General features: G+C 41.0%; 2 protein-coding genes and 1 pseudogene across 6 annotated transcripts; all 3 read right to left on the reverse strand.

Annotated features, from left to right (window-relative positions):
- Window positions 1-10,937: 10,937 nt before the first annotated feature.
- Window positions 10,938-36,001, reverse strand: LOC131915593 (sodium- and chloride-dependent transporter XTRP3A). Its single transcript, XM_059269014.1, has 10 exons — window positions 35,830-36,001; window positions 33,724-33,815; window positions 31,575-31,802; window positions 28,606-28,716; window positions 27,431-27,672; window positions 26,265-26,427; window positions 16,754-16,958; window positions 15,217-15,376; window positions 12,504-12,669; window positions 10,938-11,907 (listed from the first exon to the last, which is right to left on the reverse strand). Exons 1-10 carry the CDS (start codon window positions 35,942-35,944, stop codon window positions 11,758-11,760), a joined length of 1,632 nt encoding a protein of 543 aa, XP_059124997.1. The 5' UTR covers window positions 35,945-36,001; the 3' UTR covers window positions 10,938-11,757.
- An 18,264-nt stretch (window positions 36,002-54,265) lies between these two features.
- Window positions 54,266-55,531, reverse strand: LOC131914564 (nucleophosmin-like; annotated as a pseudogene).
- Window positions 55,532-59,022: 3,491 nt separating this feature from the next.
- Lztfl1 (leucine zipper transcription factor like 1) lies at window positions 59,023-113,383 on the reverse strand. Of its 5 annotated transcripts, XR_009380368.1 has the most exons (11): window positions 113,108-113,380; window positions 109,467-109,591; window positions 106,344-106,538; window positions 104,957-105,017; window positions 103,160-103,231; window positions 101,743-101,808; window positions 101,579-101,656; window positions 88,148-88,324; window positions 86,754-86,857; window positions 85,990-86,073; window positions 59,023-59,304 (listed from the first exon to the last, which is right to left on the reverse strand). XR_009380368.1 is itself a non-coding variant. In XM_059269015.1 (10 exons), the coding sequence occupies exons 1-10, from the start codon at window positions 113,234-113,236 to the stop codon at window positions 86,055-86,057; spliced, it is 1,026 nt and encodes a 341-aa protein (XP_059124998.1). In that variant the 5' UTR covers window positions 113,237-113,380; the 3' UTR covers window positions 85,617-86,054. The 5 variants fall into 5 exon arrangements, 4 of the variants coding, with proteins under 4 accessions (XP_059124998.1, XP_059125001.1, XP_059125000.1 ...); XM_059269015.1 differs by lacking the exon at window positions 59,023-59,304 and having other exon boundaries at window positions 85,617-86,073; XM_059269018.1 differs by lacking the exon at window positions 59,023-59,304 and having other exon boundaries at window positions 85,617-86,073; window positions 109,467-109,587; window positions 113,108-113,202.
- Between the last annotated feature and the right edge of the window lie 30,796 nt (window positions 113,384-144,179).

The following is a 144,179-nucleotide window of genomic DNA, read 5'->3' on the forward strand; positions in this document are numbered from 1 at the left end:
GCTGTTTCCAGTGTGGCTTTGAACTCACAGAGATCCGGATGAATCTCTGCCTCCAGAATGATAGGATTAAAGATATGTGTGCCACCATTTTCTGGCCTCTATGTCTATCTAGCAGCTGTTCTGTTCTCCGACCCCAGATAAGTTTATTAAGATGCACAATATATTGGGGAACACAATATCACCACACATGGTTAATGTCAAGTGTACAAAGATGGAATGTCCCTTTCTCTCCAGCCTATTGGTGAGAAAGTGGACAACTTCCATAATCAGCACTGTTGTGCCTAGAAACAGCAAAAGATTTGTCTGAGATATAACTTAGTACCAGCTCAAGAGAATTATTGAGAAACAGCTTGCTTTACATGAGATCCACAGAAACCAAAGTAAAGCTATGTCAACATGGAGAAGCTGGCATTCAACTGTATGTAGACAGCTCCCTGGCTGACCTGTTTAGCTTAGGGTCTTCTGACTCTACAATGGTGTGAAAGCAAAATGAATTCTGTAGAAGCTATAGCTTGAGTTCCAAGATTTTGGGCAAGCAATCTGAAGCAGGATACTCTCTGGAGATGAGGGGCACCCGTTGGTCACATGGCCTCTGGGATGATCAGTGACCTGCTATTCTGACTGTGATGGTTAGGAAGGTAGGTGTAACAAATGCATTTCAATTTAGGGTGTTCTTCAGTTTACAGTGGCTTCAGCAGGACTTAACCACAATGTGGGTGGAGGAGTATAGGAACACAGTCCAAGAATGGAGTTGTGTAAGAATTCTGAGTGTTGGAGCTAGAGAGATGGCTCAGTATTTAAGAGCACTGACTACACTTCCAGAGGACCTAGGTTCAATTCCCAGCACCCACATGGCAGCTCACAACTGTTTGTAATTCTAGTTTCAGGGGACCTGACACCCATGGCAAACACGGATGCACATAAAATAAATAAACAAAAGAAGAAATATTCTCAAAAAAAAAAAAAGAATTCTGAGTGCTTGTGAGGAAACTCCAAGAAAACAACAAGAGTCTTGTGACCTCAGTTTCTTCAAAACATGGAATTGTTCTTGGATTGTGCTTCTGTGCCCCTCCCAGGTGTATCGAATAGGAGTGAGTTTACTTCAGATTATTCATTCCAACTGGCTATTGTTATTTGTTTACATGCTTCTATGGAAAAAATATATTTTTGCCACATGCAGCTTATCCTTGTATTACATACAGCTTGAACTCATAAGAGCTTTCCTCGTGTGATCTTTCTTTTTTAAAGATTTATTCATTATGTATACAGTGTTTGCCTGCATGTATGCCTGCACACCAGAAAAGTGCACCAGATCTCATTACACATGGTTGTGAGGCACCATGTGGTTGCTGGGAATTGAACTCAGGACCTCTGTAAGAACAGCCAGTGCTCTTAACCTCTGAGCCATCTCCAGCCCTCATGTGATCTTTCTTAACACACAAAGCGTAAATTGTCTGATGTTCTGAGTAAAGTTGTCTATTGGTGAGACTTTAGTCAGCCTCATTTTTAGGCTCCATTCTCCCAGGTTCCACTGCCTTTAGAGTAAATAGGAGCATCTACATTTTATGATAGCATTACTTCACCTGTCTGATTTCCATAAGCAAAACTGTTCCATAGATGTGACTTCCCCTCATAACTAAAAATGCTCAATAATGTATTTAAATTTTTACAAGTTGTTCTGGATATAACTATTTCTTTATTTTTATTTTTTTAAATTAAGAAATTTTCTACTCACTCTACATACCACCCACAGATCCCACCTCCTCCCTCCTCCCATTTCCCAGCCTTCCCTCCCAAGCCACCCCACATCCCCACATCCCCCAAATCAAGGTCTCCCATAGGGAGTCAGCAGAGCCCAGCAAACTGAGCCTAGGCAGGTCCAAGCCCCTTCCCACTGTACTAAGGCTGTGCAAGGCGCCACACCACAGGCACTGGATTCCCAAAAGCCTGCCCACACACCAGGACAGATCCTGATCCTGTTTGGGGTGCTCCCCAAACAGTTCGAGCCAAACAACCATCTTCCGTATCCAGAGGGCCTAGTCCAGTCCCCTGGGGGCTTCACAGCCACTAGTCTACAGTTCATGGGCTTTCAATAGTGTAGCCAGTCATCTCTGCACTTCTTCCCGTTATGATCTCGACGTCCCTCGCCTGCAGAATCCCTCCTCTCTCTCATCGATTGGATTCCCAGAGCTCAGCCTGGCGCCTGGCCATGGATCTCTGCATCTGCCTCCACCAGTCACTGGACAAAGGCTTTATGATGATAGGGTATTTGTTAGACCGGTCACCAGAGTAGACCAGTCCAGCCACCCCCTGGACCACTGCCAGCAGACCAAGGTGGTGTCATCCTTGTGGGTTCCTGAGAGCCTTCCCAGCACCCTGCCTCTTCCTTTTCCCATGATGTCCTCATCTATCATGGTATCTCCCTCCCTGCTCTCCCACTCTGTCCCTGTTCCAGCTCGACCCTCCCATTTCCCTATGTTCTCATTCCCCACTCCTCGCCCTCTGCCACACACACCCACAGCCAGTCCGCTCATGTAGATCTCATCCACTTCTCCTTCTCTGGGTCATCCATGTGTGCTGCCTCCTAGGGTCTTTCCTTGTTAGCTAGCCTCTCTGGAGTTGTGGATTGCAGTCTGCCCATTCCTTCCCTAACATCTGGTATCCACTTATGAGTGAGTACATACTATGTTTGTCCTTCTGAGTCTGGGTTACCTCACTCAAGATGATATTTTCTAGTTCCATCCATTTGACTGCAGATTTCTTGATATTATTGTTTGTTTTTTTTTACTGCTGAGTAGTATTCCATTGTGTATATGTGCCACATTTTCTTCATCCATTCCTCAGTTGAGGGGCATCTAGCTTGTTTCCAGGTTCTTTCTATTACAAATAATGCTGCTATGAACATAGTTGAGCATGTGTCCTTGTGGTATGATTGAGAATTCCTTGGGTATATGCCCAAGAGTGATATAGCTGGGTCTTATTCCCAATTTTCTGAGAAACCGCCATACTGATTTCCAGAGTGGCTGTACAAGTTTGCATTTCCACCAACAGTGGAGGAGTGTTCCCCTTGCTCCACATCCTCTCCAACATAAGCTGTCTTCAGTGTTTTTGATCTTAGCCATTCTGACAGGTGTAAGATGGTATCTCAGAGTTGTTTGATTTGCATTTCCCTGAAGACTAAGAATGTTGAGCAATTCTTTAAATGTCTTTCAGCCATTTGAGCTTCTTCTGTTGAGAATTCTCTGTTAAGCTCTGTAGCCCATTTTTTAATTGGATTGTTCAGTATTTTGAAGTCTAGCTTTTTGAGTTCTTCATATATTTTGGAGATCAGTCCTCTGTCAGATGTGGGGTTGATGAAGATCTTTTCCCATTCTATAGACTGCCATTTTGTCTTATTGACCATGTCCTTTGCTCTACAAAAGCTTCTCAGTTTCAGGAGGTCCCATTTATTAATTGTTGCTCTCAGTGTCTGTGCTACTGGTGTTATATTTAGGAAGTGGTCTCCTGTGCCAATGCATTCAAGACTACTTCCTACTTTCTCTTCTATCAAGTTCAGTGTAACTGGATTTATGTTGAGGTCTTTGATCCACTTGGACTTGAGTTTTCTGCATGGTGACAGATATGGATCTATTTGCAATCTTCTGTATGTTGGCATCCAGTTATGCCAGCACCATTTGTTGAAGATGCTTTCTTTTTTCCATGATACAGTTTTGGCTTCTTTGTCAAAAATCATATGTTCATGGGTGTATGGATTAATGTCAGGGTCTTCAATTCAATTCCATTGGTCCACATGTTGGTTTTTATACTAGTACCAAGCTGTTTTTATTACTATAGCTCTATAGTAGAGTTTGAGGTCAGGGATCATAATGCCTCCAAAGGTTGCTTTATTATACAGGATTCTTTTAGCTATCCTAGGTTTTTTGTTTTTCCATATAAAGTTAAGTATTGTTCTTTCCAAGTCTGTGAAGAATTGTGTTGGGATTTTGATGGGGATTGCATTGAATCTGTAGATTGCTTTTGGTAAAATTGCCATTTTTACTATGTTGATTCTACCTATCCATGAGCATGGGAGATCTTTCCATTTTCTGATATCTTCTCGATTTCTTTCTTCAGAGACTTAAAGTTTTTTTTTTTGTTTTTGTTTTTGTTTTTGTTTTTGTTTTTTTTTTATCATACAGGTCTTTCCCTTGCTTAGTTAGAGTTACCCCAAGGTATTTTATATTATTTGTGGCTATTGTAAAGGGTGATGTTTCTCTGATTTCTTTCTTAGCCCATTTATCATTTGTATATAGGAGGACTACTGATTTTTTTTTAGTTAATCTTGTATCCTGCCACCTTACTGAAGGAGTTTATCAGCTGTAGGAGTTCCCTGGTAGAATTTTTGGGGTCACTAATGTATACTACCATATTGTCTGCAAATAGTGAAAGTTTGACTTCTTCCTTTCCAATTTGTATCCCCTTGATCTCCTTTTGTTGTCATATTGCTCTAGCTAGAACTTCAAGAACTATGTTGAATAAGTATGGGGAGAGTGGACAGCCTTGTCTTGTTCCTGATTTTAGTGGAATCGCTTTGAGTTTCTCTCCATTTAACTTGATTTTGGCTGTCGGCTGGCTGTAAATTGCCTTTATTATGTGTAGGTATGTTCCTTGTATTCCTGATCTCTCTAGAACCTTTATCATGAAGGGGTGTTAGATTTTTGTCAAAGGCTTTTTTAGCATCCAATGAGATGATCATGTGGTTTTTTTCTTTCAGTTTGTTTATATGGTGTATTACATTGACTGATTTTTGTATGTTGAACCATCCTTGCATCCCTAGGATGAAGCCTACTTGGTCATGGTGGATTTTTTTTATGTGTTCCTGGATTCGGTTAGCCAGTATGTTTGCATCAATGTTCATGAGGGAGATTGGTCTGTAATTCTCTTTCTTTATTGCATTTTTGCACATCAGGGTGACTGTAGCCTCATAAAAGGAATTTGGTAATGTCCCTTCTGTTTCTATTATGTGGAACAATTTGAAGAGTATTGGTATTAACTCTTCTTTGAAAGTCTGGTAGAATTCTGCACTGAAACCATCTGGTCCTTTTTTTTTTTTTGGTTGGGAGACTTTTAATGACCATTTCTATTTCCTTAGGGGTTATTGGTCTATTTAAATAGTTTATCTGGTCTTGATTTAACTTTGGTATGTGGTACCTATCCAGAAAATCATCCATTTCTTTCAGATTTTCCAATTTTGTGGAGTACAGGTTTTTGAAGTATGACCTGATGATTCTCTGGATTTCCTCGTCTGTTGTTATATCTCCCTTTTCATTTCTGATTTTGTTAATTTGGATGTTCTCTCTCTGCTTTTTGATTAATTTGGATAAGGGCTTGTCTATCTTGTTGATTTTCTCAAAGAATCAACTCTTTATTTCATTGATTCTTTGTATTGTTCTGTTTCTATTTTATTGATTTCAGCCCTCAATTTGATTATTTCCTGGCATCTGTTTCTCCTGGGTGAGTTTGCTTCTTCTTGTTCTAGAGCTTTCAGTTGTGCTGTTAAGTCACTAGTGTGAGATTTCGCCAACTTCTTTATGTGGGCATTTAGAGCTATGAATTTTCCTCTTCACACTGCTTTCATGGTGTCCCATAAGTTTGGGTATGTTGTACATTCGTTTTCATTGAATTCTAGAAAATCTTTAATTTCTTTCTTTATTTTTTCCTTGACTCATTGGTGATTCAATCGGGCATTATTCAGTTTCCATGAGACTGCAGGCTTTCTGTAATTTTTGTTGTTGTTGAAATCTAACTTTAAGCCATGGTGGTCCAATAAGATACAGGAAGTTATTTCATTTTTTTTTTATATCTCTTGAGATTTGCTTTGTGACCAAGCATGTGGTTGATTTTGGAGAAGGTTCCATGGGGTGCTGAAAAGAAGGTATATTCTTTTGTGTTAGGGTGGAATATTCTGTAGATATCTATTAAGTCCATTTGAGTCATAATGTCTGTTAGTTCCCTTATTTCTCTGTTAAGTTTCTGTCTGGCAGACCTGTCCATTGGTGAGAGTAGGGTGTTGAAGTCTTCCACTACTAGTGTATGGGGTTTGATGTGTGATTTAAGCTTTAGTAATGTTTCTTTTATGAATGTAAGTACCCTTGTATTTGGGGTATAAATATTCAGAATTGAAACTTCATCTTTTCGGATTTTCCCTGTGATAAATATGTAATGTTCTTCCCGATCTCTTTCAGTTGATTTTAGTTTGAAGTCTATTTTATTAGATATTAGGATAGCTACACCAGCTTGCTTCTTAAATCCATTTGATTGGAAAGTCTTTTCCCAATCTTTTATTCTGAGGTAGTGTCTGTCTTTGAAGTTGAGGTATGTTTCTTGTATGGAGCAAATGGATGGATCTTGTTTTCGTATCCATTCTGTTAGCCTGTGTCTTTTTTATAGGTGAATTGAGACAATTGATATTAATGACCAGTTATTGTTAATTCCTGTTATTTTTTTGGTGGTAGTGTTGTATGTTTCCCTTCTTTGGTATTTGTTGGTGTGGGACTATCTCTAGCCTGTGTTTTCATGGGTGTATCTAACGTCCTTAGGTTGGATTTTTCTTTCAAGTGCTTTCTGTAGGGCTAGGTTTGTGGAGAGATGTTGTTTAAATCTGGTTTTATCCTGGAATATTTTGTTTACTCTGTCTATGTTGATTGAGAGTTTTGTTGGGTATAATAGTCTGGGTTGGCATCCATGGTCTCTTAGTGTCTGCATTCTTGTATAATATTAGAGGGACCAGCCTTAATATTATACATCCCAGGGGCTCAGGAGAGAGAACTACTAACGGCAAGGACTATTTTCAGGAAATAGAATCTCAGCACACCGAGCTCTATAGCCCACTTGCTTTAATTCCTCTGGCATAACATCCTTTATACCCAGCTTCAGTTCTGTTCTCATGTCTAACTCCTTTCTTGGCTGATTTCTCTCTATATTTATCTACTGCTTCTTCTAAGTTCTATCTTAATTCTCTTGTCTTAATTCTGCCTCATCTAGGTCCTTTTCATCTTTTTCTTACCCAGCTAGTACTTCCCCATCTGACTCTTCCTCATTTTCCATCTCGTTCCTCTGGTGTGCTCCTCTAGCCCTTCAATCTAGTTCTTCTCCATCTCAGTTTATTCCTCTCAAGTTCTTACCCATCTAGTTCTTCCATTCTCTTTTCTCTCCATCCCTCATGCCCTGGAAGTCCTCGTATATAAAGCCAGGCTTCCAGGGTCAAATGGAGGGATGATAAGAATCACATAGGGAGACAATAATTGTTAATTATCATTTGCGACCCCAAAGGGAAGTGACCAATGGGGAAATGAATTAACTAAAGGCTAAATTCGGGTAATATCTAAGAAGAGGGAATCTTATGTGCTCAACTATAGTCTTAAACGTGACTAGTAGAAAATTTTAAGACTTTATAAGTTGCTAGGTCAATTGGGAGAAAATAAAACTGTCTTCTTTTTTCCTGTGGCTCCTATCTGTCCAAGCTATCTGCCATTTTTCTGCAGGGTGGGGGAAAGTGTGCTCAGTCGCTAGGCAACCTGTGTACAGCTAGATGCCTCTGGTGATAGTTAAAGGGAGATCTGGAACCAGAGGTAAGATTTGGGAAAGGAGGAAGTAAAGCTTAATTGGCATATCTGCTAGGCCTTCTCAAATGGTTAGCCTGGATGCTTAAGTCTGTTCTAGAAAGTACAGAGGTATCTCTGATAAGGTACTTTCCTCCATCTGGGGATGGACCTGGCCGGATGCTGCCAATGATGATAATTATAGGGAGGCTTGAACTGGAGTTTGGGCTGAGCATAGCTGTCAGCACAGAAGGTTATCTAAATATTCCTAGAAGTGGTCAGGTAAGGAGTTAGCGGTCTATAAAGTTAGTAAGGCTGTAAGAAAGGAGGGTCCGAGCTGAATTTTGTAAAGCTATTACTTAACGTCCACCTGACCTAGGTGGTGTCTCCTTGTGGAATTTACCTTAAATCAGGAGACTTGCATGTGGACTGTTATTACTGCTAGTCCTTGAAAGTGGCCAAGGGAGATATCTGATTTCAGAGAAAGCCTTTCCTGAGGCTGTTCTCCAAATACCTGGAATGTGTATGTCTAGAGAGTGATCAGTCCACACTGTTAGCCCTTCTTGGGGAAAAGTCAATTGGGAAAACTATGAAGGCACACATGACTTTCATAACAGAATACAGCTGATATATAACAAGCCAAGTAACACCAAAAACTCCTTGGGATTTGGCTTCCTCTGGAGGAATTCCCTGATTCCTCCAGGTAGTGACTTTGCCATAACCAGCTGAGTTCTTATAATATATTCCTGCGGCCCACAGCACTGCATAACGTCTGTCCAGGAACTTCTGGCTTTTAGAGTCTCCATTGAGAAGTCAGGTGTTATTCTTATGGGTCTGCCTTTATATGTAACTTGGCCTTTTTCCTTTGCAGCTCTTAATATTTTTTTCTTTATTCTGCATGTTTAGTGGTTTGATTATTATGTGGCGAGGGGAGGTTTTTTTGGATCCAGTCTATTTGGTGTTCTGTAACCTTCTTGTATCTTTATAGGCATTTCCTTCTTTAGGTTGGGAAAGTTTTCTTCTATGATTTTGTTGAATATATTTTCTGTGCCTTTGAGTTGGTATTCTTCTTCTTCTATCTTTATTATTCTTAGGTTTGGTCTTTTCATGATGTCTCAAATTTCCTGGACATTTTGGATCATGACTTTGTTAGCTTTATTGTTTTCTTTCACTGATGAATCTATTTCCTCTACTTTATCTTCAACACCAGAGATCTGCTCTTCCATCTCTTGCATTCTGTTGGTTGTGCTTGCATCTGTAGTTCCTGTTCGTTTACTCAGATTTTCCACTTCCAGCATTACCTCAGTTTTGTCTTCTTTATTGTCTCATTTCAGATTTCAAATCTTGAGCTGTTTCCCTCATTTGTTTAATTGCTTTCTCTTGGCTTTCAAGGGATTTACTGATTGCTTCCCATTTTTTGTTTGACTTTTCCTCTAATTCTTTAAGGGAATTTTTCATTTCCTCTTTAAAGATCTGTATCATCTTTTTAAGGTCAATTTCTTCTGTTTCTTCTGTGTTGGGATGTTCAGGTTCTGATGGAGCCATAGTGGGTGTTTTTTGGTTGCTGACTGTATTTTTGCTCTGGCGTCTACGCATCTCTTTCTCCACTTGGTGCAAGTGGTGTCTGTGTCTGAGGGAGGCTCTCTGGGTCTGATCGATACTCTTGGTCCAGTGGGAGCTCTTGGTCTAATCGGTGCTGATGGACTGTTTGTCTCAGGGAGAAGCTCTTATTCCAATTGGCCCTTGTGGGCTCTGTCTCAGGGAGTAGTTGTAATCTTGGCAAGCAGGTGTGTTGGGAAGGGTGGGGCTTGTGGGTTACAAAGTCTGGTGAGGGATGGTGGTAGTCTGACCTGTCTGCAGGAGGTCTGCCTGCCCAACTGGCCTGAAACTGGGACTGCAATGGGTAGTGGTGTAGTGGGGCAGGGCTGTGCCCTTGGGCCCAAAGCCTAGGGGCTGGAGTGTTCAGGTTTGAGGATAAAGACTCACCTCTTAGTCCAATCGGGTGCTGGAGGTCTCTGTCTCAGGGAACAGTTGCAGTCTCAGAGGGTGGGTGGGATTTGGGGGAGGTGGGGTTTGGGTTACAAGGTCTGATGGGGGATGGTGGTAGTCTGACCTGTCTGCAGGAGGTCTGCCTGCCCAACTGGCCTGAAACTGGGACTGCAATGGGTAGTGGTGTAGTGGAGCAGGGCTGTGCCCTTGGGCCCAAAGCCTAGGGTCTGGGGTGTTCAGGTTTGAGGATAAAGACTCACCTCTGATATAACTATTTCTAAACACACCACATACATTCCTCCCTTCTCAAATAGGCTCTGCACCGGTTCTAATTTGATTGCACATTGGATTCACCTGAGAGCCTGTGTCTCACTCCCAAGATTTTCTGATGGATGCCCCTTGGATCCAGTAGCATGGACACTGGACATTTTCAGTGCTCCCAGGTGTTTGGAATGGAATTACTGAAAAAGTAATAGAATAATGATATAGGAAAACCTTCCTCTTTTCACCTTTGAGGGTACATGAGACCTTGACTGTGACTGACCCTAGGAAGGCCAGACAAGTGCAGAAAGGCAGTGACTGTGCCTGAAGGTTGAGAGGAGGGGACAGAGACTTAAGAATTCAGGAACAGACTCTGCTGTATTATCATGGGATGCACCCACTCTTCAAGCCTAAAAACCATCTGATGAAAAATCAGGAGTAAATGTTTAGGTAAATATGCTCCTTCTTACATTTTAAGGACAGTGATCATTTGAAACCAGGTCTAAAGAAAAGATGGAAATGTTGATAAGATGGCAGCTAAGATAGTAAAAGGTTTTTTTTTGTAAGTTACAGACCTATACTAAAAGACTCACTGTTGGAAAGACATCATCATTATCTACCATTTTCATTTAATATATGTATTACTTTAATTTATGTGTATGTGTTTTGTGTGTGTCTGTATATGTTAATGCTGGTGAAGACAAGGACAGAAAAGAATATTGGATTCCCCAGAACTGGAATTATCAGAGGTTGTAGGCTTCCCAAAATAGATGCTGGGAACCAAACTTTGGTCCTCTGTAAATGTAGCAAGCATTTAGCCAGAAAATTTTCTCTTCACCACCCACAATACATATACACCAAAGACCTTTCTAGTGCCTACTCTTGCCATTGGGAAAAAGAGAGAGAAATAAAAGACATCTCTTGTTGATGTTCCAAGTGATGTCTAAGTGTCTTCAAAAGTGTCTGCACAGATAGACCCAAAGAAATCCTTCAATTCCATGAGCTCAGCAGAGCAAAGATTGTTAGTACAGTAAGGACTCTCAGTCTAGATAACCTTGATCCATTTTATTATGATAAAAAAGAAAAAAGACAAATTCACATGATGGATGAATAACAACCACAAATATGGAGTGTTTTCAGCTACACACTACTCTGCGTGATTTATAGACATTTTAGAAAACATTATTATGTAGAGGTGAATGAAGGTGGTTGTAAGTGACGTTTGTAGGAAAGTTAAAATTACTTGTACCTTTATTGATGCATCTGACACTGAAATCCTAGGGATTGATGTGTCTGTTCAGATTCCTTATACAGTCTAGAGTTGTAGAGAGGTTAGTCCTGGCCCACTGTGAGGAACCTCAGATTCTGAGAAAGGTGACCTCCTTTGGAGTCCCAGCAAAACTCTCCCTTAGTGGCCATTAAATCCTGGTAGTATTTAGAGAGTAGCCAGGGAACACAAAAATTACATATTCACTGTGACTTAAGAAAAGAATTCTACTATGTCACCTTTGGTATTCCAAAAACCTCTGACACTGGTTGAAAAGCAATTGCTCTCTAGCATATTGTTTTCTTTTAAGCAAAAAACTGAAGTGCTTGTTTGGCTCCTAAGAGTTACAGTCAAGTTTCTAATGACCGTTTACCTTAAATTCTAGGACTTTCTAGAATCAAGGAAACAATGATCTCCAGTACTGGCCTTAAACCCTGATGACAAGGAGGCTACAAGGTATGACTTTTAGATGGCAAAGGATGAAGGACCCCCCTAAAGGATGTGGTCCCTCCCCAAGGCAGTCTTCTTTCTATAAGCTCCCTAATCCTCCTTACAGACTCAGGAGGCCCCCAAACCAGCACTCCAGCCATGGAGCTCCCACCAGCAGGCAGTAACTGTGAAACAGAGAGTGGCTGACTTCGGTCTCTGGGAGGTCCATTCTTAGGCCACTGGGGCCGAGCCTCCCATCTTGAGGCGATTCCTGATGAAAGTCCCCAGGGCCACCAGGGGGATGCACATGGTAGATGAAGCCACCAGCAAACCAATGACAGCTAGTGCATGTGGGGGGTAATCCTTGGTCACCAGCTGCCCCTGGGAGAAGAGACTGAGAATCAGGGGAAGGTCCCTCTTATCAAGTCCAAGAGAACTGTTTATCTAAGGCTTCTATGAAGGGGAAGATGCTGAACAGTGAGAAGAGGACTGTGGTACTCCATTTACCCTGCAATTCACAGCAAGCCTTCAGAGAAACCATGCCCATTTCTCTATATTCCATAAAGAAAGATAATTTTGACTTTTTCAAATGTATGTGAAAGATTGTATGTGAAGCTCTCCAAGAAGAATGCCATAGAAACAATCCTTCTAGTACCTTATTCTGAGGCCCTAAATGTAATGTAACCTTTAGCAGGGACTATCACTAAACATATCTAGTGTGGCACACAAGAGGAACCAGTACTTCTAGGGAAAGATCCACTGGGATGCTGTGGGTGACTCTTAATCTCTCCATGCATCATGGTTAAAAACTCACAGCCCAGTTCTGCTGTACTAGACTGAGCATCTGTGAAACATCTTGATGAAGTTCCCATGCTATCACCTGTAACCTTCCTACACCACCATAATGGTTCTCTGTGTTCTGAAGTGACCTCATGGGCTCTGCCCTTATTTCCCATCCCCACAGAAACATCAGGTACCTGAGCGGCATCCCAGGCTTGGTACTGTAGTGTTCCTGTGAGGATATAGTCACTCAGGTAGAAGGCAAAGAGGCTGATGATGAGCAGTGGACTCACAAACGCCCACATGGCCTTCCAGTACCAGTTGAGGGTACGGCCAGTCATGGCTTGAAGGTCACTTTCAAATCTGTTTGGACCACAAGGAGAGAGCCTAGGTTTATTCATGCTCTGGAGGGAGGGGCTCTAGTTTGCATACCCTCTGCCCTTAGGAAGATGCTGTTCTGGTTATTAATGATGTTTGAATGTACCCCTGAACCCATCCGATCCTTTCCTGGGGGAGGTATTGAGGTGAAGGGAAATCGGCTGAAGCTGCTTGAGGGAGGATGACCAATAAAGAATGGGTCATGGGATACCTCCCTGGTGTTGGCCTTCAGAGGTCCCCAGATGTGGACCAGAGGCTAGTTCCCAGAGAAGGTGGGATCAAGGTGCATGGGGGAGGGGAATGCCAGTCCTCCCAGTCCACAAGGCTAGGGTGACATTGCCTCTCTGCCTGCCTACTCTGTCCATTAGTGATGGTTCCAAGTATTCTCTACTGCCTCCTAGAGATGGTCTCAGAGCAGTCACTTTGTGCTTGGAAGGGCTTGGCCTTGGCGTGGAAGAGCAGGTAGAGTGGAGCAAGAGCAAAGCTTCTAGGCTGAAACCCAAAGACCACCCTCTGTATTCTCTTATCTTGGACATATTCTAGCTTTCTCTTTTTTTCTTTCTTAGCTCTCTTGCTTACACATAACAGTACTGCAGCATTCCTTTACCATGGTTTTGATGGGTCAGTCCTATAGGTTACAATACTCATGTGTAAGTTTGAAAGCATTTCAGCACTTAGGGACCTAAGCAACCTCTCTATTTTTCAGGAGAGAGGCTGGAGGCCAGGGCTCTGATGGAATTTGATGAGGGCTCTCAGAGCCTGAGTGACCAGGTAGCCTCAGACCAGGGCCTTGAAATCTGCTCCCTGGGCTGGGGCCAGATAAGATGCCACTGTCAGCAGTTGCAGTCTCAGCCACCTGCCTCCTCATACATGTCTGTTCTACTGAGTCCATGTATGGTTGTGCAGAGCTCTGCCTGCTACTTTCTACTGCTGACTGGGCTGGATTCTATCTCTCCACCATGAATGTGCAATGAGAACACCAGGACAAACGTCAGAAAGGGCTGTATGCTTCTTGTTCCTCCCCTGTTCACTTTGGAATAGAGAAAGGTAGGGGAGCTGGCTGCAGCAGAATGGGGAGCCTGTTACTGGAGGCCACTAGATGGCGACGTCTCCTGAATGAGCAAAAAGTTCCTCCTGGCCATGGTCTGGATCACCAGCAGAACTGCAAGACTCCCTTTGTTTCTCCCTCCTTCCCATCACTTGCCACCACTTTCGGGATATAACTTTGTCCCCTCTTCAGTCACTCCAGAGAACTGAGGTTCAGGCCACTCTTTAACTTTCTTCTACTCTGAAACACCCACTTCATGGCCAGGTCCTTTTCTCCCTGAAAACTGGAGTTTTTTTAGGTGACCATTTATACTTCTTCACATTGGGTAATCCAGAAATTGGTTACCCATTCTTTAAGGACTTCAAAATGTCATAAGCTGAGGGAGTGGATTAGAGGAAAGGATAAAAATCCCAAGTTGGTTTGGGAATGCTACAAAGTATAATCCCTCTTTTAGGTTCCCAAGCATTTTCAAGACTCTGAGTCCTTGGGGGAAAGCCGCCAATCTGATTACCTAACTTATCTACTGAACAGCTGGTCACTGGAGATGCTTCAGTATGTCATGGAACCCTGGCTCTTCAAGAGACAGTGGGGAGTGCTTCTTAATGGACAGCCTGCCAGTTAGAGTGTTATGGCTGGTTTTACCTAAGCCCAAACCAGTTTAGATCATCAGAAAGACTCCAAGGAAGAGGGAGGGATGACACAGCATAGCTCTTTGACCCAGATTACATTCAAACAGCACCTGTAGTATGCCTCTGAATCCCCTTCCACGACCTCACTCAGCAGGACTGAGTGACTGGAGGGCTTTAGGTTCTCAAGGGTTCCTTGTTGCTCCTGCTGCTGCTTGACAGAAAACTGGAAAATCAAATCCTATACTAGTAGGTCTCAGCATGTAGTCCCCAGAACACCAAGGAATGTCTGAATTCTTGTACCTCAACCCAGATCTCCTCAACCATAACCTCTTAGAGGTAGTAGTCTGGTTTTTACAAGATCCCCAAATGATATGATAATTTCCAGGCTTGAAACCTGTCTTGTTCAGTAATATTGGTCCCAGATATACATCCCATCACTTGGGAGGCCAAAAACATCCCAGTGTTGGCCAGGGTACCAAGGTAGAAATCCGACCACATTCCTAGGCTGAGTTTTCAAACTGGACTCTGGTCAGCTTTCTTGAAAAGTTCTGATGTTGGTGGAAGATTACAGAATCTAGTCATGGAGACTGAGTCCTTGCCCAGAAAGCCATGAGTATAGCAGGGTCAACAGGGAAACGTGCCACGATACAAAACAGAAAACAGGAAATGGAAAGAAACTGTTGGATGCAGGCAAACTGAGGAAGCAAGAGATAGCCGAGATCTGAGGGCAAAGAACAAACTGACAATTCTGGTATCTAAAACAGGCATGCCCACCAAGGAAAGATAGTTTTCTTATGAGTGTGGCCCTGCAGCTTATCTGCCCCACGTAGAAGGCAGGGTCTGGGGTCTCCTTACCTCTTTAGCCCATATATATAGCATACAGCTATGGTCTCCACCAGCACAATGAGCAGCAGGGACAGCGTGGCTGCATAGTCGTTGAATATGTCAAACCAATAGTTCCCAGCCTCCATGGTGAACACCATGCCAATGGCACAGCTGATGAGACACACCAGACCTGGAACACAAGATCACTGTTCATCTCTTTGAGTCTCCCTGGCTTTCATCCCACATTTGATGTCAACAAGTGCCATAGATCCCTAGATGTGCTTTGGAGGGTGGGTTCAAACCCACATGAGCTATAGGAGCTGTTCTGCAGGGGATTTCAGAGCAGGAAAAAAAACAACAGTCAAGTGTTGCTCTTTGGGTGACATCATGATGGCTGAGAGTCTGGGGATGCTGAAGATCCCAACAACTTAGCCACAGAGATTATGGGAAGTAGACCAAGGATAAGGCTTAAATATGGTGTGTGGGCCCAGATAAGGATTGGCTTGGGAAGAAAATACAGTTTATGCAAGTCTTATCTAATGCCAGACTCTGGTCATGTATCAGACATGATTAAGCCTCCAAGGTAGCAGCCAGGAATCCCTTTTATAACAGGATGCCAAGGATTAGTGATGTCAAGTAACTGCCTATAGCACAACACGGCAGAGTCAGTATTTGAGCTCTGGTCTTTAACCACCAATCTCTCCAAGTTTTCTTCTGACTCCTTAGGTCTTTCCATGATGTGTTTGACTTTATAGTAGCTGTGCCCTTTCCACTGCCGCACCACACAGCGTCAGCCACTGAATGCCCTGAGATGCTCACTTAAGGAGAAAGGAACTATATGCACATGTAATCTGGAGCACAGAGACCCAATTCCAGAAAAGATACCAAGTGCTAAGAGGCTCTGAGGAAAGGGGAAGAGGACATGGCCAGAACATGTAATCAGATGTAGCACTTTTTCACCTACCCTGGACATAGAACCATCAGAGGCAGAGGTTTTGAATGTCAAGCCCAGATTATCTTTTTCAATGACTTTCAGGAACAGACAAAAACTAGTAGCATTAGAAGTCAGAACAGGTTGATCTATTGGGTGTTTATTGCCTGGAGAATATGTGGAAGGAGCTCCTTCTGGTGTGGGAACAGGTCATACGCTCGCCTTAGGAAATGGACAGTTGATAACCATTATCCTTCGATTAAAACAAAGACAGATGTAGGCTCTCAAAGACTGGAGACCTTCGAGTGTGGGCTGGGGAGTTGTCACCTTTTGTCCTTTCCTCAGAGCTTCCCAGTACTTGTTATCTTTTCTGAAATTGGGTCTGAAATTGGGTCTCTGCAGTCCACATTACATGTGCATACAGCTCCTAGGCCAGTCTACCCAAATGAGGCTGTAGTGAGTTCTTAGTCTGGCTCCTATGGCTGAGTAGCACACTGTATCAGGAACACAGCTAGACTCCTACAGCCCTTCTGGAGTTGGCCTTAGAAGCACATGGCTCCCGAGGAAGCCCCTCCACTGATTGTCTTGCATTTCCCCATCCACCCCAGCCCTGCCTCCACTGCCTGGTGTCCTGACCTGAAATGGCCTCCTTGGGCAGGTAGCTGGAGATGACCTTGCTGTCAGTCAGAGGGGTAAGGATGGCCGCTGTGTTTCCAAGCATGCTTCCCATACCCAGCATCAGCAGCATGAAGAAGTAGAGCACTGACCACAGCTGGGACACTTCCATGTTTTTAATGGCCTCAGTATAGACAATGAAGGCCAGGCCTGTGCCCTGGACAGCCTGAGAGTAATTAAAAGACACCAGTTACACATCTGAGTCAAAGGGAACAAGAGGTAGAATGCCATAGTTTGAATGTGAAATGTCCTCCATAGGTTCATGTGTTTGAACAGTATGTCCACAGCTGTTGTGCCTTTGGAGGTGTGTATAACTTTAGGAGTTGAACTCTCACTGGGGAAAGTAGGTCATTGGGTGAGTGTCTTGAGATTTTATAGTCTGCCCTAACTTCCTGTCTGTTTTTTGCTTCCTGGTCCATCAATAGTTAAGAGTCTCAGCCTCATGATCCTATTGTCATGAACTCTACAATCGTTCTCCACCATGATAGATTGCACTCTCTCACTCTGGGAAGCAAAATAAGCACCCCACACCCTGTTAGTTTCTTCTTGTTACATATTTGGTTACAGCAACAAACATTTTGTATTGACTAATACAAAAATGTAAGTAAGCTCAATGGCATAACACAATGGGAACAATCAGCCTTAGGAACAGATAAGGATATGATGACACTTGTGGAAAATTCTAAATGAATATTAAATATTACAAAGCAACGATTTCACTATTATTATTATCAGGAGCCACCAATTCTAAACAATGTCAGTGTTGAAATACTCCCTACTGGGGTGGTCTGTTCTCACTTCCCTGCCCATGGCTACCACTGAAAGCACCACATCATAAACAATTGGAATAAATAACTTTGAAAAAATAAACATAACTATTGGTTTAAAAGGTCACTGTAATATGAATATTAGATTAGCTATTGATGAAGAGAGAATTAGTGGACAGAGAGGTATGTCTCAGGGTAAATTCTATTCAATTGAATGTAGTTTGACCTAAAGATGCACTTAAATTGGACTAATGGTGTCTTTGTACATAGTGAATTGTAACCTAACTTGATGTGTAACAGACTTCAATCTTTATAACAAGTGCTGAATCTCAGACAATCATTTCAGCTCAGCTTCTGCAAACCAGACAGCCAACTGCTTAAAACAAGTATCAAATAAAACAAATATAAGTTTTACCCAACTAAGCAGTCTGTATACTTCACTTCCATTTTCTTTTTTTAAATTTTATTTTATGTTTGTTGGTGTTTTGCCTACATGTATGTCCACATGTGTGTGTCATATCCTCTGGAACTGGAGTTACAAACAATTGTGAACTGCCACGTGGGCAGCACCGACATGGAATTGAATTCAGGTCCTCTGGAAGAGCAGCTAGTGCTCTGAATTGCTGAGCCATCTCTCTAGCCCCCTCATTTCCATTTTTTATATATTCTTTTCTTTTTTTTTACACTATATATACAGCCTGTACATGTGAGTGTAGAACGTTCTGAACTTCTTTTTGCCCAGTATGCTTTCCAACTACAGAATCAAGCCAATTAAGATCTATAAAAGTGACTTGCTATTAGATTCTGTCTTACTTTTCTGTTGTTGTGACAAAATGCCATGACCAAGGCAACATAAAAGAAGGTGTTTAATTTGGGGCTCCTGGTTGCAGAGGGTTGGAGTCCATGACCATCATGAGGGGAGCATGGCATCAGGCAGACAGGCATGGTATTAGAGCATGAGAGCTTACATCCCTTTCTGCAAGTATGAGGCAGAGGGAGATAACTGAGATTGGCCTAGGCTTTTGAAAAAAGCCCATCACCAGTGCTGTGGATATTGTTCTGTATAAATAAAACACTGATTGGCCAGTGGCCAGGCAGGAAGTATAGGCGGGACAAACAGAGAGGAGAATTCTGGGAAGTGGAAGGCTGAGTGGGACAGACACTGCTAGCCGCCGCCATGACAAGCAGCATGTGAAGATGCTGGTAAGCCACAAGCCACGTGGCAAGGTATAGATTTATAGAAATGGATTAATTCAAGATATAAGAACAGTTAGCAAGAAGCCTGCCACAGCCATACAGTTTGTAAGCAATATAAGTCTCTGTGTTTACTTGGTTGGGTCTGAGCAGCTGTGGGACTGGCGGGTGTCAGAGATTTGTCCTGACTGTGGGCCAGGAAGGAAAACTCTAGCTACACATCAGTGACATACCTCCTCCAATGAGGCCACACCTCTTAATCCTTCCCAAACAGCTCCACCAACTGGGGACCAATTATTCAAACATATGAGCTTATGGGGGCCATTCTCATTCAAACCACCACATTCTACTCCTTGACTGTCATAGGCTTGTGGCCATATCATAATGTGAAATGACTTTAGTCCAATTCTAAAAGTTTCCATTGTCTTTCATAGCCTGAACATTGTTTTAAAGTCCAAAATCAAAAGTCTCTTCAGAGACTCAAGGCAACTTCTTAATTAAAACTCCTTGTAAAATCAAAAAGCAAATTGCATACTTTCAATATACAATGGCACAGAATATACATTACCTCCCTACCAAAATGGAGGAATGAGAATATAGTGAGAAAATATTGGACCAAGGCAAGACAGAAATCCAGCAGGGTAAACTTCAAATCCTATCGCTCTATATCTGCTGTCAACGGGCTTAGATGGCTCTTCCCTTCCATGTCTTTCTCTCTTGGTTTGGTTCCACTCTTCTTGGCAGGTATCTCCTGTGATTCTGGCATCTCCAACATCTTGGGGTCTCCAAATTCAGATTTCATTTTTATAACTACATGTATGGCTTCTCTGGGCTTCCATACAGGGATTTTCCTGCCATACACCTGGCCTCAGAGACTTTTCTTAACTGCAGAGGAAGATTCCACAACTCCTTTACTCCTGTATCCTTCAGGACTCTAAAGCCAGAACCACCTGGCCAATGCTGCCATACTCAGCCATTTGAGTTGGAGCCTGTTCTCCTTCTTGAATTATATTTGCATAACATTTTTCCCTGTTGTTAGCTTTTAGTAGCAGAAAATTCCTTAGGCATTTCCTTTTTACAAGTTGTAGGATTAGCTGGGTGGGATCTGTCCTGAGGACATCACTCCCTTTATTCCATTTCACATCAGGCCTATCCTTATTTCTTTTACTACAGATATTATATTTCTTGGTGCTTTTTTTCTCCTCAAACTGTAAATTTTATATTTCTTTTTGCCCTGTTTATTATTTTTCATTGTAGCCCCACATAAAAATGATTACTAATAACCATGCAAAAGAGTTAATATCAGGGGGGCTGGAGAGATGGCTCAGAGGTTAAGAGCACTGACTGCTCTTCCAGAGGTCGTGAGTTCAATTCCCAGCACCCACATGGTGGCTCACAACCATCTATAATGAGATCTGGTGCCCCTCTTCTGTGTACATAATAAGTAAATAAATCTTTAAAAAAAAAGAGTTAATATCAGGCTGTTTTGAAATCTCCTCTGCCAATAAAATTGGTCCAAATGTTTCAATTTAGCCTCAGGCAGGTTTTTAGAATAAGGGCAGAATGCATCCACATTCTTTGCCAAAGTATCAGAAGAATGGCTTCTAATACTGTCAGCAATATTGTTCCCTTCTGAAACTTCTTGAGCTGAGCATCCATAATCCACATTGTTCTCAGCACTGCTGTCCTCCATGCTCCAATTAGGATGGTCCATTCAGCCCCACTTACAGTATTCAACAACTTTCCTAATCCATTGTCCCAAAGTCTTCCATATTCCTTGAAAAAACAGCATGGTCAGGCTTGTCACAGCAATAGCTCACTCCTTAGTACCAGCTTTTGTCTTACTTTTCTGTTGTCATGACAAAAACACTGTGACCAAGGCAACTTATAAAAAACAAAGTGCTTAATTTGGGGCTCCTGGTTGCAGAGGGTTGGAGTTCATGACCATCGTGGGGGAAGCACAGGAACAGGCAGGCAGGCAGGCAGCAGGCAGGCAGGTATGATGCTGGAGCAGCAGCTAAGACCTTACATCCCTATCCTCAAGTAGGAAGCAGAAAGAGCTAACTGGGAATGGCCTGGACTTTTGAAACCTCAAAGTCCACCCCTAGTGACACACCTTCTCCAACAAGGCCACACCTCTTAATCCTTCCCAAACAGTTCTACCAACTGAGGACCAAGTATTCAAACATATGAGCTTATGGGGAACATTCTCATTAAACCACCACAGATTCCCTTTTAATAACATAGAAAGAAGTAGAAAGAAAACTAGCCAACCAGTCATACAAATAAAACGATGATATGGAGATTGTAATATGTAAACACAAAGTTATGGAATAGGAGGGAAAAGAGTAATAGATCTAAATGCAGATCTTCAAGGAGAAAAGACAGAAACAGAAGCAACAGTTAAGAAATAATATATATGAACTTGTCAAAACTGAAAAGAAATCATGTATTCATAAATCCAGCAGGTTAATATTATTTAGGCTCAGGCCTGGATTACACCATAAAAACACATCCATACTAAATTCACCAAAGCTACCAAAGACAAAGGGACATATTTAGTAAAGTTAGAGAAAGGACTATTCACTTACAAAAATAAAAGATGGGCAGACAAGACAGTTCAGCCAGGAAAGATACTTGCAGTGCAGGCCTGAACTTACATTCAACTTCTGGACCCATGTAAAGGTAGAAGGAGAGAACTGACTTCACAAAGTTGTCCTCTGAACTCAACACAAGTGTTTCAGCATCCATCCATACACAAACACACACACTAGTAATTAATTTAAAATAAAATAATAAAAGAAAAATTCAGCAGTAACAACTGAAACCAGAATTATAAGGCAAATATTATTAAAATATTGAGAGAAAAATCACTGTTAACCTACAAAACTCTACTCTGGGGACAAGTTCTTTAAGAAATGGGGCCAGAGGATGTAGAAGTGGCTCAGTGGTTAAGTGCACTCACTGGCTGCTCTTCCAAAGGACCTGGTTTCAATTCCCAGTACCAACAGTGGCTTACACATGTTTGTAACTCTGGTTCCAGAGATCTGACACCCTTTTCTGACTTCTATGGGCACTGGGCATGCACATGGTGCATGTACATACATGTAGACAAAATACACATAAAATAAAATAATTTTTAAAAAGACTATGATAATATATTGCTGGGTAGGGGTGGCACATACCTTTAATCCCAGCATGGCTTGGGAGGCAAAGGCAGATATCTGAGTTTGAGGACAGCCTGGTCTACAGAGTGAGTTCCAGGAGAGCCAGGGATACACAGAGAAACCCTGTCTTGAAAAACAAACAAACAACAATAAGAAAGGAAGGAAGGAAGGAAGGAAGGAAGGAAGGAAGAAAGAAAGAAAAAAAGAAAGAAAGAAAGAAAGAAAGAAAGAAAGAAAGAAAGGAAGGAAGGAAGAAAGTGGGACAAATACAGGTGTTTATATAGAAGCAAAATCTAACAAAGTTTATTGTTCTTAATACTTGCTCTGCCAGGCATGGTGGCACACACCTTTAATCCTATCACTCCAGAGGCAGAGGCCAGCTTGGTCTACAAAGCAAGTTCCAGGACAGTCAGGGATGTTACACAGAGAAATCCTGTCTTGAGCCACACACCCCGCACCCACCCCACCCCCAAAAAAAGAAACCAAATGAACTTGCCTTATAAGACAATATTTTTTTAAAAGATTTATTTAGTTATGCGTACGTGTACATATACACGTGTGTTTGTGTGCCCACAAGGCCAGAAGAAAACACTGGATTCTCTGGAGGTGACTTTGAACTACTTGACAATGTGAGTGCTGGGATTGAAATCTTTTCACTAGATTGAAATCTGCTAGAAGAACACCAAGCTTTTCTAACTGCCAAACTATCTCTTCAGCCCTACAGGAAGGTATTTTAAAGTTAACTCTTCTCTCCCAAAGACAGTTGGAATGCAAGAAAGAGCATTGAACAAATAAAATCCTATGTGTGTGTGAGGGGGAGGCGCTAAGGACTGAATTCAGGGCTTTGTGCATCCTAAGTATGCAGTATTTGGCAAGTTATGGGTTTAAAAGGCCTGAACCGCGTGACAATCATATTCAAAACAGAAGAGAGGAACTAGATCTGGCCTACACCTGTAATCCCAACACTCAGGAGGTAGAAGTGGGAAGATCAGGATTTTAATATCATTCCTCTGTTTTAAAAAAAGCAAAAACAGGAAAATTAGAGAAAGTGTTCTAAAATTCTTACATTGTTTGAAAGGGAAGTAAAGATGTTCTCTAAGATTAAGCTGTGTTAAGTTAAACATTAATGAGAGATTTCAGGAAGAAGACATAAAAGTCCAAATTTCAAACAGTAGAGAAAGGGTAGAAAGGAAAGAAAATAAGAAACAGAGAATGGAAGGAACAAGGGAAAGTCAGTCTAAAAAATAGGTTATTATAACATTCTTGGACATAGAGCCAATCTCAAAAATAAGTGAGGAAAAACTAAGTGCCAGAACCAAAAGAAGGGAACTGAATGTCAAAGCTTAGAACGGGTGTCACGGATGTCCAAGTGAGATCTAGATCTTGAAGCCTGGGTGTTAAGGTCTTGGTGTCTGAGCTGTGCAGGGATGGAGGGTCAGGACATAGACCCTGTAGGCAGGGAGCTGGGTTGAACAACTGTGCTGACTAGCTGTATATCAACTTGATACAAGCTAGGGTTATCTGAAAGGAGGAGACCTCAATTGAGAAAATGCCTCCATAAGCTGCAGGGCATTTTCTCAACTAGTGACAGGGGAGAAGGGGATGCAGCCCATTGTGGGTGGGACCATCCCTGGCCTGGTGGTCCTGAGTTCTACAAGAAAGCAGGCTGAATACTACATGGAGAACAAGCCAGTAAGCAGCACCCCTCCATGGCCTCTGCATCAACTCCTGCCTCCACGATTCTACCTTGTTTGAGTTCCTGACTTCCTTCAGTGATGAACAGCAATATGGAAGTGTAAGCCAAATAAACCCTTTCCTCCCTACTTGCTTTGGGTCGTGGTATTGCATCATAGCAACTATAACTCTAACTAAAACAACAAACAACGGGAAGAAAGTGTTGTGTCTCCCCCTGGGCTGACTTAGAATGATGCACCCAGAAAACAAAATACCCAAATCAGCCAACTATTCCACAACTTCACTGATAAGCCAATGTCTTGGAACCTCTTCTCTAGAAGTAGTCAGCAGAAGTCTTTATAGCAAATCTAAGAACTGGTCAGTGTGTTCACTTAACATTGAATTTCACCATGCTCAAAGTACAGGAAAACAATTGTGCTTGAGACTCCAGTAAAAACAATAGTGAAACAACAATAAAAAGGACTAAAATACAAATATTGAAAAGAAATGTGCAAAATTGTGTCTGCAGGTAATAGATAGTTTATACAGAAAACAGAAGCAGTCATGGCAGCCTGTGGATCAGATATAAGCTCTCAGGCACTGCTCCAGCACCCTGACTGCCCACCTGTTGCCATGCTTCCTGCCATGATGATCATGGACTCACTCTTGAAACTGTAAGCAAACCTTCGATTAAATGCTTTATTTGGTAAGTTGCTTTGGTCATAGTGTCTCTTTATAGCAACAGAAAATTAACTAAAACATCTTCTATTCCATGAGCATAGAATATCTTTCCTTTCCTGGTGCCATCCTGAACTTCTTTCATAAGCATTTCACATTTTTATTGTAAATATCTCTCATTTTCTTAATTTTATTTACTTAGAGCTCGAACAACTTAATAGCAAAGAGCCCAACTTAAAAATGGACAAATAAATGGCCTATATAGACATTTCTTTAAAAAGACACAAGGAGGCTGCAGAGATTGCTCAGTGGTTAAGAGTGCCTGCTACTCTTGCAGAGGACCTGGGTTCAGTTCCCAGCACCCACACGGCAATTCATAACCACTGGCAATAGCCCTCTTCTTACCTCTGTGAGTACCTGACACACATGTAGTATACATGTATACATGCAAGCAAAATACTCATACATGTAAAATAAAGTAAATACATCCAAAACATTTTTAAATAGACACAAATAATCAGCAAATATATTAACAAAAAGTCAGCATTGTTAATCTTCAAGAAAATTCAAATAAAAATCACAATTAGATATTATTGCAAAAAAAATGAAAAAAGTCATTGTGTCAAGGATATAGCAGCACTCTCATCTTTACTGCAATAAAAAATTCAGGATATGAAAACAACCATGGAAGAATGAATATAGAGAATGTGCGTATATATCCACAAAGGAATACTATTTAACCATAAGAAGAATGAAATCTTGTCATGTGTCAGTAGAGAGAAGTGTAGGCATCATGTTAAACAAAACAAATCAGACATAGACAAATACTACATTTTTGCATTCATTTGTAGAAATTGATAAATGAATTTCAAAGAAGATAGGGAAAGTGGCAGAGAGTGAAGACAGAGGTTTGACAAGAGTCACCAAAACACAAGAATTAGAAGCAGAAATTATTGCTGCTGTGCCCAGCACTGTAGGCAACTCTAATCTACAAAAATCCATGATACTTAAAAATAACTAGAAGAATCAAAAAATCATTAATGTCTGAGGAGACAGAAATGTTAACAGCATTGATCTGGTTGCTGCGTGTTTCATACTTGTATCAAATCGTAAGGCCCATCATAAGTATAGACAAATACTATGTTGATAAATATATATTAAAAACAATGTATCATGGGCAAAAATGTAAGGATTTTGTCTACAATGAGGAGGGAAAACTTGATATTAATTTCAGACCTTTAATTGTGTCCTTAAAAAGTTTCTTTGTTCTATATAAAAAAAATCCACATATTAAATGACAAAAGCTTTGCAGTGTTCATTTGAGAAATGGAAATATTGGTGTTTGTGTGCTGGATAGTTTTATGGCAACTTGACACAAGCTAGAGTTATCTGAAAGGAGGGAACCTCAGTCAAGAAATGCTTCCATAAGATCTGGCTGTAGGGCATTTTCTTGATGCTCTTTGGGGGAGGATCCAGCCCATTATGGGTGGTGCCATCCCTGGGCTGTTGGTGCTGGGCTCTATATAAAAGCAGGTTGAACAAGCCAAAAACAGCACACCTCCTTGGTCTCTGCATCAGCTCCTGCCTCCAGGTTTTTACCGTTTGAATTCCTGTCCTGATTTCAGTGGTGAATAGCAATATAAAAGTGTAACCCAAATAAACCCTTTTCTGCCCAAGTTGCTTTGGTGATGATGTTTCATCTTAGCAATAGTAACCCTAACTCAGACAGTATGCTAACTTATACTCTGCCTTTCCCAAGTTTTTAAAACTTCAAAAGAGATGAGGAAAAGGAGGGAAAACTCAGATGCTAGGGGAGCTTTCCAATGAAAAGGATTCCTAGTAGCAGCTGGAAGAGCAGGAGTCCAGTCTCTCATACCACTGTTGCAGGGAAAACAATCCAGTTTCCTGTCTTCATGGACTGTGTGAAGGCTCTTGCAGGTCATTATGAACTGTGTGGAGAGAGGCAGTCCCCACCCTTTCCAGGCCTCTTACCGTGTTCAACTCTGATTCCAAGCTGCAGTTTCTAATGTGCGGGAACACTTCACTGTACTTGCTTGGGTAGGTAGATGCCAGGTAGTCCTTCATCTCCTCCAGGTTACTGGCTGTCAGAAAGCCATCCTCAAGGTCAAAAGAATTGGTCAGCAGCAGAATCACCCTGCAGAGCAGACCATCATCTTGACCTTCATGACTAAAAAGACCACTGGCTCTAAAACCTGGGAGGAATGTGGGTATAGGGCAGCCTTTTCCCTCCTGCCCAGTGAGGGAAGTTGATAGGAAGAGCAACTCTGGATGCCTGTGCAGAAGCCTCAAATCTGAGCAGAGATGAGGACAGAGACTACCTCGCAAAAGATAAGTGGCCTCTGATGAGACTGGGTGGGATGCTGGAAGTATTCAGTACTTCATAACCAGATTAATACCCATTGGTGGTAACAGCATTTGAATGTGGCTAATGCCATTGAGGAACTAAATTTATAAATAAATTTAGAATCACTTAAATATATTTATCTATTTTTAGACAGGGTCTCACTATGCATCCTTGGCTGTCCTGGAATTTGTTGTGTAGACCAGGCTGCTCTCAAACTTAGAGATCCACTTGCCTCTGCCTCCAGAATGGTGAGATTAAAGGCATGCACCACTACATTTGGCTTAGAATTCTTAAACTTAATTTTATATCACTGTGCAAATTAAATTATTTGAATGTACACTGACTTCCATTACTTTCAGTCCTAGTTTAGAGATAGCTACTTGTGTAAGTGACTGCCCTATTAGACATCTTAGCATCTGAAAGATGGTCCTCTGTTTTGAAGGAAGCCAAAGACAGTAAACTGTAGTCTCTGAGACTTGGCTAGAGAGGTCTTGGTTACACTTGAGATGGGGAATGGGACCAAAGACATTGGCATTTTTTGCTGAAAGCCCCGTTCTGCTAAGTGCAATGACCACTTTAAACTGCCTTAACTTTTTGGACCATCAGTTTCTAGTGCCGGTAAAAGGCAGCAATTATGTAGCTGAGAGAAGATGCAGACTGAAACACTGGAGTCTTGAGTCTACCCCTTGACTTCTGGGAACCCAGTCCTTCCCAGTCACCCTTCCAGCTCAGAGCTTTGGAGCCTTGCCTTCCCACTTGAGTCCCAAGGTTCTGAGGGACAACTCAGACTCACTTGTTTAAGCAGTTTTCATAGTTGAAGGTGGCCTTGAAGCCATAGATGGAGAAGGTCACAATGCTGGCAAATATGGAGGTGGAGCTGTTGATGATGGACACAATGATGGCATGCTTCTGGCAGTTGTTGGAGGGTTCATTGTAGCTGGCAAAAGCAATCAGGCTGCCAAACCCCAAGCCCAGTGAGAAGAAGATCTGCGTGGCTGCATTGATCCAGGCCTTGGGGTTGGCTAGCTGTTCCATCTAAAAGGCCAGTAGGGACAGGGCTGAGGAATCCTGGGCTCTAATCCCAAACTCTCCCTCCCAGAAGGTGGAGGCACAGAGATGGAGAAGAAATTAGTTCTAATATACAGGAAGTCAGGGTGGCTTGGGGCTGGAGTCCAGGTCCCTGTCCCAGACTGTCTCCAGTGTATTCCCTGGCAGGTAAACTACTCAGCAATCTTCCTCTCATACCCTCGATGGCACCCTACCCATGGAGAGTGCAACTGAATATTGTCTAGTCTAATAGTCCAAAACCCATGGAACCTCTGAATCACCAGCCAGGCACTGCATTGGTCTTAATGCACAGAAATTTAGATGATGTGACCTGGATGTGGAGTCAAGTCTGAGGTGACCCTAGTACTGATACTTAAGGTTTTGCAACAAGGGTGTATATTTTGAAAGGTGCTACAGTCATCTGAGTCCAGCCACAAGGTTTGTTAAGCAAAGAATGTGCCTTACTCGAAATGCAATAGCATTCCCACTGAAGAACACGGGCTAGGGTGACTGGAAAGAAAAAGTTAAAGAGAGGATCATGGCAACCTAGAGGGAAAGGGTCTAGGGAAATATGGGGATAGATAGGGGAGATGACTGGAGTGGTGCCCATGGTCCCTAGCTCAGTGGAGTGTCTGGACAGGGCTTTGGGTTAGAACTGGAGCAGGAAGAGCAGAAAGAAGGCACAGGCATTAGTCATTGGGGCAGTGAGGGCAACAGGAGGGGATGGGCAGAGGATTTAACTTCCAGAATGTACAGGGCTTGGGATGACCTGTCTGAGGAGGAAGTTTGGGCCCCCAGGATATCCATTGCCTTTGGCCCAGTCTTGGGCTCATATCAGCCCTGCTGATTACAGATCTTACCCCTTCTCTTTCCTCCCAGGCATCCCAGAAAGGGACAGTCCCCTTCCCTTGCAGCCCATACCTTGGGTGTGAACATGTACATCAGGCCATTGGTGGCTCCATGGAGTGTAAGGCCACGGACCAGGTAGATAATAAGTACACAGTAAGGCATTGATGCGGTGAAGTAGACCACCTGTGGGCATCCAGGAACAGAATAAGACTGCTGGAGAGGTAGGGATGGAAGGGCAGACAACCATCCCCACAAGGATGCATCCACAGCTGCTGACACCTGCAGGTGGCACTGATCCTGAGTAGGACACAGGGTCTGAGTGTGGTTTGGAGAAAGGCAGTATGGAACATTGCTACCCATATCTGTTGCTACCATGAAATTTCTGCTTTCCACACTCCTCCAGCCCCTCTGTCTCTAAAAAGGGCTGGAGGAGCCCACAAAACATGTGAGTCTCTCTGTTCAGTATTTGAGCCAAATTTGGCTCTGAGCTTTCTTGGGTTCCAAGAAAAGCAGGAAGACCAATCACTTACAAGATCCATGTTGTCTCTAAAAGGGAAATTAATTCAATGACTGGGGGAAGAGCCGGCTTTCCAGGATGGGATCTGAGAGAAGCCTGGCTAGGCATGCCCGTGGGTAGAAAGCAATGTATGAAACAAAGTTCCTACAATAAATGCAATAGATATTGCTGGTGGGATTTTGTATATTCTTCATGAAAAGTCACTATTTGGTAAAGCCAATCTTCTTTCCTTATTGATATGCATCATAATTTAAGGATGTGTTCTTGGTTGCTTTGGCAGGGGCATCCCAGACTTGGGGTCATCCTGACTTTTGAAAAACCTCAAAGTATAAGGACTTTCAGGTGCATGTCTGCTTAGCCTGGGTGGGAAATTTTGGGTAAATCACTTCCTATGTATGCATAGGTTCACGGATAAAGCAAGAAAAAAAAATTGGCAAGGTTGTTTTTGTTTTGTCAATCTTCTTTTAGGTTGGATCCACTTCTAAGAAACACAGCTAGAGGTCCATGTCTTGATATGTTTGAATTATGCTCAGTCTTCCATTTCATCATTGGCATGGCACCATATTTCATGAATTTCAAAGACTGTCAGAGGGAGACTAAGCGGAATGTGGGCTATGTGTTTACCATGGCATCTTATACATTTAGGGAACTAATAAACATACCCAAGTATCTAATATATCAGACCAGATAGAAATACAGATGGATAGAGTCCTTCGGTCAGTGACATGAAAGAAATTCAGGGATATGGTGAAGGGCTGATCCAGGTCCATAACACTGGGCACTTAGAGGACACTCACGGAAAGCTCTGAATTTCCTTCCCCCACCCAGTAGACTATGTTTTTTACAGGGTTTCTGGAGTCTCCACAAAAATGACTCCTTCCTTTCCCTTGTGGGAAGGATGGCTAGACATGTGATGTAGCTTAACCTATCATAAGTAATAACTTCTGATCAATAAGTAAAAATTCAGAGGAGAATAAGAGAGATTTCAACAGAAAAGGAAAAGGCAGCATCTTTCCCTATATATGGAACTGCCGGGGCATTTCTGTCAGGGAGGGGGTCATAGCATCCGCAGAGAAAATAGATGGTGAGGATTGATATGGTATCATGTCCAGGCTCTACTTAATTTCACAATTGTAAGAGGCCCAGAGAGGAAAGGACTGCTTTAATATTCAAGAGTACAGACATCACCTTTAGATCATGCTTGGTCTAGGTTGGGACAGAGGAGATGCTGCAAGTTCTGAGCTCAGTTGAGAAAGCACCCTGATTCTTCTGCTCAACTGTGAGGCAAAGTGCTCTGGGGCTAAGGTGCTGGCCACTGTGGGGATTTAAAAACCAATGTAAAATGTCATACAAAGCACAGCACTGGGGTTGTCATGCAATATCTTGATAACATAAGTTGTTCTAAGCTTGATACCTCATGGGAAAAAAATGTCAGTGCTGGAGAAGGCAGCTCAGGTGATCAGGAGAGTGAGATTCTCAGAAGAAAAATGGGAAGTGACTAAGTCACAAAAGACATGAAGAAAACATTCATGGGGCATGTCACCAATAGGATGAGAAGTCCTTGGAGTAAATCTGGGCTCTGTCCTGACTCTGCTGTCCCTACCTGTGATCTTGGGAAGATCACTTTACCTATCTAAGCCTTTTGGGAGTGTCATCATGTATCTACTCTGAGGGGCTGTTACAAGAATAAGACATTGTGGGCATGTGGTCAATTATGGATTTGCTTTGCAGAGCAGTTGAGTATGGAGCATTCACTCCAGCTTGAAACAGGTGCAGGTGATGGAAATACAGCAGCTATTTCAGCCCTAGGAGGAATGGAAACCTGGGGATCCAACAGGAAGAAAGGATTTAGGCAGATAAAAGGCCTAATCCAGGTATTGTGGCCCATCTGTGGTCTGCAATCCTAACACTCAGAAGGCTGAATCAGGAGGATCACTATGAGTTTGAGGCCAGGTTGGGCTGTATAGTGAGTTTCAGGCTAGCCTGATCTACATAAGGAGAAACTTTCAAAGTAAAAGCCAAAACAAAAACTAAAACCCCAAACCGCACAACAACAAAACAAAACAAAAAACAAACCAAGGAAGAATCCAACAGTTCTGGGTCTCATTGAGTCCCTAAAAGCACTTTGAAATGGTACCCCAAGTCCAGCCATATAATAAAGTCACTGGAAGCTGGCTCATCTGTCCATGTTGAGGGCCCTTCCCAGAATAATAGCTCTGGCATTTGAGGGGGAAGGACTGAATTGTCAGATGTTTAAAGAACTCCATGAAATGCCCTGGTATAGCTGAGTTTGGGAGCTGGCTGGGGCATCTCATTTCAGATTCAGTGTTACAACTTCAACCCTTCTGTCAACCTTCACTGTCAGCTAGTAGAGGAACATGCCAATAACACCATCCATGCCTTCTGATCCAAGAAGCCTCTACTTCTGGACTGCAAGAGACAGCCCCTGGCACTGATCAAGGTCGGGCTGAGGTGCTACTCATCCACCCACCCAGATGCATCACCATCACATTCCCCAGCCTACCTTGCCAGTTGATTCGGTGCCTCTCAGGATGCACAGATATACCATCAGCCAGGCCAGGGTGAGACACAGTGCTGGCTCCCACTGCACTCCTCCATTCTCCTGAATGGATGGTGAAATGTTGAGTGTTTTCCTGTACCAGAAGTACTGTGTTGATGAAGCCTTTTCACACTCCTCATCATAGCCTGTGCGGTTACCATTCAGTGGGCAAATAGACCACGGCAGGGGATCCTTTGGAATGAAGTGAGAATCAACAGAAAGGTAAGGGGAAGGTCAAGGTCTGGGTAGGATAATAGGAAGTGGCTTTGACAGGAGGCTTTATTTATACCTTGTCCTGTACATATGGGCTAGCGTGGCTTGCTTTAAGCAACAGAGTACAGTAGAACAGAGGCTTCCTGGCCTAGACTTTCCAGATCCTTGTAGCTACCTTTTGTCCCTACTCAAAAGCAGTTGTAGGGCTAGAGAAATAGCTCACTAATTAAGAGTCCTGGTTGTTTTTCCAGAGAAACCAGGTTAGAGTCCCAGCACCCATGTGATGGCTCATAACCATCTGTAACCCTAGTCCTGGGGGATTTGACACCCTCTCCAGGCCTCTGCAGGCACCAGACATGCATGTGGTACACAGACATGCAGACAAAACACCCATACACATAACATAAATAAAATAAAATTTAAAAACAATCAAAAAATCAAGCAGTGAAGGTACTTGAATTAGAATCTTGGAATGGTGAGTCTATTTGGATGGAGAGGCCACAGGAGGGATACATTGGTGCCTGGTGAAAACCAGCAGTAGGTTCTAGCCAAGAAACAGAAACCCTCATAAACTCAGTTGCCTCACCTAGTCCATTCTCTGGTCTCTCTGCTGAGGCCACTCTAATTCACTCTGTTTCACATATTTGGCTGCAAACCTGAGGATACCTTGGCTGTACCCAGGATCTCTGGGATCTTTTGCTTGAGATGACCTGGACCTCAGGGTTTTTTTTTTTTTAATGTTCCTGTCAATGTACATGCTGCATGAAGTAGCTCTAGGGCATGTAAGAACAGGTTCAATAGAACAACTGAGAAATTTTCAGTTCTATTCTATCTTCATCTGTATCAGAAGGTAAAGATAGGGTCCCTACATTTGCTTGGCTAAAGAAGGACGCCCCACCCCCACCCCATGAAGTAGAGTCCTGTAGAGTAGCTTGTAGCTTGTGGGATTGGGCAAAAGCTCTCATGTGGTGTGTATGACTATGTGAGTGCAGATTTATATGTTCCAGGGACATGCCTGCCCCATAGAAGTGTTGAGTGAAGATCTGCTGTATCATTATCCTGTGACCTTGGAAGGAGGTTTAGTTCAGGGGTAAGGGGAAGTCCAACAACCTGTGAAGTATGAAATGCATGAATATTAAAGCAGTACTTCCTAGATCCTTTGCTCTTTCCATCTGGAAAGAGGCTGAGATGGAGGCATTGGGACTAGAGTCTCTGAGAGTGAAAGGCTAAAGATGGAGGAAATAGAACATGAGTGGTGGAGAGGAAGATTCCTTATCTTTGTACAAAGACCATCTCTCAGTGTGGAATAGTGGGTCTTCTATTTATTTTCCACAATGCCTAGACCCTTCCAGAATATCAGTAACAAGAATTTGGATAATGCATTGAAAATAGCCCCTACAGTGTTAAAGAGTATCATTGCTCCTTTTAGGTGAACTTTTGGGATCTTCAGGGTCAGCCTAGAATCAGGAAGATGGAAGGACAAATGGCAATGGCAAGGGGAGGAGATAGAAACACGACAGGAGGAGAAATAACCATTTCAGACTTGCTGGAATGGTGAAGTCATCCCCATGAGTCCTTGCCACAGATTTTCTCCTGAGTTTGTCATAAAATGGTTTGTGATATTTTCAGGACACTCTCTGTAGATATTCCAGTGAGTGCTGTGGACCTGCTCCTCAGAAATGTGCACACACATAGAGTTGCATAGCATAGCTCACATTGTGACGAGTAGTGGATTCTGATGTCTCTGCTTGGTTTGAGATGTGTGGCATACCTCACCCTCTCCCCTCATTTAGAGGGTTCCTACAGGCTGGTGTTCTCATCCTCCACCAACTCCCCACTTGGTGAATGGCTCTGCATCTTCTACCCTTTTTGCTTCTGCTCTGGATAGAGGTTGGCTCACCTGGAAGGAGTGGAAGAAATACCAGAAGCCCCAGGCATTGATGACATTGTAGTACATGGCAAGGAAGAAGGAGACCACCACACTAGCAACACCTGTGAACAAGCAGAGGGCCATGCTAAAGATCAGATTATGTGATTTAACCAGTGGCACTGGAATGACAGAACTATGGTGACATCCCAAAACAGGAACACTTGTCCTTCAGGTTTTTGATAGACCTGATACAACTACAACCTCTTTCTAAGGATTATTACCCCTAACTGCTGATCATCTGAGATGGGAGACTAATGACAGTTTTTTGACATCTAAGTGTCAAGTCCTGGGCTCAGTACTTATGGGCCATTAGTTCTCACAACAGTATTGTCCTTCTTTCAAAGAGTAAACTGAAGCTCAGAGCTTGCCCAAAACTACCCAGGAGAGCTATGGAGAAGTGCCAATCACATGCCTGACATGATGCTTGTTCCTTTTGGAGGATGAGTCACTGGAGTGTGAGATGTGAATCAGACAGATAACCCCTACCTCCATCCTGGTCTGACCTATGAGGGTCCCACAGTAGCACTGTGAAAAAGAGAGAGTTTGCAATCAAGTTGCTCTAAAGTGGACTCACACTGGCCCTCAGGAGTACTGCCAAACTTTGTCATCCCACATGTAACCAGGAGAGCTTGTGGTGGTATTGTGTTCCTCGAAATATTGTGCACACTAATAAACTTATCTGGGGTCAGAGAACAGGACAGCCACAATGTTAAACAGAGGTTAGGCAGTGGTAGCACACGCCTTTAATCCTAGCATTCCAGAGACAGAAATCCCTCTGAATCTCTGTGAGTTCAAGGCCACATTGGAAACAACCAGGCATGGTGACACATGCCTTTAATCCCAAGAAGTGAGCCTTTAATCCCAGGGAGTGATGGTAGAAGGCGGAAAGATACACAAGGCGTGAAGACCAGAAACTAGAAGCTTTTGGCTGGTTAAGCATTCAGGCTTTCGAGCAGCAGTTCAGCTGAGATTCATTCTGAATGAGGACTCAGAAGCCTCCAGTCTGAGGAAACAGGATCAGCTGAGGAACTGGTGAGGCGAGGTAGCTGTGGCTTGTTCTGCTTCTCTGATCTTCCAGCATTCACCCCAATACCTGGCTCCAGGTTTGATTTTATTAATGAGACCTTCTAAGATTCCTGCTACAAGAGCTATTTTAAGTTGTGGACCTTGGGCGTGGTAGACTATACCAGTATCAGTATCATTACAAAGCAGCAGCTCCCTCCACCCCACTGGCAATTCAGGCCAGTAAGTGGGTGTCAGTGGCCAAGGGGCCAGGCAGCCTCCCCTGTCTTTCCAATATGCAGCATACGTTGCTGCCTCAGCAGACTCTGTGATGTCCTTCATAGCTCTTCACAGTGAGGAGGCAGTTTGAAGATGACTCCTAATACCCTTGACACATTTCTTCTAAAGCTGTGCTAGGTCACATCAAATTGACCCTTCTTCATTCATGAACCATTACTCAGCATTCCTGTCTGCTCCCCTTTCTGGGGCATGAAGGTGCACAGAATATCTGTGGCCACTGATGGCCCTGGATCCTGGACTTTTACAAAGTAGGAGAACCACACCCTGGAGGTGCCAGGGGACAGTGACTGAAGGTCACTCTGGAAGGGTGCAGTGGACCACACCTGGTATGTACAGATGCCTTGGCTTCTGCATACAGGTATCACTGTGGTGCCCCAAAGCCTCTAAGTGGTGTGGTGAGGATGAAATGAGCTCACACAGTCATAGGCCATGCTCAGCATCAGGCACACAGTAAGCAGGGGGCAGCTGTGTACATCCCCAGATGGTAGGTGGTTGGGACTGAATGAATGCTGTTGTGCCAGGCAGCTGTGTCCAGTCATTCACAGAATCTCAAGCTGAGGTCCGGAGTGGAGATGCCCTGAGGTGGAGTTTCCTTGGGGGGCTGCATGTGGGGGTCAGAATTCAGGGCCCTCTCTGCCCAAGTTCCATGGTAGCCCTCCCTAGGCTGTCAGTTAACCCAGTCACAGGTCTTGCTTATGGACAGCAACCCGCACACCTGTGATGCCCAGAAACACATGAGTCTCTGTCAGAGGAACTGAGAAGGATCCCACATACCGACACCACTGAGGTAGGGGCTGATGGTCCTCCAGGCACCGATGCTGCCCTGCCGCATGCGTTGTCCCACAGCCAGCTCCAGGTACAAGAGTGGCATCCCCTCTACAATGAGCATGATGATATAGGGGACCAGGAAACTCCCTGTGGGATGCCAGAGCGGAACATCAGGTCAGTATGGAGAGATGGGATTTACCCTGCCCCTACCTCTGTGCAACTATGCCTCTATCACCTTACCTCTCCCCCATCCAGTCCTCTTTTTACCCCATCCATCTCCCCTCAGACCTTTCCACTCAAAATGGAAAGGTCTTTTCTGCCTTTGTTCCTTCTACCTTCCACACACCCTCCCTTCTACAATTTCTCTCACCATACATCAGCCCACCCATCTATCTGACCATCCTTTGATTCATTTATTCATCCATCTATCCACCCTTCTTTTCTTCCTTCTGTCCCTCTATCTGTCTACCCATAAATCTATTTATCTATTTCTAGTAAAGGCTATGTTCCCACAAGCTTTATGGAATAGTAGTCCAAGCCTCAGAGGTTATAAAATAATCTCATTTTTTTTAAAACCCAAAGTGTCAAACAGTAACCACAGCAGACCTAGTGAGTCCCATGGTCAGTTTGTCTCTGTGACAGGACCTACTTACTTGACTGCTGTTTGGGGTCAGGTGAAATCCAAGGCCTTGTGCCAAGTGGGAATGGGGATATTTTTAGCATTGCTCAGCAATCATTTGCATTGTTTTCCCAACCCCCAATTACACAGTTCAGGCAAATGAGCTCTGTCATCCTTTTGACAAGGACACTAAAACAACTGAAAATGCATGTACAGATAAATTAAATGTAATTCATATTACAAATTTTATATAAAACTATGAAAATAGATCATAGACCTGTATTTACTATCTAGAGCTTAAAACTTAAAGAAGCAACAGGAAAAATCTTTATAACTTCAGGTTAGGCAAAGATGCTTTAGATTCAAAAGTAAAAGCACCATCTATAGAAGAAAATGTTGATAAACTGAACTACATTTTCCCCCTTGAATAACACTTAGCAGAACAAAAAGAACAACTGTGGACTTGGAAAAATACATATAAAACATGTTCCTGAGAAAGTGTTATATGAGGCATTTATAGAGGAATCTCAAAACTGAAAATGTTCCATAAGTAACACATTTTAGTGCACTTACGTTGCATCTTGGAATATATGAGCTCAGGTGCTGTGGGATGGTCTGTATGTCAAATTGCTCTGATTGGTCAATAAATAAAACACTGATTGGCCAGTGGCCAGGCAGGAAGTATAGGCGGGACTAACAGAGAGGAGAACAGAGAAAACAGGAAGGCGGAGGGAGTCACTGCCAGCCGCTACCATGACAAGCAGCATGTGAAGACGCCGGTAAGCCACAAGCCATGTGGCAAGGTATAGATTTATAGAAATGGATTAATTTAAGCTGTAAGAACAGTTAGCAAGAAGCCTGCCACGGCCATACAGTTTGTAAGCAATATAAGTCTCTGTTTACTTGGTTGGGTCTGAGCGGCTGTGGGACTGGCGGGTGACAGAGATTTGTCCTGATTGTGGGCAAGGCAGGAAAACTCTAGCTACACTCAGGTCTGTTGTAAAGAATGGAAATGCACTAGCTCTTGGTTCTGGAGGAAGCACCATGCAGAGCACAGTGCTGGCTTTGAGTCCTTTCTTACTGAAGACAAGTGCAGCAGAGGGCAAGAGTGAGATGTGAACTCAATTTTTATAACAAACTTCACTTCTGTGATTATAACAATCTATTTGATGCTCAAACCCTAATGACCTAATCACTTTTGAAATATGCTACCTCTAAACATTATTGAGTGGGGACCAAGTTTCTAAAAACAAGATTCTCTGACAGACTCCCAATGCAGTTAACAAAACCAGAATATTTACTATACGGTTTTATTGAAATTTTACCAGTTTCCCAGAGCAGGATCCAGCTTACAGTCAGATTCTCAGATCTGGTCTTAAAGTTTCCTCATTTTTTTTTTTTTATTTTGACACTTTAGAAGTTTACCAGTGAGTTTATTTTGTGGAATGTCTCTCATTTGAGGTTCTGGCAGAAACACTAAAGTGACCTGATGTCCTCCTTCAGAGGTACAGGATGCCCATTTGCCCCTTTTTGGCAGTGTTGACTGCTCATGTGGCTTAAATGGTGTCTGCTAGATTTCTCTGCTGAAACTTAACTCTTTCCTTTGAAACAAAGTAATTTGGAGGGGGTACTTTTTGTTTTTGTTTTAGAACATGGTCTCATTGTATGGCTTAGGCTGGCAATCTTCCTGCCTTTGTCTCCCAAATGCTGCATTATAGGCATGCTTGGCCACTGCATTAGACTTGGAGAATTTGATTCTCATTCTTTTGTATGGTCATTTTACGTGAACTAATAATTCTTACCTAAAACAATGATTAGTGAATTAGTTGTGTTTATAATTCCTCTGCCTGTAACATGCTCTATCATTTTCAAGTGGTTTGTCATGCACAACAGATAACTAGAGCATATATGAGCATTTTTTGTTAGCATCCCTGCCACCTGTATGTCTGTGTAAGCTTGGATGACTGGAAGTGACATGGTTCTTATTCCTTAATTCCCTGAAATCTGCCAATGTATCTCGACCAGCATTGTATCATGCACCATTCCATCTCCATACTGGTCTTCTGGCTCCCAGTTTATAAGTGTCTCCCTGGTTTTGTGGTACTCGGTCTACTTTACCCCTCTGTCTCTTCCCTGGTTAAACCCTCTTTTCTTGCTCCTTATACTTGAGCTAAAATTTACACTTTCCCTCTGTGGCCACTGTTCCCTGGCTAGGAGGCCTTAGCACCTTCACTTTTGTCTCCCCCTTTCCATTTTCTGCACACATCTGGCTTCCTTACAGGCTTCCCTCTCTGCCCTATACTCTGTATGACTTACTTTCTGAGTAATGAGCTATGTGAAAATGCAGAAACCACCATTTTCTCCTGGTATGTCTTCTTACTACTGAGGAAGCTTTTGTCCTTACTCAGCTCTGCATGGTACTGAACAAAGCTGGAGCCCAGGGAGTACTTGGTGACTGCAGGTTAGTATCTTTCAGGTCTTACTGGTCCTTTTACGCATACTGCTTTTTCCAATAACTTCTTCAAAAACTGAGGTAGGGTCTTCATCTTTGGTCTCATAGTTCCTGCTTTTGAGGCAATTGTCTGTTGTGGAATAATCCTCTTGCACATTGTAAAGATTTGTCACTCGAATTGGTTTAATAAAATGCTGATTGCCGGGCAGTGGTGGCGAATGCCTTTAATCCCAGCACTCGGGAGGCAGAGCCAGGCAGATTTCTGTGAGTTCGAGGCCAGCCTGGGCTACCAAGTGAGTTCCAGGAGAGGCGCAAAGCTACACAGAGAAACCCTGTCTTGAAAAACCAATAAATAAATAAATAAATAAATAAATAAATAAATAAATAAATAAAAAAAATGCTGATTGGCCAGTATCCAGGCAGAAAGTATAGCAGGACAACCAAACTAAGAATGATGGGAAGGAGAAGGGTGGTGTCAGGAGTCGCCAGCCAGAGGGAGCAGGAAATGAATGTGCCATGCTAATAAAGGTACCACCATGTGGCAGACCGTACATATGGAATATGGGTTAACTCAAAATGTAAGAGCTAGATAGTAATAAGCCTCAGCTATTGGCTGAGCATTTATAATTCATACAAGCCTCTGTGTGTTTATTTGGAACTGGGTGGTCGGGACAGGAAACTTCCATTTACAATTGTCCCTGTACTATTTATAGCTATGTTACTCCCAGACTTTTTTTAAGCCACCCACTGAGGACAGAGGAAGACTCTATCTGGCTCACCACTGCCCTTTAATTCTTTTTTTTTGTTGTTTGTTTGTTTTTCAAGACAGGGTTTCTCTGTGTAGTTTTGGTGCCTGTCCTGGATCTCACTCTGTAGATCAAACTCACAGAGATCTGCCTGGCTCTGCCTCCCGTGTACTGGGATTAAAGGTATGCGCCACTGCCACCCGGCCCTTTAATTCTTAACAAAGGGTCTGACAAGGAGCATGTCCTCCACAGACTGTTGGTGATAATGGTTTCTACAGTAGTGGTTCTATAGGAGGGTAGGTAATAAAGATATTACTGGAGGATAATGATGGAAATGTCTTGAAAGTCACTCATGTTGCTAATAACAGAGCACCTAAAAATTCACATAGGGCCCAGTAAGATGGCTTAGCAGGTTAAGGTGTTTTCCACCAAGCCTGATGACCTGAGTTTGATTCCTGGGACACACATGGTAGAAGGGGAGAACTGATTCTCAAAAGTTGTCCTTTGACCGCTACACAAACAAATTCACATAGAACTATTTTAACTTCCTTTGACTTTACTTGTGTGTACATTAGATAAGACAGGGGAATGTCTATCCATAAGGATGGGCAGTGAGAAGTATTCCTTGAACTTATAAGACACTGTAGATAAACATACACACACACACACACACACACACACACACACACACACAAACCCTTCAGTGTGTGCATTAGATAAGACAGGAGAAAGTCTATCCATAAGGATGGGCAATAAGAAGTATTCTTTGAACTTATGATAAGACACTGTAGATAAACACACACACAAAAAAAACCCTTCAGAGTGTTAGAACAAATGTCCTCCTCTAAAATAGACTTGCTGTGAGAAAGAGAAGAAAGCAGAGAGGATTTATGTTTATTGTATATCATCAGGCAATGATGATGAACAGTGCAGAAGAAAACAGGTTTTTTAAAGATGAAAAAATATGATTGTTAAATTTAAAGCCCAGTAGGAGCAAAAAGTAGAGCATAGTCACAAACACAGAAAAAGAATTAAGAGGTGGACAAGGCATGGCCAGCAAGCTTAAGCCCTTGCTCTATCTAGAACTGAGAGGGAGAGAACACCACAGACACAAGAGTTGGAACATGTGCAATAATGAGATTTGTAAGACAATTTCCTGATAGTGTAATTGTGAACATCATATTATATAGAACATCACATATATTTCCATGATACTTTAAGTGCCTAGGGTATCTAAGAATTAATAAAATTAGCTACAGAATTCTCCATCACAGAATTAAACATCTGAAAACAATAGAAAAATATTATAGATTTTGAGCAAAGGAGATTGCAACCCATTCATGGTGCTACAAAGGAAAGCTAATCTTAACATTGAGTCCTTTATTTTCTGTTCCTGAAAGAATTATTTGTTGATGAGCTGCAGTGTGGGATCAGAAGAAAGAACTCAAGTATGGAGTTGTGTTATAAAATAAGTAATCAACAGTAAATAAATAAGCAAAACAATGAAGTGTAAAAATAATACTGGTGATTTCATTGGAAAAATAATATAAAAGAGAAAAAGAATTTATGAATAGGGAAACATGATTATTAATAATAAAATAATCATTGTCACATATATGAAATCCCAGATTATATTTTTAAAATGTGCTATATAGAATGGTGTAAGGAAAGGAGCAAGAAGTAGAAGTATGCTGTGGTTTGAAGGTGTCCCTCAAGTTTCATGTGTTGGAAACTCAAGTCCTTAATTCATATGATAATGATATATGGAGGTGGGACCTATGAGAGATGATTGGATCATGGGGATGCTGGATTAATGAATTAATGAAACATAGCGATGGAGTGGCTTTGGAATAAAAGCAAGCTTTTCTAGGCAGAGCTGCTCTGTTTCAGCATGTGAGATCCTTTGTCATGTTATAATATAGCATAATGCAGAGCAGGTACTGGCTCTGGTGAGCAGTTTTCATTGTTACCTTGACTAGATTTAAAGCCACTGAAGGAACACACCTGTGGATGTGTCAGTGAGGATGTTTCCAGAAAGATTTAACTGAAAAGGGAAGACCTACCTTAAATATGGGTGGTACCATCCAATGGGCTAGGGTCCTGGACTGAATAAAAAGGACAAAGAGGGGTTGGGGAGATCGTTCAGTCAGTAAAAGGCTTGTCCTACAAATAGGAAGACCTGAGTTTTGATTCCCAACACCCACAGAAAAAATTGAGTATGCCTTTCATCCCAGCACTGAGGAGACAGAGACAATAAGTCCTTGGGACTTGCTGAACAGCCAGCCTAGCAGAACTCCAGGTTCAGTGAGTTCAGTCTCAAAAAATAAAGTACAAGGACTAGCTGGAGATATGACTCAGTGGTTGAGAGCTTTGGTTGCTCTTGCAGATGACGTGGGTTCAATTTCCAGCACTCACCTGGTAGCTAACAACTATCCATAACTCCTGTTCCAGGGGATCCAACACCCCCTCTGGCCTTCATGGGCACCAGGCTTGTACATAGTACACAGACACACATGTAGACAAAACTCTCATAGACATAAAATAAAAATAAATGTTTCAAAAATTTTAAAAATAAGGTGGAGAGCAATTGAGGAAGATACAATGTTGACGTCTGGAGTCACGCACGTGTGTAGATAACATGTGAACATGCACCCACGCACCTGTGTGTATGCATAGACATGCTAGCAGATGTGAGAGTGGTGGTGACAGCAGGGAAAACAGCAGCTTTCATGCTCCTGCTACCATTACTTCCTTCCCAGGATGGATGCTACCCTAAGGCTGTGAGCCAAATTCCTCTTTCCTTAGGTTACCGTTGTCAGGTACTACGTCATAGCAATGAGAAAAGCAGCCTATGCAGGCATCATACTCTTAGACTGTTTCAGCCTTCAGATTCATGAGCTTTAAATTACTCACTTGGTGCTATTCAGTTATAACAACATAAAATGGAATGCCAATGTGTTAAAAGTTTCAACTCCACAGGGTGATATCAAAGATAACATTTCATTCTTGATACTGATGGAGGAAATACTTTTTTTTCCAAAAATTTGAATTAACTATTGGTAGAGTAAAATCAGAACTTAAAACTTGTAACCATTTGAGAGAAAAAAGCAAATATATTTTATATTATAAGAGATCAAAATGCAACAATCAAACAGTAAGATAGCATAAAACAGCCAATAGCCAGTAGGTGGTGGCGCACACCTTTAATCCCAGCTCTTGGGAGGCAGAGGCAGGCAGGTCTCTGAGTTTGAGGCCAGTCTGGTCTACAGAGTGAGTTCCAGGACAGCCAAGGCTACACAGAGAAACCCTGTCTCAATAATAATAATGATAATAATAATAACGAATATAGCGAATATAGTCTGATAATGATTATAAATGGATTGAACTCTTCCACTAAAAGATTATGACAATTCAATAATAAAGTGTCAAATCTTAAGGCAACTAAGTTCCACAACTGGAAAATGTTTAAATGTGTTGTTACCTCTATAAATGACATGCTATAGAGCTATTTAAGTTTATATTTTTAAAGAATATGACATGACTTTGAAAATGATTTCAAAAGTTTTTTTTTTCCATTTTTTGTCTCTTCCTTTCTTTCCTCCTTCCTTCCTTTCTTTTCTTTCTTTTGAGGCAGGATCTCATTACATACCATAAACTGATATTGAACCCAAAATCACTCTGCCTCAGTTACCTAAGTGCTATTAGTCATCGTGTCTGGCCAGGTGCTTTCTTACATATGCGAAATCATGTGTACAGAAGTCAAATGCAAAGGTCAGAGGACAATGTGCAGGAGTTGGTTCTCTCTTTCTGTCATTTAGTTCTGGGATTTGAACTCAAGTCATCAGATTTGGAAGCAAGAGCTTTTACTCACTGAGCCATTTTGCTGGCCCCTAGGCTAGGTTAATTTTAAGAACAAAACATCAAATGACATGTAAAATGTAGTTATAACTTATTAAACAAAAAATAGGAACAGTTATTATCTCTGGGTGGTGGAATTTCAAGGTTTTTTTTGTTGTTTGTTAGTTATTTTGTGTGTGTGTGTAGTAAGGATTCAACCTAGGGCTTCACTCATGCTAGGTGAATGTCTTACTACTAACTAAGCCTCATCTCTAGACCCTGATTTTGTATTTTATTCTTCATATATTTCTCTATTTTCTAGAGTTCCTACTCAAATAATAGGTTATTCTGGAGCATGCAATTACTTATCTTTATAATTACCATAGCAGTACCCTGTTTGCTGAACCCAAGGATCTCGTCAGTAGATAAATTCTTTTCTGTGTGACATTTATCCCTAGGGCCAAGCCCTTACATTGAGTTCTACCTCTTTGAGACTCAAAAAAGAGATAGAAAACCCAAAGTTAGCAACTTACAGAAAGTCAACTCATGTCATGTTTTCTGATTCTTGGTCTCCCTCCACTTACATACCTTTGTCCTCTACAAAACCTACAGCAGGTATCCATTAACCTGATTTCCTTCTTGAGGCATGCACTTTCTTGATTTAAGAAGCAACATCCTAGATGACCCTGCAGCCTGTTGTGATGGGGACCACTTAAAGAACCACTCTTATGCTCAATGCAGGACTCCATCTGACTCCTTCATTCTCTTCATTTATCCTCCTTCCCACTTCAGTTTACTCTACAGGTTTCCATGGGGGGCGGGTTGACTCAGATCCATGTTTTAGAAACAAAGCAGAAGCACAGGTGAGGAAAATTGAAACCATTCTTATTGTCTCTGACTACCTGGATCTAAAATTTCGAGGATTTCTCTCCTAGTCCTTTCTCTGCGCCTATCTTGTAACATCCTTCCTTCACCCACCACCCAGTTTATCTCCGGCCATCATCCTGCTGTGCTTCATAATGATGACCACACCACTCTCCCACTTAACCCTGGCCTTGCCCTCATAAGTAAAAATTGAAGTTCTTCTTCAGGCCATGAACAAGGCCCTTTGAAGACATACTGGCTACCTCTTCACCCCCTCTCACTTCTCCAACCATTGCCTTGGTCTCTGCTTCATGTATCACAGTCACCTGGAGTTTCTAGCTATTTTCCTCAAATGTATGCTCTCTATGCCTTTTGCACAGTTTACTCTGCTTAGAGTATTCTAAGTATTGTTAACTCTATCTGGTGCGCTCATTTAAAGATGCCATTGCTAGAGGCTTTCTAGACTCCATCATACATCAAGTCCTTCTTCCATTATTTCAGTAAACAGCCTTCTGTGAAAGCTCCACCTGCTCTGTGCGTAGAATGTTTATACATTTGCCCCTTCTTGCCCCAATGTAGTATCCATCTCTGCTAGCTCCCCCATAATATAAGTCCTGCCTTGTAGCTGATACTCAGTAAATATTTATGGAATGACTTAAGTTCCTAGAAGGTTTATATTATTCATTTTTAATTGTTTTATGTCCCTTACTTCTTATAACAAAATATAAGACAGTGATTACAGACTGCAAAGAATCCCATAGTGAGGAGGCTTCTCCAACACATGGGCACTGAGTCTTGTCACTTATCTTCTCTACCATGAGGTGAGACACATCACCACAGAGAGGAGAGATGGCTTAGCCTAGGTGCCTAGGAGGGCTGCATGGGATACTTTTGATTTGGGGAGGAGGAGGTTTCCAGGGGAGGGTGAAGGGATGAAATGCACAGAAGACATCAGACATTGTGACGTGTATGCAGAGAAGGGCAGAAATAGAGAAAAGGCTGGAACAAAAGGTACATGGGACCTTTAAAGGAGAACACAGAGGACACCCAAGCTCTTGGCCAGGCCCCCTCCAATGTCCATCTTAAGCCCTGACTGAGAGAACCACAAGAGGAGCTCCTGCCTTTATCACATTAAATACAGAAGCTACAGAGTGCTGTAGAAAGAGTCCCATTTGCAAACAGATGGTTGAAGCCTCATTATTCCTCCTGAAGCCGTCTTTGCTCCTCTGGGCATGTTTTCCCTCTGTAACAGACAGGGTCAACCCTGGGAGTACTATGAAGACTGACTTGAACATCTGTAGAAAATGCTCTACAGCATGACTGACTGACATGCCAGAAGCCCAGTGGAGTACATTGTCACTAGGACTGATGCTGAAAATACCAGGGAAGGGCAGCAGAGGGATCTTCTATGGCCTAGACCACAACTTTAGGGCCTAATATCTGCAAGTTCATTTTGGCTAGAGTCTTTTTCTTTTTCTTTCTTTCCTTTTTTTTTTTTTTTTTTTTGGTTTTTCGAGACATGATTTCTGTGTGTAACTTTGTGCCTTTCCTGGAACCCACTCTGTAGCTCAGGTGGGCCTCGAACTCATAGAGATCTGCCTGCCTCTGCCTCCTGAGTGCTGGGATTAAAAGCATGTGCGCCACCACCTGGTTTTTGGCTAGAGTATTAATGCCTGACCTCTGACACTCAGGTTCTGTTCCACCCAGAACTATAGAAACAGCACAAGATACAGCCTGAATGTGCATGCATACACCTGGCTTTTGGCTAGAGTATTAATGCCTGACCTCTGACACTCAGGTTCTGTTCCACCCAGAACTATAGAAACAGCACAAGACACAGCCTGAAAGTGCGTGCATACACTTACTGTAGGGTAAGTCCCTGTCCATTCCTGGACACTTTGATGTTCATCATGCTCAGGCTGGACGCTCATTTGAGCTACGGTCACCATAGCACCTGACTCCAGTGGTATATGCAGACCTTCCCAGAGCACCACACACACCGAGCCATCCTCACCTCTTTTCAGTCTCGCCACACCCTGGAACTGTGTAGCATTCTGAAGCCATCCATAGTGGGAATGTTTATACCAGGATGCAAAACAAATGCTATGACAAGCTGAGCCCCCAGCAGCTGATAGAATGGGAACATTTGAACAACCCTGACCCTTCTTCCAAGGTATGGTCTGTGAACTGGTAGTATCAGTCTCAACAGGCCCTGTTTAAAAATGTCAGATCCTGGCTGGGCAGTGGTGGCTCACACCTTTAATCCCAGCATTTGGGAGCAGAGGCAGGCAGATCTCAGTGAGTTTGAGGCCAGCCTGGTCTACAGGGCGAGTTCCAGGACAGCCAGGGCTGTTACACAGAGAAATCCTGCCTCAAACCTCCCACCCCCCAAAAAAGTCAGATCCTGTCCTCTCTATGGGTCTCTGAGAGGGGTTCCATTCGAGATGCAATATGTTGAGCAATTTGTGTTATCAAAATTAAGGGGGCTAAAAGAACTTAGTTCCTATCCCAGAGGGAAATGAGAGCTTTGAAGAGGAATGGAACATTAACTCTGAGAATGACTTGACCTTCCATAAAGTCAGATGCCCTCTAATTTTTTCCTTGTTCAAATATCATCTAGAGAATAATTAAGACAGGGAAAATGCACAATCCAAATTTTCTCCAGCCACACAACTGCTCTTTCTTCCACACATTTTTCATGCATTTAAATACACCACATGCACACACACATTTATGTAAGCTGCCAGTGCATGTGTGTTATCACACATTTGTGCTCAGCACACTTGCAGCCTTGAAGTAATTAATGCCTTGGACTTTGGTCTGCTGACTTTTTTGAAAATGGGATTTTGTAAAGTTCCTTCATCATCCTTGTTGTTTTTGTTTTTTGTCTTTGGTGCAGGGGTTGGAGTGGCAGAGTTGTGCAGAGAAGAGGGACACCTGGAACATAATCCTCAGAATTAACATTCTTTATTCAGGGCTGGCTGAAGGGAACAGTTACAATCTGTTTGATTCTGGAGGGTTTTTTTTTTTTGGCAGTTTATAAACAAGTTCCTTGTTGACTGGCATGATTGCATCTGTGTCAGAAGACTTTTTACGTCTTTTAGAGAGCAGTGGTTCTCAAGCTTCCTACAGTTCATGTTGTAGTGACCTCCAACCATAAAATTTTTCTCATTGCTACTTCATAACTGTAATTTTGCTACTATTATGAATCATAATGTAAATATTTTTGGAGATAGAGGTTTGCCAAAGTGGTTGTGACCCACAGGTTAAGAACCACTGCTCTAGAGTCCAGAGTTTTTCTCATGTTGTAGCTGATCCATCCTGACCATGGAGGCTAAGAATGAGTTGAAACCACCTGGTTTGGGGTGATGTTAATAACTTGTTGTCAGTTGACCTATATGGAGTGGGGTGGGAGTGCCACCAGCACCCTTCATTGTTGACTTTGTGTGTGTATACATGTGCACATATTTAGTGTAAGTCTGAAGTTGATGGTGGTGTCTTCCTTCATAAGTCTCCATTTTGTTTTCTGAGGTAAGGTCTCTTAATTGAACTCAGAGTTTTCTAACAGGCTAGTCTAGCTACCCAGCTTGCTCTACGGATCTTGTTTCTGCTTCCTGAGTGCAGACCCTTACATCTGCCAGATGTTTACCTGGGTCTTGGGTATCCAAACTTTGATCCTCATGATTGCACTACATGTACTTTAATCCACTGAGCCATCTTCTCAGCCTGAATTTATAGCTTTTCATTGCAGGTCTTGCTTATTCATTCAGTACGTTTTTATGGGGTACTTCCTTCACTGCACTGGGAGATTGGATGGGCAGGGTGAGAGAAAAATTCTAAAGCTCCCAGTGTTTGTGACCAAGTGTTCATTTGATTTTACAGGTAAGGAGAGTCAGAAAGACCAGCAGGGGAGGGTAACATGGAAGTTCTCCAAGTAAAGATCAGCCAAGGTAGGGGAAGGAGCTACATAGTGGGAAGTTAGATACCCAACTTGTGGGTATTTGAGGCAGGGAAGAGCTTGGGGATTGGGATGAAGATGAATTGCATAGGATAAAGTGGAACTATTAGGCAAGAGATGGTCAAATGTCTACTGTGCCGGGACAAACAGTTTAATTTTTATTCTGGACACATTTGTTATCTGTCTAACCTACAATTTTCCCCTCTCACCTGCTCCATACTAATCCACTCATCTACACCACCCTCAATCCCAGCTAAACATTGCTGTGGGATGTATGGCAAATGTGTTGCTGATTAATCAGTAAAACACTGATTGGCCGTTGGCTAGGCAGGAAGTATAGGCGGGGCAAGGAGGAGAATAAAGCTGGGAAGTGGAAGGCTGAGTCAGAGAGACACTGCCAGCTGCCACCATGACAAGCTGCATGTGAAGATCCTGGTAAGCCACGAGCCATGTGGCAAGGGATAGATTTATGGAAATGAATTAATTTAAACTGTAAGAATAGTTAGCAAGAAGCCTGCCACGGCCATACAGTTTGTAACCAATATAAGTCTCTGTGTTTACTTGGTCGGGTCTGAGTGGCTGTGGGACTGGCAGGTGAGAGAGATTTGCTTTGACTGTGGGCCAGGCAGGAAAACTCAAGCTACAAATGGCGTCCAACGTGGTGGCAAGAGTTTCCACCTAAAAACTGAGAAAAGATTCTAAAACGGAGCTAAAACAGTTCCTAATTGTCTCTCTCAAATGAGCGGCAGCTGCCGGTTTGAGCTACTGGTGGGTTTCTGGTGTGTGTGCTTGACCTGCAGTATGGCAGGAATGAGGCCTCTGCAAGTGGCACATTAAGCTGCGTGGTGGATTTAGCCTTTGCAGGTACAAAACAAAAAAAGAGGTTTTTGGGCTACACGCTGCTTGGATAAAAGCATAGACCCACGATAGCTCCCAGAGCTGGTAGTAAACGTAGCCATGCTGGGAAGCTGAGGTGGGTGGAGCCAGCAGCCACAGCTGCTGCAGTTTAAAGCAATAGATTCACAATAAGACAGATTCAGGTGTAATAGTTTACAATGTGTGTAAAATATACGGAGGCTTGAAAGAGACAAAAAAGGTGATATATAGAGTTATAGAAACAAATACATAGATAAAAAAATAAAGTCTTTAAAGAGACAGTAAAGTTAATATAAAAAATAAGCCACGTGAAGACGGATATTACACAGAGAATCTGGATTGTGTTGTCTTTGGGATTTTTAACTGCAGAAAAACATTTGATTGTAAAAGCTGTTCAGTTATGCCAAAATGTATATTTTAAAGATACCTTGACTTCAAAATTTGGATATAAGGATATGTTACTTTGGAAAGGAGTCTCTGCTTTTGTTTCCACAGAAAGCCAGAGGCTATGGATTTGTTCAAGATTAAGATACATCAGGTTTGACCAGCCAAGACCCCCTGAAAGGTCTCTGATGACACCATGGCCCAGATGATCCAACATCCAGAATGGTTTGAAGGCATCTGGCTCAGACGATACAGCCTCATGGACTATTCCATAATTCTAAAATTTTCTTTGTTTCCCCATAAGATACAGCGCCCCCCTCCAGCAGGAAGTAGTAAGAGAAGCTACGCCCAAATTCCCAAATTATATGTAATTTTACTTTGTTAAGGTTAAAATCTTCCTTTTTGAAAAAAAAAGGGGGGGGGGAAGTGCTGTGGGATGTATGGCAAATGTGTTGGTGATTAATCAATAAAACACTGATTGGCCATTGGCTAGGCAGGAAGTATAGGCGGGGCAAGGAGGAGAATAAAGCTGGGAAGTGGAAGGCTGAGTCAGAGAGACACTGCCAGCTGCCACCATGACAAGCTGCATGTGAAGATCCTGGTAAGCCACAAGCCATGTGGCAAGGGATAGATTTATGGAAATGAATTAATTTAAACTGTAAGAACAGTTAGCAAGAAGCCTGCCACGGCCATACAGTTTGTAACCAATATAAGTCTCTGTGTTTACTTGGTCGGGTCTGAGTGGCTGTGGGACTGGCAGGTGAGAGAGATTTGCTTTGACTGTGGTCCAGGCAGGAAAACTCAAGCTACAAAACATCCACTGTATCAGGCCTACAATTTCTTTTGCTTTCTTCTTCCAGTATCTTGAAGGTCTCCCCACACATATTCAACTTCAAAGCCATTTAGCATCACTTGTACCCACCTAAAGACTATAAACAAGAAATTAAGCAGTCATGTGACAGTGTGGTTTACCTGGCCTGGTGGCTGGGAACTATGGAGCCAGATAAAGGTATTAAGGAAGGTGTACTAAAAATGTGAAAATAATTCTTTCCAACGCCAGTTATGAAGCATTAGAAGCATGTGATGGCATATATCCTTTACATATGGATTATTTGAATACTTCACATTAAAATAAAAGAGCCAGAGAATCAAGAGTGCACTTTTTAAAAATCTATAGATTAACCTTTTGTTGAGGTGATTTTGATCTGGCTAGAGTGACAAGAGGAGGGAGGGTTAGATTTTCTTAAACAGGTTAAATTTTGTAATACACTAATTTAACATCTTTAACTGTTCTGATGGTGAGAAAAGCAGTGCTGACTAGAACCCCCGTGCGTATAGACACACAATCTGTCAGGTAAACAAGAACCCCCAGAGAACCACTCTAAACACTGGAATATTTCTCTTCGTTTTCTTTTCTCTCGTTTTAAGCACAACTGCTTAAAAATGTTAGTTCTGAATCAGACTTCCTCTCCCTCCACTTAACATAGGATAAAATATTAAGAGAAAATCTTATTAAAACTTTACCTATATGGCTGTCAAGCACACCATTAGGTGAATGTTCCACAATTTATTGAAAGGCTTAAAAAGTTTCTAACGTTTTGATCTTATTAAAAGATGGTGACCATGCATTTTCTGCCTCAGTTAAATGCTGACTTTTCCTTTAGACAAGGTTTTAGAAAATGGAATTGAAGAGGATTTTTTTTTTTTAAAATATATGCTGAGACTTACTTCCTTCATGCCATACAGATTTCAGTCCAGAAGTTCCCCACTCCTTGCTCCCCTAAGGAAATGCAGGGTGAGGGTGCTGCTGTCTGTCCCACACCTCACCCTCAGTCGTTTCTCCCCTCCCATGCCCGAGTCAGAGAAAACAAAACAAAACAACAGCAGAGCCAAGAAACAAATTATCCGGGTATGGAATTATTTGTTTTTCCTGCCTTCTATGATTCCAAGCCCAAACCAAGTCTCCACATCCACAAACCAATCTTTTTTATTAAGACAAATTAAAGAAATAACTCACGATCCTTTTGTGTTTCAACTTGTGGTCAGGGACTTAAATTTCGGATCTGCAAGATGTATGGCAAGTTCCTGTTAAACAATTTACCGCTCACTTTTGCACCTCGGTAGAGGGGTGACGCACTTGTGCCACGGGACAGCAAGTTCCCCACCGCTGCCCCGCACCTGCTGGAGCTGCAGCTCTGGCTCAGGACCTCGAGGCTCAGTATCTTAGAGCAAAAGGCCCTGCGCCTCGGCGTTCTGAGCTGTCATAAGAGCCACTCGCCCTAGAAGCGCATAGGACTTTCCTGAGCTGGGGCGCTCGGGACAGAATGCCACCCCCAGCTGGGGCGCACGGGGTTGAACGCCGGCGTCCAGGCACCTGCCGCGACTTGTCTGTCCGCACTCACCTCCGCCGTACATCTGGCACAGGTAGGGGAAGCGCCACACGTTGCCCAAGCCCACCGCATAGGAGATGCAGGCGAACACAAACTGTAGCGGGTTGCCCCACTGAGGCCGTGCTTTCTCCATGGCCCGCGCTCGGTGTCTGTCAGGGTTTGGTCTCTGGACGCTGCTTGCCCGCCTTTTAATTGCTAATCTCATTAACTCGCGCCAAAGGGGCGAGGCCCTTAAGCGGAGATAGGCGAGCCCCACCCAGCGGAGCCTCGGCAGGGAAGGCGCCCCTGCTTGGCACCGGCTGTGGACTTCAGAGCGGGGGGTGGGGTGGGTGGGGGGTGGGGTAAGGATCACATTTCCTCAACTTCTTACTGATTCATCGATGCCAATACTATATGCCAGGCACTACTCCAGAACAGACATTCAGATGGCGGGAATATTTAAATACCGCGGGATGATTTGTTCTTGACTTCTTTTGACCTACCGAGGCAGTCTCATTTCATACCACCTAGTTCACCTAAATCGGAGATGCAGGGACAATGCAAAGGATAAGCCCTAGATCCAGATAGACAAGACCCAGGGCGTTTCAGAGGAGAGATGACTTTTGGACAGAGAGGGTGGGTGTGGAGGCTCAGTGGCAGAGTACACTTGGGAGGCCCTGAGTTTGATCCTAGCACACACAGGATACCCTACGCTTCTCCATCTACTGACCCTTCTCTCACCTGAACTGTGGCAGAATCAGGTTTTGAACAACTACTGTGAGTCCAGTGGGAGCTAGAGAGTCTCATTCCCCAGGTTAGGTGGAAACCTAAGATTCCTCATGCTTTGCCAGTCCAACAAGGAAATGTAGTTGAACCTGACTCCACAAAGTTTGGTGCAGTGACATGAAATAGGGTCTGTTGTTTGTGTCTCTACTCCACCACTGACTAAGCTCTGTCGAGTGGGCAAGTCATTTAACACCTTTGGCTCTGTTTCATATGTAATAGAAAACAAAACAAAAACAAACCCCTGCCCCCTCCTGCCCAACAAGCTTAAACTACCTATCCTGGAACTTTTAACCTTAAAACAGTAAAGAAGAAAGCAAAGTCACAATACAGCAGAAGGAACTCTGGATACTTAAGCAGCTTCAGATTATAGATTTTCCCCCCCTTTCCTGCTTCCTTCCATGCCTAATTTCAGTCTATTGTTGATGGACATTTGTGTTGTTCCAGTTTGTGGCTTTAATAAACAGAACTAGTGTGAACATTCTAACATCCTCCTCTGATGGGTGTACTCACTGCAGGGAACTTTGGGACTATGGGTGGCATTAGGAAATGCCAGTTCACATTCTCATTAGCCTCAGCTGCTTTGCATCCTATCGCTCGACATTCTGTTTTGAAAAAACAAAACTAAGCATTTATTGGGGGCAGGTGCCACAGCATGAATGAAGTTAAGAGAACAATCTGTGGGAGTCAGAGCCCTGCCATTTGGTTTATAAAGATCTGTCTAGACTTATGACTGTGTGCTGATGGTTCAATTTGCCTTTCGATTTCTCTGACAACTGACAAGTCTCCAACTTTCCATATGCTCACCAGGCCATCAAAAGAGCCCTGGGTTTCTGAAATGTCTGCATAAGCCTTTGGTCAGTTTTTACTGGGTTGTCTTTTTCTACTGATTTGCATTCATTTCCCTACTCTGGCTATGGGGCCTGTCTGCGTTATATGCCAACAGTTTCATTTCTTACTCTGTGTTGCCTTTCTGGCTCGTCATAAGTGTCTTCTAATGAAGAGAATTCTTAACTTCAGGAAAGCCCAATTTGGGCTGGAGATGTATGTGGCTCAGTTTGTAAAGTGCTTGCCTAACATGCATGAGACTCTGGGCTCTATTCCCAGCTCTCCATAAACTGGGTATATATGGTGGTGTATACGTGTAATCCCAGCACTTGGGAGGTAGAGGCAGGAAGATCAGAAGTTCAAGGTCATCCTCAGTTACATAACAAGTTCAAGGCTAGCCTGTTATAGAAGACCCTATCTCAAAAATAAGCAAGTAGGCTGGAGGATTGGAATTCAGTTTCCAGGACCCACAAGGTTAGCTCACTACCACCTGTAACTCCAGCTCTAGGGGATCCAATACCTTCTTTTGGTTTTTGAGGGCACCTACATGCATCTGCATATATATACACAAAGACACATATACACATAAAATATAAATATTTAAAAAATTACCAATTTTTTAAAAGTTGTCTTCATGGTCATTTTTCCCCTCATGTCTTACTTTATTTTTATTTTTAATTAATTAATTAATTAATTAATTTTACTTTATTAAAATATGGAGTTTATTTCACATGTATATTTGTCTCCCTACCATTTCCACATCTGACCACCACTATTACTATGTCCTATCATAACATTCCATACATACTTAAAACCAAGTAAAGGGTAGAGTTCCATCCTTGAAAACTAAACAGGCATTTTAGACAACACATTCTTGGCAATGGAACCTGGACAACATTTATCAAATACAGTAGGGAAAATTCTCACTTTGCATTATAAAAAGGACAGCCAGATATATCAACTGTTACAGAAACTAAGTAAGACAGAATATTTCAAACTGTTTAAACCATTTTCTTAAAGAGATTTCCTCCACTGCCAGAGGTCTTGAATAGCCTCCTGGTCAGTCATCTGGAAGCAATTCTTCACATAATTAATGAACTTGGCTTCCACTTTGGGAAGAGAATCACCTTTTTCTATACTTGCTTGCATTTTTGCCTTAATGTCTTCTACAGAACTAGGTCCTTTTGGTGTTTTAGGAGTTTTTTCCTTTTTTTTTTTTTTTTTGAAAGACTCTTGACCCTTTGATCATGGTGTTGATGGTTTTAAGTCTTTTCCATTTTGGTTTGATTTTTGTGCATTTTTGGCTGGATATCTCATACTGATTTCTTCACTGGAACTTTTGCTTCAGCTTTCTTATCATCAAAATCATCATCATCATCATCATCATCATCACCATCCTCATCCTCACCATCTTCGTCAAGTTTTACTTTTTTCTGTGGAACCTTGTTACCACTTCCAGGAGCAGATCGTTTTCCAGACATACTTAAGAGTTTTACATCCTCCTCATCGTCATCTTCTGACTCTGCATCTTTCTCTACAGCTACTAGGTGCTGTCCACTAATGTGCACAGGCCCTGAACCACACTTCAACCTTAAGACCACAGGTGGTGTAATTTCAAAGCCCCCAAGAGAAACTGTTGGTTGTACAGATATTTTCAAAGTTGCCAGTGTTACTTTAATTGGACTGCCTTCATAGTTCATTGCTTCTGCTTCTACAATGTGTAATTTGTCTTTTGCCCTGCCCCTAAACTAACCATTCTTAGTGATAACTGGTGCTCATTCTCATCATTTATCCACCTTAAAGTGATAATCCTTGTCAGCTTTTAGTTCACTACCAAAAAGTAGTTCTGAGGCCTAAGACGGTTCATGTCCATGCCCATCAAGTCTTCCATGAGGTGGAGGCATACACTTCAGTGTGAGAAGTCGGACGGAGGAAACTGCCTGCTGCTCCTCAGGACAGACACACAGGCTGGAATCATGCCAGGTCATGTCTTACTTTAAACAACCTTTTCCTGCCAGGATTATGGATCATGCCTTTAATCCTAGCACTTGTGAGACAGGAGGATCCGTGAGTTCAAGGCCAGACTGGTTTAACATAGTGAGTCCAGGTCAGGCAGGACTACATAGAGATCTTGTCTCAAACAACAACAACAACAACAACAACAACAAAAACAAACCAAGAACAAAACAAAACAACAACAACAACAAAACAATAATAACAAGAAAAAGCCCAACCTCTTCCTTACCAACTCCAAGGTCATGAAGATATCCCTGAGCATTCAACCCCTTAGCAAAGCAAATCTCAGCAGTGAATGAGTTACTGCCTATTGAAACTGTCCTGGATCTCAATGATTCTGCTAGGCTGGCTGGTTAATGCACTCCAGGGCTTCTCCTGTCTCCACATTCCCCGTCTCCTCAGTATTTGGAGAAATAGTCATGTGCCACTGTCCCTGGCTTTTTTTTTTTTTTTTTTTTTTTTTTTTTTTGGTTTTTCGAGACAGGGTTTCTCTGTGTAGCTTTGCGCCTTTCCTGGAACTCACTTGGTAGCCCAGGCTGGCCTCGAACTCACAGAGATCCGCCTGGCTCTGCCTCCCGAGTGCTGGGATTAAAGGTGTGCGCCACCACCGCCCGGCTTGTCCCTGGCTTTTTATGTGGGTGCCAGAGATTGAAACTCAGATCCTTATGCCTATTCACCACCATGCCTATAGGCAGACCCTTTACCAAATAAGCCATCTCCTCAGGCCCAGCAGTCCTGGTAAAGGGTCTACCTATAGTCATGGTGGTGAATAGTTTGGACAAGAGACCTGTTGCCGCTTGCAGCTATGTACTTACACTTTGGGTATCACAAATTAGTTTTTCTGAGAAACCGCCATACTGATTTCCAGAGTGGCTGTACAAGTCTGCATTCCCACCAACAGTGTAGGAGTGTTCTCCTTACTCCACATCCTCTCCAACATAAGCTGTCTTCAGTGTTTTTGATCTTAGTCATTCTGACAGGTGTAAGATGGTATCTCAGAGTCATTTTGATTTGCATTTCCCTGACGACTAAGGTTGTTGAGCAATTCCTTAAATGTCTTTCGGCCATTTGAGCTTCTTCTGTTGAGAATTCTCTGTTTAGCTCTGTAGTCCATTTTTTTTTTTTTTTTTTTTTTTTGGTTTTTCGAGACAGGGTTTCTCTGTGTAGCTTTGCGCCTTTCCTGGAACTCACTTGGTAGTCCAGGCTGGCCTCGAACTCACAGAGATCCGCCTGGCTCTGCCTCCCGAGTGCTGGGATTAAAGGCGTGCGCCACCACCGCCTGGCTTGTAGTCCATTTTTTAATTGGACTGTTAGGTATTTTGATGTCTAGTTTCTTGAGTTCTTCATATATTCTGGAGAACAGCCCTCTGTCAGATGTGGTGGTTTCTCAGAAAATTGGGAATAAGTCTTCCTCAAGACCCAGCTACACCACTCTTGGTCATATATCCAAGGAATGCTCAATCATACCACAAGGACACATGCTCAACTATGTTCATAGCAACATTATTTGTAATAGCCAGAACCTGGAAACAACCTAGATGCCCCTCAACTGAAGAATGGATAAAGAAAATGTGATACATATACACAATGGAGTACTACTCAGCAGAGAAAATCAATGACATCATGAGGTTTGCAGGCAAATGGATGGAAATAGAAAATATCATCCTGAGTGAGGTAACCCAGACTCAGAAGGACAAACATGGTATGTACTCATTCATAAGTGGATACTAGATGTAAAGCAAAGGATAACCAGACTGCAACCCACAGCTCCAGGGAGGCTAGCTAGTAAGGAGGACCCCAGAAAAGACACAGGGATCGCCCAATGATGGAGAAATGGATGAGATCTACATGAGCAAACTGGGGGTGAGAGGGGGTAATGGAGGGCAAGGGACGGGGGAATGAGAGCTTAGAGGAGTAGGAGGTTTGAGCTGGACCAGGAACAGAATGGGAGAACAAGGAAAGAGATACCATGGTAAGTGAAGGCACCATGGGAACAGGGAGAAGCAGAGTGCTAGGGAGGTTCTCAGGAATCCACAAAGATGACTCCACCATAGACTACTGGCAATGGTCAAGAGGGTGCCTGAGCTGACCAACTCTGGTGATCAGATGGCTGAATAACCTAACTGTCATCATAGAACCCTCATCCAGTGAGTGATGGAAGCAGGAAGCAGATGCAGAGATCCACGCCCAGGTCCCAGGCAGAGCTCCAGGAGTCCAATCGGCGAGAGAGAGGAGGGATTCTATGAGCAAGAGATATTGAGAGCATGATTGGAAAAAGTACAAAGACAACTAACCAAACTAGTGGAAACACATGAACTGTGGACCAATAGCTGAGGAGCCCCCGTGGTACTGGACTAGGCCCTCTGGATAAGCAAGACAGTTGTTTAGCTTGAACTGTTTAGGGGGCCCCCAGGCAGTGGGATTGGGACCTGTCCCTAGTGCATGAGCTGGCTTTTTGAAGCCTAGTGCCTATGGTGAGACACTTGGCGCAGCCTTGGTGCAGGGAGGAGGGGCTTGGACCTGCCTCAACTGAATGTACCAGGCTCTGCTGACTCCCCATGGGAGACCTTGCCTTGGAGGAGGTGGGAATGGGGGGAGACTGGGGGGGGTGGGAGGAGGGAGGACAGGGGAATCTGTGGTTGGTATGTAAAATGAATAGAAAATCTCTTAAAAAAAGGAAAAAAAAACAAATTAGTTTTTCTATAGGATTCTTGACTACATAGTGACATTTAGGAACTGGGCACCTCAGAAAGATTCCCAGAACAGTTATGAGCCACTAGAAACATGAGTTAACATGGAATTTGTTGGTTCAATGGTGGCAATGCCCTCTTTTATACCTTACCCCAGGGTACAGACCAGCATCTGGTCTTAGCTACCTTGGGAAGCCAGGCCAATATATGAGACTCAGTGAGAATCTCTGTTCCCATCTCTCTGTTCTCTCCATGGTGTGTGTGTGTGTGTGTGTGTGTGTGTGTGTGTGTGTGTGTGTGTAGCACAAAAAAATCACCCAGACTGAGTAAAAGCAAATAAAGTAGTCAGATCACCATGCCACTCTAAAAATCCATTTGATAACTCATCTGAGATCCATTGAGTGATGGGCTGCTACAATCACAAAGAGTGTGGTGGTGAGGGAATTCCACATAGAGAGAGTAATGCAATGTGTGGACATTGATGGCAGATTGACAAATGTTTATCCACTTTTTGCAGAAAAATCTCTCATCTGTTTGTTAATTTCTGTGGTGTACACACAACTTTGGGCCATTTTGAGCTTCCAACATATCACTGGGGTTGGGGAGAAGACATTCAGTGGCACAGTGTTATGTTGAGTTCTTACCATGCATGTACAGTGACACAGATAGCCTCAAGAGCTTAGCTGATGGTAAAGAAGAAAGTAAAGAAGTAAATAATTGGAAATGATGATGTTTTAAGTATTACTTCTTCTTTAGATAATTTATATAATAACTTAGTCCCCAATAATGGTTGTATTTAATAAAACAAGTCCTCAAAATTCCTGTACATGCCCCAATTGGTCACTCAGCACTCCATAGAGGATTGAGCAGTAGAGCAAGCTCAGCTCTTTGAGCTGTTCCCCTTTGCGGTGTTTGGTGTCCCAGAAGCAGAATTTTCAGACAAGCTTCAGTGTTCAGAGTAGCCTATGCTGGCTTATAGAACACCTTCTTCAGACTTTACCTTCAGTGCATCGAAATCAATCAGGACACAAAGGCCTGAAATCCATGCTATCCACTTTCCTGAAGAGGAGAAGAGGGGGACATGGCTTGAGTGCAAGGGTGTAGGCCACTAAGTGTATCCTACGATTCTATATTCTTTTTTTAAAAAAATAATTTATTTTTATTTTATGTGCATTGGTATTCTGCCTGTATGCATGTCTGTGTGAGGGTATCAGATCCTGTAGTTACAGACAGTTGTTAGCTGCCATGTGGGTACTGGGAACTGAACTCATGGCCTCTGGAAGAGCAGTCAGTGCTCTTAACCACTGAGCCATCTCTCCAGTCCCAGGATTCTATATTCTTACCCAATCAACTATGTAGCTTTCAAGGTCATGTAGCTTTCAATCATTTGCTCATCTTGGTGATTTCCATTGTTACTTAACCACCATCTAGAGCTTCCAGTTCCCCACAAGATAAAGTCCAAACTCCTTAGTTTTGTTTGCAAAGCTTTGAGGATTTTTTTAAATTGAGTCCTGAGGAATTTGACCCTTGCATACCTGGGTTCTAGAAAACAGAGTTTAACTCTTAAGTATAAAAATACACAGCATTTTGCTGCAGGTGAAAAACCTACCTTCTAAGGATGAATAGGACATAATATCAGCCACAGGCCAGAAGGGATATATACAATGTGCATTTCTGAACAAATGCAGCTCTGTAGGGCTTGGGGCACCAAGAGCTGGCTCAGTGGCTAAGTACAGTTAAGAGGACCCAGGTTCAATCCCTAGTACCCACAAAGTGGTTCACAATTATCTGTAATTCCTTTAACAGGGGATCTGATACCCTCTTCTGACTTCTGAGTTCTCCTGCCACTCAGGAACAAACACATACACATTTAATAAATAAATAAATAATTTTTTTTAAAAGTAAAAACGAAACTTTATGATACTACCATGTATATGAAGCTATTGTTTTTTCTTATGTATTTCTAGATAAATATTAAACATTTTAGAATGGCTCTCCTGTATTCCCAGGGTCAGATGACTCACACTAGGTACTATGACCTTTTCAGAAACTACCCACAACCTTAAGAGTCTCCTGGATTTTGATATTATGCCCAGGGTAGCCTTACTACAGTAACCTGAGTACATTGCATTTCCATGTGGAATTGAATTTGCCAAGTGTTAAGGTTCCTCAATACCAGAAACTTGCAGCTAAGCCTATTCTTGTAAAGAAAGAACCTGGAATTTGCTGTCCATATGGCAATCATTTAGCCGCTGGTGGCTTCTGTGTGGGGACTGGAAAGACACAGAACACAATTGTACAACTTTCACTAGGCAGTCCTGAAGTTCAATGATAATACCTGCTATGCAGCATCCCTCTCTATGCTTAGACTGTAGGCAGCTGTGTGGGACAGAGCCATATGTTGCATGCTACACTGTCTCCTCAGGAGAGTTTATGACTTTCTTCTTGCCTCTGCTCCCTCTTTGGGTGCTGACCAAGGCCATCTCAGACTTCTCCAGAGCTACAGCTCCTCATTCTATGGCAGGGAGGTCACATGTGCCAAAGGTGACTCCATCTCTTGAGGTAACTCTCACTCCAGGATGGGAAATTCCTGTGACCTCATCCAGACCTGGACCCATGTTCTGCCTGTCTCATGGACTCCAGATTCTACTCTGTCTCACCAAGCCCCAGCTCTGGCTCTCCCTATTTTTCCAAAGTTTCCCTCTCTGGCTGGACCTCACAGATGGTCAATCAGTTTACACATCTTGCTCCTACCCACATTTTCCCCATTCCTTCTGTTTTTTATTCCTGTGCAAGACAAATCCCAAGAGTTCTGGACTCTTGGGCTGCTGTTAGGAGCTTCTGGAAATGTTTCACAAGGCTGTGGCCACATATGTGGCAAGCACAGATGCAAGATGTCAGCAGGGCCTTGCTCCTTTATCAATCATCTCTGGTTGAGGTGTTGACCCGTGGCTCTGGGTCATATTATCTCTGTGTGCCTCAAATCTTTCTTCCCACATCTCTTATCCCACTGATGACTTAACAAAGGTCCTAATAATTAGATAGATAGCTAAGAGGAAATTCTCTCATAATCTGAAATTCATTTTCCTTTCTAGTTATCTTCAGCAAGAGTTCTCACTCCTTTTCTTGGGCTTCAGGAATTCCCTAACAGTCACCTCTCTTTTCATGGCATTACTTACAGATCTCCTTCTCCTCCACTTTCCTTCCCTTCCTCTGCTTATAAATATTCTCAAGGTCTACTAACATCTTTTAAAACTTTTCAGGTCGACAAGCCACCAATTCTTTATCTAAATCTGTAGCCTACATTTGTAGCCTCTGTTCATCACTCCATTTATGGCTTTACCTTTTACAAAGGAGTATGGTGGCAGTCATGCCTAGGTCAAAATTACAATGAATCTACTCTCAAATATACTCAGAAACAAAGCGTACCCTTCTTTTTTCCTTCTGTTATGTGGGAATGGTAGAGGAGTACCCTTTTTCCCAGCTAAGCCTCCTCTCACACCGGGACCACAATGTATCCTCAACTTCTCTTGAGTCTTCGTATACCCACACTGTTACTACTAGGCAAGATGATTTAACCTAAGGATGATTGCCAGCACCCCTTCCTGTCCTGCCTTCTATCTTTCAGAAACCAGACAGGGTTCTCTGCGTAGCTTTTTTTTTTTTTTTAAGCCTGTCCTGAACTTGCTCTGTGGACCAGGCTGGCCTCAAACTCACAGAGATCTGCCTGCCTCTGTCTCCTGAGTGCTGGGATTAAAGGTGTGTGCCACCACTGTCCGGCTAGTAGCATTTTTCATAACAGCACAAAACTGTAAATAACCTGGATATATATCAACAGCAAAGTGTATAAATAATTTATAATTGTATAAGTACTGGAAAAAAAAGAAAAAAAGAAAAAGAAAAAAACATCCTAAAACTATAGTTGAAAATGACCTCTGTTGTTGATTCTGCTCTTTTTGGGGGCCTTACCACCCAGCTCCCAAATAAATCACACATAGAGGCTTATTCCTACTTATGAATGCCTGGCCTTAGCTTGGCTTAGTTTCTTGTCAGCTTTACTTAAATTATCCTGTCTACCTTTTACCTCTGGGCTTTTCCCATTCTCTTACTTCTGTAAATCTTACTTTTACTCTGTGGCTTGATGTGTAGCTGGGTGGCTGGCCCCTGGAGTCCTCCTCCCGCTCTGCCTGCTCACTCCTTTCACTCCTCCATCTCTTCTTCCTTTCAGAGTTCTCCTTCTATATATTCTCTCTGCCTGCCAGCTCTGCTTATCCTTTCTCCTGCCTCGCTATTGGTTGTTCAGCTCTTTATTAGACCATCAGGTGTTTTAGACAGACAGAATAATACAGCTTCACAGGGTTAAATAAATAAACATAAACAAAACTAACACACCTTAAAATAATATTCCCCAACAGACCTCTCTACAGATCTTTCCTTACTTTTCTATATATCCACTAAGCACCAATCTCTGAAAATTGCTTAATTTTATCTATGTTCAAGGTTCATATTATGGGAAAATACAGTGGTTTTTCTTTGGCTCTGACTTCTGCCTCACTTACATTAGTATTATAGCTATAGTTTTAGGGTGTTTTCTTTTGCCAGTACTTATACAATTATAAACTATTTATATACTTTGCTGTTGATATATATCTGGGTTTACAGTTTTTTTTTTTAAATTTACAGTTTTGTGCTGTTATGAAAAATGCTGCTAGCCGGGCAGTGGTGGCGCACACATTTAATCCCAGCACTCAGGAGGCAGAAGCAGGCAGATCTCTGTGAGTCTGAGGCCAGCCTGATCTACAGAGCCAAGTTCCAGGATAAGCACAAAAAAAAAAAAAAAAAAAAAAAAAAAAAAAAAGCTTCACAGAGAAACCCTGTGGGGGGGGGAGGGGAAGAAAGATAAGAAAGAAAAATGTTTCTATCTACCTTATGGTATTTGTGTTCTGGTAGACACATATTAATACAAGTATTTCTTTGGACAGAAATGAAACATACCAAGACCTTTTACAGATGATCCATGCAGTGGTTATAAAAATTCACATATATGAATAATCATGAATATAGGTAAACATAAATTCATGTGTTTGTATAACATTACTCCCATATTTGCCTTAGAATTGAGCTGCTCATATTCTTACATACTCTGGTGAAGGAAAACATTATTAAAAAATTCATCACCAATATGAAGAACAAAGAAAGGTTGAGTGTGATAGAAAGTCTGTAATCTCAGCACTCATCAAGGCAAAGGAACAAGGATCATTCCAAATTTGAGGCCAGGCTAGAATCTGATTGTTTCATTGTGAGATCATATTGTTCTTTCTAGATTTTCCTCTGGTTATTAGTAGAGAATTGCTTAACTCAATCTTTTTATGGCACACATATGTGCACAGACAGTGATAGAATAGATAGAATTCATTTATATAATAGTTGTATTTGTTATTGATGGAATTTTGGGGAAAATGCATACTTTTTGAAAAGTATATAATCTTTCTCAGTCTACATTTTGCACTTTTAAAAATGGGGACAGTCCTGACTCTTCAATGAACACTACCAAGCAGTTTAAATTATGTAACAAATTTAACAAGAGACAGACAGCCCTCAGGATAGCAAGAAATTGCTGGCCAGAACTGAAGACAAGGTGGCAATCACAGAACTTGATCTGGGATGGAAGCTACAGGCTCTGGCTGTTTTCTGCCCTGTTTCTGCTGTGAGACTGACAAAGATGAGAAAAGAAATCAAACAAGTGTGAGGTTTGAAAGCAAAGAGGCCTTAATCTAAAAACAATGTAGGGAAAATGCTACACTAAATGTCTGTTTTTATTAACACATAAGATAAAAATGCAGGGCTTCCCAAGACTTCAACTAAGATAAATTCAGCATAGTGTGTTCCTTTGTGCATATACCCACCTCCAAAGGACAACTGGGCCAAGAGTGCAAAAAACCTGGATCATTTTCTGTGAACTGATGCTGTGGAATCTGAAATAATTAGGTGGTGTACACAACACAAAGTGGACATTGTTTGCTCAGAAAGGCCCAAATGGAACAAATACATTTTTCAGGTCAGTTCAAACAGATGCAGAAATCAGCTTATTTAGAACACTCTGGCTTCTCACCATGACCACTCAGCTGATCACGGTAGGTTAAGCAAGACCCAGCCACGTGTTATGGAAACAGAGGACCAAGAGAACAGTGGTGAAGCCTTCAGAGATTTTGTTAGTCTGGCTAAATTTACTCCTTCACCTCAAATATTTTTGATGGGAACAAGAATCAAGACTAACTAGAAGGCATAATCTGGTGGGAAAACAGCTGGAACACCGTGGAAATATTTTCCAGGGTCAAAATGTGGTTGGGGCCATGCTGTCTCCACTAGTGACCCCTAAGGAATCTCACTGTGTCCTGCTGGGCTGTTTTGTGTTTGTTCTTTCATCTCACAACAGCAGAAGCTCTATGAGTCCCACATTGCCAGGAAATACATATGCTTTGTTTCACAAGCTCAAGGTTCAAAGGTGATTTCTTTCACCTCTGGATCCTCAAAATGTGGTCATAGAATGTGGGCATCATGGGAGAGAACTTATGAGGCATGCAGACTCTCAGGCCCACTTTAAAGAATTCCAGGAGTTTTGTAGGCATGTTGAGATCTTAAAAACATATTGGGTTAAAAAAAAACTTTTATTTTTTGAGATTACAATATATTTACATCATTTTCCCCTTCCCTTTCCTCCCTCCAAATACTCCCATAGACCCCTCCTTGAGCTTTCAAATTCATGGCCTCTTTTTCATCAATTGTTGTTTACATGCACACACACACACACACACACACACACACAAATAAATATACATATACATATATATTCTTAAATACAGCCTGCATAGTCTGTATAATGTTACTTGCAGTATGTTTTCAGGATTGGCCATTTAGTATTGGACAACCAATTGGTGTGCTCTTCCATGGGGAAGACTAAAATTCTTCCACTCTCAGAATTCCTTAGTTGCCTGGAGTTGTATAGGGTTGAGGCCTTATGAGCTTCCTCCCATCCAGTGTAGCATGTTTACTGTTGATGTCCTTGTTCAGTTCAGTTCATGCTTAGGCAGTCATGTTGGTGAGACTCTATAGGTGTAGCTTCAGCACCCGACTCTTACAATCTTTCCAACTCTACTTCTGCAATGTGCCCTAAAGCCCTACTTTCAGGAATTGTTTTGTAGATGAATCCGTTGGGACTGGGTTCCACAATTCAGCATTCTGATTAGTTGTGGTTTTCTGTAGTGGTATCTGTTTATTGCAAAAAGAAGTTTCTTTGATGAGAGTGAGGACTACACTTATATGTGAGTATTTGGACAAATATTTATAATGTAGTTATGGATTATGTTATTTTAGTAGAGTGGTGGTTGTAGGTTATCTTCATGGATTATGTTATTTTAGTAGAGTGGTGGTTGTAGGTTATCTTCCAAGACCCACGACTTCACCAGGCTTGGGTAGTTGGCTAGGTTTCCACTACCAGGCATGCTTTCTCTCTTGTTGAGCAGGTCTTAAGTCCAATTAGAGAGCTTTTGGTTACTGCCAAGGTGTGTGTGCTGCTTCTGCACCCTTAAGGTGATTGATGGTAGCCATTTTTTTTTTTTTGGTGTTCATAGGCATCATAGCTGGGCATACTGGATTTTGTACTTGACTGCACATAGAATCATTTGTGAGACTTTGAAAAAATAAAAGCAAACCAGGTGTGATGGCACACACCTGCTATCCCAGCATTCAGGAAGCTGAGGTAGGAGAATCAAGAGTTCATATCCAAATTGGATTAAACAGCAAAGTCTTGTCTTAAAAAAATAAAACAATAACCTCAACATCCCAAATCTACAGATGCTTGTCTCAAGCGGGGAAAATGAAGTTGACAGGGTTATCCCTGAGTATCTGGCATCTAAAAGGTGTCAATGGCAACTGGTATATACTACCCTTTTCAGGGAGCAAGAGTCCTACCAGTACTTCCTTGTCACTCATTCTATTTTATTTATTTTTGTTTTTTTGAGATGGGGTTTCTCTGTATAAGCTTTGGCTGTCTGGAACTCACTCTGTAGATCAGGTTGGCCTCCATCTCACAGAGATCTACCTGCCTCTCCTCCTGAGTGCTGGGATTAAAGGCATGTTGCTACCACCTGGCATCATTCATTTTAATAACACACACACACACACACTCACACTCACACTCACACATCATTGAACGTTTCCCTTCTGAATCCCTCCTCCATTTTCTATTCTCCCCAAAACCATCATTGCCATCATTTTATTGTTAACTTCTGAACTTTCTACTTTTAAAATGTCTTCTGTAAAGTAAATTCAGATCAAGTAAGGGGGGAGGGAGGGAGGGAGGGGAGGAGGGAGGGAGAGGGAGAGAGAGAGAGAAATTACATACCCTGCTTCTCCTGGGAGTGCTAGGATTATAGGTGTGCATCATCACTCTCAGGTATGCTGAAGATAGTTTTGCCATACATGCCACACAAATTTCTTCTTATGCATTCAAGGGACCCCACATTTCCCCTGCTTGCCAAGATGCCACATTGCCTGGAAATAGCTTAAGAACTACCTAGGAGCAGTTTTGCTAAATCCACTTCCTGCAGTATTACAAGGAATGACACTCTTCCATAATTTTTCTCCTGATTTTTGTTTCCATTTCTTTATATATAACCTGCCCAGCTTCATATTTTTTTATTGGTGTCTACAGTTTTGTTTTCATTTATGCAGTACTTTTGTGTTATGGCATGTCACAACCTCTAAAAAGTCATATGAAGGTGAACAGCTTAACAAAGCAAGTGTCCACATAGTTACCACCTAAGTAATAAAATAAAAAAGCTCCAGGGTTCAAAAATACGGTTCTGTCCATTTCTTCAATTTTCCTCCCATCCTCTAGAGATTAGACAATCTAACTTTTTAAAATATAGATTTTATAATTTATTACCTTTCTTCATGATTCTATTATTCTGTTGTGGTTTGAATGTGAACTATCCCCCATAGACTCATGTGATGAACAGTTGGTACTCAGTACTCTGTTTTGGAAGGTTGTTGAACCCTTAGGAGTTGGAGCCTTCCTGGAGGAAGAGGACCACCAGGGTCAGGCTTTGAAGTTTTATTCTCTGGCCCCACTTGCTTCCTGACCAAAGATGGGATGAGAAAGCTTCACACCCCTGTCACCAGGCCTTTCCTACCAAGACAGACTATATCCAAAATAAACCCTCTTTCCCTTAAGTGTTTTTGTTTTGTTTTGTCAGGTAATTTGGTCACAGGAACAAAGCAAGGAACTACACTTTCCTACATATTCTGAAAAAGACATGCTTTTGTTTGTGTAGATTTGAACTTTATAATGACATCTTTTTCATGTTTTACTTTCTTTACTGTCTAGACATGCTGTATGTAGCTATAACCTGTACATTTTCATTACTTTGGATATAACATTTGGGAATTTTCTAAAACTAGTCTGTTTTAGAACAACCCATTGGGCTTTAAGACACAGAACAGTATAAGGCTGATTTCTACAACATACCAATGCTGTCCTTAAGAAGAAGGTGGGATGCAGTGGGAAGAGGAATATGCATGCTGTATTTACTGGGTCCAATGTGCTGCTTTACTCACTGTTCCTATGTCCCACTCTCTTACTGATTCTTTTGTTAGTCTGATCTATCAGTCACAAAGAGAACTGTATATCATCATCTACGATGACTGTGGACTTCTTTCAGTTGTGTCAACTGTTGCTATATAGAACTTGAAGCTATAAAGGCTAATACAATTAAATTGTTGTATTTTTCTTACAGATGAAAACTTTCACAATATTGTATGGTAGGCTCCAGTAGCCTCACATTCTCCTTTCATAATCCTGCAGAGTGCTGTTTTCAACATGCACAGTCATATTATCTCCTAATCATATCATCTATAGACACTGGCCATATTGTTTTCCAGCCTTCTGTTTTGGTTTAGTCCTCCAGCACAATATTAACATGACTTAGGGATAACAGGAGAACTCACTGTGTTCTGGAGATTAAAGGGGAAGCATGTGACATATCACTGTTAATCATGACATTGAAGCTTATTAAATTAAGACAAACTATGTCACTCTTTCACCCTAAACCTCTGAGTAACTTCCCCATTTCAGCACAAAAGACAAAGTACTTGCAGTGACTTATGAGGGACCATGTGACCTGACCCTTCCATTGCTTTCGTGACCAACTTTCCCACTATTTTCCCTGTTCAAGGTTCCAGGCACAGCATGCCATCTGCTGTTCCATCAATACTTCATCTCTACACTGCTGTGTCCTCTTCACAGACACCCCATGGTGAGCTCCCTTACTTCCTTCACGTCCTTGCTTAGATCACATTTTCATTGTGTCCCTAGTGGCAGCCCTATCTCTCTTAATAATACTTCCTGTAGTTACTCAGGCCAATTCTCACTGGCAAAAATGAACAGCAAAACTAGTATGATCTCAAGCAATTCCCTGCCCCCAATGTCTAACTGAAATGGCGCCTTGTCAGTCTTCTTCTGGAGCTGTCTGACCCAGATAGATCTCTCCTTCCTGATTTGCTCTCCTAAGTCTGTCTCTAAGGACACTCGAGGCTTTTCTGTGGCTTTACAGGCTTCTGCTATTTAGTTTCCTTGTGGATTCTCTCCTCTCTAAGAGTTCATGGTGTTAGGGCATCCTGTGTTCTCATCTATACTTACTTCCTTGGTGGAATTGCCTCTGTCATGGCTTAAAACTCCCTCCATGGATACTCCTATTGCTTTGTTTCTAATCTAGACCAAGCTGTTGAGGTTGGGACTTGAATGTCTACCCCTTTGTCAATACCTTCATTTGGCATCTCAGGATTATATAAAACAAAATTCCTATCTTTCTCTTCTTTTCACCTACACCCCTAAATCCCTGCTTCTAATCTAGCTGATACAGAGCCTTACCTAGCAGTGGGCCAACTGCAAACACCTGGAGTCAACCCTTGAGGTTTCTTGTTCATCTTCTGTGAATCAGGACTGATATGCTGTTTTACCTCTAAAACATACCCAGAACCAAGCTATCCTACAGTGTTGGCAACTTGGAAAGACTTTGAGCAATATCCACTACTGCTGAATATTCACACGTGCTGTGACCCAGGAATGACACACTTTGTTTATATAATTCTTTGTACTATCCCAAACCGGTAACCTCCAAATGTGAATCAATAGTAAGATAGGTGATTAAATGATAGGCTATTGACATAAGATAATGTCATATAGCAATGAGAACAAGCAAATGATTGCTATATATAATAGCAGAGATGAATTCTCTGAAATCTCATCCCAGTGTTAGATGGAGCAGGACACAGTGGAGTCTATAGAGCATACGATTCCATTATATAGTTAAAAACAACAACAACAACAACAACAAAAACAGACAGGCCAGATGAACCATAGTGCTAGAAGTCAGGAGAATGGTTTTGGAAAAAGAAAATATGTGGGAGAGAGATCAGGGGGCTCTGTAGGTGCAAATAACAGGTGATTCTTCATCTTGGCTCCAGAGGAATCCTGTGGCAGGATCTCTGAGCTATATGCTTATGGTCTGTGTACTTTGCAGTCTGCTGAGTCTCAGTCACTCTTCCCACCCGAACACTTCTAGTCTACTTTGCCACTTATTACCTGTATTACCCTGCTCTCAAATGGCTCAGAAATCACAGGATGACTCTTTTAATGTTATTGTCATGTTTTTAGTATTCTAAGGTTAGCAACCTTGTGAAAGCTTTCCATGTTCTTAAGCATAAAATTCTGAATTCATGGGGCTGGAGAAACAGCTCAGTAGTTAGGAGCACTTGCTCTTGCAGAGGACCTGGGTTCTATTCCCAGCACCCACATGGAAGCTCACAGCTATCTGTAACTTCAGTTCCAGAGGATTTATCACCCTCTTCTGGCCCCCTGAGAGCACCAGGCACACATGTGGTACACACACACACACACACACACACACACACACACACACACACTAAATAACAAATAACACTCTTTAAAAATTCTAATCCCAGCACTTGGGAGGCAGAGGCAAATGGATCTCTGTGAGTTTAAGGTCAACCTTGTTGACAAAGCAGGTTCCCAGACAGCCAGGGCTACACAGTTAGACCCTGTTCCAAATTAATCAATCAATCAGCCTTGAATTCTTACAACGGTCCCACCGGCAGGCTTCAGCCACATGATTCTTCACTGCTTTTTAATGTACGAGGGTCATTCCCAGGCAGTGCTTGTGACTTGCTGTTCTCTTGACTTCAGATAGTTTTACTAGCTGACGTCTCATGTGGTGGTAATGTGTTCCCCCAAAATATTGTGCACCCTAATAAACTTATCTGGGGTCAGAGAACAGAACAGCCACTAGATACAGAGGCCAGAAATTCGTGGCACACATACCTTTAATCCTAGCATTCCAGAGGCAGAGATCCACCTGGATCTTTGTGAGTTCAAAGCCACACTGGAGATAGCCAGGCATGGTGAAACACACCTTTAATCCCACGAAGTGAGCCTTTAATCCCAGGGAGTGATGGCAGAAAGCAAAAAGGTATATAAGGCGTGAAAACCAGAAACTAGAAGCTTTTTGGCCTGGTTAAGCTTTCAGGCTTTGGAGAAGCAGTTCAGCTGAGATCCATTTGGATAAGGACACAGAGGCTTCCGGTCTGAGGAAACAGGATCAGCTGAGGAATTGCGAGGTGAGGAAGCTGTGGCTTGTTCTGCTTCTCTGATCTTCCAGCATTTACCCCAATAACTGGCCTCAGGTTTGATTTTATTAATAAAACCTTTTAAGATTCGTGCTACAGTCTCACTTGCTTTTGTTTACTGCCCCTTTACTGGCTTGTCCTGACCACATTACTGAAGTTACATCTGTACTCCTCCAGCACTCTGCCTCTAATTATTCTACTTCTCCATTATCACTGACACTTGGTGGGAGTTTCTGTAGTAGCCCCAAAAACATATGTCCACCTAGAACCTAAAGGGCTTTTTTTCCAGATGTAATTAAGGGTCTCAAGATGAGACCATATTGGATTAGTATGGACACTAAATTCAATTACAAGTGTCCTTAGAAAAGAAAACACAGAAAAGAAGGTGATATGAGGGTACAGCAAAGCTTGAAGTGATATGTTTATAAGTCACTGAACAAACAGGTACTCAGCAACCACCAGAAGACCCAGCAAAGGCCCATGGGGTGCTCTCACAGCATACAGCATGAACCAACTTACCAAATCTTGACTTAGGATTTTGGCTTCTGTAATGAAGAACACATTTCTGCTATCTTAATCCACCAACTGTGCAATTTGTTAGAGCAGCCATAGGAACTAATGCATATAATTATATAATTTAGTTACTAGTATTTGTTTTTTAGATCCTCTTTAAGCTCCATGAAGGCACACATTATTTTGTTCATGCTGCCTCTCAAATGACATACAACAGGCACTCAAGCAAAAAAAAAAATGATTTTGTGCATGAAGTTTTATAAATATTAGTAAAAATACTCTTGAGATTTGGTTGAATAAACAAACTATGATAGACCACACACTGGGATACTTCTAAACAGTGATAGGGATATATTACTGGAATCCACACAGATCTTAAATATTAAATAAACTTTGTTATATTGTGAAAGAAGCCACATTTAGCAATTAACTTATGAGTCTATCATATGAATTATAAAAAAAAAGGCACATTAAGCTATCAAGAGAAAAAGCATATCAATGGTTGCTAAGGTACCAGGATCAGGGAGAGTGATGAGGGGCAAGGAAGGATAAATATGCTGTTTCCCAATTGTGGTAGTTGTCATGTGGGGATTCACATTTGCCAGAACTCATCAGATATTCCCTTAAAATGGATACATATTACTTAAAAGATCTGATAAAATAAAGCATTTAAAAACTTAGGATAATGTATAATCATCTAAATCCTAAAATGTTATTTTGAGGTCCAAAAACATGTGGTAAGAACATCCAGCACAAGGAAAACAAAGATATGAAACCAAAACAATAGCAGATAGTTGCTGACTATAAGGAACTTTACCCACAAGACAACACAGATAATTGAATCCATACTGTAGACCTTGAAGACACTCCTCCATTGCTGTACAGAGACCCAGCACAAGAAGCAGCAAGCCCAGTCATGCAAGACCTCTGCTGGGTTGATGGGAGCTATCCTGAGAGATACAGACAGTTTTTCATTATTCCCACTACCTCACTCCCACTCTTTCCTCTCTATTGTCCTTTTCTTCAAAATGGGCTTACTTCAGATCACTCTTTGCACTTATAACCCAGGGCAGGCAGGCTGAGACAAAGATTCGGTGGCGTCACCTATGGGAGGGTGAAGGGAAGGGAATAGGCAGAACCCTCAGGTGCAACAGAATTCCTATAGACCCTGGGAAGACAAGGCACACTGAGCCTGAGAGCAACGTTTTTGTATTTCAGATGGCTGCTGTTGGGTACAGGCTCCCTTTCCTTGACTCCTGAAGGGAGCATAAACTTGGGTCTCTTCAAGTGGCACAGCCCTCGAAGCTCAGACAGAAGAAGGCTGGCTGCGAGTTGCTTTCGCAGCAGTTGCAGGTTGTCGTCCTTGATTCCTGAGAGGTTACTAGGCACACAGCCGCAGCTAAAGTGAGATCGAGCTCAGGCTAAGACAGATGCATGGTATGCTGTTTTTTAGATTCAGGCAGTTTATTACTTACATCAATTAAAAAAAAAAGAGAGAGTAAGCCAAAGGTGCCAGCTTCTTGGGTCTTCTTCCCACACACCAAGGACAACAGCTCATCAAAACAGGCAGGATAAGAGCAACAGGAGTTGTGAGATAACTCTTATTGGGAAGTCAAGACTAGACCCCCTAGTAAGTGTTTTTGTATTTTACATGTCAATCTATTCTGAGCTCACTGGAAGCCTCCCAAGGGAGAAGGGTGTGAGTGGGAGATGGCTTCAGATGGCTTCCCATACTCTTTTGTTCTGGAGAATAAGAAGGCATTCTGCCGAGTCTAAGATTAGCAACAGTTAACATTTGCCTGTAAGAGCCACTCTCCTACAGCACCCACCCATTGCCATGGCTAGGGGAAGTACTTACTATTAACAACTGAGGGTAGTTTAACATTAAAACAAAAAACAAACAAACAAACAAAAAAAGCGCCCAGGAAATGAAGGCATTAAGATCAAGATTTCAAGGTCAGCCTGGGCTATATAGTAAGACCTTGTCTTTAAAAAATAAATAAAACATGCCGGGGGGTGGTGGCACATGCCTTTAATCCCAGAACTCGGGAGGCAGAGGCAGGTGGATCTCTGTGAGTTTGAGGCCTGCCTGGGCTACAGAGTGAGTTCCAGGAACGGTGCAAAGTTACACAGAGAAACCCTGTCTCTTGGCTCAAACTGTTTGGGGGGCACCCAGGCAGGGGGATCAGGATCTGTCCCTGGTGCATGGGCAGGCTTTTGGGAGTCAGGTGTCTATGGTGCGGTGCCTTGGTACAGTGAGAAGGGGCTTGGACCTGCCTAGGCTCAGTGTGCCGGGCCCTGCTGACTCCCCATGGGAGACCTTGATTTGGGGGATGTGGGGATGTGGGGTGGCTTGGGAGGGAGGGCTAGGGGGTTGGAGGAGGGAGGAGATGGGACCTGTGGGTGGTATGTAGAGTGAGTAGAAAATTTCTTAATAAAGAAAAATGAAAAAAAAAAAAAAAGAAAAAAGAAACCCTGTCTTGAAAAGCCAATCAATCAATCAATCAATCAACCTTTTAGCCAGTTGGTGGTGGCACATGCCTTTAATCCCAGCACTCAGGAGGCAGAGGTACGTAGATCTCTGTGAGTTGAAGGCCAGCCTGGTCTACAGAGCTAGTTCCAAGACATCCAAGGCTACACAAAGAAACCCTGTCTTAAAAAACCAAAATAAATAAATAAAAAATGAAGAAAACTTTTAAAACATTAAGTATTGTAATTTACAACATTAAGAGAGAAAAAACGCATTACCATCTCAGTACATGCAGAAAAGGAATTTTGAAAAATTTAATATCTGTTTGTGTTATTTAGCAAACTAGGAAAGAACTTCCTTAGCTGATACAGAATATTAGGCATATAATTCTTGTTAAAATATTTAAAGCATTTCCTGAGACTGCAAATGAAGCAAGAATGTCTTCTACAACCATTTCTGGTTAACTAGAAATCCTAGTTGATATATCCTGGGTGATATATCCAGAGAAAGAAATAGAGCACATATAACATCTGTTTATCCAGAATCAGTTACCTATATACTTCAAGTATCTAAAACAAAGCTGATAACCTGAAGGATTGGCAATATGATGCAAAGCAATTTAGGAAGTCTTGAGGTTACCAAGACACTGAATACCCTATATACTTCACTTTTAGGAAGAGTTCCTTAAACCCCCATTCTGGATGTACATGTAAAAAGCTTGTCTGTTTTCCAAGGCCACATTAGAAACAAAACAGAGATTTACACATTTGGTAAAACCACTTTGTTAGAACCCAGTTTAATAGGACAGGGCATAGGTAAACCATAAAAGGGAGATACAGCAATTCAGAGAACTGCTTTTGTGCTTACAAACTTGTTAAAGGGTCAAACAGTTCTCCTTGAAGTATATGGTAGTCATTGACATTTATGTTAGTAACTATGAAGGAATAAAATTATGCATGACTTGCTTCTCTAAGACCATAGACATGAGTTCTATATTGTTTTAGTGGCCAGGTCACATGGAGAAATTCAATATTAAGCAATTAATTTATAGGAAATATTTGATTTTTATAACCTAGATGAGTTTTTTTTTTTTTTTGTGGCTTTAGACAGCACTTTTGCTTTGAAAGCAGTTCAATTTCATTAACATCTGTACTGAAAAGGTATAGCAGGGTGGTGGTGGTGCACACCTTTAGTCCCAGCACTCAGGAGGCAGAGGCAGGTAGATCTCTGTGAGTTCTAGGTCAGCTGGGTCTACAAAGTGAGGTCCAGGGCAGCCAGGGACACACAGAGAAACCCTGTAAATAAACAACAACAACAAGAACAAGAAATCATGTACAATGAATGGGCTTGACAATGAATCACAAAGACAGGCTAGCCTAGGTACAGGAATGTTTGTTTTGTTTAGCCCAGGCCCAATTAGTGCTGAGGTTTAGCAATCCAGGGACAATTCAGAATGGTATTTCCCAGTGGGGTAACATTCTTCTTTCCCACCCCTCACCCTATGCCTTCATCCTTCCTGGGATCACCTTCCAAGTAGACTACTTAAACCCAAATCTCAAGGATTTGCAGGAAGTCCAAATAGCAAAGCTGATCCAGAAATATCCCTAGAAAAGAACTTTGTGGGCACCAGCATTCACAATTACAAAATTGGAATGAAGCCAGGCAATGATAGCAGACGCCTTTAATCCCAGCACTTGGGAGGCAGAGGCAGGTGAATCTCTTGTGAGTTCAAGCCCAGCCTGGTCAACAGAGCAAGTTCCAGGACAGCTAGGACTACACAGAGAAACCAGCCTTGAACCCCACTCTGCTGCCCCCCCAAAAAATTAGAATTAAGAAAAAGGCAGATTCTGATTAGCCTCTATTACCTCAGATGTCCCAGAAATATTTAGATGCAACAAAATGTGCTCAGAATCAGGTCCAGGGACTGTAAAGGTTATAATGAAGACCAAATTCTCAAATACCATGCCTGGGAGTCCTTGTCTGATCCAGTGCTCTAGTTGGGAAGGAATGAGACCTATCTGGGTGGACCTTGATTTCCCAAATTTCCCTCAACTCTAGGGTCACACAGATGTAGCTGACATTTCCTTCACCTCCCATAACCTGGAACATGTCTTCTTTTGAAAGAGGCCTAGCAAGGCTTGTTGGTTGTTCTGGAGACCTGTGTCCACCCACCTCCAAATCAGTATGAAAAGTAGTGTTCCTGGGTCCCCGTGACTCCACTTAATGCAATAGCTGCTGCTTTCTTGCTTTGGACTCTTCAAGTCACTAAAGCAGCACAGGAGAGAAGTGGCCACACCAAAGAGGGTGAAGACTCAATGATCACACAGAGCTGGGACTAGTGTGCTGTTAGGGGCAAGAAGTATTCACAGGAATGCTTATTGGGGACAAGGTGAGCAGGGCTGACCAACAAAAGGGATAGTTGAAGGGGAAATCTAGAATAAAGAAAAGGAGGGAGATAAAAAAAATTCCCTGTGGCTTCAGTACAGTTTCTAACAGTAAAGAATATAGCTTGTCCTTCTAACCTTCTAGTCGTATTTTTGTCTATTTTATTGTTTAAAAAAAGACTATCAGCCACTGTCCTCAGACAGAAGAGTCTAACATGGTGCACATGATAAAGGCTGAATGGGGTGTACTGTAGGAGATGCTTACTGGTTGCTTTAACATATTAATTACCCAGATGTACTTTACATACAAATCAACCCCTTTGAAATGTTTGACTCAGTGGATTTTAGTATATATACAACATTGTATAACCACTACTACTAATTCCCAAATACCTAAACTAAAAAACAAATCCATTTAGAGTCACTCCATCTCTTAGATTTGCTTATAGTCAGTCCCAACATGTGGCTTCCAGACTGCCTGCTGGTAACCTGACTAGAGGAAGAACTGATCCTCATTTAGAGCAGGCTAGACACAGCAAGGAATTAGTATCTCAGGTTTCCAGCAGGGTAGTCTTGGTTGCTTGTGTGGTAATTTAACCTATCTCAATTCCTGCCTCCTGAAGGAATCCCTATATAAGCTACCTGCACCCAGACCCTTAAGGCTTTCCTCGATAAGGTTATCGTGGGATCTTTGTCACGTGCTTTGCTCAATCCTGATGTAATATGTCTCTTACCTTAAACATCACAAGGGGCCAGGGAGATGGCTCAGCAGATAAAGGTGCTTGATGCTGTCTAGTTCCAAGAAACCCAAAGTCTGGCATTTAGACAAAGCCAACATCCCCTCAGAGACTTGAGAAAAATAGTCCCTATCTGATAAAAAGGAAGCATTCTCCTTATCTCTGGCAAATGGGACCCTTAGCTCTTCCATTAACTGTGGTACCTATTAGCTATCAAGGTCTGTGCTAGCTTCTAGGTTCCTTCAATCCCTACTCACAAGTACCTGTTATAAACTTTAAAGTCTTCCACCTCAGTTTACAGGTTCCCCTCCTTCCGGGTACCTGTTCCCTTAAAACCCTGTAAATCCCATCCATTAATCCTCCAGCCCTGCCCCCCCCCCACTTTTCCAAGAGACAGCCTTGGTGGTTTGGAATAAATTTTTCCCTTTTTACCCATGGAGCAGTTACTTTGGTTTCTTTACGGCACCTATTTCATTCATCTGGTAGCGATAACCCGGACCAGTCATGTCTTTCCTTTTTTCATTTCTTTTTTTCATTCAGCTGCCAAGTCTGATGACCTGAGTTAGATCCCTGGAATCATGGGGGAGAGAACCAACTCTGACTTCCACATAAACACTGTGGTGGGGTTGGGGATTTAGCTAACACTGTGGTGGGGTTGGGGATTTAGCTAAGTGGTAGCGTGCTTGCATAGCAAGCACAAGACCCTGGGTATGGTCCTCAGCTCGGGGGGGGGGGGGACGGGGGGGGGACGGGGGGGAACGGGGGACACGACGACGACGACACACGGACAGACAAATAACAAACACTGTGGCATTCACACCCCACACACATACACAGAGATTAAATACACATAAAAAAAATTCCATGCTGGGCGGTGGTAGCACACACCTTTAATCCCAGAACTTGGGAGGCAGAGGCAGGTGGATCTCTGAGTTCGAAGCCAGCCTAGATTACAGAGCGAGTACCAGGACAGCCAGGGCTACACAGAGAAACCCTGTCTCGAAAAACGAAAACAGAACAAAACAAAAAACCCACAAATTTACTGTATTTCTCAATTTAACCCCTTAAGAATTTATTTTATGAGTATATATGTGCACCATGTACACATAGGTACCTGTGGAGGCCAGAAGTGAGCATCAGATCTTCTGGAATTGGAAGTTATCGTTTGTTGTAAGCTGTGGAGGCCCACAAAGGTTTCCTAGTGAGATCTGAGCTTGCTTTACCCAGCAGGGCTGCATTAGAGGACTGCTTGACCATGTGCATGGTTACTAGGTGATTGGAAGGGTCTACACTTGGCTGAGCTAGGGGGAAGTTTTTACTCCACCTCTTGGCATGCCTATAAATAGTGTTGTTCGAATGTTAAATGTTCTTATAATGAAAAACCCAGAGCCAGATATTGAGGTGAAAGCTGAAAGATCAGAGAAGCAGAGCAAGCCACAGCCACCATCTATTACCTCACCAATTCCACAAATCCTCTGAGTCCTCACCTGAAAGGGTCTCAGCTGAACTGCTTTAGTTCCTGTTTCCTCACACCTTATATATCTTTCTCCGCCCTGCCATTACTTCCTGGGATTAAAGGCCTGTGCCACCACTGCCTGGCTTTGTTTCCAGTGTGGCCTTGAACTCACAGAGATCCAAACAGATCTCTGCCTCCCAAATGATAGGATTAAGGGTGTGTGCCACCACTGTCTGACCTCTATGTCTAATCTAGTGGCTGGCTCTGTTCTCTGATCCTCAGGCAAGCTTTACTAGGGTACAAAACATATCACCACAAAATAGCCCTTTAGAACAGACAGAGGGGACGGTGGATAAGGACCCAGCAAACCCCCCACCCCCATCCTGTGTTTCTGTTTCTCTCCCCTCTATCCTTCTACCTCTATATTTCTACCTAATACTCTTATCCCTCTCTCAAGAGTTCCCTGTTATAAAAAGTGGAAGCTGGTCTCCCACAGTTGTAGCTGAAAGTTTGCCTGTGTCTACTTTTTTTTTTTTTTTTTTTAATTACTTACAAACTGTATGGTCTATGGCAGGCCTCTTGCTAGCTAGCTTCTGTATCTTTTTTTTTTTTTTTCTTTCACAAGGCAAACACCAAACATACTTTATTAGCATGAAAAAACATCCAGAACAAGGCACAGCAAGCAGAAAGAGATGTTAGCAGTCAAAGGATTAGTGTCGCATACAAATATAGTGTTTCTTTTCAGTAGCCCTGGCAATAGCCAGGACTTGGTTACTCTAGTGCAAGTGTCTAGGACAGAGCTGAGAACTCAGTCCGACACTGAGGGGGCAACACTAGAATATGACGGTACTTCCCAAAGCGGTCACTCAAGGAACGTTATTTACAGACATCATGGTTGTACAGTACCTTTAAATCTGCAATGTAGGTTTTCTGTGAAGAATTAACTGCACTAAAATGCTATAAACTGTACTTAAGTAATTCAGCTATGTAGCTCCTATATCTTAAGTTAACCCATTTCTGTTAATTTATGTTTTGCCATGTGTTCTGTGGCTTTACCAGTCTGTTGGCATGTTGCTTCCCCTTTGGTGGTAGCTGGCGTCTCTCCTGTCTCTGCCTTTTTTCTTCCTGTCTCTCTGCTTGCATTTCCCACCTGCCTCTAAGCTTCCTTGCCACAGGCCAAACCAATCGGAGCAACACTTATTCATAGCATACAGAAATTTGCCCAAATGGCTAACTTTTGCCATGAAGAAGATGAACTCCATATGGAGTGTCTTTGGTGCCCACCATCTTCCTTGAAGTAATTGGTGCTGCCAGGAGCAGACATGTCTCCCAGCATTTCCCCTTTTCTATCTAATCAAAAAGGAAGGTTTTAGCTTTAATATAGTAAAATTATATATAATAAACAGTTACCAAGCAAGAATTACAGTTACAGTATCTAGTCTATTTGTATTTGGAAAAATTAAAGAAAATATTTTATCTATGCTACATTTATGAGTCTAAGGTTTCATATCTAACTTATCTTTTATCATAACCAAGGAAAATTATAACTATTTAGTCTTCAACTACATCAAAGACCTCAGAAGGATATAATATTACCTAAGTAAACAGGAAGAGCATTGTAAGCAACTTTCAAAAATCTAGAATGACAGAGACAGCTGCCTGCCTGGACAGTCACCCAAAATTCCTCTGTAATGTTGGGGCATCCATCTTCAGGCTATAGGACTTTTTCCTGTGTCCTTAGAATGTCTGGCAGTCTCCTCTGGGAAGCAGGAACCTGAAGGACCATCTTGTCTTGCAAAGTTCAGTGGTCACTTTCCTATAGGTCCTGCATGTCCAGTTTATACAATATTTTGTCAAGCAGTCCAGGCAAGAACAGTTTCTTGCCCAAATGGCTAACTTTTGCCATAAGGAAAGCAAACTCCATATGGAGTTTCTTCAATGCCCACCATCTTCCTTGAAGTAATTGGTGCTGCCAGGAGCAGACATGTCTCATTGTCCAGAAAGTCTAAGTTTTTAAAACATTTTAAATGCCATATTCTGTAGGTTTTTGAAGTGTTTGAAAATTACAAACAATCTGAAATATATCTTTGTATACCTAAAAAACAACTAATATGATTATGTTTGATTATCAAAGATGATTAACTATTAATCTGTATTTCTTAATTATCCATTACAATTTAAATGAGTTACATAAACATAATTCCTTAAACAAGAGTAGAAATATACAGTAAAACAAAATTAACTTTAAATTTGTAATAAAAATCTATAGCAATGTAAAACATTTTAAATAAGTTGTTGCTCTTAAAAGTAGATTCAATAATCTACCCTTTTATCCTATTATATCTATATCCCCTTTTCTTCTTTAGAAAGAGATTGCATTTATAATCAATTCTCTTTAAATAAAAATAAACATTTATAAACAATATTCTTTTACTACTTCCTGCTGATAGGGAGCACTGGTAATCTCATGGGGATCCTGAGAATTATGATTAAGAATTATGGTCAAGTCCTGACCGGAAGAGTCTGTGATTCTCTATTGTCTGAGCCAGTTGCCTTGAAGCCGTTTCTGGGTGTTGGATCATCTGGGCCATGGTGTCATTGGAGACCTTTCAGGGGGTCTTGCCTGGTAAAACCTGATCCATCTGAAATGCTGTGGGATAATGGTTTTGTACACTGGTTTAATAAAACACTGATTGGCCAGTAGCCAGGCAGGAAGTATAGACAGGGCAAGCAGACTAAAGGAATGCTGGGAAGAGGAAAAGCAGTGCCAGGAGTTGCCAGCCAGACACAGGGGAAGCAAGATGTGAAGGCAGAACTGAAAAAAGGTACCAAGTCACATGGCTAAACATAGATAAGAATTATGGGTTAATTTAAGCATAAGAGCTAGTCAATAAAAGCCTGAGCTAATTGCCAAAGTTATAAATAATATTAAGCCTCTGTGTGATTATTTTATAAGCAGCTGTGGTACCGCAGGGCCAGGCGGGACACAGAAAAACTTCTGCTACACACAGTAAGCCACCTCATGGGTGCTGGGAACTGAACCTTTGTCTCCTGCAAGAACAAGTGCTCTTAACAGCTGAGTTATCTCTCCAGCCTCTAAAGATTGTATTTTTATTTATATGTATGTATATGTGTCTGTGAGTATGTACATGTTTGTGGAGGTACATGTTTGTGGAGATACCTGCAAAGGCCAGAATAGGTGGCCAGATGCTCTAGAGCTGAAGCTATAGGCAATTGTGAGCTGCCTAGTGTGGGTGCTGGGCACTGACTGAATTTGGGTCCTCTAAAAGAGCAGCAAGCACCCTTAATTGCTGAGTCATCTCTCTGGGTCCCTTCTTTATTTCTTTACTTTGGTTTTCTTCTTTCAATATTGGAGGTTGAACCCAGGGCCTTGCACATGTTAGGCAAAATGCTCTACCACTTAATTTTATCACTAGCCCTCTACTATTTATTTTTTATTTTGAGGCAGAGTCTTGCTAAATTGTTCAGACTGGACTTGAACTCACTCTGTAGCCAGCCCTTGCAGGTCTTGAACTTGTGCTCCTCCTACTTCAGCATCCCAAGTTACTAGGAATACAGGCCTATGTTACTAGGCCTAATTTCTTGCTAGCAAAATCCACACTGGCTCTAAGTGATCATATTTCTTTTTTCAGTGCTCTTAAACCTCTAGTTAACAAATTGATAGTTGGCTTCATAGTGTGTTTATTGCTATTGCTTCATTTAAAAATTACAAAGGATGATAGCTCAGTGGGTAAAGTCTTGTTGTGCAAACATGAAAACCTGTGTTCCAATCTCCAGCACCCCTTTACCCTGGCACAGTAGTACAACCTGTATTCCCAGTGCTAAGAGAGAGAGAGACCGAAGGAACATGGTAGCTTCATGGTCAGGTGATTGAGCTTGCCTCAAAAAATAAAGTGAAGAATTGGTAGAAGACACTCTACATTGATCTCTGATGTACACACACACACACACACACACACACACACACACACACACACACACACGCTTGCAAGGGTATGTATACCCCCCCACATCAATAAACACACATACACAGATACCATATATTTTATAAAGGATTTCCAAAGCTTTTTTTTTTTTTTTTTTTTTTTTTTTTTTTTTTTTTGCTTAGTCTCATAATTAGTAATTTTTAAAGTATAAAAGTTAAGCCGAGCGGTGGTGGTGTCCGCCTTTAATCCCAGCACTCGGGAGGCAGAGACAGGAGGATCTCTGTGAGTTCGAGGCCTGCCTGGGCTAGAGTGAGTTCCAGGAAAGGCGCAAAGCTACACAGAGAAACCCTGTCTCGAAAAACCAAAAAGAAAAAAGTTAAATGACAGTTATAAGTACAAAAAAAAAAAAAAAAAAAAAAAAAGAAGTTATATGATGACTTTCACTTGTCTTTCTTTTCTTTTCTGAGTATGAGTGTTTTACATGCATGTATGTCTTAGTACCACACAAGTGCCTGGTGCTTGTGGAAGTCAGAAGAGGGTGTCAGATCCCTTGGGACTAGAGTTACAGATGATTGTGAACTACCAAGTAGGTGCTGAGAATTGAACCTGGGTCCTCTGCAAGATCAATAAGTGCTTTTAAAGGATGAGCCAACACTCTAGCTCTATCTATATTTTCATTAGGTGATTCTATAACAAGACACTCCTTTAATGGTTGACCCGATGACAGTATGAAAGATGCCAGGGCCATCCCAACATCTTTCTTTATGATTTCCCTTCAGGAAATATTGAATGGTTTTTGTTTCTTTGTTTAGTTTGGTTCTGAGAAGGAATCATCATCAAAGACTTGCTTACAGAGATAAATCGTGTCTCAAATTTCTAATGGCAAAGCTTAAAACACAGGCACTTTGGTGTAAGTGGAAGGCAAATAATACCAAAGTTTTAAAATCTAATATATTAAAAATGTAAGCACTTAAAATGTAAAGATCTATAGGAATCTCATTCAGTTTATCAAAATGGAAATAATAGTAAAGGCTTTATCAAATATGATTACTTATTTCAAAGAGCAAATATATTCTATATAATTAGATTTACAAGACATAAATAAATGATTTAAATATTTATTTAACACAGGCATACAAATGTAAGAACAAATAAACAATGAACTGTCAAATTGAAGATATTAATAACAAACCCTTTACATTTTATTTTTGTTAACAAAATGTCTAAATCATAATTTTCGGTTTTGTTTTTGTTTTATAGTGTGGAGACTGATCCCAGGGTCTCATGTATAGTAGGTTAAGTGCTGCATCTTGGCCAGGAGCTTCATTAAGATGACTTACCAGCTCAGACTGTCCACAGTTACCAGTACACTAATAGCTCACTCAAGGCTGAACTAGTTTCCTAAAGGGCCAAAATGTACTAACTAAATAGGCTTTTGTCAGTTAAATGAGGTAAATCTTAAAATTGGGAAGCCAAGTGAAATAAATATTTAAAACTGCATTTTGCTGAGCGGTATGAGTTTGAAAGTGACAAAACCAGAAGCAGTAAGCGGTGTAAGTGAAAGAAGTCTTAAATTGGTTTATGCAGCCAATTGTTTATCTTACTGCTTAAGAGATTTTAAGGTTTCAGAAATACTTTTGAATTTATTATTCAACAAGTAGAACACACTATACAGAATACTCAAAGCCACTACCAACAAAAATAAATAAATAAACAAATAAACTTCTACCCAGTAATGTATTACAGGTTTCTTTCTTTCTTTTTTTTTTCTTTTTCGAGACAGGGTTTCTCTGTGTAGCTTTGCGCCTTTCCTGGGACTCACTTGGTAGTCCAGGCTGGCCTCGAACTCACAGAGATCCGCCTGGCTCTGCCTCCCGAGTGCTGGGATTAAAGGCGTGCGCCACCACCGCCCGGCGTATTACAGGTTTCTTAACAAATCTTTCTTTCTGTCATGAAACAGAGAAAGGGTGTAGGGAGAATACAACAAATGGTTTCTGAAAGAAAGATTTTTCACTTAGTTAGAAGTTCCACTTTCTGACTTATACAGAACATCCTGGTCCACAAATGATGGAATGGACTTTTAGAGAGGGAATTATATTGGGCTAAAGAAGTACAGGGTGAAACTAGAGTCCTCAATGAAAGCCTACAAGAAACTGGTGAGTGACCCAACTACAAATAAATGGATGAGGAAAATGTGTAGGAAATGCTGGCTTGTTACTGTATTTTTTCTTCTCTTCCTCCTTTTTTTCCTTCTTTCTGTGTACTTTTTTTTTCCAGATTCATTCATCTTCTAAGATTGCCTTCCCTGCTTTTTTAGGGAGAGATTACCTCACTATTATTTGTTCGTTTAGTATTTTAACAAAGTCTACAGAAACCCCACAGTACATTCAAACTAACACTAAAAGTTTGAGTGAAAATAGCACAGATGTAAGCTCTGATCACTGCACTCTTTTCTGGGAGTAAGTTCCCTATTTGTGGAGGTGGAGGAGCCTCTCTCAGATTGTTCACATATTCAAAAGACATGTTTGCTTTGAGAAATGGGGAAACTTCTACCATGTTAACATGTGAAGGGTAAATGCTTTCTTTCTGAGGTTTAACTGCCTTGTGAGCTTTATTTATTCACATACCACATCACTGCACCACATACTATAGGTATGTGTCCTGCTTCTAATACTTTATATATGATCAGCCAAGGAAAAGCACACCAATAGAAATATTAAAATCTCTTGAAAACGCCATTTCTCTATACATATACAAACCACAACCCAAAGTCCAACCTGGAACCTAGTCACTGACTTTCTGTTGAGCCAATGTTTGAAAGAGTTCTAATTCACATATAGGCTAAACAGATATTCTGGAAATAAGTCTAGAGAATGCATGTACTCTGAGTCCATCTGATTTCTAAACTATGAAAGCATAGGATGAATATGACTTCTCCATCCATATCACAGACCCATAAGTCAGGATACAAAAAATGACTGCATCTTCTTTGATAAGCAGCACTCATGATAGAGAGATGCAAAGGTTAACTGAGTCTTCACATTCACTGCAGCTTACTTTCCCTTATAAAGGATTAAAAATGCTGACTATAGAAGACAGTAAACATATTTTCCATGAGTTTATACATTTTGATTATCAGATAGAGTAAATTAATTAGGATTTCATTATTAAAAATAGGAGATTTATTTGTAAACTTAATAACTTTACTATGTATCTTTACATTCAGAGACTGTACAAGTATTGATGGTACCGGCTTATCTAACATTAAAAGGTTCACTCTTCTTACTAATACAAAAGGATGGCTCTTCTTCCCACTCTAAACTCTTTTCTACCATGAAGAAATCTCACTGTACTTGTACGGAGACTGGAGCACTTGACAGACAGGTGTTTGGGACAACAAAAAAGAATCATTACATTTTTTTTCTCTTCTCAATTAGAGAACTGAAGATAAGAATACTAATTCTAGTATTACAAGCAAAGCCTAAACATTAGAAAAAGGAGAGAATATGACAAAATGCTTCAAAATACATGCCTGAGGTGGATGGAGATAACTTGTATGCTCATGTGTGGCAGGTTCTGGACAAAACCTTTCAGTCTTTAATCTTCAGATTCATATCTAGAGATAAAATTAAGAGCATATTGTCATGATCTTTTTTTGTTCTTGTTGCTGTCATAACTGAAATAACTCCAGTAACTACCCCAGGAATGCCATTACTGCTCACTTTCCATGCCTATTGTAGCAGAAGTCAGTTATACTCAAGACTAATGTTATGATGGTGAGTTGGTGTCTACATCACATCACCTAAGATGTCTTCAGATTCCAGACCAGCATTTGGCATTTAGATCCATGATAGCTTAGTGTAATTATGACAACCCTCAGATCACCATGAACAGCTGACATGACTATGAGTTAAGGGCTAACAAACCCCTTCCCATTACAAATCTGATCTTGAATTCACTTTACAGATGTCTTCCCTGAGAACTCTGACAAAGGCAGATGCTAGCTTCAGCTGGATTTCTATGCAAAGCCATTGACCCAACAAGCAAAGGACATTAGCACCAGGAGAACTCATGGAGCATAAATGCCTAGTGCTCCCTTGCTAGCTGCTATTTTTGTGCCATTACCTGCTAATAATCCACTGCTAAGAACAACCGAGTACAGTGTGGTGAAGAAAATGTCTAGCTGAGCCTAAAAGCAACCCTGGGGATTAAACAATGGTCATACCCAGAGCTTGACTTATTGGTACCAGCAGGCAAGTGGGGAGAGGAACCCCAAGGCAGGGTCAGCCAGCTTACTTTGCCAGTCTTTTCCGTAGATCTTTGATTTGGTCATTCTTTTTGGTGAGAATCTCTTTCATGTTTCGATAAGCTGCTGTTTGTTGAAATTTCTTTTCTAACTCCTGCTTTGTGAAAAATGTCAGCCCATTACTAAGAAATGTTAAGGAAAGAATAACAAATGTGATAAAAATGTACACTGTTTGCCAATTTTCTTATTTCCTTAAAAACATTCTTGTATAAAATTAAAATCGTCTGAACTTTAAAAATATTTTAAAGGAGAAGCTAATAAAACAGTACTATTTTCCAAGGTAACAACATGTTAGCAAGTAACAAGTACACTATGCCCTAGATATGGGATTCTGTATGACATACAAACTAACTTTCATGTAAGATATGCCCATTATTTTTCTATATCCCCCAATTCTAAAAACCCAAGGAGGAGGATTTTTAATTTGAATGTCTTAACAAGTATTCATTTCTTTTTATTTATGTGTATGTGTACAGGATAGTGAGTTTATGTAAACTACATTCATGCAGAGAACAAGAATTATAGGTAGTTGTAAGCCATCTGATGTGAGTGCTGGAAGCCAAATCCTCTCCAAGAGCCTTAACCACTAAGCCATATTTCTAGCCCTTAATTTGAAGGTTTTTAATTTTAGTTCCCAGGACTGGACTGTAGGACAGCTGGTAGAACATTTGCCTAGCATGCATGAGTCCTGGATTCCATCCCTAGCACCCATAATCCTTTTTTAAAAAAATACATATGATTGAAAAAGATTAGATTTATTTATTTATTTTATGTATGTGAGTGTTTCACCTGGAAGTATATATGTATACCACATGAATGCTTGGTGCCCATGGAAGTCAGAAGAGGGCACTGGATCCCTTGAAACTGGAGTTACAGACGGTTATGAGCTACCATGTGGGTGCTGGGAACTAAACTTGGGTCCTCTGTATGAACAGCATGTGCTTTTAACTGCTGAGCCATCTCTCATGCCCCACAACCACATTTTTAAGTGTCTAAACCCTAAAGTAAAGAATCTACTCTCTATGTATTTCCCATATAAAACATTTTGGAAAAGGTCACACACACACACATACAAAAAAAAAAAAACCCCAGCCATCCAGGTCTCTGTCAGGCTGTGGGAAGAACCAGCAGAGAGCAACGCAAGGGTGTAGAGTGCAGGGAGCATATGGAGGAAGAAGAGAGCAGTTTGCTTATTATCACAAAGACAGAAGAACATAAGTGCCCAGAAATGATACCTCTTCAGAACATACACTGACTAAAACTCAGAGTAAAAATAATCTGATAATTGTCTAGCATTTATCTAGTCACATTTGTTCCTCTCTGCTGTATGCATTAGGTAATCAGACATGAACAGGTGAAAGCCCTTCTGCATGTGTCTCCTGACCTTTTCAGCCATGCTCAGCTGCTCCTGTACTCTGAGGAGGTCATGTTTGGCTGCTGCTAGGTTCTCCTCCAAAGACTTTTGGTTTTCTGTCTTGTCATTAAGTGTTTTCTGAAATTCATTCTTAAGAGCTGCAACTGTGTTTTCCAAGTCATCCAAGTCATGGGCCTTTATAAAATCCTATAAAAAATAAATACACGAATAAAATTTCCCTTGACGTACTAAATAACAGATGTTTTAAAATAGTGATCCAGCATCCAAGGAGACAAAGGGTAATGCCGTGTTGTATGTGCACATAGTTTTTCTCACTCGTTTGGGTAAGTGCCAGTCCCAGCAGGGTTGCCAGCAGGCTCAATCCAGCCTCAGCCTTGGTATACACACAGCAGATACTCAGTAGTCACTGCATTCCAAATATAGAAAATATCATTTCTGAACTGCTAGGATTTCAGTCAAAAATGAACAAGAGAGTAATGAGATTTTAATTTGACAAAGTTGTGTGTACCAGGGTTGGAATGGCAAATCATTTAGAGAAGGGGGTGGCGGCGGGAGGGGGGGTGGCGCACACCAGAGTTTCTTATAAATCAAGCTGGCCTCAAACTTGCTTTGTAACCAAAGATGACCTAAAACACCTACCCTGCTTTCACCCTCCCAAGTGCTGGGATTATAGGCATGTACCAACATGCCTGGTTTATGTGGTACTAGGGATCACATCCAGGGCTTTGTGTTTGCTTAAGCAAGCATTTAGTTAACTGAGCTATATCCTAGTCCCCTGACAAATCATTCTGAAAAGTCAAATTAAAAATCAAACAGAGCAACTCTTCTTTTTTGTCTCCATTCCAACTTCTCTAGACTTATTCTTTGTTCTGCAGCAGCCTACTTGCATGTGCCTCTCACCACACCTATATTTCTTGGGATTCTTCCTTTTGGGGTGGACCCTAGCCCCCTAGCTCTTTCATGCTGCTCTTCTCAGCCTTTCTTCCTAGTCCATCTTCGTTCCTTTGTGTTACTCTCAACCTACAGAAACACTCTTTATCAGGGACTCCACTTACCTAGAACCCAGAGTGGGCAACAGCAAACAAAGACACAGCCAGATATCTACACCAAGAAACACTTCAAACATCTTAACTCCAGATGCCTAAATCTCAGCACAAAAAATACAAAAATCAACAGCCAGTACAAACATGCCTCTTCTAGAGGCCAGGAACCTGTAGTAATCGAACCCAAGAAATGCAATCTAGCTGAAGCACAAGACAAGGACTTCAAAATAGCAATTATGAATATGTTCAAGGACCTTAAAGAGGATATAAACAAATATCTTAATGAAGACAGTGAAAACACAAACAGTTCAATGAAATAATGAAAACACTGCAAAGCACGAAAGTATAAATAGAATCACTGAAGAAAATCTAAACTAAAAACCTCAGAAGTAAGCCCCACCAACAGATTACAAAACATGGAAGAGAGAATTTCAGGTCTTGAAGACAAGGTAGAAGAAATGGATAGCTCAGTCAAAGCAAATGCTAAATCTTAAAACAAACAAAAAATCCACGCCCCAAAATAAATATACAGGAAATCTAGGACACTATGAAAAAAACCAATCTGCAATAATAGGGAGAGAGTAAAAAGAAGAAACTCAGGGGCTAGAGAGATGGCTCATCAGGTAAGAGCACTGACTGCTCTTCTAGAGGACCCGGGTCCCAGCACCCACATGGTAGTTCACACCTGTCTGTTACTCCAGTTCCAGGGCTTCTGACACCCTCACACAGACATACATGGAGGCAAAACATCAATGAACATTAAATAAAAAGAAATTAAAAAAGAAACTTAGGTCAAAGGCACAGAAACTATTTTTAACCAAATCATGGATGAAAATTTCCCCAGTCTAAAGAAGGAGGTAACTATCAAGGTACAAGAAGCATATAGAACACCAAATACATAGAACTAGAAAAGAAATTTCCCACAACACATCAAGATAAAAACACTAAATGTATAGAACAAGGAAAGGATGTTAAACACTGCAAGGGAAAAAGACCAAGTCACATATAAAGGCAAGACCATTTGATAACATCAGACTTTTCAATGGAAACTCTGAAAGTCAGAAGGGCCTGTACAGAGATGTTCTACAAACTCTGAGAGACCACAGATGCCAGCCAAACTATCAATTACAATTGACAGAAAAAGAAAAATATTCCACAATAGAGCCAAATTTAAGCAATCTACCAATCCGGCTCTACAGAAGCACTACAAGGAAAACTTGAATCTGGAGATGTTAACTACACCCAAAGAGGCACAAATAAATAATTCCAGACAATAAGTCAAAAAAGGGGAAAACCCATATCACAACAAAATAACAGGAATCAATAAACATTGCTCATTAATAAGTCAGTATTAATGGTCTCAATTCCCCAATAAAAAGACAGAGATTAACAGATTGGATTAGAAAACAGGATCCATCTTTCTGCTGCATCCAAAAACCACACCTCATCATCAAGGATAGACATCACCTCAGGACAAAAGCATGGAAAAGGGTATTCTAAGCAAATGGAACCAAGAAGCAGGCAGGCATAGCCATTTTAATATCTGACAAAATAAACTTCAAACCAAAACTAATCAGAAGTGATAAGAAAGGACACTACATACTCATTAAAGGAAAAATCCACCAAGAGGATATTACAATTCTAAACATTTATGCTCCAAACACAAGGGCATTCAAGCTCATAAAAGAAACACAATTATAGCCCAAATCCATATAAACCCTCACACTGTGATAGTGGATGACTTTAATACCCCACTTAGCCTACTCTTGCCAATAGACAGGTCATTCAGACAAAAAATAAAGAGCAATTCTGGAGTTAAATTACATCACAAATCAAATGGACCCAGTAGACATCTAGTGAAATACTAAAGAATATACTTTATTCTCAGCAGCTCAAGGAACTTTCTTCAAAATTGACCACATATTCAGATACAAAACAAATCTCAATAGATATATGAAAATTGAAATAACATCCTGCATCCTATCTGACCACCATGGATTAAAGCTGGATATCAACAACAGAAACAGCAGAAAGTATACAAACTCATGGGAACTGTGAAACTCACTACTGCATGAAAAATGAGTCAAGACAGAAATCAAGAAGGAAATAAAAACTTTAAAATGGAATGAAATGAAAACATAACATACCCAACCCTATGGGATACAATTAAGGCAGTTCTATGGGCAAGTTCATATTACTAAATGCCTACATAAGTCCTAAAGAGGGATGCATGGACAGCCCTGGGAAGGGGAAATAGATAAGATCTCCATGAGTAAACTGGGGATGAGGGGTGGGAAATGGAGAGTAGGGGATAGGTGATGAGAACATAAGGGACTGTGATGGTTGAGCTGGAACAGGGAGGGAGGGGGAATGCAATGAAAGAGACACCATGACAGAGAGAGACATCATGGAGATAGAGAGAAACCCAGTGCTAGGGAAGTTGCCAGGAATCCCCAAGGATGACCCCAGCCTGGGCAAGTAGCAATAGTGGAGAGGGTGCCTGAACTGAACTGGCTTGCCCCAGAGATCAGACCGGTGAATACCCTAACTGTCATCACAGAACTTTTCTCCAATGACTGATGGAAGCAGATGCAGAGATCCACAGCTAATCACTAGACAGAGCTCCAGGAGTCTAGTCAAAGAGAGAGAAGAGGGATTCTATGAGCAAGTGCATCAGGAACATGGGGGGGAAACATGCAGGGACGACCAAACCAAACTGGAGGGACTCATGAAAGTTGGATCAGTTGCTGTGGAGCCTACATGGGACTGGACTAGGCCCTCTGCATGGTGAGACAGTTATGTAGCTTGATCTGCTTGGGGGTCCCCTGGCGGTAGGATCAAAATCCATCTCCAGTGCATGAGCAGACTTTGTGGAGCCCACTACCTATGATGGGACACCTCGTGTAGCCTTGAGGCAGGGGGAAGGGCTTGGACTTGCTTCTACTGAATGTGCCTTCCCATGGGAGGCCTTGCCTTCTTGTGGGTGGGAGTGGGGAGTAGGTTGGGAGGGGGAAGCTGGGGGGGAGGAAGAGGGAAGAGGGGGATCTTTGGTGTATAAACTGAATGAAAAAAATTTTCTTAACAAAAAAATTAAAGTTAATAAAACACTGTGTAATCTAAAAAAAAACTAAAGAGATCTCATATTACTAACTTATTGAAACATTTGAAAGCACTAGATCAATAAGAATAAATAATATTTAAAAAAAACAGATGGCAAGAAATAAACTCAGGGCTGAAATCAAGGAATAGAAACAAAACAAAACAAAACATAATACAAATAGTTGGTTTGTGGTGATATACTGTGTCCCCCAATATACTGTGTCCCCCAGTACAATTTATCTGAGGATCAGGGGAAAAAGCCAGCCACTATATTAGACATAGAAGTCAGGCAATGGTAGCACACAGCTTTAATCCTATCATTCATGGATCTATCCGTATCTCTGTGAGCTCAAGGCCACACTGGGAACAGAGCCAGGTGTGGTGGCACACACCTTAAATTCCAACACTAATTAACCATGGAGGTCTGGAGGTCTGTACAGACAGATAGGAAGTGACAGAGCTGGGCAGGAAGAGGAAGTGATTTAGCTGGACAGAGAGCAAATGAGATAGCAGAACAGAAAGGCATATAGGCGTGGGTATACAGGAAGTAGGTCTCTTTAGAGACTGAAGTGTTCGTGAGGTGAGGTTAGCTTGTGGCTTTTCCTATTTCTCTGGTCTCTCAGGTTTTCACCCCTATATCTGGCTCTGGGTTTTTATTTAATAAGACCGTTTAGAAATTTGTCTACAATTGGCACCCAATGTGAGGCTCAAACCCACAACCCTGAGATTAAGAGTCTCATGCTTTACCAACTGAGCTAGCCAGGCGGGGACCGGAGAAATCTTTCGGCTACATTGGTTATTTGAGAAAAATCACTAAAATCGACAAATCCTTAGCAAAATTAACTAAAAGACAGAGAGAGAAATTCCAAATTAATAAAATTTGAGATGAGAAGGGCAACATTACAACTGATGGCAAGGAAATTCAGAGAATCATAAGGATATATTTTAAAAATCAGTATTCCACCAAACTGAAACCTTAAATTAGTGGATGGATTTCTTAATATATATAATCTACCAATGTTAAATCAAAATCAAATAAGCAATTTAAACAGATCCATTACTCCTAGTGAAAAGAAGTGGTAATTATCTCCCAACTAGTTGGGCAGTAGTGAGACACACCTTTAATCCCAGTACTTGGGAGGTAGAGGTAGTCGGATCTCTGTGAGTTCTAGGCCAGTCTGGTCTACAGAGTGAGTTCCAAGACAATCAAGGCTACACAGGGAAACTCTGTCTCAGGGGTGGGGGTGGGGTGGGGTGGCGGTAGGTGAAGATCTCCCAACCAAAACAGCCCAGGATCAGATGGATTCAGTACAGAAACCAGACCTTCAAAGATGAATTAATGCACTACTCCTCAAATTACTCTGCAAAAATAGAAACTGAGGAATATTTTGAATTCTTTTCAGAAAGCTACTATTACCATGATACCAAAACCAAAAAAAAGACTCAACAACAAAAGAAGAAAATTATAGGCCAATATCCCTTATGAACATAGATGCAAAAGTTCTCAATAAAATACTTGTAAAATGAATCCATAAACATTATCAAAGATTATCCACCATGATCACATTGGCTTCATTCCAGAGATATAGGGATAGTTTAATATTTGTAGATCAAGAAATTTAATCTAACACATAAACAGATTGAAAGATAAAAAAATACATGATCATCTCATTAGATAAAGAAAAGACTTTTAACAAAATCCAATACTGCTTCATGATAAAAGTCCTAGAGAAACTAGGGATACAAGGGATATATCTCAACATAAAAAAAACATTTTACAGCAAGCTCACAGTCAACACCAACCTAAATGGAGAGAAAATGAAAGCATTTCCATTAAAATCAGGAACAAGACAAAGATGTCCACTTTTTCAAATATACCTATTCAAATATAGAACTTGAAGTCTTAGCTAGAACAGTAAGACAACTGAGGGAGAGCAAGGGGATACAAATAGGGAATGAAGAAGTCAAAGTATCTTTATTTGTAGATGATATGATTTTCTATATATAAGAACCTTAAAAACTCCACAGGGAAAATTTTACATCTAATAAACAATTTTTTTTGTGTGTGTGTGTGTGTGTCAAAGTAGTAGGATACAAAATTAACACAAAATCCAGCAGCCTTCCTATAAACAAATGATAACCAACCAAGAAAGAAATCAAGGAAACAGTACCTTTCACAACAGTCTCAAAAAATAAATAAAATATCATGAGCTAACTCTAGCCCAGCAAGTGAAAGACTTGTATAATAAAAACTTTAAGAGATTGAATAAAAAATATTGAATAAGCAGACACCAGACGATGTCCTATAGTCATGTATCTCTAGGACTAATAGAGTGAAAATGGCCATTCTACCAAAAGCAATCTACAGACTCAATGCAATCCCCATCAAAATTCCATCACAGTTCCTCACAGAAAGTGAAAGTATCATCAACTTCTTACACACACACACACACACACACACACACACACACACACACACACACACACAGAGGGATAGCTAAAATAATCCTGAATAATATAATCCTGAAAAAGAACTGCTAGAGGTATCACCATCTCAGATTTTAAGTTTTATTACAGAGCTATAATAATAAAAACAGCATGGTATGGCAACAAACATGTTGATTAATGGAATCAAACTGAAGACCCAGACATAAGTCAAAAACACCTATGGACACCTGATTTTTGACAAAGTAAAAAATACACACCATAAAAAAGACAGCCTCATCAACAAATGGTGCTGATAAAACTGGATGGCTGCATGCAGAAGAATTCAAATAGAACTATACTTACCAACCTGCACAAAACTCAACCCCAAACGGATCAAGGGCCTCAACATAAGGGCAGATACACTGAATCTGATAGAAGAGTAAGCAGGGAATAGGCCTCAACACACTGGCATAGGAAGAGACTTTCTGAACAGGACACTGATAGCACAGGCACTAATACCAACAATTAACAAATGGGACCTCATGAAACTGAAAGCTTCTATATGGCAAAGGATATCATCATTTGTGCAAAATGACAGGCTACAGAATGGGAAAAGTTTTGATGTATTATATACCAATAGAGAATTAGTATCCAAAATATACAAAGAACTAAAATAAAACAAATGAATAGCAAGAAAACAACTAATGCATTTTAAAAAGTAAGGTACACAACTAAGCAGAGAGTTCTCAAAAGATGAAACACAAATGACAGAGAAACATGTAAAAAAAATGTTCAACATGCTTAGCCGTCAGAAAAATACAAATTAAAATTACTTGGAGATTTCATCTTACCAGTCAGAATGGCCAAGATCAATAAAACAAATGACAGCACATGATGGCAAAGATGTGGGGGGCACTTATTCATTGCTGGGGAGAGCGCAAACTTGTACAGCAACAATGGAAATCAGTGTGTTGGTTCTTCAGGAAGCTAGAGATAGATCTACCTCAAGATCCAGTTATACCACTCTTAGGCATATACCCAAAGCAATCTACATCCTACTACAAAAATACTTGCTTTTCCATGCTCATTGCTGCTCTATTCATAATAGCCAGAAATTGGAAACAGCCTACATGTCCATCAACTCATGAATGGATAAGGAAAATGCATAATGGAATATTATTCAGCTATAAGAAAAATTATGAAATGAATCAGGTAAATGGTTAGAGCTAAGAAAAAAAAGCATCCTGAATAAGGTAATCTAGATCCCAAAAGACAAACACTATATTTTTTTTCTCCTATGTGGATGTTAGTTTTTAAACGTTTGGTATCTGTACTAAAATAAAAATAATCAGAGGTTAGGTATCTAGTAAGGGACTATAAAGGAAGTGAGAATCTCCCAAAGAGGGGGAAGTAGAATATAGTATAATGGAGAAAAAAAGGGAAACTAGAATAGGAGGATTAAACAGAGAGGGAGATGGGAGAGAAGAGTAAAGTGAGGAATATGGGGATGGACAACTAACACTAAAGGCCATTTGAAAAACCATATGGAAACCTACCACTGTAGAAGCTTCCATATATATATATATATGAAAGGATTCTAAATGGAATCAACAAATAATAAGGGAGACTGCTGTGGGATGTTCTGTATGGCAAATGTGTTGCTGATTAGTCAGTCAATAAAACACTGATTGGCCATTGGCTAGGCAGGAAGTGTAGGCGGGACAAGGAGGAGAATAAAGCTGGAAAGTGGAAGGCTGAGTCAGAGAGACACTGCCAGCCACCACGATGAGAAACATCATGTGAAGATGCCGGTAAGCCACAAGCCATGTGGCAAGGTATAGATTAATGGAAATGGATTAACTTAAGCTGTAAGAACAGTTAGCAAGAAGCCTGCTATGGCCATACAGTTTGTAAGCAATATAAGTCTCTGTGTTTACTTGGTTGGGTCTGAGGCTGTGGGACTGGCAGGTGAAAGAGATTTGTCCTGACTGTGGGTCAGGCAGGAAAACTCTAGCTACAAATGGCGTCCAACGTGGTGGCAAGAGTTTCTACCTAAAAACTGAAAAAAAAAAGATTCTAAAACGGAGCTAAAAACAGCTTCCTAATTGTCTCTCTCAAATGAGCGGCAGCTGCAGGTTTGAGCTACTGGCGGGTTCCTAGCGTGCACGCTCGACTTGCTGCCGTATGGTGGGAATGAGGCCTCTGCAAGTGGAACATTAAGCTGCGTGGTAGATTTAGACTTTGCTGGTACAAAACAAAAAAAGAGGTTTCTGGACTACACGCTGCTTGGATAAAAGCATAGACCCACAATAGCTCCCAGAGCTGGTGGTAAACGTAGCCATGTTGGGAAGCTGAGGTGGGTGGAGCCAGCAGCCACAGCTGCTGCAGTTTAAGGCAATAGATTCACAATAAGACAGATTCAGATGTAATCGTTTACAATATGTGTAAAATATACGTAGGCTTGAAAGAGACAAAAAAGGTGATATATACAGTTATAGAAACAAATAAATAGTTTTTAAAAATAAAGTCTTTAAAGAGACAGTAAAGGTAGTATAAAAAATAAGCCACGTAAAGATGAATATTACACAGAGAATCTGGATTGTGTTGTCTTTGGGACTTTTAACTGCAGAAAAACATTTGATTGTAAAAGCTGTTCAGTTATGCCAAAATGTATATTTTAAAGGTACCTTGACTTCAAAATTTGTATATAAGGATATGTTGCTTTGGAAAAGAGTCTCTTTTGTTCCCACAGAAAGCCAGAGGCTATGGATTTGTTCAAGATTAAGATACATCAGGTTTGACCAGCCAAGACCCCCTGAAAGGTCTCTGATGACATCATGGCCCAGATGATCCAACATCCAGAATGGTTTGAAGGCAACTGGCTCAGACAATTCAGCCTCATGGACTACTCCATGATCCTAAAATTTTCTTTGTATTCCCATAAGATACAGCGCCCCCCTCCAGCAGGAAGTAGTAAGAGAAGCTACGCCCAAATTCCCAAATTATATGTAATTTTACTTTGTTAAGGTTAAAACCTTCCTTTTTGAAAAAAAAAAAAAAAAGGGAAATGCTGTGGGATGTTCTGTATGGCAAATGTGTTGCTGATTAGTCAGTCAATAAAACACTGATTGGCCATTGGCTAGGCAGGAAGTGTAGGCGGGACAAGGAGGAGAATAAAGCTGGAAAGTGGAAGGCTGAGTCAGAGAGACACTGCCAGCCACCACGATGAGAAACATCATGTGAAGATGCTGGTAAGCCACAAGCCATGTGGCAAGGTATAGATTAATGGAAATGGATTAACTTAAGCTGTAAGAACAGTTAGCAAGAAGCCTGCCATGGCCATACAGTTTGTAAGCAATATAAGTCTCTGTGTTTACTTGGTTGGGTCTGAGGCTGTGGGACTGGCAGGTGAAAGAGATTTGTCCTGACCGTGGGCCAGGCAGGAAAACTCTAGCTACAGGAGACAATGCCCCAACTAGACTGTAGCATGCTTTTTTGTTGGTCATCAGCTCACAAATAACAACACATATTATTAATTATAAAATCTTGATCTTTAGTTTAGGCTTGTCTCAACTAGCTTGTATAACTTAAATTAACCCATTTATATTAATCTGTATTCTGCCATGTGGCATTACCTCTCTTCTATCTTGCACCTCCTATTTCCTCTCCATATCTCACTGGCTACCCTGCCGTTCTTCCCAGAGTTCTCTCTGTCCCCAAGTCCTGCCTAACCTCTTCCTGCCTAGTTATTGGCTATTCAGCTCTTATTACACCAATCACAGTAATATATCTTCACACAGTATACAAATATCCCACAACACTAGACATCTTATGCTACCGAGTAAAACCTCCAGTGTCAGGAATGAGTTACATCTTGTTGAGTTGTTGGCTAAAGCAGCCCCATGGAAACTCAAGCACCACAGCTATTGCTCAAGTCCTTACTTACTCTCCAGAATCTAATGTTAAGGCCCTATTGATGAAAACAACACTTACTCATGTCATTGAACATGAATGAAGTTGAGATGGTGCCTAACTAGAAGCTTCATCCCTACTTACTAGCACTCATAGTACTGGAAGGTACTCTGTACCCTACTGGAGGAGAAAAATAATTATCAGTATGATGCAGGTATAAACCCTGTGACCTACAACAGTGACCTGGTTGTAAGACATACAGGGGCAATAGTCACACATGACTATGGAGTAATCAACCACTTTTTGATTAGACTTAAGGCCCACTCCATGAGATGGAACACATACCAGATACTGCTAAGGTGGCCAAAGAACATAAGACTAGCTGGATCACAAGCCTAGGGAAAACATACTAGTATTATTCTGCTACAGGAACACGGCAATAAAATGACATTCTGCTATACCCATAAATCAGTACCTTGTTCAACCCACATCAGAAAAGCTTCCTGCAGTTCATGGGAACGAACACAGAGATCCACAACTGGACAATGTGCAGAGAGAGAGACTGTGGAGCTCTCTGTCCTAAATGATATTTTCATCAAAACTCTCCACTTAAAGCTCAGAGAGCTATGTAGAAGAGTAGGAAGACTGATTGTACAAGCCACAAGTGAGGAATGACTCCAAGCAAAGTGTCTTCCGGACACAATAGGCTTGATACACATATCAATTCACAGAGACTGTGGCATCATATATAAGGCCTGTACAGGTTCAAGCCAGGGAGAGTCCTATCACTGAGAGGGGGGAGTGGACATGGGGTCTGACCTAGAAGGTACCTGCAATTGATACCCTCTGGCAAAGGGAAAATCAGTTTTCTCTACTGAAGCCTCACTGGCTCCATTTATATATCAACCACACACTTCAGAGCAGGTCCCATGCCAAGGAGTAATTGCCTAACACAAAATAAACACAATGGTATTTTTGTGGACCCTTTCTTTCATTTTGGCATATTTTTGTCTTATTGTTCTTTTGCTTTTTTACTTTGATTTTTCCTTTTTGTGTTTTGTGGGAGTTTTTTTGGTATGTATGTTTCTTTTTGTTTTGAAAGAGATAAGTTGAGAGAGTGGGGAGGAGTTGGGAGGAATTGGAGAAAGGGAAACACAATCAAAGTATTTTGTCTGTATTTTTTTTATAATTAAGAACAAGCAAAAAAGAATTTTGGATAAAGGGGGAAAACATAGTAAAGATTTTGAATTATGTGGGCTAGCCTGGGCTACACATAGCAAGTTCTAAGCCAAGCTAGAAACAGTGAGATTTTTCTCTCAAAAGAACAAGTAGTATAGGTGTAATAGATTAGTCACATTCATAAAAAATTTAATAGGCATGTTTTAATTATTATTCAAGAAACTATGGAGAACATTACTAATGATTATTGTTTATAAGTGTTTGTAAATTTACAAGGTTTTATGTTTTTCCTGTTGAGTTATATACACTTCTGCAGAATTTGACAACTACACTACCAATCTTACATCTGAATCTTGCTTTTGACTGGGTAAAACTTTTGACAGAAAAAAAGATCTGCATTAGTGCAACAGAAAATTGCCTATGATTGTTTGATATGAGGATGAAGCAGTGTCTTCAACAAAATGAAACAATACTTGAATTTTAAAATATTTAGTCTTTAAAGAGACCTTTCAACTAGTAAAAGCATGTATCCACTTTGCTTTTGAATCAGATAGTAAACAAGCCCCAAATGGCTTTTAAATAAATTCATCACCCAAAAATGTTTGTAAATGTTTAACTTTTGAAGTTATAAAGCTGTTCTGGAACACTCTCCTCCCACTCTTCATACACACACACACACACACATACATACACACACACACACACACACACACACACACACACACACACACACTTTTTTCCCCTTAGTCATATAAGAAATATTGTATCAATAAGTAGTTACAGAAAAATAATGTCTGAGACTTGCTTCACACAGACATGGATGAAGGGAAGAAGGCACAAGTAGGATGAAGCCAGACTGGCCATGCCGGGTGATCGTAAGGCTGAGTAGTGCGTTCATGGGGGTTCATTACACTACATTACACTACTCTCGGTAGTTTCCATGTTGAATTTTTTTCATAGAAAAAAAAGTTTAACAAAACCTAATGAAGTCTGGGGATATATATATAGCTCAGTATGGGAGTGCTGGCCTAGCATGTATAGCTCTGGGCACAATACCCATTCCATAAAAAAGAAAAAAAAATTATGTTAGAAATGAAAAAAAGAAAAACATACAGAGGTAGATTTGAAGATTGTTTAGCAGACACTTACAATGACAACCACAGAAAAGACAATTCTACAATGAAAATTCACCACAGGGCCTTGCTCATATAAAATCAAAATACCATGTCACACTCAGTGGGAGGACCACAGGAGAGGCAATGCTATACTAATGGACTCCAAACAGGTGGAGCAACATTCAGTTATTATTCTCAGGTAGGCTTGCAGAGCTACCACTCTGGATATCGCTGTATCCCACAGCATGCTAGATACAAATGAAGCCCATAACCAACCAATAAGTCTCTCTCACTGTCATCTCATCCAAGGAAAACTCAAGTAACATTCAGAATAATAAAATCCAAATGTAAATTTTCCTCAGCTTCCCCCCCCCCAACTTTAATTAAGTATAGGTGGGAAAGGAGAAAAAATTAACAATAATAAATTTAAGAACATCTTGCTTGTCATTAAAATCTCTAATGTATGCTAGTCCTGTGAGCTGTGACTCTTCCCTGGAAAATGAACAAAGGATGGAGTTTCTGAGCCAGGGAATCTCAATGTAAGATAGCAATAGCATTCAGCAGAGAGAATGGCAGGGGTAGATATGAGGAACAGTGATTATGACTAAAGATTCTAACTTTATTTTTTTTAGAAGATGTGGAAAAGATAGATAAAATTGTTTTACCTGTTGATTTCCTTGATCAAGCTGTAAATCTTGAAGTGTTCTTTCCAATTTTGACTTCTCATCCAAAGCATTTGTAGCCTATAATCAAATGTAAACAGGATACACTCAACTTTTACTCTCTAGGTTAATTTTTCAATAACTGTATTGAAGGATTTCTCAGTTACCTGTATTTCAATGGTCTTCAGTCTTGACTTTAATTTCTCATTCTCTTGTTGAAGTCTTAAAATTTCCTTTGTGAGTAAATTCAAATTTTATTATTATTATTTTAAAGATTTATTTTTATTTTATGTCCATGAGTGTTTTGCTTATATGTATGTATATATACAATGTGTGTGCCAGTGGAGACCAGATAAGGGCATGAGACACCCTGGTAATGGAGTTACAGATGGACGTGAATTACCATGTGGGTGTTTGGAACTAAGCCTGGGTTTTCCATAAGAGTAGCAAGTGCTCTTAACCACTGGACCCTTTCTCCAGCCCCCAAATTTTATTATTTTAACCAAAATGTGTTTAACACTTGAAATGATCACTGCTTGTTTCATTCAAAAAATAACCAAAATTATGCAATGGCTCAAAAATCCAAATGCCCTGGTTAGGAGTAAAATCTTACTTTCACAAAGCCTGTCCCAACCCCATAGCTGTGAGTCAAGTTTAGCTCAAAGACTTAGTTACTTTTTGCTCAGAAACACCTTTTCTCGGTATGTTCTCTGTATTCAGCCATTCTCTCTCACATAGCTTTCTGATTCTGCAACTTGGCTACAGTGCTGCCACTTAACCCTGAAAACACACCACCTTCATCATTTTAGTACCCAGTACTCCCGCTTCTGCATGGCTCTGAGGGGAGGCCAAACACCTTTATTCATATGCAGTTCTGATGAGATGCACCGACCTGACCAGTCTGATTTTGCATTTTACTCCAATATACATGCTGGACTGCTCAGAGGCCCCTGTGCTCTGTTATTCTAAGTCATGCCAACCTTTTGTTTGCTTCTGGCCAGTAGCCATTCTGCTCCTTTGCCCAACATGCCCCCATTAACTTAACCTGTCTTCATCTTTAAGACCCAGCTCAGAGGCTACATCATTCAAACATCTGTTCTTATCTCTTCCCACCCACACAGAACTATGTCACCCATAGGACCCTTTAGTTCTCTCATCTCTGCTTCTGGAAATGTTAGTTCCAACTTCCCAATGAAATGATAACAGTTTGGAGGGTATACTTGGTACTGTACTGCTTTTTAAGTGTAATAAAATCTGACATGCATAATGCCAAGAATATGGGAGTTGAGAAAAATTTATTTTTATGCTGATAACGTCTATAAGCATTAAAAAAACGTAACATTTTGTGGATCACAAATTTCAAATGCACACCCAGAAAAACATAGTTCAAAATTCCATGCCATACACTTTACTGTGAAAAGATCTATCAGTCACTTTAGACTCTACAAAGTAGGTATAACCTCTTCTGGTCACTGAGTTCCATTCAGTAAAACTGTGACAGACTATTTCTCTTACCCTAGCATTGCTCAGGAAATGGGGGCAGAACCAAGGTTTTCCCTTTTCCCAAAATGATGAGAATATTACCTTGTTTAGCAGTTCTGTTGTTCCGCCTTCATTGATTGGAACAAGTTTAGGCTTTGTGATATCTATGATGGGCTATAACAAATGAAGAAACCAATCTAAAATCACCACAGAGTAAAGCAAGAATCATTAAACATTTGCACTTTCTAAGTGGAAGACATATCTATAAACAATCCACCAGGACTTCAGTTCCACAGATGTAATGATTCTTGTTGGGTTCATTCTGTTATGTTCAGCGTCTATGATGTGCCAATATATGACAGAGATAAAAATGAAATCCAGCCAGGCATTGTGGCGCACGCCTTTAATCCCAGCACTCAAGAGGCAGAAGCAGGAGGATCTCTGTGAGTTCCAGGTCAGCCTGGTCTACAAAGCAAGTTCCAGAACAGCCAGGGATACACAGAGAAACTCTGTCTTAAAAAAACCAGCCGGGCGGTGGTGGCGCATGCCTTTAGTCCCAGCACTCGGGAGGCAGAGGTAGGCGGATCTCTGTGAGTTCGATGCCAGCCTGGGCTATCAAGTGAGTTCTAGGAGAGGCGCAAAGCTACACAGAGAAACCCTGTCTCGAAACACCCCCCCCCAAAAAAAAACCCCCAAAAACCAAAACCTAAACCAAACCAAACCAAACCCAACAACAACAAAATACCCTTTCAAAAGAAACCCAACTTCCCTGTACCTTTTTATCCATACAGATGGAAAGGAGGGAGACAAGGAGCTCATAGCCAGACTTGATAAAAATCTCTAGCTTCTAGGACTAGAATTTTCATCTGTGGTAGCTGAAAATAATTTCTGCATGAACCTTATACCATGAAGTTGTAATGGCTAAGGAATTACAGATGAACAATAACTTAGCACAAATATTTGGGTATTTTAATAGCCCTCTGACCCAAAATTTTTTTAGTCAGAAATATGTTACAAAGAGTTATTAGAAAATGTTTTCTGTGTGTCTATACATGGATTCACTTCAGTAGTGTTTAGCTATCTGACAAGAGGGACTATTTATAATTTATGGTGTATCTAGTAAGTGACACCACAGCACATAATTGTTTAGAAAGACAACCAGGCTGTCTCCACCTGCTGTCTTGAGTAACCTGCCTATGGCACACAGTTAAGAAGCAGAGTCAGGATATAACCACAGGTCTGATCACCATAAAGAATATGCTCTGTATCAGTTGAATGAAGGGTTTACAAGGCCTGGGATTCAGACTAGACTGCAGGGAGTACGTGTGTGTGTGTGTGTGTGTGTGTGTGTGTGTGTGTGTGTGTGTTCTTCAGCTACTTCGATAACTTTTCATCTTTGGTTTGCAAGTGTGAGTAGCAATTGAATTCTACTCCCAACTTGAATGCTTTTCCTTTAAAGGTCTCACTTCCACCTCCACTAGTTACATCATGAGGATTTTAGAGACCAGCTATTAAGAAATATGGGAAGCTGAGGAAATGCCTCAACTTATCACACAACATGAGGACTTAAGTTTGGATTCTCAGTACCCACATAAAAACCAGGCAGGCATGGTGACCTACCTGTAATTTCTGGGCTCTGTAGGCAGAGACAAGGGATTCCTAGGGAAAGCTGACTAGCTGATAAATTGATGACCTCTAAGTTTAGTAAAAGTCTGTGCCTCAGTAAATAAAGTAGGAAGCGATCAAATAAGATACTGCATCAATATCTGGCCTCCACATGCAAGCACAAACATGTACACAAGCAGCTGTGCACATGGGCATCCATATATCCACAAACAGGCATGTATGCATAACCACACATGTAAAAATAAATACAGATTTAGAAATAATAAAAATTACCTTTTTATTTGAAGATGTAAATTCTGCCTTTTCAAATTCAGCAACTTGTTCTAATAATTCTCTGGAGAATAAAAGCAAATTTAAGAGACTATTCATTGATATTAGACTTCTAGCACACAAAAGAATAAAAAAAAATCACAAGAACCAACCTATCACATGCTCACGAGAAGAGCATAAGACTGTACAAAACTTGATATTTAATTACAAATGGTTGGGAATCTCACACCCCTGTAAGCAAATTTGAATCATCTATAGCTCTTGGTACTTTGTATTTGGTAGGTATATGATATATATATAGTAAGACATAAAAGTCAATACATATATATATGAATGACAGTTGTATTTGAGTTGCATCATGATTTCTCTATTGCATAATATTCACTGTTATCTAAGAAAGAGTCTGATTTGTAATAGAGTTATCTTGGATATGAAAGTAGTCCACAGCATCTACTGAGCAAGAATACCAGCATATTCCATGGAAATATAGATGGTGTGACCAAGTCCCCAATGATCCACCAAGATTGATCTGTTGGCTATACTCTTGCTTAGAGACCATTCTTCTACCTTCTTCAAACATCAACACTCAGCATGTTCTCACCAGTCACTGACAGTTGCAGAAGTCAAATGAGTTTCCATCCTTGCTTGGGGGACTGTTCTTAGCATTTGCTTATCATTTTCCACTTGAGGAGAGAATTGGAGAACAATTTCTAGAGCTTGGCAGTGAGTCCTTCTTGACTTCTGGCATGTATTTTTTTTTTTTTTTTTTGTTTTTGAGACAGAGTCTTATTGTATAGCCCTAGCAGTCTTGAACTCCCAGAGACTGCCTGCCTCTGCCTCTCAAGTGTTGGAAAAGGTATGAACCATGATGCCCAATTGGCATGCTATTTCTCAGGACAAGCTTCAACTTCACTAATCTTACTAGAGGTTTTTCAATTTATGAGCTTTTCAATATTGTAAAGCTTTTAAGCCTTTTATAGTTTACATTTCCTAAGGTAAGTGTATGATTTCAAATGCAGTTATCTAGAAACAAATTTGCAGTGCTATAGTCTGAATAAATGGAAATGATACTCCAACATATTTTAAAGGTTCCAATCTTTATTACTTAGCAGATCTATGCATCAAGACCACTGTAATACTAATTATGCTACCAAAGATGCTGTAAGGAATCATTACTTTAAATAGATTGAAAAGCAGTTTCATTTGGCTCAAATGCTTTTTTAGTACCTAAGAATGGTGGAAACAGTATCTTTAAGAGGACTTTGAGTGCTACTGCCACCCTACCATATTGTCTCACACCCTAGCCCAAGAAATGCACTAGCAAAGTTATTTGCTAACTTTTAAGATCATGCCTAGGTCTCTATATCTCAACTATAGGTACAAATTTTACCTGTTTTCAAGTTCAGAGATGTCCGTCTGTAGCTTTAGGTACCACTTTTCAGCTTGTGAGAACAGCTGCCGCAGGAGTAGCACATTGGTGTAGGCTGTATTGATGAGCTCAGACTCCACCTCACTGTGTACCACAGCCTGCAGCCCATTCAGGACTTCTGTGACCTCATCCATGGTGAAAGTCTCCTCCACCAGCCTGAAAACAGTATGACTCCACTGGCTAGCTTATCACAGCAGCAACTTACAAAATACAACCGAAATCAAGAAACCTACACTATGACATTTAAAGAATCAAAGATTACAGGAAAAACTCTCTGGGAGAGATTTATTAAAATGATTAGATTGTGGATAATTCTTCAAATGTGTTTATTTTAAAATACAACTACACCCCTTAACCTTCATCTATCCTTTTAACTTTTCAATATTATTATTTTTTTACTTTATACTCCTCTAAATTAGTCTTAACACATTTAGAAACTTAAAAAGTCACCTAGAACATGTCGCTTCTCCATTTTCTGTCACTTTTCTAACATTTTAGTAACAGTGTGAATCACTTAAATGTTAGTAAATGCCCATGAGACATAAACTACACTTGTATGCTGTCCCCCCCATGTGAGAACTTACTCTTTTGGGGGAGGGGATGAGGGAGGAGCTGGGGGGGGTTAGATGGGGAGAGGCAGGAGGAAAGGTGAGAGGGGGATCTGTGGTTGGTATGTGAAATGAATAGAAAAATTTTTTTAAATAAAAAAATTTCTTAGCGGTTTAGAGACACAAAATAAAATAAAATCTAATGTCTTAAAGTACTACTATGACATCACAAAAATCAATGTCTCCATCAACAGCAGCATTAAAAACTACTTTCATTGGAGACACTTGGGTTGGAAAGGAATTTCAGGGGATGGGCCATTATCTTCAACCCCTTAACTGTACACAGGGCTTAGAGAGTGGAAGAGATTTGCCTGTGGGTCCACTGTGGGTGACTAAGCCCAACAACGTCAGCAACATGAACAAGAGTTAAGAGTCCTTAACATACCCTGTGCACACCTCCTACTCTCAATGATATTGTCACAGTAACAGAATTTTTGTCTCTCCCAGCTTTGCCTCTCCAGTCTCTCACCCTCAGACTCTTAGCTTACCTTTGTCTTTTTCTTTTCTTCCAAACAGACAAAAATCAAGCAAGAGTCAGTTATACTTAGTCTTACAACAATTATACTCAAATTAACAGTAAACACTTTTAGAAGTTATATTCCACTAAGTAGTATTTAATGGATGATTCTTTAACATCATTTAACTAAAAGAATATAGCCATTTAAAAAAATATAGTACTTTAATTTCATAGTCTTTATTAAAATATTAGTGTTTTCTTTATTATTTAATAAACTATACCATATTTTTGCCAGTTACATTGTTTTCATCCACTGGAGTTAAAAAACCAGATCACCAGATTAGGTTAATTGGTTGAACAGACAGTAGTTCAAGGCTGATGACCTCCACAACAGCTATAGACAACCCGGAGACCTTTACTTTTTTTACTTACATCTCACTTGACATTTAACATTTACTTTCCACTGTTGGTCCAACAAAACTTAACAACTTTTGCTTCAAATCAACTAATAATTTTGGTACTACCAAGTAAGTGTTTCATAATATCTTTCCCTCTCCTAATTCTTCTAAATGAACAGCAGAGGTTCATAACTGCCATGTCATATGTCTCTGCTCTTTTAAGAAATCATTCAAGAAATTAAAGTTATGGAAGATTTGATACATAAGTCCTTCACAATTTTTATCTGAAACTTTCCAGTACACAATGATTACCATGTACATTCTGACAATGTACTGGTACTGCCACCCCACAACTATTTCTTAATTTCACAAATCCATGGAACATAGTGGAGCCTGTCTCAGTGACTGCTATGGTTGTTATCCTGGTATCCCCATAGTAGCTACCAGGAAGAATCCATATTTTTCTCTGATTTCCTAATCAGAGTTTAACTTTATCTACTCAGTACCCTTTCTTTTTTGAGAAATTTTTACATGACCAGGTACACAGGTATGTAAAGTAAGCAAGTAGACAGATAAAGCATTTGCTAATTAAAAATCATAATTTGTTTTCTTAAAACAAACCAAGTGTGGTGGCACATGCCTTTAACCCCAGCACTTGGGGAGGCAGAAGCAGAACTTTCTATGAGTTCAAGGCCAGCCTGGTCTACAAAGTGAGTTCCAGGACAGCCATAGCTGTTAACAAAGAAATCCTGGCTTGAAAAACTGAAAAAACAAAAAAAAAAAAGCAAAAAACCAAGAATTCTTTGTTATACATAAAATTTGCCATTTACTAAAGCTGAAAGCCAATTTTTCATATAATCAGATAATGTGCTTATTTTTCTAGCACATTAAATCTTATTTAATTATTTAATTAAATCTTATTTGAGTATTTGATAATACAAGGCAGAGCACACCTTCAACATTTTTCAGAGTTGATTGATAATTTGATTTTATAACAATTAATATTGAGAACACTGCTCTGCATAAATATACAGTACAAAATGGCAAAATATATTTATGGCCATTTCAGAAATGGTTGGAAATTCTATCTTAATCCCAAACCAAAATTCACTTTATGGTTTTTTAATGAAACTCAACAACTCAAATAACAATTTTTAAAATCAAAGACTCTAACACAATAGACTCCAGAGATACACTAATTTGATACTTACATGCTGAAGAATGATGGTAAGAAAATATTGTGTTTGTCATAATTAAAACATTATGTTTCCATAAGAGCAGATTACTTAAATGAACAGTAAAATCACTGAAATTCAAAGCATACAATAGTCTAAGCCAGAGAGTTCCAGGCAGCTTGCATTTGAGCTGGGTGGCATGATGGCCTGGGCAGTGCAGAATGTGCCTGTAGTGTTTAGAGCCAAGGCTGCAGTGACGTCATCACATGATAAAACATTTGCAAATGCTATCGGAACACTTCAGATGCATTATGAATTTGATTATGAACTAATTTTTAGTGATTGCATTTTCAGAAATCTTTTACTACTGCCAAATTTTCAAGGAATACACATTCAGTTATATGACCCACAGTTTTAAGAAGCAAGGCCTTAAAGTCTCTTGATACCTGCTCTCCTTGAAGTCTTCAAAGCAGGAATCTACTGTTTTAAGTCTCAAGCCTCTTTTTGAACGAGCAAAACGCATGTAATTAATAATCTCATTTTGATGGTGCTCATTTAGGCCCAACTCTGCCTGAAAAAGAGAGAATTTGTTAGTCCTGAGGATCAGACAAAAAAACTAACAATGAAAATAAGTAAGATACTTTGTTGGGCCCGGTGTGGTGGCACACACCTTTAATCTCAGCACTTGGGAGGCAGAGGCAGATCTCTGTGAGTTTGGGACCAGTCTGATCTACATACTAAGCTTCAGACCAGCCAGGGCTACACAAAAGACCCTGTATCCAGAAAAAAAAAGAACAATAATGATGATACTGTGTTGTAGAACTGCTAGATGTATATCAGGTTGCCTTCTTCTCTTCCTCCTACCTATCCAGCTAGAACTTCCTTGAAATCAAATATACAGTCACATGACTACTTCTCAGGAACAGAAGTAATCCAAAGAGGCATGGGGTACTTTCAAAGACTTAAGACATGGGGTCTACCTTAAACCTTTGTCATCTCCAATTTCTCTGGAAGTTGGCAGAGGGGGTGACAAGGATGAGCCATGCTAGCCACTTTTATGTCTCAGGGCTGAAACAACAGAAAGATAAAGACCTTGCTCCTTACCTCATGGAGCAGCACTGACCCACTCACTAAATGAGAGACTGTAGCAGGCCTTCTTTTGGACCACCAACCAGCTCCCAAATCATGACATGGCAACTTAATATTAGTTATGAATGTTTAGCCTTACCTGATGCTTGTCCCACTAGCTCTTATAACTTAAATTAACCTGTTTCTTTTCATCTATGTGTTGCCTCAGGACTTTTTACCTTTCTCTCATTTTATATGTCCTATTTTCCTGCGTGTCTGTCTGTTTGGCTGGTGGCTGCCTGGCTTCAGGTATCTCCCCCTCTTCTTCTCTTTCCTCCTCATTCTCTTCTCTCCTCTCAAGCCTAGATTCCTCCTCCTACTTTATTCTCTCTGCCCGCCAGCCCTGCCTATCCCTCTACTGCCTAGCTATTGGCTTTTTACTAGACCAATCAGGTGCCTTAGGTAGGCAAGGTAAAACAAATGTAACACATCTTTACATAGTCAAACAAATGCAGCATAAACAAATGTAACACACTTTTACATAAAGTAATATCCTACAACATAAACAAATGTAACACATCTTTACATAAAGTAACATTCCACAACAGAGATGACTGCAATGTGAGAGGGAATTAAATATCTGCACTCTTTAATACACTGATCTTCAGATTTCTATCACAGAAACTTCACCTTACCAAATATAGCCTTAAAAAGGATATTTGGTTTGAAAATAGCCCCTAGTTTTTGTTATAAACCAGATGCTGTTTTTAAAATAACCAAATCAAGAAGTTGCACGGGTAAATGAAGCTCTCAGACCTGATCAGAGAAATTTCTTTGTGCAACGGATGGTGGTTAATGCAGAAACTCACAACTGGTCAAAGTGCAGAGAATAAGTAGACTTTGGCCACAACTGGGATATCTCTGTCACACCCCTCTTCCAAGGCACAGAAACTATCTCTGAAGAGGGACAGGATCAGATCAAAACAGTGTCTTCTAGATCTGACAGGACTGCTCTGCTCGGAACTCACAAAGCCAGGCCAATCAACAATCTAGCAGTTTCTTTTAAGAGTATGGCCCATGGTACGTTGGTCATTCTCCAGTGGATGGTCCCACACCCATGAGTAAATGGGCAGCATATACTAGGTAGGTACAGAAACTGCAAGATGAATCTGGGAGGAGCTGGGGGAGGAGTAAATATGATTTAAAATACATTGTATGCATGTAGGAAATCTTTAAAGCATTTTTTTTTTTTTTTGGTTTTTTTGAGACAGGGTTTCTTTGTGTAGCCCTGGCTGTCCTGAAACTTGGTCTGTAGATGGGCTGGCTTTGAACTCAGAGATCCACCTGCCTCTGCCTCCTCCTCCACTTTTTTTTGAGACAAGGTTTCTCTGTGTAACCACCTTGACGTCCTGGAACTCGCTCTGTAGATCAGGCTGGCCTCAAAGTCACAGAGACCTGCCTGCCCTCTGCCTCCGGAATGCTGGGATTAAAGCTTAACGCCACTACTATCTGGCAATAAAAATAATTTTTATAAAAAGCCAAACAGGAGAGTGAGCCTATTACTAAAAAAATTTTATTTCATGTGCATTATTTGATGAGTCATTTTCCAACCCTTTCAATTTACTAATGAACCATCTATGCCCAATTCCCAAGTATTAATTGTCAAACTGACAGAAAAGAGTAAGAACACAAACAAGTACTGAAGGGACTTTGGTCAGCTCAAGTGTGGCAAGCATGGCTCTGGCAGGCCTTGCCCTTCTCCCCAGTTCCTTCTGCCTTGCTATTACATTCCCAAAGCTGGCCACCAAAGTCTATTCCCTTATTTGACCACTTCCTCCTCCTAAGGCTGACTACCAAGGTCCAAATATTAAAGTATTAAAGTCCAGCAATCAGGGGCGGGAGAGATGGCTCAGAGATAAAGAGCACTGGCTGCTCTTGCAGAAGTCCTGAGTTCAATTCCCAGTAACCACAAGGTGGCTCACTGCAGTCTATAATGAGATCTGGTGCCCTCTTCTGGCGTGCAGATATACATGCAGGCAGAAGTCAGTATCCATAATAAATAAATTTTTAAAAAATGTCAAAAAATCAAAATCAAAATATACCACAGCATCCTAGCTCATTATAACACAGACCTCCCCTTTTTCTCTTCTTAAAAATTACATCTGCAACGTCATTTGCTGCTGTTTTTCTGCCTGAGTCAGAAATCAGCCACTTTACTTTTCTTCCCCGCTTAATAAAGGATCTCTCTGTGAAAACCGGTGTTTGGGTGTGGTTTGTGCCCAATCTGGATCGGGGGTGGGTGGGAACCTCCGCTGCACTGGGGTCTCCTTTAAGCACTACACCCCCCCACCCCCACCCCCCACCCCCGTCACCACTAGCATCATTTTCTCGTTTTTGAAATCAAGAGAAGCAGAACTAGTTCTAAGCTCAGGACTGGTTAAGGAGTGGTCTGTTTTGTTCAGATGTATACAAGGTGAGGGCTTACTAGGAATTCTGAGTGCTGGGGTATGTTGGCAGCCCGTTTCAGCAGCACTCTCAATAACTTCAATACCCCTTCAACTTCATTTTCGTGCTTTTATCCATGCACAACCATTTAAACTGGTAAGCTGATGAATGAACTGGTGTATTCTTTCCCGTCTTACCTGTTTCAAGCTAAGCCCGAACTCTAATACAGAGCTACATTCTAGCCTAATGGTCTTCACAAGTCCAAACAAAGGAAATACCACCCATATTTAATCAGCTATAAAATAAGGTGCTTCAGAAAGTTAGACTCAATCAAGTTCACACAGAAAGTTGGAATCAGCCTGTAAACTGTGCACAAAGGCAGATGTGTGCCTGCGCTGACGGCCAGGGCGTCCCAGACCTCGGCTAAGGATGAGGTGACCAGGCCGGAGAAAGGCTGCAGCAAGGATATCTCACCGAGGTGATGCTAGCCTCCCTTCCCCACCGAGGCCCAGCCTGCGCGGCCCGGCTCGTCGTCCATTCCCTAGCCGGGCCCTCTCCTGACGCTGATACTCACCATGGCGATGGCGGGATCAGACAGGAAACAGGGAGGCCTGAGCTGCGGCCTGAGGAAAGTAGGTTGTTTAGAAGCCGCGGGTTGCCAATGGACACGGAGGCACGTGGGCCCTCGGCTGTACACTGTCATTGGCCCTCAATATCACGTGATAGAAAGTGCTGCGTAACTGGCTGATTTCAGCATGTACATTGGCTTCGAGATCCGGAAGTCCCACCTTTTCATGTCACGCTAACTTGGGGCGGTGCCTGTCATTGCCAATGGTAACAGAGAGGCGGGGTCGCGTGGAATTGCAGTGTGTTTGAGTACTCCGAATCCCGACAGAAGTTGCGCTTCGGCACCGGGAACCTGAGTGTGGTTCCAGACCTTTCGACCGCTTCTGATAAAAACAGGCATGGTGACCTGGGCTTCAGCCTGACAGCATCAGGCCGACAAGCCAAATGCTGGCAATGATGCGCGCCCTTACTCCATCTGCGTTATAATATAATGCTAGAGGAAGTGACTAATTAAATTTTACCTTTGAAAAATGTGCAAACACATAGGTTTACATACAGCACTTCATTAGACAGAGACAGACACTAGATTCTCCAGAAGGTTGTGGAATAACGTCCTGATCTCCCTGGCGGAAATTTTCACTTACGAAGTCTAGCTTGAGTCATTGGAATCTGCAAGTTTAACCGTTGTTCCAAAGCGATGGACACTGTCCTTAGCTGGCATGGTGAGCTTGCCTTTAATCCCAGCACTTGTAAAGCAGGCAGGGGCAGATGGATATCTGTGATCTGTGAGTTCAAGGCCATCCCGGGCTACTTAATGAGACCCTGTCTTTAAAAACAACAACAAAACCACTGTCCTATGAAAGGCAAGTATAGGAAGAGATTATCACAAATACTGGGTTCCAGTGAACACACCCCGTATCTTATGAGGAGGCACTTGGGTAAGCCAACATCGCGTAGAGCTGCCAGCCTTTTGAAACTGGGAGACTTAAAGCAGGAAGGAACGAATATTAACATTAATTTTGGTGGTCCATTTTGGGATTATCTATCACAGCCCAATACTAAGTACAGTTTAAAGTGAATCACAATTGAGTGTTTTTGATGCAGAAGGATTTTAGAGACCTGGTTCCAGGACTGAGAATCTACAGACTCACATGCTAGATGGGCACTCTGAAGCTTGACTCTGAAACCAATATAAGTATGTTTTCAAGACAAAAATCAAAAGACTATTGTCAAGTTTTCTAATACAGTGGGTGTTAAATAAGATTCTGGTTTCAAGAATTTTATCTTTCATTTTTTGCCATTTTATTCTATCTAAGTGATTCTAAGTTAGGTAGAAAATTAGTAGCTGTCACAGGAGCTAAGCTTAATAACTTAAAAGTCAAATTGAGGGCTGGTGGGATGGCTCATCTGATTCAATTTTCTGAATCCACATGGTAGAAGAAGAGGGCCAACTCCGGAATATTGTCCTCTGACCTCCACCTGAACACTAAGCCACACCTGTGTTCCCCTTTCACATACACACATACATGAGCATGCACACACCCACATGCATAATTTATTTATTTGTTTATTTTTGGTTTTTCAAGACAGGGTTTCTCTGTGTAACAGCTCTTTCTGTCCTGGAACTCACTTTGTAGACCAGGCTGGCCTTGAACTCAACAGAGATCTACCTGCCTCTGCCTCCCAAGTGCTGGTCTGTGCCACCACTTCCTAGCTAAAAATTTCTTAAATGAACTTGAAACTTTTGTCGTTAAAACAAAGTGCTAACAGATAAATCCTTTAGAATAGAGTTAATTTATAAAGACATGATATCTATAGGAAAAGGTACAATAATGGCAGCATACTTATTAGTTAAGTGGTCAGGACATCAAAACAGAAATAAGTTAAATGGATAAGAGTTAGAAAGAAAACTATTTTCAGATAAAAAAAAAATGTGTTCACAAAAAGCCACATGCCATCATAAGTTAGGGGAGGCAGATCTGGAATATAATCATGTGATCACTGCCAAGAGTTTTAAGTTTCATTCTAGTACAGATAACAACAGCGTTTTCTTGTCCACAATTACCCCCACCCCTGCCTGCCCCAGAGGAAAACCTCTGCTTTCTGATCTGGGGAGTGTCATGAGCAAGCTGTATCAGAAACAGGCACATTTGCATATTTTCACAATATCAGAATTGCTTAAGAACAATAGATTCACAAGCTGCTTCAATTTTATTGGCTGCAATTTGCCAATTAGTCTTCCTTTTTTCCAGATTTTTATTAATATTAATTTTTAGGTCACACACTACACATCATTCACTATATCTGTCTATAATATATAGATGCATATATATGTATGTATATGTTACAGCATAGCTATAAAAGAGTTAAAGAGGTGTGGTATTGTATTCCCCCAAATATTGTGCATGCTTAATAAACTTATCTGGGGTCAGAGACAGAGCAGCCACAATATTAAACGTAAAGGATAGGCAGTGGTAGCACACGCCTTTAATCCTAGCATTTCAGAGGCAGAAATCCATGTGTTCAAGGATACAGACAGGCATGGTGACTCATCACGCCTTTAATCCCAGAAAGCAAGCCTTTAATCCCAGGGAGTGGTGGTAGAAAGCAGAAAGGTATATAAGGCGTGAGGACCAGAAACTAGAAGCATGTGGCTGGTTAAGGATTTGGCCTGGTTAAGCATTTGGCTGGTTAAGCTTTCAGGCTTCTAGCAGCACAGTTCAGCTGAGACCCATTCTGGATGAGGACTCAGAGGCCTCCAGTTTGAGGAAACAAGACCAGCTGAGGATCCGGCGAGGTGAGCTAGCTGTGGCTTGTTCTGTCTCTCTCAGCTTCACCCCAATACTTGGCTCTGGGTTTGTTTTATTAATAAGACTCTCTAAGATTCCTGCTACAAAGAGGCTATAGCAGAGTTCCAGGAGACCTAACTGAAAGGAAGAAGCAAGAAGCTGATATGAATACAAAGTTCCCTTTGCAAGGATGGGAGTGAGGTTGGAGGGTGGAATCAGATCAGATAACAAACCTTGTTGGAGATTGGTTGGAGATGTACTACAGAGTCAAGCCACAGAGTCAGACTGGAAGGATCTTCAGGGTTGAGCTACGTAGGTGAGATGCAGGATAGTGATGGCCATGGAGCTGAGGCACAGAACCAGGTCTTGATGGATGAATGGCAAGTGGGCAGACAGACTGATGGTAATTAAAGTAGGCTGCATTAGCAGTGGAAGCTCAACTAAGCTGAATTCCCTGGGACATCTGGGAGTTCATTGCCAGTCACTTTGATTTACATGCTGGGTGCTCAGATGTCATGTCAATGGGGCTGTCACTATTGCTATGTTAGGTATCTTTTTCTCTATGGGGTCCAGGTGAAGGTGTTGCACCCTTTCCTTGGTTTGGTGTTTTGATGTTCTCTGGTGTTCCTGGTATGCTTGTATGATCCCAAATATATAAGTTGATACTCGTTATTGTCTAAGACTTTCATATATACATGCTGTGTGTTTTGATAAATTCCAAATTCTACCCCTGTAATCAGACTTTCCTTTGGACTTCCAGCCCCAAATAATGACATGGAGACTTAATATTAATTACGAAAGCTCAGCCTTAGCTTAGGCTTGTCCCACTAGTTCCTTTAACTTAAATTAACCCATATTTTTATATCTTCATTCCATTGCGTGGCTTTTTACCTTTCTTTCATTCTGTGTGTCTGATTCCCTCCATGTCTCAGTAGTATCTCCTCCATGCCTCAATTATCTCATCCTCCTTCCTCTCTCTGCCAGGAAATCCCGCCTATACCTCCTGCCTAGTTACTGACTGTTCAGCTCTTTATTAAACCAATCACAGCAATATATCTTCATACAGTGCAAATATCCCACAACACACTCCCATCCCTTCTGGTCCAATTTCAACAAGGATTTCATGAGTATCCCAGAACTGTTGAAAAGCAGGAAACCCAGCAGTTTGCTGCCTTCAGTGGGGCTTGGTACAGTACTGTTTCACAGGAATAACTCACTTAGATGATCCAGAGATGACATATAGATGGTTGCCCATGAGTGTAACAGTGGCAGTGTTATCATGAGTGTAAGCTGAAGCACTCCATGGCGTTGGAGGTAGTCTGGAGGTACTAATTTGGCTGTGCCCAATTTCACCTTTGTCCAGGCTTTTCGTCTTTGCTTTCCCCTCCTCTGGAGGCATGGGAACAGAATCTGTCTCCTCACAAAGTCCATAAGGATAGATTCAATCATCCATAATGAACCTCTTCAAGCCCAGTTAAACTTCCAGTTTATCATGCTATATCTCACAATTCTGGTCAGTGATTATTGAACTTCATAACAACAGCCACCATTATTTAGTATCTACTATGAACTAGACACATTCCATCTTAGTAGTAATCCTCAAATGTGATTATTTCTTACATTAATAGACATTGGGTTTGCATATGGAGAAAATAGCTTTGCTATGTATTGTGCTTTCAAATAAATTAACAAGGTTTTTCATCAGTCTGCACTGCTGAGGAGTAAGTGTTTCCCCAGGAGCAAACTCCTGTCCTGCTGTGTCATTAACGCAGGAGTTCAAAGAGGAAGTACACAGTGCAAATATTTCATCTGTGAAGTCATTTATGACTTGTGGATTTTTGAAGTAAGAATTAATAGCTGCTAAGAGAAGCTAGAATCAGTCTTCTCCAGGAACAAGCCCCCTGATAGGTTATCTAATCCTAAGTGATCAGCCCTAAACACATACACATAAGAGCAAAACTAAAAGACTCACAGACTTTATTTATATATTAGTAAGTATATATAATAATAATAATAATTAAAGAAGAGGTGATGAATTCAAAAGGGAGTTGTGGGGCATGGAAGGAGTTAGAGGAAGGAGAAGTAATGGTGGAAATGATGGAAAGGAAAGGATAAATACAGTCCTTATGTATGGAAATAAAAATATCATAAAATTTTAAATTAAGAAGGAAGGAAAAATGATAAAAAATGACAATGCACAAGAAAATCCAGGTTAACATGAAAAAAGCAGAACTCAGGGCTTGAAAGATGGCTGAGCAGTCAAGAGCACTTGAAGAAAGTTTAAGAAGTTGAACAGGAAGATGGGATAGTTTAGAGAAAACCACTTTGGGGAATCATCTTAAAGCAGAGGCTTTGCAGTATGACTTCTTAGATGAAATTCTCCCCAAAGATCTATCTGACTTCTCCAGATAGTCCCCCAAGACTTTAAAGAAGGAAAGGTCCAGGGTGGAAGGTGTTCTGGTTAGTTTTTACTATCATTTTAGACACAACCAACAGTTACCAGGGAAGAAGTCTCACTTGAGGGATTTCTCAGATCATATTGGTCTGTGGCCATGCCTGTGGGGAATTGTCTAACTGCACCCACCCAACAGGGTTTCTCTGTGTAACAGCTCTGGCTGTCCTGAAACTCATTTTGTAGACCAGGCTGTCCTCAAACTCACAGAGACCTGTCTCCCTCTGCCTCCCTAGTGCTGGGATTAAAGGTGTGTATCACCATGCCTGGTTTGTCTTAATTTTTTTTATTGGTATGGGAGGGTCCATCCCACTGTGGGTGATGCCACTCCTGGGAAAGTGGTCCTGGGAGGGGACTGGACCTGCCTCGACTGAATATACCAGGCTCTGCTGACTCCCCAGGGGAGACCTTGCCTTAGAGGAGTGTGGGAGCCCGTTTTCAGGTTCCTCGTGGCTTTACCCAGCAGGTCCACATAGAGAGGATGATTAGGACCAAGGGCCTGAGTGCAGGTGTCTGAGATGGTCTGCACTTGGCTGTGCTGGTAGGGAGGTCTTTTGCTCCACCCCTTGGCATCTCTATAAATACCTTGGGGCAGAGACAGGCCATTGGAAAAGGTTCCAGGCCCTCTCGAGGCTATCCTTTATTTTCTATCTGTTTATCTCTGCAATATAAATCCTTCTATCTAATATTTCCTGCTGCTCACACTCAAGAAAACTCTGGGGAGCTGTGGGGTTGATGGGTAAATGCCCCACAGAGGAGGTGGGAATGGGGGATGGGTTGGGGGGAATACTGGGGGGGGGTGGGAGGAGGGAGGACAGGGGAATCCGTGGTTAATATGTAAAACGAATAGAAAATCTCTTAATAAAAAGAAAAGAAAAAAGAAAGAAAGAAAACTGGCTGAGCATGAGTTAAGGCCAGAATGAGTCAGTAAGCAGCTTCCTACCATGGTTCCTACCTCAGCTCTTGCTTGAGTTCTACCTGGACTTTCCTCCATGATAGACTGTTACCTGGAAATGCAAGCTGAAACAACCCTTTCCTTTCCAAATTGCTTTTGATCAAAATGTTGTATCCCAGCAACAGAAGGAAAATAAGGACAGAAGGGCTCTGTGAGGAGCCATGGCACATCATTGCTCCCCTGGTTGCAGGAGGCTATTGTCAGTCAGTTTAAAAATTTGCTAGGGACAGGCAGAGTATGGAAGAGTGCTGACGAATTAGATTAATGAAATATGCATTGCACGCATTAAAGGTCAGGCAAGGAAGTGGTTCACCATAAAATACAACTCCCTTTAAGATGGTGTGGATCGTGGCAAGACTTAGCGCAAATTATAGATTAGTTTCACTGATAAATCTCCATATGTTGACAACACCCCTAAAAGGAAATAAACACCAAAACTATCACACAGTGAAGCTTATCTTAAGAAAAATATAAAGAATTAGTTGTAGAGAACACTTTTTGGGGGAAGTAAAAAAAAGTTTCTTACAAAGACGATCTCCAGCAAATTCTTATTTTATACCTCATATACACATATTCATTTGGTTAACCTGCTAGCTCAGCCTTGTGCTCAGCAATTGTTTATGCAAAACTAGATACATGAAAGACACTGTGGGGAGGGGGACAGCAAGTAAGATGGGATTAATCCCTTTCAAAACTAGCCCTGGAATGAAATCAAGGGGAAATATGAGCTTGGAAAACAACCTCAAAGCAGACAGCAAGTATTAAGGCACTTAGAAGAGAGCATGAATGGTTGTTTTTATGATCTGGGAGAGGAGAATTTTAGAAATGTATCCCAGACAGCAGTAGAATTCTGACGAGGCCTCAGAAGTTTGGAGAGGTGTGGGAGACTGATGACTGTGGATGAGAGAGTTGTCCCAAATGAGGAATTAGATTTTCATCAGATCCAGGGACATGTATTTATATCTCTTAAATTGTTTCAGGAAGAAAATAAATTTTGAATGAATTCCTCTCATTCAGAAATATGGGCCTGCTCATGGCTATTGTCTTGCCTATTTGCCAAGATTACTGACAAACCAATTTTGCATCTCATCTCATAAAATGGAACAGAACACTTCAGTTTACTAAGAAAGTTTTGCCTACAAAGGCAAGGTTATGTGATCTGAATAGCCCTGCACCGTGTTCATAAATGTAAGTTTTCTCAATGAAATAGGGGTGGGAGGGCTAAAATATGATGAAGGTAAAAAGGAAATTCCATTCTCAGCCAGTTGATACAGGGTTGTCTTCCCCACTATTATTTTGGTTTGGGGTGACTGCTTCTATTTCCTAAGGGGTTCAGATCTATTTCGATTGTTTATCTGTTCTTGATTTAACTTTGGTAAGATAGATAATAGATAATAGATACTTTAGTATCTATTGAGAAAATTTTCCATTTCCTTTAGATTTTCCAATTTTGTAGAGTATAGGTTCTTAAAATATGACCTAATGAATTTTTTAGATTTCCTCTGTTGTTATGTCCCCTTTTCCTTTCTGACTTTGTTAATTTGGATATTCTCTTTGTATATTTTAGTTAATTTGGGTAAGAGCTTGTCTATCTTTGATTTTATCAAAGAACCAACTCTTTGTTTCATTTATTCTTTGAATTATCCTCTTTGTTTCTATTTTATTGATTCCAGTCCTCAGTTTATTTCCTTCCATCTACTCCTCTTGGGTATGCTTACTTCTTTTCATTCTAGAGCTTTTAGGTGTGCTGTTGTTAATTTACTGGTATGAGATCTCTCCAATTTTTTATGTAAGCACTTAGTGCCATGAACTTTCCTCTTAGCACTGCTTTCATTGTGTCCCTTAAGTTTGGGTGTGTTGTGTATTCATTTTCATTGAATTCTAGAAAGACTTTAACTTCTTTTTTTATTTCGGTCTTGACTCAGTTGTTATTCAGTAGACAGAGTTGTTCAGTTTCCATGCTTTTGTAGGCTTTCTGTTGCTTCTGTTGTTGTTGAAATACAGCTTTAAAAATCATGGTGGTCTGATAGAATAAAGGGGATATTTCAATTTCATTGTATCTGTTGAGATTTACTTTGTGACTGAGTATGTGGTCAATTTTGGAGAAAGTTCTGTGAGGTGCTGAAAAAAAGGTATACTCTTATATTAGGGTGAAATGTCCTAGAGATATCTGTTAGGTCCATCTGGTTTCTAACATTTGTTAGCTTCAGTACTTGTCTGTTTAGGTTTTGTTTGGATGACTTGTCCATTGGTGAGAGTGGGATATTGAAGCCTCCCACTATCAATGTGTGAGAGTCAATGTGTGAGGGTCAATATGTGTTTTTAGCTTATTATTAAGTTTCTTTTACAAATGTGAGTGCCCTTGCATTTGGGGCAGAGATGTTAAGAATTGAAATGTCATCTTGAAGGATTCCTCCTTTGATGAGTATGAAGTGTCTTTTCCTGTCTCTTTTGATTAATTTTTGGTTTGAAGTTTATTTTGTTAGCTCTTAGAATGGCTATTCCAGTTTACTTTTTAGGTCCATTTGCTTGGAAAATCTTTTTCCAACACTTTACTCTAAGTTAATGTTTATCTTTGATGCTGAGGTGTGTTTTTTGTATGCAGCAGAAGGATGGATCCTGTTTTCAAATCCATTCTGTTAATCTGTCTTTTCAATGGGGAGTTGAATCCTTTGATAATGAGAGATATCAATGACCAATGATTGTTAATTTCTGTTATTTTGTTGTTGTTTGTAGCATGATTCTTAAAAGTTCTTATTAATAAAATCAAACCTGAGGCCAGTTATTGGGGTGAATACTGGAAGATCAGAGAGACAGAACAAGCCACAGCTAACCTCACCTGGCCAACTTCTCGCTGATCTTGTTTCCTCAGACTGGAAGCCTCTGAGTCCTCATCCAGAATGAATCTCAGCTGAACTGCTGTTAGAAGCCTGAAAGCTTAACCAGCCAAATGCTAACCAGCCAAATGCTTAATCAGGCCAAATGCTTCTAGTTTCTGGTCCTCACGCCTTATATATCTTTCTGCTTTCTGCCTCACTCCCTGGGATTAAAGTCATGAGTCACCATGCTTGGCTGTATTCTTGAACACATAGATTTCTGCCTCTGGAATGCTAGGATTAAAGGCGTGTGCTACCACTGCCTATCCTCTATGTTTAATATTGTGGCTGTTCTGTCTCTGACCCCAGATAAGTTTATTAGGGTGCACAATATTTTGGGGAACACAATACCACCTCAGTTGTTATTGTTGTTGTTGTTGGTGTGTGTATGTTTCCCTTCTTTTGGTTGTGGATGGGATTATTTATTTCCTGTGTTTTCATGGGTGTAGTTAATCTCCTTGGGTTGGAGTTTTCCTTGTAGTACCTTCTGTAGGGCTGAATCTATAGATAGATATTGTTTAAATTTGACATTGTCATGGAATATCTTGTTTTCTCCATCTATGGTGATTCAAAGTTTTGCTGGGTGTGGTAGTCTGAGCTAGCATCTGTGGTCTCTTAGAGTCTGCAGGACACCTGTCCAGGCCCTCTGGCTTTTAGAGTCTCCATTGAGATGTCAGTTGCAATTCTGATTCTAATAGGTCTGCCTTTATATGTTACTTGCTTTCCCCCCCACCTTGCAGCTTTTAATAGTCATTCTTTGTTCTGTATGTTTAGTGTTTTGATTATTATGTGGCCATGGGATTTTCTTTTCTGGCCCAATCTATTTGGTGATCTCTATTCTTCTTGTACTTTTATAGGTATCTCTTTCTTTAGGTTAGGAAAATTTTCTTCTGTGATTTTTATTGAAAATATTTTCTGGGCCTTTGAGCTGTGATTCTCTTCCTTCTTCTATTCCTATTATTCTAAGGTTTGATTTTTTCACAGTGTCCCAGATTTCTTGGATATTTTGTGTCAGGAATTTTTTAGATTTAACTTTTCCTTTGACCAATGTATCTATTCCTTCTATTGGATCTTCAATGCCTGAGATTCTCTCTTCCATCTCTTGTATTCTGTTGGTGAAACTTGTCTTCTGTAGTTCCTGCTTGCTTAACTAGATTTTTCATTTCCAGAATTGAAATGTAGTGTGTCAATGTTCCAACACTTTTTCTTAAATTTTTGTTTTCAGGGAATCCCACACTTTTACACATTCAATTTTCAAGAAAAAAAAAGTACTGGCTAATTTACATCCATTTCCAAGAACAGCAAACAAGTAATAAATAGTAGATTAAAATAACTACTGTCATGTGTGGGTCTTTTAACAAAAGTCAGAGAATACTGCCAAGAAGAAGAAAACTTGTGTTTCTCTTCTTTATTTTATTTCTTTATTTATCCATATATTTATGTTTTTTCAAGACAGAATTTCTCTGTGTAGCCTTGACTTTTCTGGAACTTGCTCTGTAGATTAGGCTGACCTCAAACTCACAGAGACCTGCCTGCCTCTGCCTCCCAAGTGCTGGGACTAAAGGTGTGTGCCACCACTGCTTGGAGCTCTTCTTTATTTTTTAAAAGATTCTTTAAGATTAGTACATTGTAAGTGCTTTTCCCCAGATGGGAAATAGCCTCCTAACCTAACCTCTAAGTCAAGGAAGATTTGGGGGATGCCAGTATACAGGACTATTACAGTAAATATTATGACAGAGAAGCATTCAAAGTGACAGGTGGTGAGCTGAATAATATGCTTGCTTACATCTTTGCTTAGTATCATGGATATAATTTACCAGTACCCCTAATATATTTTTATCTCTTGTTAAAAAGTCATGTGCCACATTTTATAAACTGTATCTACATGTTTCTACATGCTATGGAATCTACAAACACAAAAACTGAAAGTAAGTGAACACTCACCTTAATCTTTTTGTTAATACTGTGTAGCTGCTCTAGAATTGTCTATTTTGGAATCCTGAAATAAAGGTGAACAAAACCAGCAGAAAAAAGGTTGAGTCTGACTTAAAAAAAAAAAGATATGAAGAACGTAATGTCGGCATTTAAAAAATAATTCTAAGAACTGTTGTCATGAATCTTGAGGTCACGAATGTTTGGTTATGTTTACCACAGAAGTTGGTGTTTGTTCACTTAAAGTTGTAAATTGTGGTTTTTCAGAGGAGGCCAATTCTTTGCTTGGTGACTATGGACTCACTGGCCTCTGAGCTCCTTAAAAAGTTGGGAAACTTTTGGAGGTATTACTCCATGTAAATACTATTTTATAGGTAAAGACACACACACACACACACACACACACACACACACACACACACACACACACACACGTATGCATGCATGCACATACACTAGCTCTAAGTGAGAATTTAAAGCTAATCTGCAGGCTCTTGATTCCCCTGACTATAACTCTACAATGGTATATGTGAGGCTGTTGTAGGAAGCAACCTCTTCCCTCCTTGCTACTGATGTTGATGCTCTGCTGAGATAGTGTATTGTGTTCTGATTAGCATAGAAGTCTAGTAAAAAAATTCTGATTTATTCATACTGACCAAAAGTGGCACCCTACTTTCCCTAGGCCTTTCATTTATGCCAACAGTATTGTCTTTAATCAAGTTGAAAGTTGTTAGATTCAAAATGGAGCTACCTGCGTCAAATTCTTCCAAGGAAGGCTATGGAGAAGGGCTGTCAGCATGCCCCACAAGTCTGAAACTATCCCAGGACAGTGAGCAGAACAAAGACTGCAAATGCTTATCTGAGAACACTGTTTCACTGTTTCTTGAGCCCCATTCAGTGAGACAGCAGGCTATGAGGAGACCGAGTCTACCTTGTTACTACAACTTTGGCCAGCCAGAACTCCTGGCTCTCCCCAAAACACTGCAAGAGCCAATAGGCTTTCTTTTAAAACACTGTAAGCAACTTTTCTTTTTCCTTAATAAACTCAAATCTTACCTTTGTTCCTTGGGTATAACAGGAGTCACTTAGCCTGTATGTGCCTCTGTTTTAATCCTTTTGTTGTTGTTTGCCAAATAAAATCTCTTTGCCTTGAGTGTTGTCTCTGAATTTTTATTTACTTTTATAAAATCAATTGGGGTAATTTTCTCATTGACAGATGACAAAAAACAACAAATGATTATGGGTCTTACACAGAGAACATTACACAATATACATAAAATCCTGTAAAGGACTGTACTAAAACTCATTCTTGGAAAAGAATTTCAGAAATTTGAAATAAAATGACATTCATTATAAAATAATAATAAAATATGGCTCTGATATGCTCTAATAATTACAATATCATGAAGAATTTTATTTTTGATGGGTGGTGCTAGAAATTAAATCCGGGGCTTTGTGCATGTTAAGCATACACTCTACCTCTGAATTACACTCCCAGTCCTTAGCTGCTATTATTCTAATAGAAAGAAAATAAAGATTCATTGTAGATTCTAAAATTTGCAACTGATAGTAAAAGTTTTTATGAGACATTATAACAAGAGAATGACTGAAGAATGTCTATCTGCACATATAGTGAGTGTGCATAAATATATATGCATGTATGTGTGTGTGTGTGTGTGTGCAATGAACAATATATATGGCTCTTTGAATGTATGGACTACCCAACCTCAAATCAAACATATTTGAAAAATTATGTCTATAGTAAACAAATACATACTTTTCTCTCTATTATTATTCCCTAAGCAATTCAGTATAGTGACTATTTCCATGGCATTCATGTTGTCTTAGGTACTGTGTAAATGTTATGGAAAGAGTTAGGTATTGTAGGTATTATAAGTAATCTGGAGAGGGTTTAAAATGCTCAAGGGACATTGTGTATGCTTTATGCAACTGCTACATCATTTTATATGAAGGGTTTGAGAACCTGCTGATCTGGGTATCTAAGAGAGATCCTGGAACCAAATCCCATAGATGTAAAAGGAAAACTGTATATGTATGTGTGTTAGTATCTACGGGTGTGAGTATGTGAGAGAGCATGTGAGAACGTGAATGCCTATGTGTAAGAGCATGTGTTAGTAGGAAGAGCACAAATGAAAAAAATCTTGGACTCCTATGGTTATTCAGCCCATCTTAATGGATTTCTTTTTTTTTTCCTTTTCCATACAGGGGTTCTCTGTGTATCCCTGGCTGTCTTGTAACTAGCTTTGTAGACTAGGCTTGCCTCAGAGATCTACCTGCCTCTGCTTCCCAAGTGCTGGGATTCAAGGTGTGCACCACCACTGCCCAGCTGCTTTTGTTTCTTTTTTATGATTATATATTCATCATATAAAATGAAGGGTTTCACAGTAACATATAGTACACTTACTTGTTCATATCCTCATTATCTTCTCATGGCCCTCCTTCTTCTTTCCTATCCTCTTTCTCTTCTTTTAATACTTTCTACTTCAATGTCCATTTTGAAAAGTCTGCTATGCTTATGAGAGAAAATGTGATGCAGGTCTCTGGGAGTCTTCTGCTGTATTTTGATGAGCTCCAGTTTCACCCATTTCCTGCGAACAACATATATGATTCTGTTCTTCTTCTTTAGGGTAGGGGTTGACACAAGACCTTGCTATGTAGTTTGCATTGCTGTGTGAATGAAATGTGTGCAGTAAAGAAACCCAAATAGCCACTCTGTGGATAAAAGGGAAAAGTTTGTTCCAAACCACCGAGGCTGTCACTCAGGAAAGCAGAGTTGGCAAAGCAGAGAGAACCGAGGGTGTGAGGTGTGGGGGTGTGGGGTATGGGAGTGGGGTGAGGGCTGGAGGTTGTGGGGGGTCGGGGTAAAGGGATTCCAGGGCTTTAAAGGGGAGAGGTACCTGGGAGGAGGGGAATCTGTAAGCTTGGGTGGAGGACTTTGAAGTGTCTAACAGTACTTGAGTAGAGGCTGAAAGAGCCTAGAAGCTAGCACAGACCTTGATATGCTAATAGGCACCATAGGCATATGTTAATGTAGAAGCCAGAGGTCCCTTTTGCCAGATATCAGGAGAATTCTTCGTTTTAGCAGGTAGGGACTATTTTCCCCATGTCTCTGAGGGGGTACTGGCTTTTGTTTTAAATGCCAGAATTTGGGAAGAGGGATTTCTTGGGACCAGACACTGGAGCTCACTATGTAGCACACACAAGTTGGCCTTGAATTCTCAGCAATTCTTCTGCTTCAGCCTTTCTAGTGCTGAGATCATAAACCTGTGCTACCAAACCTGACTTTGTTGTTTATGGCTAAATATAACACCACTGTGGGTGCACATTTTGTTTATCCATTTATCTTTGATGGAATAAATACTTCTTTCATAGGTAATGAAATAATACCATGGGAAGTGTGAAAAACCTACTTTTCTCTTAATAGGGTTGTAATGTTTTCTTCAGAAGGCATGTTTCTCCTCCTGACAATAGTCTTTTATTATTCTATATTTCGTCAGAACAATTAGGCCAGAATCAGACATTTCACTGAAAGATCCCACTATTATTTTCAGAGCATATGAAACAGTCTATTGAGAGTAGGTCACATGACCCGCTGGGTCATGCTTGACTTGCAGGAAATGCTGTCCTTACCAGGTCTCATGCAATGTCATAGCAAGGAGACTCAGTTTTCAGGGTCTGTACAGTAAACATGGGGTGGCTGAATTTCGCAGTCCGTAGGAACCAGTGACACTTTTCTCACCTTAATCTTGAAAATCACTTGCTGTTAGGAGAGATTTTCAGGTCTCCCTAACCAATTCTGGAGGAATCCATCACCAGCACGTTTTCACTTGACTCTTTGAGCATATTTCTTCTGTGCTTTTACTGGAGATTATTTTTAGAGACAAGATATGAAAGAAAGAGACAAATCTGAACAGAGCCCAGTACATATCAGTGTGTGAAGTATTCTCAGTGTGGAGGCAGGGGCAGCTTCCAGGAAATTAGAGCAGACATGAGGAGTGGGGCTTACCCCTGGGCTAATGTCAGCACCGAGACTGCTTGTGGGCACTGTAGTTATTTTGAAAGAAACAAAATGAAAGGACAAAACCCTATCAGAGATAAAAGCTTCAGAGGGCAAAAGTTTAAAAAGGGATTTATTTTTAATGTTAAGAGAGAGGGTGAACTATGAGTAAAACTGAGAACAATGGTTCAGATATAAACCTCCAGGAAGCCCCAAAGTGCTCTTTGCTTTGCTGCATGTTTGTGTTTTCTGGGTCAGAAGTCAGCCAAGTGTACCTGCCTGATTCATAAAAGGTGTTCTGATAGCCTAAGGGAAAGATCATTCAATGCATGCAGAGAAAAGGTGAAGGATAGATTAAAAATTTTAAAGTCTGATAAGCAAGCTGACATTGATAGAGTTTATATGACTGTTCTGTATATACAAAGGTATGTTTATGCATGTGTTTTTACACTGATGCCAGAGGCAAAATCACAGTTCAGTAGGCACATTGCTGATAACAAAGACTCTCACCTTGGGTTTTAGTGCAAACTAAAACAGACAACTGGTTTGAGGTTCATGACTTTCTAAGGCTTTGTGAATCTCATCTTTCTGTATAACCAACTGAAAGAATTTACTCATCTCTTATCTAAAAAGAAACATACTCATAGAAGCTGAAAGCTGTGAGGTACCATGCCATTGTCAAAATACCTCTTAATTTATTTTTATTGTATGCACATGAGTGTTTGCCTGCATGTATGTATTTGTACCATATACCTGGTCCCCTCAGAGGCCAAAAGAAGACATTGGATATCCTGAAATTGGAGTTACAGATGGTTGTATATTGCTATTTAGGTTCTAGCAACCAAATCTGGATCCTCTGCAAGAGTAGCAAATGTTCTTAACTGCTGATCCATATTGCCATCTCCTGTCAAAATATTTTATTTCTCACTTGGTGATTATTATCTTTGTTATGGAGCTCACTTTTTGACTGAAGAAATAAAAAACCACACATGGCTAGTTATGCAGTTTAGTGACCAGGTTTGTTAATTTGTCCACCAAATGTACACTGCATACCTGATATACATGCCAAGCACCATCTGAGGCTTGGTGTCACAATGGTGAGACAGATAGGTGCCTGCTCTTGAGAGGTAAAGTGAGTTGCACACTGATTCTATACTTTGCTTTTTCCTTTGAAGAACCTCACAAATACACTTTGGCCTCCAAGTCCCCATCTGTAATACCAGAAACATATGGAAGAGCCAGAGAATGCTTCAACCTTGCTTCAGGATGACAGAAGAACAGACCTGAGCTATGCACAAGCAGAGGTGCTCTGGTGCTGTGGCTCTCTTTGGCATACCTCCTTAGAGAAGGGAGCAGGAGTGATACAAGCAGTCAAACTGAAACCCATCAGGACATGCAGGGTGTGGAAGAGACGGGATTCTGGTATTTTAACAACAATGTTGGGGCTCTGTGGTGTTTTTCCCTCAAGCCACAGTGAGGAAACAATCTCTTACTAGAAGAATCATCTAGAAGGGACACTGTTTCTCTGGTTCTACTATTTGATTTATGGGAAAGAAGAAGGGCAAGACTGGGTCAAACTGCAACTTAGGAAAAAAATGGCTTTTGTGGCTTGGAACTTCTTAAAGTATGGGCCAACCAAGTACCTTTGAACTTGGACTTGAGTTTCTCTACTCACTGTCTGTACAGTCACTGGCGGTTAGGGAATATCCAGTATGGTTTGTAGCCTTCCTTCGGATGGGGAATTCTTTTGTATCTTGATGCAGGCAGAACAGAGTAAAAAGTAATGATATCCCTCAGGGCTGTTCAACTGTTTGGCTTCTCTGGTCCACATTGGAATAAGAAGAATTTTATTGAGGCACACATGAAACACATAAACACTACTGAAATGTTGATATATACATGTATAAAGTTTTTATGATGTCTGTGACCAGAGATAACAAAAAATGTTCTTACAAAATAAGGGTTGATACTCTGCTAGATGATTTGACTATTGTTCTCTGAGAAAGGCATGCTTCCTCTTTCTAGAATGCCTCCTGTTATACTTGGAACCTCTCTTGTTGTGAAACTCAATTTTCTCTGCACTGGCTTCTGGTGAGAAAAGTATCATCATGAGATCCAGGAATAATTGAATAAAAGGACATTCACTGAATGTATAATTCATAAGTCCACAATGATACTCATAAAAGAAAAGAAACTCATTTGAGGCAGCTCATATCAACTCTGACAGTATATAAAGCACATGAAAGTGTATTTAATACCCTTTGAGTGGGAACTACATTTAAGGCGATTGAAAAGCCCCAGTGGACAAGATCAAGCTTTGTTCTGCCAGAATGCCAGCTAAAAGAGAAAGATAACTGACTTAGAGCATCAGGACCTTATACTGGCTAATAGGAAGGTAGACCCAGGCAAGGACTATCAAATTGCTTGGGACCTGGACACACATATGGTGCCAAAGTAACATAAGCATGATATGAAACAGAATCATAGAACAGGTGGACCAGGCTGCATTCACCCTAATGCAGTGGTGGAGTGACACATTCTGTGCCGAGCATCACTTGTGATTCAGTTTCATTAAAGATGCATAACTAGGGGTTAATTAACCTGTAGGTGAAACATCTAGGAAATATAGGGAGAGAGAAACGTACTAAAGGGCAACACCAGCCAGCCATGCAGGGCCTCCATAGCTGCAATAAAGATACATTTTTAGGAAAGATACTAGAGTCTGGACTAAAAGATGAGAGAGAGGGCCTGGGAATATAGTTCAGTCGTAGAGAGTTTGCTTAGTATATGCAAGGCCCTGGGTTTAATCTCCACTGCTGAAAAAAATAAAATGGAATGAAGGAAGGAAGGAAGGAAAGAAGAGATAAAGAACAGACAAAACAGCCAGGTGCAATGGATTGGGGATTGGTTCCTAGTTTGGATGAAAAAGCTAGAAAGGACATTTGGAAGATATCTGGAGACGTTGAATAATATGCTGTCTATTAGATGATGATTAAATATAATTATTAATTTTACATGAGAAAGTTGTTTTGCTAAATAATAAAGTTGTTTTTATAAATGCATTTTAAGGCATTAGAGGGTAATAACACAATATCTCTAGGTTAATTTTTTGCATACATCACATGGCTAGACATTACATGTGCAATGGACTGTGATATCCAAGCCACCTTGGGAATGAGCTGTGCACAGATGTTCAATCTGCTACAGTTGTCAGTTACCAGCAGACAATATGAGTTTAAGTACTGAGCATAAAGTCTGTATGTTTTCTGAGGGTTGAAGTCTGAGAGTAAGAGCGAAAAAAGAATGGCATAGAGTATTGAGTTCAAAATAGCAAGGCAGATGTTATTGTAGGAAGATAAGTTAAAGGGGGGAACAACGCATGACCCCATTGTAATGTTGCCATCAGAACCTAATTTCTACCTATTACCATAAATGGTGTATGGAAACAACTTTTTCTACTAGTGCTACCCAAAATCTTCATTTACTAGTATAAATCTGTCACCAAGAGGAAATGGTTAAACAAATCATATGTCTATGTGAAGTACTGTGAGTCATTGGCAGTTAAAATTTGGGTTGAAGTTATCATTTGAGTTACTATTCAGTAACGCAAAACCGTGTTCATGATAAAATGTTCAATGCGGGACATACGACCCTGTCGTATCACAGTCCCAATTTTAATGCAAGGCAGGTGATTTAGCCTTGGGACTTGCTGAAGGATGGAGTGCCATTTTCTGTGGCCCTAGGAGCTGTTAATTTTAAAAAATGAGAAAAATAAATATGGGGGAGACAGGAAAAAGCTGTTGGGCTGACTGAGTGGGTGATATTGTTGTCAGTTTAACATAAGGCAGAAGGTTCTCTCACCACATTGGCACATGTGGTAAGTTTTCTGACACAATGATAAGGACTTTTAAGTTTACTCATCTTCAAAGCTGAAAGTTGAAGAGTTGAAGCCCTTTTGCCCTTTTCAGAATGACTAATCCTCCGAGAGCCTCCTCCTTACCAAGTAAGGGACTTACAGTTGGCCTGAAACGGTGACTTTGTTCTCACTGATGGGACTCGCAGAATGAAGCCCAGCCCTCAGGCAGAGTGTCTGGCTGTTTTCTGTGGCTTACCCAGCAAAACCTTCTGTTTACATGCATACACAAACACACACACACACACACACACACACACACACACACACAGTGACCATAGCATACAAAGAAAAGGGGGACACACACCAAACTTTAAAGAATATGAGGAAGAAGGGAGCTGGAATAAAAGGGACTTAACATTTTTCTTACTCTGTATATTTCTGTATTTGGGGATTCCTTTTACAGTTTTATGTATTCATTTAGTCCCTATGTAAATAAAATTAAAAGCAGAAAGAAATCCATCCACTCCTGGTAGAAATATAAAAATGATAGTTATTTGAAAACAGCAGTCTTTCAAAAAGTTAAACAAGGTCCACATAGGCCCCAGCTTCTCCACTAATTTTTTTAACCCAGAAAAGAAACACATGTCCACACAAAGACTTGAACAGAATGACAGACATGTAGTAAGATCTGTCTCAAAAAAAAATAAAACATAAACAGTAAAAAGTGAATAAATAAAAATAAGTCAGACAACAGAAGAATAAGCACTATATATTTCAACTAATAGAAACTGAGCTATGATAGGAAGAAATCGGTAGCTGAATGGACGTAGAAGTCAGGAGGGGGGAGTACAGGAAGAGTGACACATATTTAGTATAGAAAAGTTTGAAATAATATGATAATGAATAAAAATAAAAAGACTCCTTACTTCTTTGAAAAGGCAGCTGCTAACAATCCCTCTAAAATGTCCCTTTTCAAGATTTTCCCTCTGGGAACCTGTTGTGTCAGTTTGTCTATCAGCTGCACCTGCACCCAGACGGGTGGAAATTAAATAAGATTTGAAGGTTAGTGTTGTTCAGATTGCTTTAGAAAACATAGCCAAAGATAAATGTCAACCCTCAGAGTGGACTGCACACAGTGCCCTGGAGAGCTGTGGTGTTGAAGGACGGAGAGGGGCAGTTTTTTCTCAAGTGGATTTTCCCCAGCTTTCTGCTGAAGTTCAGAGCTGTACAAGTGAAACTTGCTGGAAACCACTATCTTCACAGCGTGGTGGTGGCAAACCATAAATCATTCTGGCTCCCTGAGAAGTTCTGACAGCCTTAGAAAACATCTGAATTAGCAGCCAAGTTCCGATTCTCACACTTACCAAAAATGTTTTGTCACACACACACACACACACACACACACACACACACAGACTGAGACAGAGACAGAGAGAGACAGAGAAGGACCAAGACAAAGAGACAGAGAGTCAGAGACAGAGGGACAGAGGTGGGGAGAACCTTTGCTCATTAACAAGGAGAAAAATGAATATGAATATATAAATATATGCATAGATTCAGAAAAGTTCCAAATACAGCTTTACTTAAATGGTAAAATTCCCTTTTACAGGTGAAAAAGGAGCAACTTGCCCTAACCCCTAGTTAGTTAATTAATACACCTGGTTCTCTCTAATTCCACAGTACATAATATAGACAAGATAAATAATACCAACAGACAACATTTCCTTGTGCACTACAGAACAGCAGGGCACTGTTTTTTGGTTTCATGGAGCCCTATAGCCCCTCTCTGTTCAGGAGGGCTACCTAAAGGGAGGCCTCATTCCCGTACACCCAGCTGTCTTGCTGATCAGCATGGTTCTAGTCCAGCATTGTGGACATTGCCTGGATGCTTATTGGAAAGGGAGACTCAGGTTCCACCCAACACTGGTCATCTCAGAATTTGTTTTTTGTTTTGTCTTGTTGTTTGTTTTTTTTGAGACAGGGTTTTGTTGTATAGCCCTGGCAGTCCAGGAACTCTATAGACCAGGCTGACTTTGAACTCAGAGAGAAGATCCACCTACCTCTGCCTCCTGAGTGCTGGGATTAAAGGCATATGCCACCATTCCTGGCTAGAATTTGTATTTTAATAAGCTCCTCCCATTAAAGTTTGATCAGTCACCAAATGCACAGGAGACCAGGGCAAAGAGACATAGCCACTGAGAAGAGACAAAGGGCTCAGGCGATCAGGTCTTGTGTGACACTGGTCAAAGAGCTAAAGAAAGTATGTGGGAAGAGAGATATGCAGGAAGTGGGGACTGGACACAGGCCACTGCTGGCAGGCAATGCTGGCACTACTTAGGATGGAGGATTAATACCAAACCGTCCTATGGCTCACCAGGCTTCCAGGCATCTCTCACAGTATATTTGTCCTGGGGAGTTCTATCTCAATAATGTGACATGCACATTGTCACACATCTGTCTTGTTGGGGGTTCTTGACCTTTCTCAAGAATAGGATATTGAGGAAGCCATGTCCGCCATGCTAAATCCGAAGGGCCTCTTGGTCCTTGTTTTTGTACTCTTGTGTTCCTCTTAGAAAATGCAGTCAATGTCTCAATGAAGTAAGTGGTTGTATGCTATCTTGGACCTCCAAGTTCTGCCTGACGTATGACCCAGCCTCCACTTGACATTTAATAGAAATGCTACTTATGTTGAGTCGAAATTGCCTATTGATAAACACTTCTTTTGGAGAAGGTGCCAGAAAGCAATGTTCGTAAAGTCTGGGGATAGCTTGGCAGAGAATATGTAATTTCTCTCACTTGGAAGCCTCTAAGTCTCCATCTTATTGAAAAAAAAAGTCTATCCCAGATAAAAGAGATCACTCTGAGGTCTGGGAGAACTTGAGGTGACATTTATATCATCATATAACCAGTGGCTGAGGCTGTTTCTTCCAGAGTTGTCATCTGGTTCTTCTCAACTCATTAAGAGTATGGTTATGCCAACAATTCTCCAGCCCTCCTAGCCCTGGCTTTGTGCTTTCCTTCAAATCTCTCTGTCTTTGCATCAAGCAGCAGTGAGGTGTATGAATTAGGAAGCTGTAACAAACATGTTCCTTGAGATGGCTTCTACTGGATCAGCCTTCTTCTGGGTGCCCCACTGGTCACCAGCACCTGCTCTGAAGCTCAGCCTGGCAGCAGTGACAAGATGGCATGTGGCTAGGATACTCACAAGGCCACACGGAAGCTTTGTGGTTTTGGGGTCAGGAAGCCAAGTTCCTGGTTGTCAGGTGACACCCACAGTCCAGGCCCCACCATCAAGTCAGGTGTTTCTGGGTTTCATCAGCTCTAAAATTATGAGTTGACAGTCGGGTGGCACGGAAGTTTGGAAACTCAGCTATCAACAAATCATCCAGGCCTGCTTGGATGTGGTTTAGACATCCTGAAAGGTAGCACAGTGAGGCAACAGGTGGAAATCACAACACCAGGATGAGTTATGGTCTCTGTGTCATGTGTATGTATGTGTCTGTGTCTATAGTTGGGTGCAGAGAACTGATCCTTGTTCTTAAGCATCTGATGAATAAGGACAGATTAACAAACAGGATGGTTTTTATAACAACTTTCTAAAGAACAAAGTCTACTTAATATTCAAAACAAATTCCAGATTTTGTGATGTCCAGATAGAAAACTTATTAGACTCTTAAAATGCTCAGTGTTATTGTATTGAACACCCTGTACTGCACACACAGTTATGTAATTTATTTTTCAGAATACTCTCATAGTAAAATATTGATGATTACAAAGCCAAACTCTTCCTTACTGCCTCTCACCACCACCCTGACTTCTTCCTAGAGGTAAGCTTTGTAGTCATTTGGTTTGAAGCCTTCTCAAAGTCTTTTGTGTACCATTATAAACAAACTTTGTATTAACGTGAACTTGACAAGATCTAGAATCACTTGGGAGATGGTCTTCTGTATGTTGGGGGGTATGGTAACTGATGTGAGAAGACCTATCTGAATAGTTTGTGGGACCATTCCCTGAGTAGGGAATCCTAGACTGTATAAACGAGGAAAGTGACCTGCTCATTAACATAGTAGGCATTCATTCATTGCTGTCTCCTATTCATAGTGAATTTGATGGGACCAACCAGATGTTTCAAGTTCTTGCCACCTTTACATTTCCATCATGATGAACCTTGAATTGTGAGCCAGAAAAAAATACTTTCTCTTTTAAGTAGCCTTTGTCAGGGTATTTGATTATAGCAAGAAGAAAAGAAACCCTAACACATATATTCCCAGACAGGTTGATTTTGCTACTGAGAATGCCAGTACATTGAGCATATGATAGACAAGTTGTTTTGATCATTCAAAACCATAGGGGTATTTCCATGTTTGTACAAGTTGACTCATCATCTTGTTACTGGTGCATGGTATTCCACAGAATTAACGTACTATGATCTATGTGATCCTCTTCTGGTGATTTTCCATCAGCAGCAACATGTGCAAGGTTGCTGTCATACATGGGACATTAGAAAAATGCTGTGAGCCAATGGTAGACAACTTTACATTTTAACAGATGTAGTCATGGTCCTTCCCAATGTGGCAGGGCTAATTTTCACATTCTCAGGAGTTGGTGATCATACTTGATTCCCTACCCCCCAATATTTGCTACTAAACTCAAAACAAGTTACCTATTTGAAAGATAAAAATACTATCCTCATTGAACATGCATTTCTACTTTCATGATTACTACTTTTGTGTGTGTCCTGAGTGTGTACAGGTGCACATATATGTATTCGTGTGGATATGGAAGCCAGAAATTGACATGAATGTCTTCCTTGATCACTCTTAACATTATATATTGAGGTAAGATCCTTCATTTGAACCCAAAACTTACTGACTCAGCTAATCAGCTAGCCAGCTTGCCCTGAGATCCCCTGTTTCTGACTCCTGAGTACTGAGATTACAGGAGAGCCACCACACCTCTGCCATAATATATTTGATCTCGGGTTCACTTGTGTGTAAAGCAGTTTATTCACTAATTCATCTCCACAGACCCACAATTACACTTTTCAGATCTTTTTCTTTTCTCACTAAAATACTGTTAATATTTTTCACATTTTAAAATTTAGGTATTCTTCTATTTTTGGTTGGTGGGAATTGAGTTTCTTTTCTAATAGACATTGCAAAAAGCAGGCAGGGACCTATAGAACTAGAAAGTCACAAAAACATTGCTCACATAGAAGGATTAAAAAAAAAGCTGTGGTGTGTGTTTGCGAGTATTTTGTTTCCATAGCGTGACTTTAACACCCACACACCTTTAGCAAGTGGAATGAAGCCCCCAAGACTGCAAGGGCAAAGATGAAAGAGGGAAGTCATTAAGTCTACCACATGCTTGAGTACCAGTGGGCAGGTTCCTGCCTCTGATAGTCACCCTCGTGTCCTGCACAAAGCTTTAGTTCAATCTAAGGGGGACTCTCCCATAGGAATCTTTGCGTATCTGGAGTTTGGAATTTAGGTTAGTGTTTGTTGCCCATCTAAGGAAATGATGTAAGCTCATGGCCTCCGCCTAGAGTTATCTGAGGGGCTCATCATGCTCTGGTACAGAGCAGAAAAGCAGCCAGGTGGTAGCAGGGGCCCAGGGCCTGCGTGAACTGCGCTCAACCACAGCATAACTTATCTCAGCATCACATCTCTCAGGGAGAAGATGAAGGCTGGGGGCTTGAGAGAATTGTGGCATGGTGCTGAGGGGCAAAGGAGAAAGGAGAAGGGTAACTGTGACAGGAGAGTCATTATTTCTGTGATAGTTCTGATATGTGTTGACAGGGCCCTGGAGACAAGAGGGATATAAAATGGATAAAAGATATCTATGTGTGACATAACCAATTTAAAATTCTGTTTTATATAGGAAACAGTTCTGGCTTAGGTGATGTCTGCACCTTCATGGAAGCAGCTAGCAGGCTGAACCTATCCCTTAGGAGAGCCAGGTGAGATCTGTACCATACTCACTTAACACAGGGACAGACATGCAGACATCACTTTCCTGAAGGGGTTGTGAAAGCCTGGGCCACCAGTGTCTGATTGGGAAGGTCTGAAGCATCACAGCTCTGGCAAGTTTCTGGGTGATGGTTCTTGGGTTGTCCCAGGGAATATGCTTTGAGGACTGTTGGGTTAGTGATAACTTGCCTGAGAAACTTTTAATTTGGGAGAAAAAAGATGGTGGGAGCTGGTAAAGGCAGCTGTGTCCATGGTCTCTCCTCTCCTGTTGTTGAGAGAGGGGAAACAGACTCAGAACAAATCCTTTGACAGTTACATTTGCAGATGAGATGGGGAGCAGTGTCTGTACTGCTCTAAAAGCATGCAAGGCAAGCTGGGATGCCCTTGAAAGGCCACTCTAACCTAAGCTAAGGGTCCATGCAGGGGAAGTAGACACTGTGAAGCATCTGTGGGCATGCTTTATATTCTTTACATCAGAAAGTTTTGGTCATTTTTAGACATTTTTGAGATGGAATCACATTCTATTTCCCAGGCTTATCTTAAACTCCAGGACTTGGGTGATCGATCCTTCTACTTCAGCCTTCCAGGCACATGGGACTACAGATAGGTTCCTCTAAGCCTGGCTCAATTTTAGACAGTTTTCAGTTACTTCCTCTGATAACAAATGAGGATCTCATTCCTACCCTAGCCTCACTTCTCATCTTTACAATGTAGTATTAGCATTGTTATTAATACTAATAAACAGTTTATAGTGACTGTATAGTTGTTTACTGCAGAACCATGTAGCAAGTTGTTATAACAATTCATTGCTTATATAGCCTTTTGTTTTTCCTGGCATTTCTAATGGTTTTTTCTCTTTCTGTAATATCTTATTTCCTAAAGTATTATTTCTGGGGCTAGAAAGATGAGTCAGCCCTTAAGAACACTGGCTGCTCTTCCAGAGCACCAGGGTTCAGTTCCCATCACACAAACAGCAGCTCACAACCATTTGTAACTCCAGTTCTAGATAATAAGATATCCTTCTGGCCTCTGTGGGCACCAGGCACTCACATGGTGTACAGATATACATGTAGACAAAACACTCATATACACAAAATAAAAATAGATAATTCTTTCTTTATTTATTTTTAGAATCTTCTTTTAAAAATACCATATTTTGGGCTGGAGAGATGGCTCAGTGGTTAAGAGCACTGGTTGCTCTTCCAGAGGTCCTGAGTTCAGTTCCCAGCAACCACATGGTGGCTCACAACCATCTATGTGGGATCTGATGGCCTGTTCTATAATGCAGGCATACATGCAGACAGAGCACTCATACATAAAAATAAAATAAAAAAAATAAAAATAATGAAACTCCCAGGAAACCACAAGGATGACCCTAGCTAAGATTCCTAATAATAGTAGAGAGTGTGCCTGAACTGGCCTTCCCTGTAATCAGATTGGTGATTACCTAATTGTCGTTATAAATCCTTCATCCAGTAACTGATGGAAACAGATGCAAAGATCCACAGCCAAGCACTGGGCTGAGCTCCAGGAGTCCAGTTGTTCCTGAGGCATGAGCTGGCTCTTTGGAACCTATTCCCTATGGTGGGTTGCCTTGTTCAGCCTTGATGGAGGTGGAAGGAGCTTGGTCCTGCTGCAACTTGATGTGCCATGCTTTGTGAATTCCCAAGGGAGGTCTTACACCATCTGAATGGAGAGGGAGAAGGAGTGGATGGGGGTTTTAAGGGAGGTGTGTGGAGGGAATGAGAGGAGAGGAGAAGAGGGGAAACTGTGGTTGGTATGTAAAATAAAATAAAGAAAAAATATAGATAAAAATATCATTTCTCCATGTCCCTCCAAAGGTCACTGTAACAGACATCTATGATGTCTTCTTTCCTTTGGAAGGATTTCCACCTCTATTTCCTTTACATCTTCCCCTAAATTTGTCAATCAATCAAAACATATAAGCAAACAAAAAGTCCTTACTTCTATATCTCTCTTTTCAAAGATTTATTTTTATTAATTTTTTGCATGCATGCATGCATGCATGTATATAGACCACATGTATGCTTGTTGGGCTCCCTGTAACTAGGGTCATGGATGGTTGTGAGCTACCATGTTAGTCTGGGAATCAAACTTCAGTCTTTTGCAAGAGCTCTTAACCATGGAGTCAATTCTCCAGCCATTCTTTATCTCTTACACTTCTGTTTTAGAAGCCATACTTATTTAAGAATCCAAAATCACTTTGGAGTTCCAGGAGGTGCAAGACTGAACAGATTGAATGTGTACATTGTTATCTTGTGTGACTTCCATGTAGTCCTTTCCTGGTCTTACAGTTGGGTATGCAGGAGCTTTTTGTTATAAAAAATGTGTCATTTATAATAACTTAATCCTAGGAGATGCTCTTTCCTGTTCTTTCTTTTCAGGTGCTTCCTTCTCATACTTCAGTTCTATCCCTGTTCTCCATCTGAAGCAGCTCTGTTCCACTTCCTTCCTACCACTCATCCACCTTCTGTCACATCACCCAATGTGCTACACTTACGTCATTAATGACTCCAATTAGTAGCCTCCTTATTGTTAGAACATAACTTGAACAAACTCTGCCAGATCCTGACCAAGGCCCTTACCCATCACTGTCATTGCCAAACACAATTGCCCCAAATGACCCATATCCTGATAGCTGGGACAAGGCTGTTTCTAAAGATAAGTGGCCTTTTCTGGACAAACAACTCCAGGAGGGAGAAAGTGCAGACTTGCATGTAACCCCAGCAGTTGCATTCCTCAAACCTCCTCTATAAACCCCTTCAGCAGACACCCCCACTGCCTGCTGTGTCTGCCTCTCCCTATTTGAAATAAACAGTCCCTTCTGCTGAAGTCATACAGGTCTTTCTTTCTGCTTTCTGTCTCTTTAAGCTGCCTCAGAAATCTAACATCATGTTGCCTCACAGATGTAACACTTATATCCAAACTCTTTACCTTACAATTTTCCTTTTGAGATGCAGTCATTTCCCTACCCTTGAATCTGGACTAATCTTGTGACTTGCATTGACCAATAGCATCTGACAAAAGAAATTGTGTGCCAATTCAGAGCCAATGTTGAGTTTCTTTTTGTATTTCTATTTCCTCCAGAACCTACTTATTACTATGTGTAAAAGCACAGGCCAGCAAGCTGGCAGATAGGAGACGGGCTGAACCAGAATGAAGGCTGTCTTAAACAATTATCGTTAGTCAGCTTTGTAGATGACCATAAACACCTGGGATAGCAAGACCAAAAGAGCAGTCCAGTTGAGCCCAGCTTAGGTTTCAGTTACTTATAGGATTGTGAGTGAAATCAGTAATTATTATTTTAAGTGAGTTGTTTTGTTTTTAGAGTAGTTTGTTATGCAGCAAAAACTGACTGATATACCCTGCTTCCTTCTTTTAGAGTGCTTATCACTATGTTATATTGCTTATTTTCTCCTTTTTCCATCACCCCTTTGAATGTGAGCTGTATTAGGATATGCTCTTGTCTGTTTTGTTCCTATGTTCTTAGAATTTACAATAGAGACTGAGCATAGTAATTTCTCAACCAGTCTTGTTTAGTGAGTGAATGAACACACTTATAAATGCTAATGTGTTGCTGTGTGTTGGGAAGGGGTGGATCTGACATCAAGGTGACAGAGGAGGAGGAGCAGGGTATTGAATTAGGTCTAGATTCAAACCCTGGCTCCACCACTCACTATCTGAATGAACTTCCACAGAGCCCTTCACTTCTTCAAGTGTCAATTTCATTATCTTTTGGGTGTGAGTATAGGTTTTCTACTTTCCATGATTGTTATGAAGATTACATACATGTGAAGATTATATAACAAGTTGTGAGATAAGGCTAAAGTTGCTTGCTGTTTTTAGTTTGACCTAGAGAAGAGGGCTTTTTATTCTTCTTCTCTTTGGGTCAGTGGGTGAAGAAATGCCCTAACATAAACATTTAAATTTGTGGAACAGTATTCTTGAGGGTCTGAATTACAGATAGGAAGGAAAGGGGAGAGACTGAGACTTTTAAAATTGGTCACACTTAGATTTTAATCCAAGTTGCCACTCTTATGTGAATTTAGGAAACTTGGTGAGCTGCTCAGAGACTCCTGCCCTCAATCCTGTTGTAGAACTCAATTTAGGAAATCTGCTTGATATTTTTATGGCATAGTTACTCCAAATCTGGTTAATATGAAAACTGGGTTATTTTTAACATGAGTAAGATGAATCCCATGATGGGTTCTTTCTTTTTTAAAGCATAGTTTATTTCTCTCTCTCTCTCTTCTCTCTCTCTCTCTCTCTCTCTCTCTCTCTCTCTCTCTCTCTCTATATATATATATATATATATATATATATATATATATATATATATATATAATTTTTTACTAACAACAATTGTAGGCATTTGTGGAGTGGGATGTGATGTTTAATCTAACTAGTTAAATACCTTACCTTTTCTGATTTGTGTGTGTGCGTGTGTGTTGAGCAGTTGAAATTTACTCACTAATTTTGAAATGTAGAGGCATTGTCAACAGCTATGGTCCCCATGCAGTGTGATGACTGAAAGACTAGGGTCTGAGATCCTGCATGTTGTAACCTGCCAGGAGGATGCTTTTGGTACTGTGGGCTTAGCACCCATGGGACTGAGAGGATGTCCCAGCAGAAGTCTCAGCCTGCATCCCCCCACCAAGAAGCTCCACTCTGGGTTTTCTTTGCAGGCCTAGAGGTCCTTATGTGGCTACTTTGATGTGGCCATTTTAAAACTGAGGATATTTTGACATAGCTGTTTTGATGCTGTGGAAATTTTCTGGCTTTTAAAAAGCACTAGCCATTGAACTTTTAACTTTTGAACAAATGATCAAGTATCACACAGCACAAGGTTGGGCAGAACTACAAAGGTTGGTGTAGAGGGCATGAGGTCCTTGTGCTCACAGATAAACACTAGGGAAACCAAGAATGTTAAACAAAGAGGCTTGTCTCTTCAAAGGAAGGCGATGTTTACCTGTTTTTCACCAAGAAAGCTGAGACTGGATATAGTTTATAACCTGGTGATTTTTGTGATCTGTAGGGCCAGGCCTCAAACCAATCCCCCTGACTATTATCTTTGTTTATCTCAGACTCTTTCTCCCTAGATCTTGAGCATTGCTTCTCAGGCAATAAAACCTGTCCTTGTGGGAGATGTCACTTGTACTTTATAAAAGCCTAGGTAATTTCTGTGTTATCTGTAGGGCCAGGCCAATACTGATTCCCTCAGGCTATTATGTTTACCTAAGTCATTCTCCCTAGACCCTTATTTTGAGCATTATTTCTGAGTCAACAGAACCCACCTTATGGTGGCCATACTACTTTGTAAAGAGTCTCGATGTAAACATGTCTTAAGCTTTGTTGTATACATGGGATTAAGTTAATTATCATCAGGAAAACTTTTCTCCTAAAATTGTGCTGTGCTTAAATATGGCTAAAATAAACTGCTCAGGGTCAGACTCTAGAAGTTTGAACCAACACCAGAAAATTAAGTCACATTGAACCATATTTCCTTCATGCCTCATGCAGCTTGGTGGCTGAGATCCGTACAGGTTAGTGCCATGGAAAAGAGGTTGAAGTTGTAGAGAAAGAAGGGGTATCTAGTTTTTATTTATAGAGGGTAAATAAGTATATAATGGTGTTATTTTCATTTCAAAAAGCTCCTGAGTTTTAAAAACCTGGCAAATATTTTTTAAAGTAAATTTTAAGTAATCAAGGCCGTATGATGTTGGCAAAAGGACAGAAATGTAGATCAAGGGAACAGAAACAGAGAACCCATTTAGACCTACAGAAATAGAGCCCACTGGTCTCTGGCAAACAGCTAAAGGTGATACCAGAGAAAATCAGCACTCGGTGCTAATTAAGTGCTTATCCATACCCACACTGAGTTCAGACATGGAACTCAGAGCCTTCTCAAAAGTTAAAATGGACTATAAATACAAGTGTAAAATGAAAAACTATAAGACTCCTTTGACAACACATGGCCATGTGGTTGAAATAATCTTTGTAGATAGAACACCAAAGGAACTGTGTATGAGGGAAATCACTGAGAAATTGGATATCATTAAAATAAAAATAAATAAACCTGGGAAACTGGACAGCTGTGTGAATTTTCCAAAGTTTGACAGCGGCCAAGAACAAATTAAAATGGCAGAAGTCTAGGAATGTATTTCACATAGCTAGCAAAAAACAAAAACAAAAAAAACCCAAAAAACTCCAA

The sequence above is a fragment of the Peromyscus eremicus genome, chromosome 7 (genome assembly GCF_949786415.1).
Source record: "Peromyscus eremicus chromosome 7, PerEre_H2_v1, whole genome shotgun sequence".
In the NCBI taxonomy this organism is placed as follows: Eukaryota; Metazoa; Chordata; class Mammalia; order Rodentia; family Cricetidae; genus Peromyscus; species Peromyscus eremicus.

Excerpts from the sequence above, each read along its gene's own strand:
- LOC131915593 (XM_059269014.1), bottom strand. The coding sequence starts at position 35,944 with ATGCTCATTGTAGAGGGGATGCCACTCTTGTACCTGGAGCTGGCTGTG. Across the intron at positions 15,377-16,753 it reads GCCCAAGGAGGCCATTTCAG|GTCTGGTGTGTCTCATCAGC; the intron begins GTCAGGACACCA and ends CTTGTGTTCCAG. Across the intron at positions 12,670-15,216 it reads TATATATATGGGCTAAAGAG|ATTTGAAAGTGACCTTCAAG; the intron begins GTAAGGAGACCC and ends TGGTCCAAACAG.
- Lztfl1 (XM_059269015.1), bottom strand. The coding sequence starts at position 113,236 with ATGACAGTGTACAGCCGAGGGCCCACGTGCCTCCGTGTCCATTGGCAA. Across the intron at positions 106,539-109,466 it reads GAAGACTTCAAGGAGAGCAG|GCTGGTGGAGGAGACTTTCA; the intron begins GTATCAAGAGAC and ends TACTGTTTTCAG. Across the intron at positions 88,325-101,578 it reads TTGATCAAGGAAATCAACAG|GATTTTATAAAGGCCCATGA; the intron begins GTAAAACAATTT and ends TATTTTTTATAG.